This window comes from Balaenoptera musculus, chromosome 10 (assembly GCF_009873245.2).
Source record: "Balaenoptera musculus isolate JJ_BM4_2016_0621 chromosome 10, mBalMus1.pri.v3, whole genome shotgun sequence".
NCBI lineage: Eukaryota > Metazoa > Chordata > Mammalia > Artiodactyla > Balaenopteridae > Balaenoptera > Balaenoptera musculus.
The window spans coordinates 37,458,623-37,602,801 of NC_045794.1; the positions used below are offsets into that span (position 1 = coordinate 37,458,623).

General features: G+C 37.9%; 1 protein-coding gene and 1 long non-coding RNA gene across 9 annotated transcripts; one reads left to right on the forward strand and one right to left on the reverse strand.

Annotated features, from left to right (window-relative positions):
• Nucleotides 1-15,428: 15,428 nt before the first annotated feature.
• On the reverse strand, nt 15,429-82,938 carry SLC38A4 (solute carrier family 38 member 4). Of its 7 annotated transcripts, XM_036866334.1 has the most exons (17): nt 54,884-55,010; nt 54,629-54,676; nt 43,843-44,072; nt 39,607-39,697; nt 38,984-39,099; nt 36,086-36,159; nt 35,529-35,621; nt 31,119-31,200; nt 30,950-31,032; nt 30,791-30,849; nt 29,630-29,905; nt 29,419-29,498; nt 28,129-28,229; nt 26,233-26,357; nt 18,638-18,782; nt 17,640-17,737; nt 15,429-16,139 (listed from the first exon to the last, which is right to left on the reverse strand). In XM_036866334.1, exons 3-17 carry the CDS (start codon nt 43,959-43,961, stop codon nt 16,038-16,040), a joined length of 1,644 nt encoding a protein of 547 aa, XP_036722229.1. In that variant the 5' UTR covers nt 43,962-44,072; nt 54,629-54,676; nt 54,884-55,010; the 3' UTR covers nt 15,429-16,037. The 7 variants fall into 7 exon arrangements, with proteins under 7 accessions (XP_036722229.1, XP_036722228.1, XP_036722230.1 ...); XM_036866333.1 differs by lacking the exons at nt 54,629-54,676; nt 54,884-55,010 and adding an exon at nt 82,841-82,938; XM_036866335.1 differs by lacking the exons at nt 54,629-54,676; nt 54,884-55,010 and adding an exon at nt 76,735-77,300.
• Nucleotides 82,939-108,891: 25,953 nt separating this feature from the next.
• LOC118901585 lies at nt 108,892-110,520 on the forward strand. Of its 2 annotated transcripts, none has more exons than XR_005021418.1 (3): nt 108,892-108,965; nt 109,250-109,343; nt 110,382-110,520. It is a non-coding gene; the product is annotated as an uncharacterized LOC118901585 (long non-coding RNA). The 2 variants fall into 2 exon arrangements; XR_005021419.1 differs by having other exon boundaries at nt 108,930-109,000.
• The last annotated feature ends 33,659 nt before the right edge of the window (nt 110,521-144,179 follow it).

Here is a 144,179-nt window from a genome sequence, read left to right on the forward strand (position 1 = left end):
TACCCATTTTGCCCCCTGTCCCAGCATTCACTGGTCTATTCTCCATATCTTTGACTTCAGCTTTTTTAGATTCCACATATAAGTGAGATTATACAGTATTTGTCTTTCTGTGTCTAACTTATTTCACTTAGCATAATGCCCTCAAGCTACATCCATGTTGCTCTAATGATTTTATACTAAGTCCTGCCCTTGAGTGAAAAACATAAGAGGGTGATTTCAGCATTACCAGGACAAAGATCCTAAACCTCATTAATGCTGTATCTAATATATTGTAGGGGGAATAAATTGATGCTGAACATTAAGTCTAATTTCATGTGATTAAACCTGCATTTTATAAATAAATATAACCAGCTGCTTTAGATGCTCAATCTTGCATTTCTTTAACCCCTGGTTTCACACTCACCTGCACATCTGCTTAACAAGATTGGATACTGGCTTTCCAGAAAAACCCAGGAATAATTAAAAGGGAACTACACACCTATTCATCACATACATATTTGTATATTGGACTATTTTAATTATAACCTAAATGTATTTTTTTGTAAAAGGACCCTGATGAAAGCAAGAAAGTAGAAGTACATTGATAGAGAATAAACACTTTCAAGTCCGAGAGGATGTAGCAGAACCTGCATTCAGGGCCCATGTCCTGGGAAGCTCATGTCAGGGAAAGCCTTGCCTGTAAAGATGTCCTTTAGATTTACAGGAGGCAGAGACAGGGGTTGTGAGTGGGAAACCCTGAGTCTGGCTCACCTGGGGCCCTTACAGCTATTAGCTGCTTTGTTTTCCTGCACTTCAAGCACAGTTGAGTTTAATAAGGCTGTTGGATGGTCTTTTCGTCTATACATCCTTCCTTATGTTTTCCTCAGCTGTGACCAAGCCAAGTGGACACTGGGTGCCGAGCTTTCAGCCTCTGAGATAGCAATTTTACCTTTTAAGTCCCTTCAAAGGAGCATTTTACAACCCCTGTCTCAGCTTTTTAAGGTGAGGAAATGATCATTTTAAACAAGGGCTGCAATAGACCTCACATTTGGCACCTTCTTTGTTAGATTTAACCACTTCAGGAGTAAACAAGATGGCAGAGGTGGAGGTTCTTGACAAGAATAGTCATTAGCAGAGCCTGATGCAAGAACAAACGGATCCTACACCTGAAACTAAAACAACATTGTAAATCAACTATACTCCAATAAAACAAAAACAGAAACAAACAAAAAAAAACAACTAACAGAACCTGATGTTTGCAAACCGTTCCTCACGTGGAATTACATACATTCATCAGAACGTAAGCTCTTCAGTAATGCTGAGGAAAACCCATCAATGATTTGTGGCCAAGCAAAGATCCAGCTGTTTTCTCCAACATGACAGGGCTGTATCCAGTGTAGTCAGTGTGACTGACAGATGGCTACCTTATAGACAAGATGACAATTTACCCTCATTTTCCAGGAAAGTCCTGGTTTATGCGTGTAGCCCTTGCATCCCTCCAGTTAGTAGCCCCATTCACTCTCATGCATATACAGATTCGCATGATAACCTTATGGACAGCTTCTTTAATAAACAAACAAGTGGTCAGGAACAAGTTGCACCGGGATAGGCGACATCTGCTCTTGCCCTACAGGGTTCCTTCATAAACTGTGATTTCTGCTAATTGAATTGGGAGCTTAATGGAATCTTCAGTGACAGATTGGGGGAGGGGTGCTTCCCACTAACCTGTACCCTCCAGAGCACTGTACCCTCCCTTCAGCCTGCCCTTAAAACTATACAAGACAGGACCATTGACATCATTTTGCTCATTTCCCACCTCGCCACTCCTCTCCTCATCCTTTGCTGCTGCTGCTTCTCCCCCACTTCTCCTTCTCCCTCTCTTCTTCCCCCTCCTCCCTCCTCCCCCTCCCCATCACCATCCTTCCCCTCCTCCCCCTCCTCCTCCCCCTCCTCCTCCCCCTCCTCCTCCCCCTCCTCCTCCTCCTCTTCCTCCTCCTTCTTCTACTACTACTACTACTACTACTACTACTACTACTACTACTACTACTATCATTACAAATTATTTTAAAATTACATTTTCTATTTTAGGAATCTTTGCTCAACAGTTGGAATACATATTACAGCTGCACTCTAAGAAATTATTTGTCTTGATTATATGCTTTCCTGGTTACTTGTTCTATTTCTCCTATTCTTGTATTTCTTGTATTCCTTGTCATTCCCCTTCTTGGATTACATTTTTATTTTGAGTAATATTTTTCAGAGGGGTCTGTGGGTGGCAAAGTTTCTAAATTGCTTGTGTGTTCAAAATTATCTTCATTTTGCCTTCATACTTGAATGGTAATTCAGCTGGGAAGAGTTTCCAAATCCTTTTCCCTCAGAATATTTTGGCTATTTCTCCATGGTTTTCTAACTTCTTCACTTGCCAATCAGAAGTCTGGTGCCAGATTCATTCTAACTCCTTTGCAATGTTCCTTTCCTTCCACCCTCTCTCTCTCTTTTTAAAAGTTTGTAGAATTTTCTTTTCATCCTTGGAGTTCATGAAAATCACCAAAATGTGTTGTTGGTTAATATTTGCATAAAGCTCACAGTGAGCCCTTTTGATTTGAACACACTTGTCTTTCTTTAGCATAGATAAATTTCTTCCACTATTTCTTTGATTTTATTTTTCCCTCCATGCTCTCTGTTCTCATTTTCTTGGGTAAAATATCTGGATGTATATTTATCTGGATACAGCTCCAAGTTTATTAACTTTTCATGGTTTTCATTTTTCTTTCTTTTTGAGCTGTGTTCTTGGAAAAGTCCTTAGCCTAAGCTTCCAGGATGCTAAGCGTGTCTCTAGTCCTCCCCGTTCCTATATTCAGTCCTTCTACTGAGTTTTCATTTTAGCAACCAGATTTCTAACTTCCAAGAATTATTTAGTGTTCTCATGCTTAAGTTTCACACTAAACACTTCTCATTTAGTGGATATAATTTTCTTGAATTCTCAGAAAACATTTCTGTAAAGATTTTTTTAGGATTCATTTAATAGCTTGTGTTAATTTTGCTTCCCTTGATGATAATTCTTCTGCCTCTTCCATTTATTGGCTTTGTTTCTGTTTTATCAAATGCTGGGGTCTGGCTCTATAGTGAGTTGTCCGATGTGATAGGTGGGCTTCTTTTGAAGTCCAGAGAGGCTTCTCTTTTGAGTGTGAGGCTGTATGTCCACAGAGAAGCCAGAAGTGACCTGAAACATTACACTACATCTCTCTCCAGCCCCTGGGCTCATATTGGACATTCTCTACGAGTAAACCTATTGTCTAGAGAGGTGTTCTTAGGACTTTAACTGGGGCGAATGCTATAGGCAATGGCCTGGAAAGCAGATTCCCAAACTCTGTTAGGTTTTGCCAACATCAAAGTTCAGTCCATCTGCTTTATATCATACAGAAATTCCTTAATATTCTGGTCTGCTAATGTCAGCTTTTTGGTTTACTAGTGCTTCTAAAGATTTGGTTTTTATCCCTTCTATGATATTTAGGAGCGAACAATAAGTAGTTCATCCATTTTGAACTTTAAGGCACACCAATTCTCCAACTATTCTCATCTCAAGGAAGGTTTGCCCAATCTGAACAGTATGGATTTTATGGTTGATAAAGTTGCCCATAAAACACCTCTTACTATGTCCTTCTATTTACTGCTTTCTAATTATGTCTCTAATTTTATGGTTTTTTAAATTTCTAACTCATTAATGTTGAAGGAAATCCTATTATATGCTACAATAATATTACGACGACATTATGCTAAGTTAAATAAGCCAGTCACAAAAAGACAAATACTGCATGATTTCACTTATATGACGTATCTAAAGTAGACAAACTCTTAAAAACAGAGACTAGAATGGTGGTTGCCAGGGGCTGGGTGTGTTCGGCGGGGTGGGGGGGGATTGTTCAATGGGTACTGAGTTTTAATTTTGCAAGATGAAAAATGGTTAAGGTGTGTTTTTAACTGCAACAAAAAATATCAGAGCTTTAAATCTCAGTTTGAGAGAAGCTTTATATGTAAATACTCCAGGAAGAGGGAAACAACTGGCTTAAATTTAGCCATAGCTGTAACTGACCAGTATCAGACCCTATTCTAACAGCAGGTTTGCAGAACAGGAAGGGTGGCTGAGAGTTTGACTCTGTGGGGCTTCTGAAGGGGCAGGGTGGGCACAGGATGATGCCAAAGGGTTAAACAAATGCTGACTCTTACACAGGAAAGTCAATGGTATTCTGATGCTGACATTTAGGAATTGAGCAATACAGATTTGATTGGTAGTTCAGTTTCCTACAAAATTCCTTCAAGGAGTCAAAAGATGTTTGGAAAACGAATCCTATGGAATCCTCTATGTAGTTCATGAAGTTATGAGCTTCTTTTGAAGATTATGTTGTGTATGTGAGTGTGCTCTGAAAAGCTAAAAATATACAAGGTGGGTATTCATGGTGACAAAATCAGCAACAAGAAATTGTTTTGACCTGCTTTTCCATTTTAAGTCCTTAGTCATCTAACTTGCTAAAAGCTAAATTTAAAAAGCCTCCGTGTTACAGGATAACTCTTCACCCTGCTGTTCTAAGTGCATGCTTCCAATTTCATGGCAGTGACACCACACTGAGCATTAAGGAGATGTTACAAAATATCAAAATTCCAAATGAACTAATATATGAAAATTAAGAAATACTAATGTTATCTTTTGATGAAAGATCATGAAAACAAAAGTGGAACACTCAAATTTCTAAGCTGTAACCTTATTTGGAGCAGGAGAATTTTCTTTACATAAAGTTAATGGTTTTAAACACCTCAGGACAAACTAATCCAAAAGCAACTTTTTATTTCAGAAGGATCTTGCTTAAGTGGTTTTCTATCCTCCTATCTTCTCATTATTGTGAATATTTGCTTTATAAATATATTCTCCCATGCAATCAAGATCAAGGTATCTGCAGATTTGGTATCTGGTGAGAGCCCTCTTCCTGGTTTGCAGATGGCTCTGCCTCTTCATGGCAGAGAGAGAGAGAGAGAGAGAGAGATAGAGAGAGGGAGAACACTCTGGTCTCTTCTTCTTCTTATAAAAACACCAGTCCCGTCATGGGGGCCCCACCCTCAGGACCTCATCTAAATCTAATTACCTTCCAACAATTTTACCTCCAAATACCATCAAATTGGGAGTTAGAGCTTCAACATATGACACTGGCAGGGGTACAAACATTCAGTCCACTGCAGTGTGTGTGTGTTACTGATGAGTGATACATGGGGCTGGGATGTGAAGAGTTGCATAAACCAGGAAGCTATGTCCTGGCCCTCTACTTTAATGCGAGATTCTGCCCAAACTGTTGGGCAATCTGTCTTTCAGGGAGATTTTGAAAGTATCACAGGAATACAGCAATTTTGCAACTTTCACTTGGTAAGTTTTCCTCTAAATTTTCCTCTAGCTGAAGGCGCCTTTGTAGACTCAGCGGGTCCCCAGGGAGGATGTGCTTCAGGTCATTTGTGTTTCTGAGGGTAGGGCTTTGATGCAGGGGGGCTTTCCCAGGATCCCCTGGCAGGGGGTGGTAACTACCGCTCAAGCCTCCAAAGCCTCACTTCTCAATTTTTCTACTTTCCCATCAGCAGAATTGGAGTTGGAAGTAAAATAATTTAATTTAGTTAACGCTTATTCTAAACAAGTAGTGAAAATAATTACGTAAAGTTCTACTAAGTAGTACTTCATTTCATAACATTATCAAATAGAAAATTATCTACGTGATGAGCATCCTTCATAGGTAAATAGTTATTTTATGAAGTAGTCTATCTTCTTCTTTTCCTTTTCCTGCACAGCAAGATGAAGACTACTGTCATTTCAGCAGCAGCAATACTCATCCAGCAACCCATCAGCAGCTGGCTGAGATTTGTACCTTTAGGAAGAGATAAATGCAAAATGGCAACAGTTTTTGGTTCTCTTTAAGTTGCTGAGTTAGCATAGGCTAAAAGAAATGCTGATTACCCATCTAGGAACAGAAGTTTGGGCTGCAGACCAGGTTTAGACAATGTTTTACTCACCAAGTAAAACTTGTTGATTCCAAAATTTTAAGTTAAAAACCTGTCAATGACAGAAAAAATAAGCCCATCACTATATGGAGAACAGTCAAGTCTTCCTTTGAGATAACAATACCAGGAACCTGACCATAAAATAATCAATATCATGTAGCTTATTCACAAATGACCCTGATAAAAATGCTCCATGACCCTGTGGCAGGGAGGCTGAGCTATGAACAGGGGAGAACTGGGGTTCTGGTTTTCTCCCTGCACGCACAGGGCTGGTGGAAATACTCCAGCTTAGTGACAGTTACACTTAATGTCAAACTAAGAGTAAAGATTCTTGTCTAAGAGGCTTATTGCTGGAGCTACACACTGTGTGAGCCAGGCTTGGGACTTATGGAGACCAGGAAGGCCAAGTGCAGTGTGGAGACCATTTCACTATTATTCCTTCATTCCTGGAACTTCAATTTCCCTTTAATAAAATGAATATAATATTTTCTTCCTAGGAGTCTACTAAGTTAACCAGTTAGACCAAAATTAGGCTGATTTGGAAAAAATTCAGATTGCAGTGAGTTCATGTTTTATTTGGTCACCTTCTGTAACCCTCCTTTGGTTGGCCTGGCCCCCTCCATCCCACCTCCAAAGTATAGACACACATACACACACACACACACACATACAATACCATTCTAGAATTAGAGTAGCCCATGGTGATAGTAACCATACTGTTTTGTACTACCATGCACAGGAACTCTAGAAAAAATAGACCCCATATACTTTTGACCAAAGAATGTTAATAAGGTGGGTGTTTTTTTTTTTTACAAAAGTATATTTTATTAAACTTAAGATGTTTTTAAATTTTAATATGCACCATTATTTTATGAACCACTAGAAAAGGAAAATTGCTGCCAATTAAACTAAAACACAATGCTTTCTTTTCTCTTTTTATTTTGTCAGTCTCGCTAGAAGTTTATCAATTTTGAATTTTCCAAAGAATCAGCTTTTGTTTTGTTGATTTTCTCTATTCTTATTTTCAGTTTCATTGATATATGCTCTTACCTTTGTTACTTTTCTTCCTTCTGCTTTCTTTTGGTTTATTTTGTTCTTTTTTTCCTAGTTTCTTAACATAGGAACTTAAATTATTGATTTGAGACCTTTCCTCATTTCTAATGTAAGCATTTTAGTGCTATAAATTTTCCTCTCAACACTGCATTAGATGCATCCCACATATTTTGATATGTTGTTTTTTAAAAAATTTTTAGTCAGTTTATGTATTTAAAATTTCCTTTGATACTTTTTCTTTGACCCATGGGTTATATAGAAGTGTGTTGTTTAATTTCCATGATTTTCTGTTATTGATTTTTAGTTGATTCCATAATGGTCAGAAAACACACTTTGCATGATTTTAATTCTCTTAAATTTGTTGAGGTTTGTTTTATGGTCCATGATATAGTCTATCTTGGTCAATGTTCCATGGGTGCTTGAAAAAATTCTGTGTATTCTGCTGCTGGAGATGTAGTGTTCCATATGTATCATTTAGAACATTTTGGTTGATTGTGTTGTTCAGATCTCTATCTTTGCAGATTTTCTGTCTAGTAGTTCTATCAGCTTCTGAGAGATTAATGTGGAGATCTGAAACTATAATTGTGGATCCATCTTTCTAGTTCAGCTCTGTCAGTTTTTGCTTCACGTATTTTGAGGCTCTGCTGTTTGGTGTGTGCACACTTCTACTGGATTGATCCTTTCATCTTTATTTACATGATAGGGACAAAGGCTCACCTTTTTGTCCCTAATACTTTTCTTTCCTCTGAAGTCTACTTTATCGGATATTAATATAACCACTCCTGCTTTTCTATTATTATTAATTTTTTGCCTGTATATATTTTCTCACCCTTTTACTTTCAACCTATCTATGTCATTGAATGTGAAGCAAGTTTCTTGTTATCAGCATAGAGTTGGGTCATAATTTTTATTCATTCTTCTTATCTTTTTTTTTTTGATTGGTGTACTTAACTATTTACATTTAAATTAATTACTGGCATGTAATTGCTTAAGTCTGCCATTTTATTATTTCTTTTCTTTTTGTTTCTTCTCGTTCTCATTATTCTGTTTCTCTTTTCTTGGCTTCCAGTGGGTTAACCATTTTTGAGGAATTCATCTTGGTTTATTTATAGTGTTTTTGAATGTATTTCTCTGGATAGTTTTGTAGTGGTTGCTCTGGGTATTGCAGTATACATACGTTACTTATCACAGTCAACTGGTATCAACATTTAATCACCTTGAGCAAATTGTGAAGACCTCACTTCTATTTAGGTCTCTGTTACCTTCACTATTTAAAAAATTATTTCCTTGAGTATGAGATGGTATTATGATTTTTGTTTCAATCACAAAATGTATTTATAAAACTCATGAAGAGAAGAATAGTCTATTGTATATATCCATATTTCTGGTCTTTCCTTTGTTTCTTCTTTACTGTTGCTCTAACATCTGTTCTTTTATCATTTACTTTCTTTTTGAAGGATATTCTTTAGTCAATCGTTAAGAGTAGGTCTGCAACAATTCTTTCAATTTTCCTTTTTCTGGGAGTGTGGTTATTTCCCTTCATTCCTAAAGGATAGTTTTGCTGGATATAGAATTTGCAATTGACAGTCCTTTTCCTCTCAGCACTTGAAAAATGCTGTGCTGCTTCTTTCTGATCTCCACATGTTTTGATAAGAAATCCTCAAACATTTGAATTAGTGTTCCTCTATAGATAACATTTTATTTCTCTTGAGATGCTTTCAAGGCTTTTTCCTTATCTTTAGTTTTTAGAAGTTTGACTATTATTTGGTGTGGACTTTTTTTGATTTATCCTTTGGGTATCACTGAGATTTTTAAAATATGTAGCTCTGTATCTTTCACCAAATTTGGGAAGTATTTACTCATTATTTCTTCAAATAGTCTTTTAGCACCAATTTCTTTCTCATTTCCTTCTAGGATTCTGATAATACAAATGTTGACTTTTTTGTTTGTTTTTGCCACATATGGTCACAGCTCAGTTCTCTTATTTCCTTCTCTCTTTCTCTCTCCCTCCCTCCCTTCTTTCCTTCCTTCCTTCCTCTCTCCTTCCTTCTCTCTCTCCTCCTTCCTTCCTTCCTCCCTCCCTCCCTCTCTCTCTCTCTCCTTTCTCTCTTTCTTTCTTTCTTTCTTTCTTTCTTTCTTTCTTCCTTCCTTCCTTCCTCTCTTTCTTTCTTTCTTTCTTTCTTTCTTTCTTTCTTTCTCTCTTCCTTCCTTCCTTCCTTTCTTTCTTTCCTCAGCCTCTTTCCTTCCTTTCTGTTGTTCAGATTAGGTGAATTCTATTGATATTTACTCAAGTTCACTGATTCTATCTTCCATCATCTCCATTCTACTACTGAGAACAACCAATGTATTTTTCTTTAAATTTCTGTTATTGCATTTTTCAGTTTATAATTTCCATTTGGTTCTTTTTTGAACTTCAGTTTCTTTGTTGAGATGTTCTATTTTTTTCACTCATTTCAAGAGAATTCATAATTGATCATTGAAGCATTTTTATGATTGCTGCTTTAAAAGCTTTGTCAGATAATTCCAATATCTGATTCGTCTCAGTGTTAGCATCAGTTGATTATCTTTTTCAGTCAAATTTTAATTTTCTTCATTCTTGGTATGACAGATGACTTTCAATTGTGTCAGACATTCTGTCTATTTAAATCTTTTACTGTAGCAGGCAGTCATTCTGTTTAGATTTGACACAAAGGTCCTGGCCTACTTTGTGGCTGTAGTACTAAGCACAGTTGTTTAATGTTAAGAATCTTTGTTGTTTTATTTAATCTGCTTGGTTTATATGATTCTGCTGGGGCTTCTGCTGATCCCTGCTTTTTCTGTGGTAAGAAAATAAAATATATTCTTTTAAGTCACTAAGTGTGTGGTAATTTTTTATAGCAGCAAAAGAAATCTACTACAGGGTATATGGAAGGTGTGTGCATATATGTGTGTGTGGGGGTGAGTGGTCAAAGAGAGGAATCATGTTCTTGTGCATATTGCTTGCTCTTGTACTCCATCTCTTTACCTGATAACTCCAATGTGTACTTTAGGATTTAGCTTATGGAGTATCTGTTGCCAGCAATCCCTGACTACTTCTCTTTCCCAAGGCTGACGTGGACATTCCCCTTAGTAGTTCCAGGGAATCCTGGGTATATACTAAAGAATTTTCCATTTTATATTGTAACTATCTGTATACATGAGCTCCCTCCTCTAGACTATAAGCTCCTTAAAGATGAGGACTACTCTGTATTCTTGTACCTAGTGTGGAATCTGGCACATGTTCCTCACTGAGTAGATGTTTACCTGTTAAATTATTCAGCCTGAATGGCAAGGCAGAGTGTTCTTCAGAAGTATTTGACTTATCTACTCATTTCCAGGAACAAGCTGCAGAAATCATTGCTGCATGGTATGCTTTGGAATTCTCCCACTGGAGAGAGTTCTTCCATCCCTTATTCGTGATTATTGCCAAACATTTGAACTAGAGTTGTGACTATGTTACAAGAAAGAATCTTCTGACATTTCCAACAATTCCAAGCTAAATGATCTTGGGAATTGCATTACACAGAAATTATTCTAGCAAAAATGAAGAAACTAAAGCTCAATAAAATTAAATGACTTGACCAAAACATGTATATGGGACTCAAATCCTGGTCTACTGACTATGCTACACCCTTTTCTTCATGTCATCCCTATCTTGTCCCAGCCCCACCTCTGGCCATGGTCTGCCCCATCCTTTTAGGTTCTGCTTCAGTCATCAATGACTATTCCCTAATTGTGAATTGCACTTTCATTTAATTCTGCCTTTAGACTCAGCTGAAAATATAGAAATTGGCAGTATGCTTTCATTCTTTTTCCAGAAAATATAAATAGGCAGAAAGTTTTTTTCTTCTGAAAAGTTCTTCCTAACGATAAAAGGAATATATAGTCTTTGTAGAAAATTTAGAAAATAACAGAAACATATGAAGATGAAAACTAACATTGCTAATTATTTTACTACTTACAAATATCTACTTTTAACATTTTAGGTCTCTTTCATTTTTTTCTATTCTTATTTTTTCTATTCCATGTATTTTTAATATGTAAACTTGGGATAAGAAAGCATTTATCCTTGATTTTTTTTCACTTAATATTATACCATAGTTTTTTGTTTCATTGGTGATTATTCAAAAACATTTTTAATGACTGTGTCATATTCCAGCCTATGAAGGTCCTAGAATTTATTAAATCATTCCACAATTTTGGATATTTGGAGTATTTCAAAATTGTAACCCATTATATGTTGAAAGAATACATGAGTACATATTAGTCAATTCACTTCTCTGATTATTTCCTGAGAATAGATTCTTATAAAAGAAATTGGTGGATCAAAAGACAAGAACATTGAATTTCGTAGTTTCATGTTGCTGCCATAGCAAATTATCACAAATTTAGCAGATTAAAATGACACATTTATTATCTCACAGATTTGTAGGGTCACAAATCTGGCTGGCTCAACAGAGTACTCTGCTTAGGGTCTCTCAAGCCTCAAATCTAGGTGTTGCTGCCCTAGGCTCCTATTTGGAGGCTCAGAGAAGAATCATCTCATTGGCTCATTTAAGTTGTTGGAAGAATTCATTTCTTTTTCACAGTTTCCATGTGGTCTCCTCCATCTTCAAGCCATCAATGGCAAGTTGAGTCCCTCTTACACTTTGAATATTTTTGACTTTAGCTGAAGAAAGTTCTTTGATTTTAAGTGTTTATGTTACTAGATTATTCAGGATAATCTCCCTGTTTTAAGATCTGTATTTCAGTTATATCTGCCAAGTCCCATTTCCCTACATATTTTCAGGTGCCAGGGATTAGCGTGTGGATAACTTTGGGGGACGATTCTGACTACTACAAATATTTGTGAGGATCTTTATAAGTATGGTCAGAATGCTTTCCAGATAAGATTAGCAAAACAAAGATTTCTGTCACCAGAATGAGAGTGAACCACTCCCCACACTCACCAGGGCAGAATATTACTTTTTCTTTATCCTAGTACTCTGACGGGCAAAACAATTTTATTTAATTATGTTTTTACTTGCCTGTCTTTGATTCATGGCGAGGTCATACTATTTGTAAATACTCATTCACCATCCATTTCTTGTCAGTGATTTCATGCCCGTTGCCCGTTCTTCTATTAGATTCTTGGTATTTCCCTTATTAATTTGTATTATCTTCATACATTAAGGATATATTGGTCTGTATTTTGTAGTAGCTATTATTTTTAATTGTTTATTCTTTAATGTACAGAAGTATTTTTTACTGTTGTGTAGTTATGTGTATTCACCATTGCCTTTGTGATTTCTTCCATTGTGTTTTACTTTCACATGCAGCTATCAAATAGTTTTTCCTAAAATGTCTCCTGGTTATGTTTTGGATTTCATATTGAATTTTTTCATTTTGGTGTGCGGTGTAAAGTTTTTTTTAAACTTTAAAAAAAATCAGTTTCTTCAACAGTAATAATTAGTACAATTTTTTTTTATTGGGAAAAGACAGTCATGAAGATGCATGCTACAGAAGCAAAGGCTATGCAAACTGGTTCTGCACATGAAGGAAAATGCAGAGAAAATGGCAGAACTTCCAAACTGGTAAATAAGAACCAAATGAAATAATTTCTCATTCCCTCTATATGTGCCTGTAACAAGGGCTGAGAGAACTAATAAAGTTGATTACAAGTAGCCAGAAAGGATTTTTGATGTTCTGGGCTTATCTAGATAGTTCTGGGCCTCCTAATGAAGATTTAAAGTGACTTAGAAAAAGTTATTTTTAATCAAAGCTGTATAAAACAAGAATTAAATTAGCATACATTAAATAAAGCTAACTACAAGGCAAAAATACACCAACATAAGAAAAAGAGAGAGAGAGAAAGGAAAGAAGACTCTTACCCTCCAAATTTGAAAATCTAAAAATTAATTATGACAATACCATTCCAATTAATCTTATCCCAGTAAGAGAGGAATTGCAGAACACCTTTAGGAAAATGAGTAAACATGCCATAGACTGGGAAAATATATTTGCAATCTGACAGACGACATGTATTCAGAATACATAAAGAACTCTGACAAATACACAATAAAAAGACAAACAACTTAATTTTAAAAATAAGCAAGAGATTTGAACAGACCCTTTACAAAAGGATAGATGAATGGCTATTAAATACATGAAAAGTGTCCAACACTAGTCATCAGGGAAATGGAAATGAAAATCACAATGAGATAACATTTCACACTTACTTGAAAGTCTCTGCAGTACAAAAGACAATGTCAAATGTTGGCAGGGATGTGGAGCAACTGGAACTTGTATGTATTACTGGTGAAAATGAAAATGGTGGAACCACCTTGGAGACCTACTTGGAAGTTTCTTAGAAAGTTAAGCATAAACTTAGCATATGACCTCTCAATCCCACTACTAGTCCATTTCTACCCAATCCTCATCACTCCCATGTTGTTTTCCCTTCTCCCAAATCTTCCATGTCTTTATTTTACTATTCTTATCTCCTTCTAGTCCCTCTTTTTCCATCCCAAATGAATTCTCCCTAATTCACCATAAAGAGTCATTTCTTCCACACTCATTCTAGGATGATATAAAATAAGAATGATTTAGAATTAGCTGTGTATTTTGCCAAAATAAGATGGCAACTATATTTTTGAAAGCTATAAATGTATATGTCAAGAGTAACAATAAAAATGGAACATATACCAAAATAAAAGAGACAATATTTATATTAAAAATGTTTTTTCATGTATAAATAATTCACAGCCTTCAACAATAGAAAGAAAATTACATCACAGTCATTTGAAAAGTTCATTTATTATATACCAATATACACTTTCTGTAATAAAAAAGCCTCCCAATACATTGAACCATCTTATAAATGAAATAAGAAAATAAAGTTTTCATCTGTTTATAAATGGGGCTAAATTAACCAGTACAAGATGCCATATGTATGTCTGCCCTGCAGTCTATGAGATCTATGATCCTGAAAAAGGCCATGAGAAAAAAATGGTGCTTTATTATTTGGCACTGTAGTATTGCTCTTGAATATTTATATAATTACACATGTTGATATTTTCAAGTCAGTCATTTCACATGTAAAGCATTCAAAATATATACAGATTTTACAGTTTTCAATTTTTTGGATCAATCTTTGTTATTTACATTTAAATACATTCAGACCAAACATTTTTTTAACACTCAGAAGGTACCTTTTTTCACTTTCTATTTTGATACACTCTTTAGATGAATGAAAATAGAAATATATCTTAAAAATGCTACTTGGCAAATTTTTTCCAATAATAGTAAGTCAGAAGTTATGATAGTTTCTAGTAATGCTCAATTTCCTTAACAAAGTGCACCATTTTACAGTATTATGACTCTAGAAAATAATACAGAAAACAAATATATATTTACTTAAGGCACATTCCAGCAAAAACTATTGAAATATGATTTAATTTTATCATACTTATATATACCTATATTTCATAGTTGGCTGCACTAAAATATACAATAAATGTGCTTGATACTGATTGAGAAAAAAAAAAAAAGGAGCAAACTCCAGAAATTCTAGGCAATGAATACTAAATTTTAAATCCATTTCATGAAACTATGTTGTAGAAGTGAGGAAGAATAATCATTCGCATCTCTTTGTAGTGTTGGCATTTTTATTTTTATAGAAAATGGCTCAACATTGTATTAAATAGCAAATGAATGTCAGCAAATACCTGTGCAAGCTAAAATGAATGAAATCCTATTTTAGACCTGCTAAATTAAAAGAACAACCTTAGTATTGATAATTATTTGCAAATAGGGAACTTATTTTCTTCTAGATGATTACGATAATATTGTAAACATTGAAGAAGAGCATTACTGAACTATATAACTCAGATTTCAAATTTAAAATATCCCCAATAAACAGATACATACACATGGATTTTTGAGCCCATCAAATTAATTCCCTACTCCCACCCCCAATAAGATAAATGTTTGACTGTGAAGAGAGAAAACTACACATGTAAAAAATAAAAATCAAATGTACCATACATTAAAATTCTGATGACTACAGAATAAGATTATATACATAAACATATAGCAATCACAGTTTCCTGCACTGAATGTTTATCAAATAAAAATGTATCAAACAATACTGGGTAGTGTAGCTCCACGTGAATCGTGGTCTTCTAAAAATTCTGAATGAGAATGGAAGACGAGAGGGAGGGCATTGTTCAGTGACAAAACTATGACAAGAGGATTGGGAATAACATTGATAAATGCTTCCAGAACACGCAGTTTAGCTATAAGCATTGTTTTGCTATTGCTCTATAATTTAAATAAAGCCCCTCTCTATGTTTCGTAAGATGTTTTAACATTTACAAAAGATCTACTGAATGAAGAAGTCACTAATTCAATGTCACCAACAGGATGGGCAAAATATTCCTTTATTGTTGACCATAAGATGTTCTAGCCTGGTGTCTCATGTACCGTACAGAGACAGTTCATAAAACATGCCTTTTGCCTCTGTTATTAAATACACCCAGAGTATTTGGTGCAAGATTGAGGGAAGGCATTAAATGGTAATAGCTTTGCCACCAGGGCATTTTTGTTTGATGTTCTGAGAATACAGGAATTTGGTACTTTTGTGAGGGGAGAAGGTGGGAGGAGAGGGAAGAGGGTATTATCATGCAGCTACCCTTATTCTGCTTGTGCAGAAGCAAAAATACATCATCTCACACTGCTCTAGTATAACCTGGGTCGAAATGTGCACCACAGATTTTAAACACATAAACAGCCATTTGTGACGAAAATGATGACTTCCTCTTCTGCAGGTGCCTGGTGATATTGCTGGTAAACATCTTTGGACTCTTCCTGTTATTTCCTGTGAATAACATTCCAATCGAGATAACTCAGAAGTCTTTGGGAGCATAATTTGCAACTGTCTCCAACAGGAAAATATAGTATTTTTCCTTGGGTTAGTGATGCTTGGAATTTGGGGGATTGTAAATCCAGTCAATTATAATGAGTGCCATGCTTCCAATCATAAAGATGATTCCAACCACAAGGAAAATTAAAGCCTGTAAGTCAGAGAGAACTTGTCAGGGAACACAGAAACGATACTTCCTTAGTACAGTTTGCTTTTATAAGTTGCTTACTTAAGGCAGCCATCTGATTTGCATATTGAATTGTATTATGCTTATAGCTTAGATGTCCATGCCTAGCAGTTCAATCAATTTAGAACCCTAGCTGGGGAAAGAGGGTGAATACAGTAGTAGAGAGATTTAACCCAAATGTTCAAAATAGAAAAATGGTTAACTGATTTGGTACATCAAAATGATGGAATACCCCGTAATCATTACAAACCAAGCAATAGAAAAAGATTTAATGACCTAGGGAGTGCTCACAATCTTTTAGGTGAAAAGGGTCAGGTTATAAAAGAGTAGTATGTATGATATGATTAAATTTTTTAAAGCAAACAAAAACAAAAGCCTAATATAATGCATGTTTCATATTCCTTGAAAAAAACTTCGAAGTGTATGTGTGTGTATGTAATTACATATATACACATATATATACATGTACATATAATTACATACAAATATTTCATAATTTTAATGCTAGAAGGAGCCTTATATATTACCACGCAGATCAACCTCCTAATTCTACATATGAGGAAAGAGCAGCTAAAGTTTTTATTTCACTAGAAAGGATCTAGGAGATAATTTTACTCACTTTTATATCTGGTCAAACTGAAAATAAAAAGACAAGTAATTTGCCAAGGTCACACTGCTGTAAAAGTCCAAGCAGAATGGACTACATAGAGTGGAAATTATGGGGCAAGATGATGGGGGGAGCTTTTGATACCAAAGTCCCTGAACCATCCGGAGAGGAGAATGATTCCCAGGCAAAATTCAGGGTCAGTCAGTCAGACTCAAGCCTTAATATAAGACTTTATCAAGCAGTCATTGATAATATTTAATATTGGAAAAACAATTATTTCTAGTATATATTTTTGTAGTACTATCATGGGAAAGAAATATATACTCCCCAGGTTAATAAGACTGTAAATGATACTGTAAGAGATTAACTGGAAAATGAATGGTTCTGTTTCTTAGTCCACATCAGGGGACAACAAGGTACTAAGGAGGGGAAAACAGAAGCAACATTTTTTTTTTTGGCCTTACAAACCTAACGAATATGACCAAAATGTTTAAATTTTTTCATCACACTGCTAGGGAGCCTAATTCCTTTCTGCATAATTTCCTGTGGATAGTGCAGCAATAGCTTGGTGGTGGAAACTGGAATATATGGAAACCTGTGGGCAAGCTCCATTAGCATTTGACAAGTAGGAAGGACTCAGCACAAGACATTTAATATTTGAAGAGAAGAAATCCTGGAATCATCTGAGTGACAGAAATCCATGCCCCCTTTCTCTCCACCAGAGAGTTCCAGCCCATCTTTGATTTTTGATTCTTGTGCATCAATTCATTTTTTGGAACCATGTGCATACATTTCCTGGTTTACTCTATGTAGTCAAAGAGCAAGTTATAATGGGAAACATTGCAAACCTTACTTACCCCGACCTTTTGGGGTGACCTAAGAGGTTCTTTCTTGACAAGTTTAAGATAAAAAACTGCTGGAAGAATGAAAATCAGCATAGTGGCAGAAGAAGCCCCTGAGGAGAGACACCGGACAGGTCAAAGTCTTACTCAGCAGGTCTGACTCAGCAGGGCAGAGACCCAAGGGCATACACTTGAAAGAAACCAAATCTAAAGCGACCCTAATCAAAGCATGAAAAGCTCTATAAGCTCATGGATGCTTATTCAAAGAAGGTATGTTTATAAATAAAATTTAAATGCACCTAACATCGTAGCTGGCTAGTAAGTATACATCACATAAAATAAGCAACAAAAAGGCTGAATGTTACAAATTTATAGGAAATTAGTAATATAAACACATACTAAGAAGGCTGAACTCATCACACACCCTTCCGATCCAATTCTAACTTTTCAAGTTGCCTACACCTGAGTTTTTAAAGTTTTATATTGTATTTAAAATGTGAGTAAACCCTCAAATCAGCAGAATGGGAAATCAAATATATTACAAGGCCACCCAGTTAAGGGAAATAATATGCTTTACAAAGTCAACCTCCTCTTCCTCCAAAGACATCCTTTAAGGCTCAGCTGATACTCACAGACCTAAGAGGGCATCCTGTAGATAAAATCTATCTTCCTTCCTCTTTCTGATGCAGAGTTAAGACCTAGGTCCAAATCCTGGGTTCACTCCAAGGTATATGACTTGACTTCTATGGGGCTCAGTTGTCTTGTCTGTCAGAAAAGGCAGCTAGACTAGATGACCTATAAAGTAGGTTTTAGCACTAACATTTTCTGATCCTATGAATAACGTCCAGTGTCACCTGGGAGGGAGGGACGGTGACCAGCTGGAGCCCAGCTGGACTACTAGGAATTCTGTGAGCCTGAGATGGGCTGGGATGCTTGACCTCCCATCACTGGCTCCCTGTTCTCCATTTATGGACAGCTTGAGTTGATTAAATAAAAACCATTCTGAAACTTACCTATGAATCCAAAGATGTATTTTATAGTTGGCACCAGGATGACCAAAACATTATCCAGTGCAATAAGTATGGCTGCAATCAGGAAATGTCTTATCCAGCTGAAGGGTCTTTTGGGAAATAACAGTGTGGTCACTGATGTACGAATCTACAAGAAAGTGCAAAGGCAAGGTCACTGCTTTGTTTTGTTTTTTTTTAATTGAAGTATAGTTAATTTATAATGTTGTGTTAGTTTCAAGAGCATAGCAAAGTGATTCAGTTATACACACACTCACACACATATATATATATATATATATATATATATATATATATATATATATATATATATATATGTTTTTTTAGTTTTTCTCTTTCAGATTCTTTTCCATTATAGGTTATTACAAGATACTGAGTATGGGTCCATGTGTTATATAATAGGTCCTTGTTGGTTACTTATTTTATATACAGTAATGTGTGTATTTTAATCCCAAACTCCTAATTTATTTCTTTCCCCTTTCTGTCACTGCTTTGTTTTTAACTTTATCTACTATTTCAAATATTCTCATCCCTCTAAAGCATTTTCTTTGTTTTTCCTTTTTCTCCCAGAAAAGATCTTGATGCTGATTTTTTTTCAAATTTTAAAAATTTTAGTAAAGTAAAAATAGCATAAAATGTACCATCTTAGCCATTTTTAAATGTACAGTCCAGTGGTATTAAGTACATTCATATTGTTGTGCAAGTTTGATGCTGATTTTTGATGTTTGGGAAAGTGTCATTTTCCTTGGTGATCTATCTTGTGCTCACTTTCTCGGCTTTCAGAATTGTTTTCTTGAAAATAATCTCAGTCAGAAAGAGATAAAAGAACAGATAAGATATATAATTCAGAGACACAGTAAAACCCTTGTTGATTTCTAATCATGTCTCATCAGCCTGGATTAAGTATGAAGGGCAAGCACTGAATTTATTTGCATGTGATTGTGAGCAGAATTTTTACAAACCTGGTGTTTCTTAATTTTACATTTGATTTACCATTTTTGCCACCTAATATTTTAAAAAATATGATATATTGTGTGTTTACTCCTTTCTTTTTTCCTCCTTTTACCTCCCCACAAGTATAGATGATAAATGCACAAAAGGCAAAGAACAAGACCTAATAATCTTAACACTCCTCATTTCTACCTTAGTGTCTTGCACGCAGGAGGCACTCAATAAATGTTGACTTAAGTTGAACAGAGCAAAACTTTTCCCTCCCTTTGAGATCCTTGACAGATTTCAGCCCTATTTCAGCAGCTGAAATAAGTAGGGGAAGGGTCAAGAGAGGCTCCAGTTGTAGCACCTGCTCAAGTTACCCTGATGTAACCGGATAAAAAGATCCTTGCGGGTAGAGGGAGGGAGTGCCATTTATGTTTGAACAGCTTAACAAAGTTGGAAATACTCTTATCTTTGGAATCTTTTAGAGGACACTTTTGGACTTAGTGGAATTCGTTTATTGGCTTTTCAATAAGTGAGCACTTGAGTTAAGCTAGAACTTCCCATTTTTAGAAACGCTAGGATTGATTTTCACTTTAAAATTTTGCTTCTGAAGTCTCTTAATGGTGTGGAGATGGGAATTCACTTAAAAGAGAGAAAATGTAAAATATATTTTGAAACACACATATGAATGACAAAAACTTTGAGCTGAATTGTTTACAGTGTCTAATGTGACATTCTCTTCATACCAGTCCAGCAAAAATTAAAGCCATCTGCTTAGGTTTAAAAGGCAATTTCACTTCCAGAATGGCAAAGCCAGATAGTCTCTGGAAACGGTTTGTTTGTAACGGATTTTAAAATTTGGATGACTGAAAATTATGAAACTCACTCTGAAAAGTAGACTGAGGAAAACAAATGGTTTGATTTTGTTTTCCCCAGCAGCTTGGAAATTCTACATTATGTCCTACAATTAGGGCTTATTCAATATTGTCCTAATTTAATAAGCTTAAAATAAGCTTTCTATGGTTCATACATAGTGCTTAAGGATTTATTTGTCTGAAAGTGATAAACTTATAGCATAAACAAGTAGAATACAGGTTATTTTCAGGCAGGGGTCACAGGTATGTGCTTTTCAGCCCTTTGTTGAAATAATGCCTTTAATTCTATAAGCTGAGTTAGAGGCAAACTTATATGTACAGGGCCTCTGAATGTAAATAAATACAGTTTCCTAGGGTCTCATGGCTCCCAGAAAGACGAAGATTTGGCCTAATGATGTAATAGTATAGAAAGTTTACAGGAATAATGGTTGAAGTAAATGGTGAAATCTTGCTCTTCAGAATGAATAAGGAATAACAAAATCCCAAACAGAACTGAAGGCATATAGAGTTGCCAATGCATTCCTAAAATGGGCAACAGGACAAATAGGGAGATGGAAGACTGCTGATGGTGGTAGTTGGTGGAAAAGAATAGAATGAAACTTGCTAGTCATTCCATGTTAAAACGCTGCCTTGAGGGGTGAGCCTGGGATCGAGAGGTCCCCAGCAGCTCTATTTACCTGTGTCAAGATAGAGGTGACTCTGACTTATTACCCAGAGAGCCTTGCCTTCCGCCCCACTTATCTCAGTGCCCTTTTCTCTCTGACACAAACTGATAAGAACCTGGAAATGTGGGTCAGATGCTGTGCGTGGGGAAGTCCCCAGCCACAGCCCCGTGAATAATTCTAGAAAAGTTCCATGCAGTTCTAGAGAACACATCTGTTATTTCCAGAGACAGTGTTCTGAGCCTGTTAGGAGGTGCTGTGTTCTAAAGTGGGGACTCAATGTGAAGTCAGAAACGTGGAGGTTGAATAGAAATTGGGAGCCTTAGTTCTGAACTCGAAAAAAAAATCCATTCTGTTGTTGAGAAGTGAACCATACTTCAGTAGGATTGCGTAGGACAAGAGTGTAGGAAATACCTATGCATCACTATTCTATTCCAGTTCATAGCAACATCTGCCATATATCTAGGCCTATATCTATATTCACTTCAAAACAGGAAGTCTGAAGGCAACATAAGTGAAAAGATTGGTTTTACTAAAATAAAATGAAGAGGAAGTAGCCAAAGAATCTGAGACACGATCTCCTTTCTTTTTTTAAGGTGCGGTAGGTAGAATTTGAGTCTGTGTGTTCTTGATAAACCCATTAGGGTTATTGGGCTTTCTGTTTTTCATGGTAATGTGCGCATTTTCTGCATAAAGGGAAGCACAAGCTGAAAATAGCATTATTCGTCCTTGGGAAGGAGGTGCAGTCCCATAATAGACATCCCACTCCATATCACCCCCTCCTACTACTAAGAAAGAAAAAACAGTATTGAGTGGCTTGTGAAAAAGCTAGAGTCTTAATTCTCTTTATTTATTTATTGTTCAATAAACACTTCAAGCACTTACTTTGTGCACTTTCTAAGAAGGACAAAGCTAACCTGTCTGGAGAAAAGAAAGATAATAAATGGAGAGATAAAAGGAAAAAGCAACCACCACCATCAACAACAACAAAACTCTTGTCATCTCTTCTTGGGCTCCTAAGAAAAAGAACCAACATATTTGTTGAAAATAGGAGAATACAAAATAATACCTAAAACTGATAGATTTTAATCCAGATTAAACCTAATACATATTAGGTTTTATTTGTTTTATTATTTGTATGCGGGGATATCAAAGCAAAGTAAATAAACTTATTAGTCAAGAGTTTTCTTAATTCAAAGAAACTTATCAGGAGAACCATGCTGTTTGACTCAGCATTTGACACGTGGAAAATCTTGGTTCTAAACTGTAAGAAACAAACAGATACATCACAACCAACTTCTATCACTTTGGGAGAGAAGTGTCTGAATGTAGCCTTGTGGCACTTGACTGGGACAGGGAGGCTGGACCCACTTTTATGTCATCCATCAAAACCATGGAGGCTTGGTTCAAATAGCCAAGATCCTCACGCAAACTGAAGTTCGTGGCAAATGTCAGCGAGGGGACGAATCTATGCTTTTGCTAAAAAAGGCAGTTCATACACCTCAAGAAAGGGCAAGATTCATTTGGAGACAATTTTTCTTAGCAAACCTTGTTGAGCTCATCTTGTGCCAGTCACCATGCACACCACTTACCTCCAGGGGAAAATGTGGACAATTAAACAGATCATCTCAATGTAACATTGTAGGGGTGAGGCAGAATTACATGCAAAATGTTTCATAAATGATAATGTTGAGTTTAAATACATAATGAAGGATAGCAGTTAAGTTAGTTTTCTGAAATTTGGTTCTAATGGTCAATTTTGGTTTTAATGGGCATCAGGTGGGAAATGTTTCCAAACTACTATGGGAGATACAACTAATGGGAAATGTGTTGCCATTCCTGATGGTCAGATTTATGCCACTGCCTGATCTGTTATACAGGGGAAGAATTTCTGTGGACGATCTGGATTGTTAATTTCAAAGTGAAATGGTCATCACTAAATGAAAGGCTGACTTTCACTTCCCGTTATCATGACCGCAGCCATCAGTGTCATGCTGTGAGCAATGCATTAGTTCAACTATTACCAACTAGCTGAGTAATGACAGCCAAGTCCATTAATCTCTTGAGACCACGGCTTGAAAGCACTGTATTTAGGGTTTATGAATAAAGCAATACAGAAGCACGTAACAGATCTCTTTTACAAAATGCTTTCATTCAACAATGATATGAGTGCCCACTGTATGCCAGAATTTAATCAGTAATATCTTTACACACAAAAAGAAGGGTTCCAGATATTCTTTTCTTGGCGATGCTGTTTGCTTGGAAATTTTACCCTATGGTACCCTTTCTGTCTACAGCTGTCTTCTGCTTTGTCCCCACAATGGAGCTGATTTTAGGCTAAAGATGAGTGCATAACATTTGAAATACTTTCAGATATATGAGAGGCAAGACATTATTTAAAAGTAAACTCTTAGCCGCCATAGTAATAAGGATCTGATTTCATGCACTCATGAAAAAGGAATGTGCCAAAAAATAATTCAGCACACAAGCTGCATTTAAAGTGAAAGCAGTGTCATTATATGAGCAGTCCTCATCTGCTTGGCCCTGTATGGAACATTCTGTGCAGGACAGTGCTGGCTACTGTATCGTTGATTTTTCCCCCTAAAATGAATGGTAAGTTCAGTGCTTATGAAAGTAGAAGAGTTGGCAGGAAAGTGCAGACTTGTGTTTATCCATAGGTGGTGATTTTAACTCATGTAGCTCAAGTCTCTATGACCAGCCCTGCTCTGTGATCCCAGAACAACTGGCGCCAATGGCAAATGCCATGTAGGGACCGTCCTAGTACGAGTCTGGCAAGAGGGTATGTGTCAGTCTTGGGGGCAGTAGAAGAAGAGACATGTGATGGATAACATGACTATTTTTCAAGAAATTTGGTTCTAGTGTGTAATTTACTTAACATGAATCTCCTTCTCATTAGCCTTCAAGAAATCAGATTAAATAAGGTGACTTTTGGATGTTTTGGTAGCACAATAAACTCGGGGGAGAAAATGAAATACCTTCAGAACTGTGGTGAAAATGTAATATGATTTGAAAGTGAAAGTGGTTTTGGATTTCAAATTTCAGAAGTTATATGAATTCCTACTCATTTCTACTAATCCACAAGAGAGAAGCTCAAGATCTGCTTTTTTGAATTTGAGCTTAAAAATTAATTTCAGTTTTATTAGGTCCCATTTGTTTATTTTTGTTTTTATTTCCGTTTCTCTAGGAGGTGGGTCAAAAAGGATCTTGCTGTGATTTTGCACAGCAAAGGAAACCATAAACAAGACGAAAAGACAACCCTCAGAATGGGAGAAAATATTTGCAATGAAGCAACTGACAAAGGATTAATCTCCAAAACATACAAACAACTCATGCAGCTCAATATCAAAAAAACAAACAACCCAATCCAAAAATGGGCAGAAGGCCTAAATAGACATTTCTCCAAAGAAGATATACAGATTGCCAACAAACACAGGAAAGAATGCTCAACATCATTAATCATTAGAGAAATGCAAATCAAAACTACAATGAGGTATCATCTCACACCGGTCAGAATGGCCATCATCAAAAAATCTAAAAACAATAAATGCTGGAGAGGATGTGGAGAAAAGGGAACCCTCTTGCGCTGTTGGTGGGAATGTAAATTGATACATCCACTGTGGAGAACAGTATGGAGGTTCCTCAAAAAACTAAAAATAGAACTACCATACAACCCAGCAATCCCGCTACTGGACATATACCCTGAGAAAACCATAATTCAAAAAGAGTCATGTACCAAAATGTTCATTGCAGCTCTATTTACAATAGCCAGGACATGGAAGCCACCTAAGTGTCCATCAACAGATGAATGGATAAAGAAGATGTGGCACATATATACAATGGAATATTACTCAGCCATAAAAAGAAACGAAATTGGGGGCTTCCCTGGTGGCGCAGTGGTTGAGAATCTGCCTGCCAATGCAGGGGACACGGGTTTGAGCCCTGGTCTGGGAGGATCCCACGTGCCACGGAGCAGCTGGGCCCGTGGGCCACAATTACTGAGCCTGCGCGTCTGGAGCCTGTGCTCCGCAACAAGAGGGGCCGCGATGGCGAGAGGCCCGCGCACCGCGATGAAGAGTGGTCCCCACTTGCCGCAACTAGAGAAAGCCCTCACACAGAAACGAAGACTCAACACAGTCATAAATAAATAAATAAAAGAACGTGAATTTCCTAAAAGAAACGAAATTGAGTTATTTGTAGTGAGGTGGATGGACCTAGAGTCAGTCATACAGAGTGAAGTAAATCAGAAAGAGAAAAACAAATACCGTATGCTAACACATATATATGGAATCTAAGAAAAAAAAAAAAAAAGTCATGAAGAACCTAGGGGCAAGACGGGAATAAAGACACAGACCTACTAGGGAATGGACTTGAGGATATGGGGAGGGGGAAGGGTAAGCTGTGACAAAGTGAGAGAGTGGCTTGGACATACATACACTACCAAACGTAAAATAGATAGCTAGTGGGAAGCAGTCACATAGCACAGCGAGATCAGCTCAGTGCTTTGTGACCACCTAGAGGGGTGGGATAGGGAGGGTGGGAGGGATGGAGATGCAAGACGGAAGAGATATGGGGACATATGTATATGTATAACTGATTCACTTTGTTATAAAGCAGAAACTGACACACCATTGTAAAGCAATTATACTCTAATAAAGATGTTAAAAAAATTCATTTCAACTTCAATAAAGCTGTAAAACAAACAAATACATAGAAATAAATTTTGTGATTTTCCCCCTACATTTAAAAAGTACTTAACATTTAAAAATACTTGCTCTAGCAAGTATTCCCTGGCAGTCCAGTGGTTAGGACTCTGTGCTTTCACTGCCAAGGGCATGGATTGGATCCCTGGTTGGGGAACTATAAGCTCACAAGCCACACAGTGCAGCCAAAAATAATTAAAAAAATTTTTTTAAATAAAAAAAAATACTTGCTCTGTCTACATAGTCAAATTTAAGTGAGTTTAAAATGCTATATAAAAAAATAATGTTCCTGGGCATTGCATTATAATTAAATCAACATCAAGTCAGAACGTATGTACTAATCTGTGGTGTCAAGCAGGATTCTTTCACCAAAGCCAGGTACTTACAGGGAACAGCACTATGGGCACAGTTAGTGTTACTGCCACCAGGACGGCCAGGCGTACCATGAGGAGAGGGGTGTCAAATGTGTACACTTTGCTGTAAGCGTGAAGCAATTCATCTTCAACTTCTCCTGCAAAGAGGAAGAGGAGAATGAGTCCACTAGGTGTAGTCAAATCGGCACTGCTTACCTAAGACGTTTTACAGAAGGAACACAGTATAGTAGAAAGAACCCAGGTCTGGGAAGTCAGACACCTCTGTTTTTATCCTGTATCTTAGCTTATTAGCTATGTGACCTTTGTTCAAATGAACAAAGGGGTCCTGAAGCTTGTAAAGTTGCAGGAGGTAGTATAAAATTGCTAAGGCTCTTCTCTAGGTCATTTGCATTGTGACAAGTCTTTCTCTGCTATACAGAAGCATCACAAAACAGAGGACAGGCTGAGGTTCTCTGGTTGAAAGGGATGAAAGAGACAAGCCTCATCAGCCTGTCCCTCACGTCTTGCCACCTCCCTCCACCCTCACCTGCCCAGTGAGCCCCGAAGCAGCTTCTCCAAACCCGGTATGGAAACCCTAGGACAAATGATCTTTAACACTCTTTCAAGCTCAACAATTATGACTCCATCATGACACTGACAGACACACTTCTGGGCTTTTTCAAGTTTTTGTTTGTCTCACTGAGTTGAGACTCATTAGATTAAGTAACAATGATGAATTAGTAACAAAGATTAAGTAACAAAATGAATTAGTATGATTGCTATAGGGTCTCCCGATGAATACTGCTATAAGATTAAGATGCTGCCCTCCTGGAAAACACATTTCTTTCGAATTCCAGGCATAAATGACAAGGAAATGCTTACAGAATCATACGTACTCTGATTTTCCCACTACTCGCCTCAAAATCAGACAAAGGGAGTTAAAAATACCTTCAAAGGCATTGACCCAATTTTCATTAATTCACAACCAGCAAAGAGTTAATGCCCAATCTAAATCAGTGCTTGGTTAAAAGCCAAATATTAGTCAAAAAAAAACAAAAACAAAAACAAAGCAAGCAAATGGTGCCCCCTCCAGTCTCTTCCTACCCAATTTGTCTTGCAATCAATTGAATTTACCAAGTCAGTCGGGGAAAAAAAATGCAAAATGTTAGAGAGGCTTATTTTAAGAACATATTTATGTTGATAACATTGATTTGTGTTAATGTTTGATTCCCTGAAATTTGTCTGTAGGGCCATGCTTCATTGAAGAGAAGAACAATCCTGCTCCTTTAGTGTTCTGTGAAGATGCCAGAGAGGATATGTTTTTGGCATAATCAAACGTGGCCATAGTCACTTTGGTTTTTGATAGTACATCCCCAGATCAAAAGGAATTTTGCCATGTCCTTTTTTCTTAGGAAACCATTCACTATAACAGAATAGAATGAGATAACCCAGAAAATTTGTCTAATGCTCCAAGCCCCCAGATTTGACTTGACTGGTAAACAGGAAGCAGGTTCCAACTCAAGGACTTGGTACTTTTTCTGCCATTTGCTTGGTAGTTAGTTATTCCACTGAAAGAGCTTTACAACATGCGATCTGATTCACTCTCACAGTATGTATGTAGCTTTAGATGGCTTAGAGAGTCAAGCCAAAGAAATATCCTCTATCCCCTAAGGAAAATGATTAAATTAGAGGGACGGTTTTTACAAAATATGTGTGAATTCACAAATTATTATAACCTGTTAGGCAGCCTGGTTCAGTTTCCATTTTCTTAGGTGAAATGATGAGACTAAAATAGCATGTTAATTGAGCATGTGCATCTAGAGATCATGCTGTTTATTGAGAGTAATTAAAAGAATTATACCTACCCGGATTAATGGTCAGTCCAACTAGGATTTGCACAAAGAAAATGACTTTGACAGAGTGACCTACCATAAAAGGTTAGGTAACCAAAGAGGGCAGCAAGCAGGTACATGATGAGCATCCCCGTGATGGAAACATTTGACACTGTCTGCATCTTCCTCCGGGACCGACTGAAAAGAAAAAGAACACTGAGCTTTGGTTTTCTGAACAGATGAAAATATCACAACTTACAACTAAAATTTAAAAAATAATAAAAGAATGTGTGCCTGTGTTACTCATTATAAAACCACATTCCTAGTGCAGAAACACAGCTTATTTAAATTTGCCTTAGGGAATTATGGAGGATTTGTTTCCATTTTTCTTAAATGCTACTTCTTTAGTCTTAGAAAGGACTGTTTTCCTAGATGAGGATCAGTTTATTTTATGTTGATAAGTATGCTTGTCTATTGAGTATTTAAGAATGTAATTAGCACAAAGGTCAAACTGGCTCCTAATGTAGAAAGACTTCATATTTCATAGTGAGATAGATTTGAGGACCAGAATCCACTAGAAACAGCAAAGAGTAACTGCTACATGGGATTTTCCAAGTAAATCAAAGACATCAAATTAACTGAAAGTGCTCTATGAGTTTTTTAAGAGGTAAATCTGAATATATGGGGCAAGTTATTGTTATTTAGTGAGAACAAAGACTGAGGTTATTGATGTCTGGGTAAGGAAGATGAGAATTATAGGACCACCTCCCCTCAGGGTAAAGGAAGAAGCTGCTGTAGTGGGCTCAGACCCACTCATCCCCAAGGGCATGTTAACAACCTCAAAGGGAAAAGAGTATTAAGGAATCATAGAATATCAGCTGGAAGAAAGAAGATTGTCTAGCCAGTGTCTCCATTATACAGATTAGACGATGAAGGCCAGATACGGGCACATCCCAGTGGTGGAATGTCTTCTAGGCAAGGGTTAAAGACTGACCACAGGTGACATCAGTGGCTTAGCCAGGCCACCCTAATCATAATTTTTGGTCTTCATGGGTGTGGGTCATTTCCAGGTCAGGTGACCTCACTTCTTGCCACCAATATTCAAATTCAAATTCCCCATGTTTGCCAAAATCCTTACAGACATTGGCTCACCCACCCCCTGTCCTGAACCCCTCCCCTGGATCACTAGGGTGAAGGAACAGGAGAAAAGGAAGCAGTGAAGGGGCTGATTCACACCTTTGTGGTAAAAGCACATTACTGCTGAGTGGTTATAGCATAAACCTCCTGTGAAGACAAAGCTGTAAACTATGCTTCTGTATAAAGCACCTTTGAAAATATGAGCACATTTTCAAAGCAAATTAGAATGCTAAAATGATGGCTGCCTTACTCTTTAAGTTCACTGTAGATGGGAAGGACCTCAGGGTGGCATACAAAAGCAAATGCTAGGATGGGAATTGCGTAGGCCGTCTGAAAAACAAGGACAACACCGCATGTTTAGCATTCCAACACAGAGAGTTACCCCAGGCCATCTCAGCTTGTGAGATAAAAACTCAGAGGCCACGTTGCTAGGTTCTTAGAGGCCTAGACCTCTCACTTACCCGGGAGTTGAATACAAAATATTTGGGCTGACATTTGTCATCACTGTGTGCTTCATACTCTACTCCACTGCCATGAATTGAGCCCTTGGCCTGGTTGTCATCCAGCCCTGCAGGATTCTGGTGGGTGTAATCCATCATGAAGTTTACACCACTACTCTCAGAGTTGTTGGGTAACATCATCACGTGCATTGGAACTGTATTGTTGAATGTCAGATTCCCAACATTGTGATCCAGAACAGGCAGAGGGCAGGGTATTTGGAATTTCTTGTAAATCACCTAGACCCGGTCATTAACACAACAACAACAAGTCAGCCTTTTGAGGAAAACAATGAAACAAAAATCCCTGTGGGTGGTTTATGGGGTAGAGGTGAGGGAACTCTGCTGAGGATTCCTTTTAGACTAATGGACAACGGAGACTCCCTCTAGCCTCAGTTTGATGTAAGGAGTTGGAACTATGGTTGGCAACTCTCCCACTTAGAGTCAACAGGACAGTATTTTGTGTGAATCTATCCCAAACTTCATGCATACTCTTCCATGAGAAAGATGTTCATTTTCTTGCTACATCGCATCTCTTTCAGTTCTTCAAACTAATGAAAATATGGGTCATCAAGAAATTCCCCCCTCCTCCTTTGCCTCTTTGGGGAAATGCTATATAAATGTTGGCATTCATGATATTAGCAGAAATTCCCCCTTTTGGAGGGGAGAGGGAGTGGGGTGGGGAGAGAATTTCTTTCTTTAATTCCACTGTGGTCACCTTCTCTTCATGGGTAGAATGAGTAAGAGAAAATGGCTGATTCATGTAAATATGGCTAATTCTACAGCCTACTCATTTATCTTCTGGGACTCTTCACTTCTTTTTCCTCCGCCTGTCTAAATACTGGGTTGTTGTCACATTTCTGCTTGAAGTGTTCCTTTCGTCCAAATATATATTCAGTATGCCTAGAACATACTATTAGCAATGGTCTTGACATTCTAACTCAACTATTTTTAAACTCATGACTCTTCTTTTCTCATTCCAAATTAGAATACAAGGAGATTGCTTGTGATGCAAGAACTATTTCATGCCAATGATGTGCTTAAACAAAAATGAGGACACCAATTCAGGCACTGAAAGCATCACACGCCTACCAAGTTACAAGGATCATGCCAAAAATCACTTACCACACTGACAAAAAACACCATGCAGGTAAGAGAAAATCCGCTGGTATAACCAAGGTAACCTAGGAGTTAGCAGAGAAATTCCGGAAGGTGAATATGGCATCCACAATCAGCTTACCTCTTGGAATACAAAATGAAAATAAAAATGGAAAATGACTTTACCTAAATTTTTAAGAAGAGAAAGTGGAAGAATGATTCCAACTGACACAAATATGACGAGGTAGTTGCCATTGACATACCATTCTCTAGAAAAGAGAGACCAGAATATTAGGATCAGAAAAGACCAAGGAGAATGAGTCTCTTGATGTTACAAAGAGAGAAGAAGACATACCCAGTATTTTCTTCAAGTCCCATGAACGCTCTGATTACTTCAGGTAGTTCGTATTTAATAATGAAGAGGTAGCTTGACATGGCTAAAATGGAAAATGTGAGAGCTTAGTGGTGTGCACGGCACCAAAGTTACAGGCAAGTTGTGAGAAGTCCAGGCATTGGTATACCCCTCCTTCTCAGTAATTCCCAAACCAAAAGAAAAGCCACCCACTATGTATTCTGTACTGTTTCCAAGTTCTTCTCATAAATATACATTCGGCCCTTTGGCTCTTGCCTATGGACCTTTGCTAACAGTATCAGTGCTGATTCTGTGTTAAATCCAGCTCTGAGGTTTTCAGTGAAGCTGCAGTTTCAAAGTTTTTTCCTCAGTTGTTATAAGTCATCATGACCTTACTGAGTGTGCCTGTTTTAGTATCTAGAACTCGGGCAGGGGTCTGGTGGCCACAAAAGAAGGGGGGGAATTGCAGGGTGGAGCTGGGTAGAATACATGTCACTCTGCCCTCCCTAGGTGGGCACCAGTTTAGTCCTCTGTAATCTCTCTAGGGGGCATACAAAATCTCAGACCACTGATTCTCCAAACTGGAGTCATACTGGATTGATAAAGAGAGGATAGCTTCTCTAACCTTTGTCAATGAAGTTTTTTCTATATCCTTTGTCCAAATAAGAAATCATACAAAGTGGCAAAATTTCTTGAACATCTAGATAAGTGATGTATGTGTGATCATGTACTCTTCTGAATACCTGATCTATAAAATCTATAAACCCTCTCCTTGGAAAAATATTTATGCATACATATGCATAACATACAATTTTGCTTACAGTTGTAGGGATTTATGCAACATTCCTTTCTCAAGTCCACCCACTCAGTGAAGAATAATACTAATTTGCTATTTCACACGTGATCAAAAGACTCAATTGAAAATAAAACTGACAAGTTTCTCATTGCAAGGTTTAAGTGTGTGCTACATCCTTCTGGTGAATTTTTGCTAACAGACATTTAAAGCAGATATCTAAGTTGCAGATTGAACTATTAATAGTTTAAAAATATTTCCTTAATCTCAAACAAAAGTAATAACAGTGATAACAATTCCCCACATTGTTTAGTTCTGCATGTGATCAGCTGAAAATCCACGTGAAAGAGCAAGGTGCATCTTATCATCTTCATTCCACAGCTGAGGATATAAAAATTTTGAGAGCTTAACTGACATGTCCAAGATCGCACAGCTTGAAAATGACAGACCACATCCAAAATATAAGATCCTTGATTTCAGGCCAGTGTTTCTTCTCTATTGTGAAATGAAATGATTTTTACAATACCTGATGTGTCTTCTGTAAACATGATTTGGTTAATCTTTACAAAGACCTTGGCTAAAGCTAAATCTTACAGAGGGTAAACAGAGGAGATATTTCTGATTAACTGGTTCAGTGAGGTACCATTCAATTTTAGAGCTATTAGTTGCTGACTCTCAGTGATGTCACCACTGTTAATGTGTTTGGTCTTCGAAAATTCAGAATGATCCAGACCTGTCTGGGTAATGTCAACATTATTCTGCTAATGGTCAGTGTTAATTTTTCAGGGGATTGAGAAAATTAAACGTTCTAAATGTGGAGTTGATAAATACAGAAATACAAGTGATTTCTTTTAGGCCACGATAACCACTAATCACATAGCATAACCAAAGTGAGAGATTTTCAGGAAAGGTGTATGAAATTTCATCTCACTCCCTTAAAGCCACACTGTGGGGTGAGGGGCTTGACTGAGAGACCATGTTATAGTTTATTCCATTGTTTAGAAGCATAATAGTAGCTATACTTGGAACAATAGACAATGCTGTTGCCACTCAGCCTGTTGGGCTCAGGGCTAAGCATGTGTATGTCCAGTTAGTTCAGTGGTCCAAACAAGTATATTAGATCACCTATGAAGAGATCCTAGGAAAAGCTTGATATTTTAAATCTTGATAAGGCTGAGAATTTGAACCAAATGTAAAGCAGTTTATTTGGTGGGGAATGGGGCACTTATATACTTGGGGCCCAATGCCAGTAAAATGAATGAAACAATTCCAGTGTTACTGCCAAATTCTACCCAGGACTGTAGTCTTACTATACAAAAAATATTAAAGACATAAATACAAATCATTAAGATATGACTGGATTTTATTTATCTGCCTACCAACTATCCGTTATCAGGAGCAGGTATAGTTGGATAAAGGTTACTAAAGAAATTGCTGCATTCTAGAAATGCTAGATAATTCCAGTGATTTTATTAATCAAAAAGAATGACCTCCTTGCAAGATTTCTGTGCAAGTTTATTTATTGCAGCATTGTTTGCAATAGTAAAAAACTGGAAATGATCCAAAACTGTTCATCAAGGGATTCAGTAAACCAATCATGGTGTATTTATACAATGGAAAGCTCAAAAGCCATTGAAAAGAGTAATATGCAAAAACATTCAAGGCATATTGTTAAATAAAAAAAGCAAGCGGTAAATCAGTATTAGAAAATGATCCTGTTTTAACAGTAACAATGTATTTGTTAAATTTGTCATAGAGGAAAACCTGGCATGGGTTTTTCTAAGGATGATTTACGTAAACATTTCTTTGTAATTTATATATTTATGTAATATTTTTGTTTTTCACAATTAGCATATATTTGTCTTATAATTATAAAAATGCCATTTAAAAACATCCAGGATGGCTCCAGTGACATGGATATTGAATCCAAGAACTGGAGAGGAAGGGTGCATGTACTGAACCTGTATTATTATGACACTGTGAGGATGAGCTATTACTCTCAATTGCATAGGTGGAAAAATTAGACTCAGAGGTGTAAAGTGATTTTCCCAAGGTCATAGATAGTGACAGAAACAAACTCAAATTCAGGTGTTATCAGGCACCAAAAGTCTATTCTCTACGCATGGGTTTTAAAATGTCTTTTAAAAAACAGTGATATACCAGATCTATACAAACAAGGCTAAGGGAGTCCAGAAGAGCTAGTACCTAATAGCCTAGAGAATGATGGATCATGGAACAGACAGAGAGGGAGAGCCAGAAAACGTGTATGTGTTAGGGCTGGAGGATTGTAAAAGTAGGGGAACTAAATATGGTTTGTTATAGCATGACACATGACACATAGGGAACAGATGATAGATAGAGAGAGAGAGAGAGAGAGAGATTGGGGTTTGTAGGAAAGGTATCAGAAACATAGGCAAAGGAAAGATGACGAAAACCCTTATATGTCAGACTAAAGAGTTTAAATTTTATCTTGAAAATCATGAGGGCATGCTGAAGAAGTTTATGCATGTGAGAAGCAAGAGTAGAGCTGAATTTGAGACAGTTAATTTGGAAGATGAATTACAGATGGAAGAGGGGAAACTAAATACAGGAATAACAGGTAGATGTCTACTGCAAAAGTCTGAGCAGAAATAGTAATCACCTGAAGTGTGGTAGTGAGACTAGAAGGAGAGGAGAGATTCAAAGGCTAAATAAGAGAAAGAATGGATAAAAGCTGGTATTTGATTGGATTGTCAGGGTTAGGGAGAGAGGGAAATGTTTAGGCTGACACCCAGATTGCTGGCTTAAGAAACTGGATGCTGCTGGTATTGTTCACTGAGATGAAAGAACAGAAGGATAGAATAACAGGTTTGGGGACTGGGTAGGAGGTGAGGAAATAAGTACCACTCTGTGGTGATATAGTCCAGGTCATGCAAGGAGACTTAGCCAGTAGGACATCTGAAATATGGGTCAAGATGCATTTTGAGGGTCAAAGACATGATAGGACCAGTGAAGCTGGTGGGCATACATATCACCTGGAACACTATTAAAAATATGTACTCCTAGGCTCTCCTCTGGAAGTGATCATTCAGTAGGAATTAAAAGAATCTGTAGAACCAAGAAATCTGTGCTTTATAATGCTTCCGATGCCTAGCCAGATTTTTGCCTTAGCACAATTTCTAGGAACACTCTACAATGGGCTGGCTCTGTGCAGGCTGTGTCTCAAGGACCCCAAAATTTGGCTATGTGCCTCAGATACTAAATTTTCCCTTTTATGAAATAAACTCAATCATACATGTGACACATCAACTGTTCAGTCAATGAGAGATATAAGCACTGATGCTTTAACTTTTTCAAGTAATAATTAAAGCCATTTGAAATCAAGAAAGGTTTTATTTTATATTTTAATTCTAGAATTTATTTGGTAAGGTTTTATATAGTATTTCATTTCTTAGATATTGCTATTTTCAATTAAAGAGGGATAGCAAATCTATTTAGGAAACTCTACTTTTTAAATTTAAAAATGATAAAACAGCTATTTTTCTGTATTTAAAGGGCCTGTTCATTGCCATTGAGTTTTCTTATTTCTTGAACATCTTTTAGAAAGTTTAAATGGTTTGTTGAAAGCTAGATCCTCTTACCTCCAATGTTCTGCATTGTAATGGAAATAAAAGCTCCGATTTTCCCAGGCCATCCAAATGCCTTTTCACCTAGTTTTTCATAAATTAAAGACCCTATAATCAAAAATGAAAAGAAACTTGTTTAAAAAAAAACTGTTTTAGTGATTAAAATATTTCTATGTAATTCTACACTGGAGCCTCAAACATGTAAATAAACACCATATAGAAATTACAAACCCCAAATACACAATCTCAAAAGCCATTACAAAATATGGTAAATGTTCTCCAAACAAGAAGCGATGCCTTCATTCGTCTTGGATCCATGCAGCAAGTCAGAACTGTTATTTCTATCGTCCCCCAAAAGTCTGTTTCTCTATTTGGCTTGAACCTGAGCAGGTTGCCTTTCACTTGTCTCACTTGCCCAGATAACTAAAAACATGCAGAGACCATGTGATTGGGGTTAGAAGAAAATGAAATGTAAAATTGACTAACACCATCCTATAAGTATAGAGCTAAAGACTGAAATACCCTTTAATGAGAATCGAAATAGCATGTCTTGGGTCTAGAGAGTAGCATACCTCCTTCCTTTGCAGTCTTTAATAAAAGATGAACTGAATAGAGAGATAGGATTGCCACGGCAAGCAGCATGATTCTGTGAAGGGAAGAGAGAGGAGACAATAATGTTTCTATAAAAAATAAGATGCAATAATATTAGATGTTACAATACATTATTACACTGGTCTTTTCAATCATTAACTTTCCAAGAGTATGTGGATTTGGGGGAAGCTGAAAAATTCTTTTCAGAACTCCACCAATGCCCTTAAATGTCCCAGAACTGGAATTGGCTTTATTTTATGGGCCAAAATGTACTACTGGAAGTTCCTAACACACCTTTTTTAGTCTTAGATTCTACCCAATAGTAGAATCTGGTTTATAACTTAGATGCTAAATGTATAGCAAAATTAGCAAATACTTACTCAGCATATGGGTATATGTACACCATATTTGCGTGATATTCCCATGAACATTTATAATTGAAGGGCTATTCAATGACCTGACTAAACATTAATCTAAAATCTAGAAATACAGAAGTCAAAGCAAATTCTGAGCTCCGTTACTACTGAGTCTGCATATTAGATGACAGTGATCAGATGTGTGAACCAGAGGGTCTGGCAATTGCCTGTATAATAGAGAAAACAGAGAAAGGTTAAGTCTAGGGTGCAGGAAAACCTTTGCTGTACTCAGAAAAATCATTTCTGGTTCAGGACCCTCCACATGTCCACAGGCATATATGATTTCTTTATGTATACAGTGATCAATGCTTCTCCAAAAAATAAGAATTGGACAGCAAAAATAAAGAGTGTAGATAGAAGCATCTATATCATAAATGAAGGCACAATACTAAACTTTACCTGAAATTAAAAAAAAAAATCTTATCCTTTGTTTAATATGATGAGAGCACACCAAACAGTCTTCTGTCAATTGATCTAATTCTTTGGTAATTCCTTGGGAAGTCAATGTTACAAATGTAGATTTAGACCACGAGTTACAAATGTTATAACTATTCTAGCTCTATTGTACTGGGTTTTTTTTTTTTCACAAAACATGTTCACCAGAACTGCCTAATCAATGTCTTAGTCATACATTTTTCCATATACGTTATGAACTGACCTGTTTTTAAAGAATTATGTAATTCAGATTATATAATTTTGTTCCCTGGAAAAATAATGAGCGTACCCTGTATTCTAAATACATTTTCTGCTTTGGTAGAAAATACTAAAAGTAACAACGATGAAATCCTGTGTCACTTGTTGGGAATTAAGGGAGATTGCTGAATCCAGTTTGGGCTACTTGGATACACAAAACACACCTCATGATATCTAGCTATGTAATTGTTCTGGCCAAATTAATCTGCTAAATGTTTACAGGCCTGAAATGAGGCTTTCAGTTTTAAAAGTGGAATATTCTCCTGCCATGAAAATGAACTCTAGGATTGGGGGGAGTGTTTCTTACTTTTATTCATCAGTGATCTATGAAAATTTCCTAATTAATTCTAATGGTATGTGTAATTAGTAAGGAGAAGGCAGTCTTTTGTCTTAGAGATAGTGTACATTATAAAAGTGTACAACTACGCATATGAATAGACCTCTAGCCATTAAGAGTCAGAAAATTTTTAAAAACTACTTTATTTCAAACATGGCTTAGAAAAGTAAAGCTGAGATCAAAACCCATTCAGCTAAAAAATACGACACCTAACAGTTCAATCAAAGCACTGACACAATATAAATATTTATAGTTCAGCCCGATCCTTAGCCCTCAAATAGCTGTGTGATTACCTAATCATAAGTGATATTCAGAACACAAATAGCATATATTTATAATATAAATGTTGCATTCTTAGACAGTTATTTAAGACTCCAGCACTGCGTTAGGGGTTGTGATCTGCATTCATACTGATGTCTGACTAACATTAGACTTTATTCTTGTGGAGCATTTCACTGCCACCAACTGTGTCTTTGAAAATACCAGGCTGTACGTAATGCACAGATGTCTGTGGCTGTCTGTCACAGACAATGTGGTGTCCATCCTCCAGGTTGGCTATGTAACGCTGCTATCACTAGGCAGCATTTGACCAAGTTTGGATAAAGTGCATCGGTTTAGGTAAAAACTCTGGCCACTCTGCAAAAATCCCCGTGCCAAGCGCTGTTTCTAGGTCTTGGGGATACAGACATGCAGTGAGTAAAAACAGACATGGGCTCAACCCTTTGGAGATGATAGTCCAGCAAGGGAGAGAGACATTAACCAAATGAATCAGACGACTGCACTAAAATATTAAAACACTGTGATGAGTGTCTAATAAGGTGGTTTGTCCCAGTCACGGAGATTGGGGGAAGGCATAACTGAGGTGAGGCTGATCTGAGTTATGAGTTAACTAGTTGAAGAGGAAAGGAAAGAAGGTTCCCAGATCATGTGCAAAGGACCTGTGGTGAGAGGGAATGGCACCTTCGTGGGATGGAGAGAAGGTCACTGTGCCCAGTATATCTTGTATGTAGGGGCACAGGAGATGGGACCAGGGCATGCAGGACTCTGTAGGTCTGGTTTGGGAAGGGATGTTTTTCCTAAGAGTGTGTATAAAGTCAGATTTGCTGCCGGGAAAGATTTTTTAACTATTAAACACAAAACTGTTTTATAATGAATTACTTTGTAAAATGGTTCCTATGGACTGTTAGGGTTCCAGCACTTTGGGGGATTGAGCACGTAAACTTTCTGCCATTTGCTTAGGGATGGCTGGTTGAACAAGTATGATGATTAGACTGCTCTGATTACTTTTCGTTGCTGTTTTATTTCAAAGGAAGAGAATATGTTAATATTTTCTCAGATTATTCCTATTCACAAAGATCAAACTTCAGATTAATTGAAAGAGCACCAGGTATGCGCGGGCTTTGAACCAAGTGTAGATATGTCCATTCACTTACATAAAAAGGATGATCCCTGTGTTGGCCATGGCATAGGACAGGCCCAGGATTCCACTGCCCATGATGGCATTACTCAGATTGAATGAAGACATTCCAAAGGAGGTGGTTCCAGGATGCTTGAAGAAAAAAGGATGCGTGATAAGCAAATATTTGCCAAAGGACGAACCTTTTTTTGGATTATTCTTATCCTATATTATCTTTACTGGAGGAGACTACCATCCAATAGTGAAGAATAAGATAAAATCACAGTGAATAAAAGCCTTGACTCAACTTCAATAAAAGTGTGTATTTTTCAGTGGAATGTAGTACTTGATTTAAGCAGGGGTCTCAGTAAAAATAAAAAATGCAGGTTGAGTAATATAAAGAAAGGAAAGCATGTAGGATTGCAGATTGCATTTGGGTTAGAATGATTTCTCCAAAAAACAAATAAATTTCATAAATGATTTATGCAGCCATATGGCGAACAGGAAAAACAAGCCCTTATTCCAGTAAGGGCCTGAATAAACAGAGAATGTGCTGATCAAGGCTTGGAAAATTTCAGTCACATTGTTTTCGCATAGAGACCCAGGTAGATCAGACATCCTCAAGTCCTGTTTACTGCCAGAAAGCAGAAAGTCACTTACATGTTCATCGTCATAATCTGCCAGCTTCTTTTTCCCCAAAAATCCATTTGTCAGAAATTTCTGACTTTCAGCATCTTCATTAGTAAATTGACTGAACACACACACACAAAGGAAAAGAAGACAGTAAAAACATCTAGTAAATGCTCTGAATTATATTTATGTTTCACGTGATCTGTCACTGAATTAGGAGAGGAAAAACAAGACACTTAAGACTTTTTTTTCTCTTCTCCTCCGCATACTAGTGTTCCTTCCAGACCAATGACTGAGCCCCATTTATGAATATACTTTGGGAGGGAGGGAGAAAGTTATGAAGGAAGAAAATATTTTTTTAGTTGGGATCTTTTTTAAGCCACATTTCTTCTTCCCACATTGACTATGCAAAAAAAAAAAAAAAAAAAGAGAGAGAGAGAGAATAGTTAGAGCTAATTTTGTTGCCATTTCGAGCCCTCCCAAAGAAAGTGAACAGAGTAGCGACTGAGTTTTCTCAACTGCTAATACACCGTGATCAGAGGATCTTATTAATTCAGTAAATATTTATTAAGTGCCTTGGCACTGTGATCCCATCTCACTTGATGCTCAAATGTCTCTGTGAGAGAAACTTCCATGTCTCTGCTCTAAATATGCAGCGACTATGGCTCAGAAGAGTGAGGTAGCGTGTCCAGCCCCACCAGATCCCAGGTCTAGGGCCTCCCACAGCACCATGCAGCCCTGAGCAGGGCACTGTAGCTGGCATTTTCCTCTTTTTTGGCTCCGTCTTTTTATACACATATCCCTTGCTGGAAAGGAGTTGGATGGTAGCTCTGTGTTGTGTTTGGTTGTGTGTGAGTGTATGTAGTTTAATTACTCTGAAAATGTACTTGGATTGTTAGACAATGAACAAAACTAAGAAAAACATTAAAGAAATCCAACGAATTAGTAGAAGAGTTGGGAGGACTTTAAGATTCAGGATTAAAGAACAGGACTTTAAGATGTCACAATCCATGGAACATTATGACTGCGGTCTACTTGGTACAGGCTGGGAGCTGCACATCCCCTGACAGTACTGGTCGGCTCCTGGAGCTCTATGCCAGAGGTTTTGAGGATATGGATCTAGTACCAGTCACATTTCCGAAAGGCTTGACTAATGAGTTCAGCTGCCACCATTGCATTTTGACACTGCAAGATATCACACAGGCTTTCTTTTTGTTACAGGAAATGCTCAAATATGTATGCTTCTTAAAGTGCTTTATAATTAGGTAGACCACAATTTTAGGGCATTTCTTGCATGAGAAAGTAAAATAAAATGATTGGAGAGTATTTTATTAAAATAACCCTTAGAAATATAAAAGGGGAAAATAATTATTATAGATCTGTACAAATGATCTCTTATAATAGAAGCTAATTCTGAATATATCTTATGAGAAAGAGGGATAACAAGGTTACTTTTTGAGAATAGAGAACAATATAAGGTGTAGATAGAACGAGCAGACAAAATCACAAAGTTTTGTGTGCTTTTCTAAAACTCAAGAAGTGGATTTTCTTGAACCTCATGGTGTACAAGTTAGGAACATATCCTGTCATTTTTCTCCTATTTCTGGAAGGAAGTATAATGCCCTCAGATGCTGTCTTCTTCCATCTCTGCACTTCTGCACTCCCCCTCCCTTTTGTGCTTTATTTTAATGTCCGTAGTTAATATACTTGCTATGTGGAGACTGGTACATAATGTTCATAGTTGGAAACAGAGACAATAAGATGAACTGGAGCCCAAAATGGGCCTAATGATTATAAAAACAAAAGTGTCATCTAGATTTAAACTCTGGAACATCCAACGTTCTATTTTAACCTTAATCAATAAGTTAGAATCCTTTAGTCCATGAATAATTTTAAAATTTTTAAATGTGAAAGTAAATAGACTTTCTCCTTTGAGGCATTTGCATGTTCTTATTTTGGCATGAGATGAGTTGTAGTCACACAACATGCCAAGACTGTATAAAATATACGAGAAATGTCTGCAGTGTCATCAATGATTTAATACCAAACCCAGCATATATTGAAAACATAAGTATAATGATTCCAAATAAATGTATTATGTTGAACTTCCCTCTAAATTTACATTCAAGAGATCTATCCAAACATAAACAAAACCCATCTTTTTAAAGTGATCATACAATTGCAAAATGATGACCCACTTGAGTCAGGAGTTACAAGCTAGGTCACTGTAAGTGCTCCGGAACACATTATCTGAAGCTAACAAAAGCATTCTTGCTCTTTCCATGATGGCTTTCAGAGGACCAAATGGAATGACTCTGTAGGACTGTTCTTAGGACCATGTCCCCTTCAGCTCTGCCACCTCCATAGAGCTCATATCTGTGTGCATCCTTCTCAGAAACAAAAGAGCCCTCAGATTTGATCAATTTCCTGAGGGTGATGAAGTGGAGGAGGAAAAACAAAAATTTACTGAGTATCATCTATCTCAAAGGCACTCACTTAATCCTCAGCAAAGTAGGTGTTGGTTTGCCATTCTGCATTTTCCACTGAAGCTCAAAGAAGATAAATACCTTCTCCAAGGTCAGGTAACTCCTCTGCGGATTCCAAAGCCCTGGTTCTACCACATTGTGCTTCCTCAAGAGTCACCTCACTAGAAAGCATCATGTTTACATCTCCACAACCTCTCTCATCTGACAACACTAACATTTACTGCGCTGGCTTCTTGGAGGAAGAACAGTGCTTCCTCCCGACACCCTTCCTGGATGTTGTGAATGCAATAAGACGTCTTGGTTTGAGGATAATATTCTCTACTTCAGACTGAGATTTGGTCAAATATTCACTTCCAAATGTCTTAAGTCATGTATAATTTGTGTTATATAATATTTTGTGAGAAATTAATAAACTTATCAAGTAACAGTTGTGCAGCTACAATGTACCAGGCAGTACCATTAACATGTTGTAGTGGCATCGTGAACATCTGGACAGGGAGAGGTTACACAAAGCAGGGGGTGGGCACTTCTAACTGGGGGAAGGCTTCACAGGAGAACTAACATTGAGCTGAGTCTTGAAGGATGAGTGCAGTCAATAGAGAAAAAGGGGAAGGTGAGTGGGTAACACTAAAAAAAAGGTCATTCCAGGCACACAGAGCAGAGTTAATGAAGGAACAGGAGCTCTGAGTGGCTCGACAAGGCTAGAAAAGAGGGTATCAACAGGGAGCAGGGCAAGAGATGGACAGGAGAGCTAGATGAGGGCCAGATCATGAAAGGCCTTATATGCCAAGCAATGTATGTATAGTCTAATCTTTCTCCTATAGCTAATGGGGAACCACTGAAAGGGTTTACCCAGGGATGGAACATAAGTCAATTTGCAGTTGTAAAAGATTACTTTTGCAAGGGATGTGAAGGGCTAGTTGGAAGAGAGCAAAATATAAGACAGGAAGACAAATCAGGGCTGTTCTAGTAGACAGGTGACAGATGATGAGGGCCTATAGTAAGATGGCAATACAATAAGTACAGACAAGTGGGTAGATTTGAAATATTAATGAGGTAGAACCAACCAGATATAGTTGAACATTGGATGTGCGGTTTCGGGGAAAGGATGAGTCAAAGTTGACACCAAACATACTTTGATTGAGTTCCTGAATGATAGTGATGACTTTCACCAAGATGGGATTGCTCGAGGAGGGGCAGATTTTGAAGGGAATGGCAGTAGTTCAATATTAGACATTACAAGTTTGACTTTATCAATGAGGCAATTCAGACACATGAGTCATCCAGTAGAGATGTGTAGTAAACACATCTGTGAGTTGAAATAGAAGTGGAACAGGCAGAAGATATGGCATATGTTCAGTGGGTGAAGCCTGATGGCTGTGAATAAGCTTGCTCATAGGACACTTTTAGCCAGAGAAGAATCCCCGCAGAACTCTGGAGATGTAGCAACAATGACAGGGCAGTCAGAGGAAGAGGAGTCTGAGAGAATAGTCCAAAAGGTAACAGAAGTGATAGGCTAATATCATTTAAGTTATTCTATATTATTAATAGGGACAAGAACACTGTAACTGCAATTCTAAATTAATCACACAAAGGATTGACATACAATAATAATATAATAATGTGTACTTCAGGACCAGAGAGTTAATGTGTTAACATCAAAGTCATTGTTATTTCTCAAATAGGTACTGAATCCAACTTTTCCCAGCAAAAGCCTTGTTTTCCATGTCTATAAACGTCTCTTATTTTTCCATGGAACCTGGTCATTTTAACCCCATACCTGCTCATTGCTGCCTTTTCTAAATTTCCCATCCCGGTGTAGCTATCTTGAATACTTTCTCCACTGATGCTCTCATCATCAGGTTCGATGTTGACATTGCTCAGTTCCATGGGATCCATTTGAGCTGTCAGCGCTTTCTTGTCCACACACAAGCTCCTTCAGTGTAAACAAGATACTGTACCTTCAGCTTGAGGCTCTTCTACTTGGAGTTATGTTCAGAACACTCTGTTCTGCAAACAGAACACAAAATAAATCATTATAATTTACTTTAAATTAGATAAATAAACACTAGTCACCTATTTGTGTATTTTCTCTGTAAAATCATGAAAAGGAAGTAAACTCCTGAAAACTTCACATAAACAAGTCCCCAAAGTTTCCATTACCCAATACAAAAAAAGAAGAAAAAGAAAAAAAGAAATTGGAAGAGAAAAAGGAAAATTCTTAATAAATTGCCAAATCAGCAGGTATTTATAGAATGCCTATATGTGGCAGGTGCTTTGCTAGTCACTGTAGGAAGAAAAAAAAAAATCTTAAGACATGGCAGCAGTCTTTAAGAAACTTTTAGCTATTTGTAAGCATGATTGCATGACTTAAAAGGGCGACCATAGTAAACTGTTGATAAAGGAAGATCTGCCACGGCAGAATCTACCAGTGTCTCTACCAGCAGTAACACAGAAAATTACTGCTTTAATTTGTTAATTGGGCATGAAAGAATTAACACCACCAAAATGCTTGATAACATGCAACACAGGGTAGGATCAGCCTCAGGGAGCCACTTTCCAGGCACTTGGATCATGAAGCCAAAGTTAAGAATAGTAACAAAAGCAAGTACAGGTTTATCTTTGAATCAGCCTGAGTCACCATCTATATAAAGTTGAAATGCACTTTAACAAGAAAGGGGTCCAGCTTTTAGGCTCTGCTCTGCCTTTAATTCATTGGATTTCAGCACAAGTTATTCAACTTTTTTTGACCTCATTTTCCTCAACTGTAAAGTGAAAAGGGGTGGACTGGCACTGTGTTAAAAGATGCTATGAGGACTTCCCTGGTGGCGCAGTGGTTAAGAATCCACCTGCCAACGCAGGGGACAAGGGTTCAAGCCCTGGTCCGGGAAGTTCCCACACGCTGAGGAGCAATGAAGCCCGTGTGCCACAACTACTGAGCCTGCGCTCTAGAGCCCAAAAGCCACAACTACTGAGTCCTCGTGCCCCAACTACTGAAGCCCCCGCACCTAGAGCCCCTGCTCTGCAACAAGAGAAGCCACCGCAATGAGAAGCCCACGCACCACAACGAAGAGTAGCCCCTGCTCACCGCAACTGGAGAAAGCACGCACGCAGCAAGGAAGACCCAACGCAGCCAAAAATAAATAAAATAAATTAATTAATTTAAAAAAAAAGATGCTATGAATCCATTAATGTTAACGTTCTGAAATTTTTACTATTGAAATTCTTGTTGAATCATTATATCGAGAGAAACACTATCACTCTTGGAATGTGTGGTTCTGGAACACGCACTACCCATTTGGTAAGGAAATCCTGAGCAGAGAAACTAACATAAAAATTGCTCCAGAATTCATGGAATCCACAAATCCCCTGACAAATATGAAACAGCCACATGAGAAGGCCTCCACAACCCAGCGCTGCAGCAGCACATCTGTGAAAGACAACTCACACTCAACATGAGTTCACACCCCAAATCACAAAAGTTACAAATCACACATGGAAACTCATTAGGAGCGTCAGCAGGCACAGGAAATAATAAGATTCATACCCGAGTGACTACAAACTGCAAAGTAACTTAAAATGGGCTTTAAAATTAATATAATAAAAAGTAATAAAAGATTCAAAATAAGAAATAACATCCACAGATTAAGAACATGGTAAAAAAAACAATCAGGCTAGTTTGAGACACAGCCAAAAAAAGAATTCTAAAAATCAAATATATAGTCATATAAAAAACTCAGCTGAGGGAGAGTAATGAAACTGGAAGATAGATCAGTGGAAATCACTCAAATTATATAACAAAGAAAGAAAGAAAAATATAAAGAAGTTAAGACACATGGGGAAGAAAAATGAGAAAAAGAAGGTTAAACATACCCTAATAGTTATTCTAATATGAGAAAATTATGAGACTAAGGAGAGACAAAAAGGACATAATGGCAAAGAATTGTTGGGAACTAAAGAAAGGTAGTAGTTCTCAGGATTTAAAAGAACACACAGTACTTCAAGCAAGAGGAAGAAAAATGAATATATTCATTAATATGAGGTAGTGTAAGTGTATAACATCAAAGATGAAGAGAGAAATCTTAAAAGCCTAGAGAGAACAGAAGTAAGACACACATGCAGTTAAAAAAGAGAAACTTGTATTAACTGAGTACAAAGGCTTCTCTCAGCATCACACAGTATCAGTTTCACTTCCCAGTAGCAATCACTAACCACAGTTACTGTTTTTAGTTCTTCATTTAAAGTTAGTCATTCTAAATTTAAACTATTCACTAAAACCTCTCTGACTTGGTTTATCAACTCTAGACTGACACTTAGGAAGGATAAGGAAATTAGCATACTTCTTTCTATACTCTGAATTCTTTCCCCCACCCTCCTAATTGTTTCAGTTCATGAAATACTTCTACAATGTTGAGATGCATAATAACTTCATCCTATTCTGTAAAACAAATCATAATTTATCTAAAGGATGTTTCTGAACACTAAAAATGAATAATCAGCATTTACAACATTATTATTGTGTAAATAGTATGCCCAAAGAACCTATGGTATATTTGACTACATAATAAAGGAAATATAATCCTATATTACTAAAACTTTAAATGCAAATTATCGATGCTCTTTTACTTTCTGAATGGCTTCCTCCTCCATCCTCTGGGTCTTGTTCAGCTGCCAATGTTTCTTGAATGCCATGCCATCTCCTTTCTTCAATTCATTTTGCATTGTGCTGAAATACTGCCTTGAATAACTTTTTTTCACACAATAGGTCCATGTTTGTAAACAGAATTTCTGAGTTGTGTCATGTTGGAAAATGTCTTTACTTTGCTCTCAAACTTTTTTGATTGTTTGAATTCTAGATTCAAAATCATTTTCCTTCATAACGTTGAAGACATTTGTCTCTTGACTTCTAGCTTCCACTGATGAGTCAGATTCTCATTTCTTTGATTTTTTTCTTCTGGAGGATTTTAGGATCCTTATCACAATCTGAAATTTCTCCAGGATATAACTAGATGTGAGTAGTTTTAAAAATTCATCTTACACCACACGTGGAGAGCCCATTCATTGAAAAGACTTGTGTCTTTCTTCTGACCATGAAAATGTTCTACTATTTTAAATCTGTTTCCTCCCTCTAAAACTTGTATTAGTCATGTATTGGACCACTTGATCTCTATTGCCAAGATTTTCTCTTTATTTCCCATCTCTTTATTACTCAGTGTTCAGGGATAGTTCCTCAATGTCCAAAATAACAAATTTGATCTTCAGTTGTGTGACATTGTGATATAATAATAAATATACATTTGATCTTCATCCTCATTCCTGGCACAGAGCTCCAAATGTAATACAATAAATTAATATTTGGGTTTTGTCCCCAGTTGCTGAAATAGCTCTGGAATGATAAAGGGGTTTTTGTTGTTGTTATTATTCATAACAAGACCCTTTCAACCACACCTGAGTTTACCATAATGAAGTGACTTTTGTAAAGCCCCTAAGGATGGGGGCACTGGTTGCCAGGGGAACCAACCAAGTGATTAGAGAGTTGGAGCTTTCAGCCCCACTTCCAACCTCCTGGAAGAGGAGAGTGGGTGGGGACTCACTAATGGCCAGTGAGTTAATCAGTCATGCCTAGTTAATGAAGCCTCCATAAAAAATCCTAACTAAAGGGGTTTGGAGAGCTTCTGGATTGGTTACCATATGGAGGTGCTAGGAGGGTAGCGCACCAGGCAAGGGCATGAAAGCTCTGAGATCCTTCCCCTCATACTTTGTCTTATGCATCTCTGCCATCTGGCAGTTCCTGAATTATATCCTTTTATAATAAACCAGTAATTTAGTAAGTAAACTGTTTTCCTGAGTTCTGTGAGCAATTCTAGAAAATTATTAAATCTGATTTATAGCCGGCTGGCCAGAAGTACAGGAGGTCTGGACTTACCGTTGCATCTGAAGTGGAGGCAATCTTGTGGGACTGAGCCCTTAACCTGTGGGATCTGATGCTGATTCCAGGAAACAGTGTCAGAACTGACTGAATTGTAGGACTCCCAGCTGGTGTGGGAGAATTTGTCAGTGTGAGAAAACCCCATACTTTTGGTATCAGAAGAAAGTATTAAGAGTAGAGTAGGAAAACATTGTTTACTTTTAAGCTGTACCCATTTTATTTTTCAACCTGCCCACTAATTATTTTTCACACTCATGTTTTTAATTTCTGAGAATCTGTTCAGTCTCTTCCTCTCTTTTCATAACATATTTTTTTGTTTGTTTTACAGATGCAGTATTTACTCAACCCTTTCTAAGGCTATTGATTAGAAGTTTCCAAAAGCTCTTTTTGTCCCCTAAATTACGACTTTTTTTCTGGAGTTATTCTGTTGGTTAATCTTGGCCTCTTCTCTTCCATATGCCTGGTTTTCCTTAAACTCTTAGCGATCCTAGGTTGTCTGTTCATATTTGTGAATGAAGAATATATTGGTTAACTTAGAAAGCTAGTCCTTGGGGTTTCTCTGAAATCTTGCAGGCTCATTTCACTGATGGGTTGCTCCCTTGTGGGTCCTGGGTAAGTGGCGTCTATGCACCCGGTCTGTGTGCAGAGCACCTGCAGGACCCTACTCACACACACAGCTGGCACTGTAGGCGAGGTGCCTCTGGAAGAAAAACACAGTGATGTATTTTCCCCTTTTGGTGGAGCTTACATTCCTACTTGTTATCCCTTTTTGCCTGCTGTGGAGGCCCTGATATTTATTATAGAGCCCATTCTCAGGCTCTCTTTCAGACTAGATTACAGCCTTATCCTTTGGGCAAAAGAGGCAGCCCAAACAGACCAAGAGTCCAAACCAAGGTTCCCTGGTGAACATCTGGTCATTGGTTGTTGGTGATTCACGCCTCCTCTTTGTATATATTGACTTAACTTGGAACCGCTACTGGGGTCCTTCTGGAAAAAGCCCATTTACCTGGTTTATCCCGGTTCCTTTTCTCTTTCACAGGTTTTCCAGTGCTATCTGCTTCCTGGCTTCTAGGAATTCTTAAAACTTCCATTTGTTTTTGACACTGCTATTATTTTACAGAACTTTTGTGGTTTTGTTTTCTTAAGAAGTACCATTTTGTTTGAAGTTTCATTCTTTGAATCCCTCAAAGGTAGGTCATAAGCCCCCCTATTTTAATCTACTCTCAAAGCTTCATAAACCAAGGACTCCTCAAGTCACAGCTTTGGCCCAGGCCTCTACTGTGATCTCCAGTTCCAAGTGTCCAGATATACACTTGCATATCTCAAAGGCAGTTTAAATTCAATGTGTCTAAAAATCTAACTTGTGACAGTTCCCTTTCTTCCAATATTTCGTCTCCAAAGAATGTTGTCACCATTTATCCAGCTCCTCAAATCAGAAATATTAGTCTTCTATTATAATTTTTTTTATCCCTTACTTCCAGTCTTTTCCAAAGTCTAGTTTATTTTCCAAACAAATTATTTCTCAAATTAGGCTACTTCTTTCCCTTTCTTACACCATCAGTCTTGTCCAAGCGACCATCATTTCTTACATTGTCAATTGCAACAATTGTAATTGATGCCTTGAGTCCTTTCTTGCCTACTTTCTCCCTCCTCATTCATTTTCCACACAACATCCAGAGTGATCTTTTAAAAACAAAACTTAGATCATGTCATTTATTTGCATAAAACCTTTTATTGTCTTCACTTTACTCTTAGGATAAAGTCTAAGATTCTCAGCATGCCCACAAGGTTCCACATGGTCCCTTCACTTCTGGCTTCATTCCTTCCACACTCTCCCCACCTCGCTGTACTAGCTACTCTGGCCTCCTTTCCATTTCAGGGACTTCCCAAGTTCTCTACCACCTCAGTCCATTTGCACATTCAGGTCACTGTGCCCGGAATGATCTCCCCCTCCTGCATGCCACGATTTGCTTAGTCAATCCCTCTGGGGGATTACAGGAGTATATATGTCAGCAGTCCTGGGGACTTCAGCTAAAGTCTATTTCACACTGTACTTATTCATAGGAACCTCATTAATTTCATTCACATTAAGCAATGTTAATCCCAGGGTTAAAAACAAAAGAGAAAATGTCAAACACTCTTATGGTACTTACTACATGCCAGACATTATTACAAGGACTTCACATCTATCAACTCATTTAATTCTCACAGCATCCTACTGAGGTAAGTACTATTTTTGTTCTTATTCCCATTTTACAGATGAGGTAATGAAAGTCCAGAGGGGTTAAGCATCCTCTATGCTACACCACCTCTGTGCTGCTGTCTCTACTACAGAGAACTAAAGCCCAGACAGGGAACAGAAAATCTGGCTTTGGTGAGAAATAGAACTGGTTGTAAGTCCTGACCAAATTAACTAACTGCTGACTTTCTGTCATCCCATATGCAAAATGAGAATAAAGCATTGTGAGGGTTTAAATGATATTATGCATGGCAAAGTTTGGTTTGCAGTAAGCCCTCAATAAATTTAAATCCCTCTTCCCTCTCCCAATCATCAGAATTTAATTACTGCCTACATCTGCATGCAAATGTGTATAGTATTTCATATGAATATCCACACACGCATATAATTTACCATAAGCAGTTAGAGGACCTTACAGGTCTCAAACTCTCACCAACATTGTAAGCAAGGTAGGTACTCCTTCACAAATAAGAAAATTGAAACCTAATCTTATACTATTTTCACCATATATAAAACACTTATTTCATTCTCTTTTGAAGATGGTAAGATAGATTCCATGAAGTATGAAATAGTAGTTTAAGACCTTGGCCCCCAAACCTAATATTGGTCCCAGTCAAGGGACATCTCACAAAAGTTGGAACACATTTTCATAGCTCGTGTCTTTAGCTCTGAAAATTCTATTACCTATTTTAAGGGAACAATAGCTAAAAGCACAGTTTTAAAAGAATTAGAACATGATGAGAAACTAGATACTCTGAGTCATTTGCCTGCAACACAAAGTACATCCTTTGAAGCATTTAGATGACAGCATAATTGCTAAAACTTAATCACATGTTTAATCAATATGGAGGTATTTTAAAGATGGTATTTATTTATTCAACAAATACTGAGAATTGAATATGAGCCAGAAACTATGAAAGACAGAGCATGGATAAGACAGAATCCCTGCACCTGATGAATTCTGTTTAGTATAGAAAACAGATGTTTGAACAACTATTATATTATAACTTTTACTTTTCTCTCTGAGTAAATATGTTTTGAACAAATCAGTGAATCACTGCCTGGGGAGGCTAGAAAAGAATGATGTTGGCAAACGCTGTGATTGAAAAATATAGTAATATAACATAGTACAATATAATAATAAATATAATATAATATAATATAATATAATATAATATAATATAATATAATATAATATAATATAATATTAGTATAGTATAATATAATATAATATAATATAATATAGTTTTCATAGCCATAGATTCTTCTGCTGCTCCCCATCTCAGTACATGGCACCTCATAAGAGGTGCTCATAAGTGGAATCTGGCTGTCACTATTGACACCTCCAATTCTCTGTCCTGAACCCCCCCTCCCCTGTTCAATGATCACCAAGTCCTATCAATCCTTCTTGCAACATTTATTTAAAATTCATTTACTTCTCTCTCCATGACCATTATGGTATTCCAAATGACTACCTACTAAAGGGCCCAAAATGATTTTTCTCAACACTTCTCAGAATAAAGTCAAATTTCCTAATAAACTGTAAGGCTCTACATAGTTTAATCCAGACAGAGCTCTTTAGTCCTGTATTGAATCACATCCTCCCTTACTCACTAGCTACACTGGGCTTCTTTCATTTCTTCACTGCCACCTCAGGACCTTTTAACATGCTGTTCCCTCTGCATGGAATGCCCTTCCTTGCATTCTTACCCCAAGTGTCTACCAAAGTTAACTAAAAGAACCTGAAAATCTTTAAATGCCACATGGTCAGAGAGGCCCGACATCTAGAGTATGGATGTCTCCATGGAGTATGGTCTCCTCTCCCTCACAATAATTATTACACTTTGCACTTACACTTTTAGTTGTATGATTATTTGATAAATAACTGTCTCCTCCAATAGGTAAAAAATTTCACGAAGGTGGGAACAGGGCCAGGTTTGTAGACTATATATACATATTCCCATCATCTAGCACAGTGCCTGGTGATACATTCTCATAAGACCAAGGCAACTTTATATGATCTCCTTTATAGATACAAGTACACATTCTTGTTATAGCTTTATAGGTTAATATTTCAAAGTGAAATAGATATGTTTCCTTCTGGTTCCCAAGAGAAAGAACAGCTTTGTTAGACAAAGAATGTTCAAAATTCTCCTAAAAGAGAAATCAGATTTGGTTTGACAGAACTTTTGGTAGTCTAGCCTTTCTAGCTAATGAAGTTAAGTTTCTCTGCAAAGGAGATTCTGCAGAAACAGACTGGATATTCCGGTGCAGTGGTCTTCTGCATTGCCATTTAACTTCACTCATTCATGAAGGTGCAAAATCAAAACTTGAAACAAAAGTATTTGGCACACTATCACCATTCAGAAGACTTTTTTTCATCATATTTATTAAGCCAGCCAGATGTCCTAAATAGCTGATTCCTTGTATCCAATTTCTAGTTATTAAACATTATGTATAACATTTCTTTGTAACATTATTTATAAGCATTTATTTTACCCGATAAGTGAAAGTGAAAAAGGAGCTAGCATTTCCCACCATCGCTATTTGTTTTGTCTTTCATGCCAGCCCAGTTCTGATGAATCTACTCTGAAATCTAGGTTTAGGTGGCAGATTTTACACTTTGGTTGAGTGTGCAGGAAGTAGCTGGTCCTGCAGCTTCTAAAAGCCAAATTATCTTGCATCCGAGGAACTGATTTAAATCCACATCCAAAATACATCTTAGATAAATGAACATAGGTTTGACAATGAAATAAACCTAATATTACCTTTATGTGAAATTCTCTTAAACAATTTCCCCAACAATGCCATTCTAGTCACACACTGATATTCAGATGGCTTATTAGCCTACGGCATGATTTCTCACAGAAATTAGCTTCCATAAAAGCATCCACTGTCATTCAGTCTGATGTACGTCTTAGAAAAGAAACTGCCAATAATAGCAGGACCATATTCACTTGACTACTTCCTATTGCTGGTGATAATATTTTAGCATTTTTCATTCCCTTCCTCTACTTAGACATAGCTTAGAAATAATATCAAGGGAGAACTAGAAAAGTTAAAGGAAATAACCTTATGCTGAGGTCTTGTCCCTTTGCTAAGAATATTACATGCTTGCTAATATAAGAATTAAAGCAGCCCTTTGATGAGGTATAAAGGATTATTCATAAAATCTGAATACATTATTTTGCTGACAAATTTTCTAGCTCTGCTCTTAGAAAAAGACATAGATTCTCTAGTCATCTTAAATGTTAAGAAATATCTGAAATTCCTGCATAAATTTTAGTTCCTATTTTCCCAAACAATAGTTTGTTTCCAGAAATGAACAGCAATATGTAGCATATATGAAATTAAGGTAGTGAACTGTTTATGCTATCCATGTTAATACATGATGTTTAATAATCTGTCATAAATTATGCATACACTAAGTTCCAAAATGTCTACATTCTATATAATAGATACTGGACCACCCCCAGAGTTACTTTTTTTCTTCTGAAAATAAATTTTTTTTACTTTCTTTAAAGTAACTCATGTATTAAAAATAATAGCTTCAATAACCCATAAAGCACACTGTATAACATGGTTAAAGAAAACTCAACAGTTTAGCTCTCAAAACTACATTTCTCAGTACTTAAAAGTTACTGATATACTTCCTAGGAGTATAAACATAAAGACTTTCCAGAAAATCGCAAAACATTATCTAAATATAAATCTGAACAAATAGAAGATCTTGGCCTGTAAAATAAATGGCCATCTTTTACAGGAAACATACCTAAATTTCTTTAGTTCGTCAAAAATAAAAATTCTTTCATCCAACAAGTTGCCCATGAATATGATATACATCATTTCAAATATTTTTCACCGAGTTATAAAACACTCAGTTTTGTTATCACCTGTGCATTGAATTAAAATAATCACCATGCATTCTGTAAGAAGCTCAAAATACAAGGATACTTAAATCCATTGAGAATTCTCCCCATCTGATTAATAAATTTGAGGAATAGAGCTCAAATTTTTAATGATTCCAGTCCTTCCAAATCCAAAGCTTTGCTTATATTCTATTCAATCTCCCAGTTTCTTCTAGTAAATTTGCTGCAAAAATACTCCTTCACTAAAATGGTTACATAAGAAGACAAGGTAAGACACAACTTTTGTTTTTCATTTGACGATGATGCAGCCCTAACATTTAGCCTTTCACATCTGCTGCAGTGATGTGATGTTCCTTCTTTGATTAGACTAAGTTTTTGTGGGTGTTTTTGCTTTCAAGATAAAGAAACTCTCTTTAATGTTATAACACTGAGAATGCACTTCTCAAACATTATACATCTTCCTAAGACAAATTAAGTTGGCTCCTCAGAGTGATTAACCAGGAAATGTAAATAACTAAACACTTGTTACCTGCTGGTTTTGCAATGTTTCCCTTTTCTATTATCCACCTAAAATTATCTGCAAAAGAAAACTGCAATCAGGATCTGGGTAAATAATTTCAATGTCTGACATTATATTGAATTGATCTTTTTTTAATGAGGAAAAAAAAAGTTACCCAAGTAGTATTTTCAAACATTTTAATTTGTAATAAATAATCAATACCATAAAAAGAAGAAAGGAAGCATTATTTTAACACTGCAAGTTTTCATGTAAAAACAGTTTTACCTTAATTATTTATCCAGTCCTGTGCAATCTTTCCGGAATTGTTTGGAATGGCAGACCCCTGTTGCAGAGGTGACTTATGTGAACCTTTGGGGATCTAGACAATGATTTAAAGACCAGTGGGAGTGAACTAGACAAGCCAATCACCACCACCACCTCACCCCAACACCTCCCTCCGTCCAACTTGCGTCAGCTCTTAAAAAAAAGAGAAGCTAAATCAGTTTACTGTTGTACATTTGGATTAAACATCAGTTACACCAATTTCTATTTGCTTTTAGAATTTTGGCTTTTATGCAACAAAATACTCACTAACTGAAAGTTTTTTCTTGATTGGTGTCATTCTGTATCAAGATTCTATAGGTTGGTTGACTGATAAATCTCAAAATGTTAACTTTTCAACAGGTTTATGAACTTACTTAAGTAAAAGTAAAATAATACCAGAATAACTGAGTCAGACTGCTTAATGAATATTGTAATCAGAATGCATAGACAATATTAATTGAATAGCAAAAGAGTTATTTTCTTTTGAATTGTCGATATTATTCAGAGGAAATGTTATAGAATAACAGACACTCCCAACAGCACCAAGTTACTCAAGGTGCTGTGAGGTTGGAAATCATAAGCCCTGTCAGCCTCTGCTACCATTTCAAAGGCAGTGTGCTGAGTAGGCAAAACACTATTTGGAGTTTTTAAAGAATTTCTAAACAGACATTTTCTCCCTTTCAAAAAAATCTACTTGGCTTTCCACATATTAGAGGAAGAGTTCAAATATGTTGGCAAATAATTCATTCTGTTATGAAAATATATAAAGCAGACATTCTGAAAGTGAGGTGAGAAAAACAGATTAAAAAATCAATCCAGAATTAAGGGCTCTTTGCCTTTTTAATATTTATAACGTGGATAAACTATCTGATAACCAATCAGAAGGAATGCTAGATTGCAACAGTTGTGTCAATTGCCTATTTCTAAAAAAAAAACCGACTAAACATTGTTCTTTGAGTAGGAAATTCTTAAGTTGATGCAAGACATTAAACATTAAACAAAACGTCCAGTTATCCATTTCTCTTTTCCATTTTAAATGTGCCCATTTGGTCTATTAACTTTATCATGGTATGTTTACATTCATCTGTCTTTTAGTTAGCTGCTTCTTTATTTTTCAGAGCTACCTTGTAGTTTTGTCCCTTATCAGATAAAAATTATTACGGTCTAGGGGAAAAATGATAATAAATACACTAATTTTAATTTCACATAAATTTAAAGAATATTCCTTTTCAAATTACTTCCATCATTTAATTATAATCTTTCCAACTTAAGATTTCCTTCTGTTTGCAAAGTTACCAGATGAGTATAAAATTAAGAAAGCAAAAACCTGCACTAATTGTTAGAAAATGAAATACTTGTATTCTAGTAAAAGTCCATTTAATAGTGGAAATCCATTTCATACTATATCTTCATATAAAATAGGGTGGAGAAAAATGTATAAACACCTACAGCTTTATTTCTTTTAAAATTTTAAGCTTTGGCTTCCATATAATTCTGATCTTCAAGTTCACTAAATAATTATAGCAAATTAGCGTGTTGGATTAAAATTAAATGTACACATAAGAGACTTCTGTGAAGGGTCTTTTCATATTTCTTTAGCACCTACTCTAATTGCAAAATTCTTATCACAGAACTTTCCTAACATTGACTCAAAAATCAAATACACACATACAAAAACTAATTTGACAAAAGTTGGCTGAATTAAAATGACTTAGGAACTTTTTTGTTATTTAACTATTTTTCCCCTAGATATTTGGCATGTTTAGACATGCAAAAATTAATGAAGAAATGTATGGTCTGGTCTTGACAAAACTCACAGTAACTTTCCTTTCAAAAGGAAAATACAGACTTAAACATTATAGTTTCATGTCCTGAACATTTCTTAAAATCATATCATAATGTGATTTCATATATATATTTGGTAATAGATTATTCTCTTTTGATTTTTAAAAAGTGCAAATGCTATATATTCTGTTAGGTTCTGATTTGGTTCAAGCATCACTGTACAAAGAGGTAATGGACCAGAATATGTACAGAATTTTAAAAAATGAATAAAATGAAAATGAAATGAATAAAATGAAAAATATGTGGGTAGTGAATAATGAAGCAAGTCCTTCACATAAGGCATTCATATAAGTGCCACCAACAACAGGTATGTGAAACTTGGTCAGGGTAGGGGGGTAGTTTGCAGGCGGTAAAATATGTCCACTTAAAGGGATACCTGGCTTCCCAAATTATAACATGATTAATATTAGCAGAATTGCACCATATGCCATAGGATTCCAGAAGATGAAAAGTCCCCAGGGGCTGAGGCCATCCAAGACGACTTCAGGGAGCCTAAGGACCTAGAAGAGGGCCTTAAAGTCCAGGTGAGATTCCAACGGGTAGAGAGGAAAGGAAGTGGCATCCTGGATGCAGATTGTAGACATGATAAAAGCATATTCTGGCAACAGTGAAAAGTAGTCTGGCTGAAGCAGAGACTTTTCAGAGCAAAACGGAATAGAACGGAATAGTCCAGGCTGTAAAAGGCGTTAAATCTTGGGACTCAGATTTTTGTGATCAGAATCTCTTGAAGGCTTCTGAAGAAAATCATAGAATCAGCAGGGAAGGAAATAAGATGGGATGATAGGGTGGAGCTAGAGATAGGGGCAAGGAGGATGCGGAGGAGGTTGACTGATGGCTGGGCTTTGGTGATATTTGCCTGTCTGAGAATCATGGCAGAACAGAAGGCAGATGGAAAGGATTTAAAGTGGGGTCAGTGGTAGTTTGACTCTTGTTTGCACTACTGTTCCCATTTATCACTTTCACTAGCTCACAACACATGCTGTGAATTTTATGTGATCATTCTATGAGAAATAAGAAACTTGCAATAAAATCTTCATATTTCTTTACATAGAGAAGGAGAATATATGGTGGTAACTCACCCATTTCAGGACCCCTCCCATTAATCTGTGGCTATTATTTTCAAATAGTACAGAGAAGGTCCTAGAATGTATATCCCAATATGTTATCTTTTAAAAGTACAAAATTGCTGACTCAAAATAAACTGATTCAGATCCCATCCATGCATTGAATCAGGTTTTTTTTTCTTGCCCATACTTAAAAGCATTGCTCATCTTGTTTCAAATTTCTACCTTCATCGATTTCTTCGAAGGGAAATTTCCAGCTGGATAAAGTTAAAATTGGTCAACAATTAAAAAAACAATCCCGTAGCCAGATCCTCATGGCATTTTTCAATGACACTGGGAAAGGTAACTTCTTGTTCTCATCAGGACTGTACCCAAATTTCTAATTTTAGTCATGGGACAAAAAAATACTTGGAAATACAATGTGGTTATAGTCAAATTGGAAGAAGATGGGTAGAAACAGTAACAACTAAGAAACAAAATGCCCTAATTTTTAATAATTTTGTATTGCCTTTCTATCTGTACTCACTTACTTTTCTTTGCTCTTACTTCAATTTCCCTTTAGGTCACCTACCTTTTTCCTTGCTTCTGTTTCTTTTTAAGTTTTCTGTGTCTTTATGATGTCTTAATTTCCAAGAAGAGAATTTTATCATTTCCAGGCTTTAGATTTGTAAACTCAAAATCTGATAAAGTAGATCAGTTTCCAAGATTATAGGTCTGTTCTTATCCAACAGCCAATATTAGTGCTTCCAAATACGGACAAAATGTGCATTAATCCAACTTTTCTTTTTTTTTTTTATAGTATTATAGGTAAACGTCTGTCTGACCAAATCACTCCTAGAAATGGAAAACACTAGCACAGCTGCGGTTAGAAACAAGATTTTGATTACTTCTTTTTAACATAGGATTTACTCTCTTGCTTTTGGGTTTCAGGCTTAGAGTGATGAAGAGCATTTGTGATCTTTTTTGATGTCACTCTTTGGCCCTCCAAATTCTTCATCTTATCTCTCTTAGTATGAATACATGCAAAAAAGAAAAAGAAGAAAAGCCATACAGAAATGTTGCAGAAATCTTCGTAAATCATTCAAATAGCAGAATTCATGTTATCTTAGAGGTGACCTGAGCACGTAGGTCCTTCCTGCAGAGTGAGGGAAGCATAGGCGTGCTGTAGGTCTCTCTCTTCATGGTTATGAAATTATTAATCTCAATTTACAGAAAAAGAAATAAGGACTACAAGAAAAATATGAATATGACCCCCAAAAGCCATATACCAAATTAATTGTAAACATAGAAATAAAGATGAATAATTTTCTAATTCCCCTTCAGCAGAGGCTCTCAGATATCTATGGAAGCTTAGGCCACTTCTATTTTTTGAGGCTCCAAATATACTTTTTAAACTTTTTAAAAATCCTCAACGGGGTTTCTAAATTGTCATACATTTTTCAATGACCCTATTTCACAAAATAACACCTCAACACAAATATAATACAAGTGACTTAATGAATAGTCTTGTTTGATGATAAATTCAAAAAGTCTAAATTTGGGACTCTGTCAAATATGAGGCCTCAAAAGGCTGCCCAGGCCTGGCCCCTGGGAGAGGCCCTGCTTTTCTGTTCGAAAAAACCTCCCTGACCAAGAGAAGGGCAACACCCACGTGTGCTGAGGAAATTGCTCGGTTGACGGCATCCCCCTCTCTTGAGCCCAGCCTAAACCACCTTTACAGTTATACAATGGAGCATTTTGGAAATGTTTGAATAGTCACTGTGTTGCAAAATTAGCAAACAAGTTTGGTGCAGGTTGACAAACTTACTGACTTGGCCGCAGACCTAAATAGAAAATTCTTTTTAGCCTTAGCTGACGAAAAAAAAAAAAAAAAAAAAAAACTAGTTAGAAGACAGCTCATGTTGTTCATGATATTTTGTTCTCTCCATTTTGCCTTTCAAGCAACTCAAATCTTTCTGGTCCATTTCATTTCTTGATCCCACATGGAAATGATGCAGAGAAAAGGGTATCACAAGTTCATTCCAGGCTTCTGCTTAAGCAAATACACCAAGGTGAAGAAGGATAACAAGGTCTGTGTGGTTTATAGGTGATTATAACTTAAATAATGTACTGAAATTCTAAATGTTAAATTAGAGCTCTTAAAAGCTGGCCTTACAGAATGATTCTTATCCTTTAAAATGCCTGCTTGAGAAAATAGCCCTGCTAGGAGATGTATGATTATAATGATTAAGTTACAACAACACTTCCTAAATAACTAAATCACGTTGTTAATTTAAGTTCTTCATACAGAATACAGTATTAATATGGTGCTAAATTGAGTCGGCTGCCTTTCTAACTAATAGCAATTGATGGTTTAAAAATTACATCCTATTCGGGCAGCAGCACGTTAATTTCCACTGCTCTCTTTCGTAGTCTCTCCCATCCCTTTCCTTTCAAAGCAAATTCTCTTCCAGAACAATTTCTATGCATTTGTTTTTTGGAATTTCATCAGTGATTGGACTTTGTAAATCTGGTGTCATCTTGCTTGAATTCAGACAACCAACAGTTTCTAGAGCTGGGACCCAATAGGCTGCCTGGCTGGACTGGGAGGAGATAGAGGGCAAAGGAGACAGAAGAGCACACAGTAGAATTTTTAAAGGGAAGGGGCTCTCCGAAAAGGTGATGACATGAAACCATCCTGTAAAAGAATCAGTGCCCCTAATAACAAAAGATATGCTCAGGTGGGCTCACCAGTATATTGAAATAAGGAATGCAAGTCCACCATAAAGTGTTCTTCAAAGGAATTTTTGAGCAGAATAAGACATATAATAGTGATGTTGACCTTTCTTAATGGACTTTTCAGGGAATGCAGAGGATTTCCTGAGTCAGGTCTCCTCAGTGAGAGGGCAGGTTTCTGCCCAGGGAGCTCTCTCTCGCTGAGCTGTAAGCAACCCCAGGGCCCAGCCATGTTGCGGTCAGAGCTCTTTGCAGCATGCTTGTACAGATATACTGTCCTTTGCTACAGGTGTTAGCAGTGTCCAGCATGACAAGATTCACTGAACTTTTTGTTCTTTATGCGTTGCATGAGTTAGGAATTATACTTCCTGGATGGCTGGATATAAAGTTGGTAGCACAAATCTTTCTTTAAATATAAGAAAGGCTGACTCAGAAAAAGTAAATGTCTTGACCTTATTCTTCAGGACAGCAGTAGAAGGGCAGATGGTATATTTACAAGGTTTGGGGATGGATTCAAGTATGTCTAGACAGACAATTTAGATTAGTTGTAAGCAATCTGTTTTGTTTGTTTACCTTATTAATATTAGGTTATGCCTGGTTCATAGTAGGTACTGTATAAATTTTGAATGAAAGTCTTTATTAAATGTACTGATTCAATCTGTGCATACAAAACAATTCTTTAGAATTTATTTAAGGGTTGCAACAAGAAATAGTCTAATAATTATTCTAATTGAGGATCCTACCATATATTAAAATGCAGTAGTTCCTTCTTACTCTCAGAGCCAATTGTGAGATGGTAAAGTGAAAGTCCATGCTATATGTAAGGAGCCATTAGTCCTTTTATAGAGTGCTGCATTCCCGGAATATTAAGCAGTAATTGCCAATGATGTGTTCAAAGAATATTCAAAGAATAATAAGGATATCGGAAAATTATAATTATAATAAGTTTTCAGAAGCAAGATACAAAATCTAACAGTAATATGCTCCCTGTGTTGTTTTTAAAATTATACATATAATATATAAAAACATATATTTTTTATATATTATATGTATAATATAATATTTCCCTTTTCAGGCAAAGGGAAAAATGCCTGAAAGAACACATATCAAAATATAGAGTGGATATTTCCAGATTGTGAAAATGTTGATAATGGTTTTTTTCTCATCTATATTTTCCAAATAACCTTTAAAAAGTATGGATTACTTTCACTATGAGAAAAACAATAAACATTATTAAAAACAAAAGCAACAAAAACAAAGAGTTCCTCTCTTAGGTTTTGTAACAATTGTTAATCAATGCCAGACATGAGCCACTAGCTAAACCTCTATTCTTAGTGAGAATATTTTCGGTGCTTGACTAGGAACAATCAACTCTCTTTAAAAAAATCTTCAACTCTGAATGGGCACTTATGAGTTATTTAGGGTCTAGATGAAATTATACATGTCCAGTCTGTTCTGGAGGGGTGGATTGGTTTTTTCCCCATCAGCAAGAGGTACTCTAAGAGATCTCAAAATATTGTTGAGAAAAATGGGATTTTAAATATATTTGGAGCCTCAATGTTTTCTCATAATGCTGTGAGATAGTCAATTTCTATTATAGCTTAGTAAGCAGTCATCTTCATTTGTGCATTCAATAAATATTATTGAACACCTATGTGTCAGGCTTCATGGTAGGGGCTCAGACAAGACAGACCAAAACATAAGACCCAGTCTCTGCTCTCAAGAAGCCCTGGTATCTGCAGGGAATCCATTGCTTAAGTAGGTCATGATGCTATAACGTGGCAGGTGAAACGCCCGTGGGAACAGAGGGGTCGGAGAAGTGTGGCACCCAACTCAGCTTGAAAAGGACAGAGAAGACTTACTGGAGAAGGTGACAGCTAGGCTCAGACTGAAAGAATAAACAGGAGCTGGCCAGGCGCAATGGCATTGGGAGCAGACTGCAGACAGAGGGACAGCATGAGAAAAGGCAAGGAGGTAAGAAGCTGCTCCTGGCTGCCTGTTGTTCCTGGAATGCTGAGAAACACGACTGCAGAGGTCACTGGTGGGAACACAGGGGGTCAGGGGGCCATGTCTTTTCTCTGTTCTGTTCAGTTCAAATGAGTTCATAAAAAAGACCAGCCCAGCAATGCCACATAGAGCTCACAGTTTCAGCTATGTGAAGAAAATGTGCTTTGTTAGGAATGGTGATAATTAAGGTTACTGCAAACAGTAATAACCACCAGGGTAGCACGAGGCGATTCTTGAGTGCATTGCGTCCTTGGTGTGTTTAAGTGGGCTGGGGCCTCTGCTCTGTGTTCGGACTACCAGGTTTGTTGTATTATAATTTGGCTAAGAACAGAAAAATTCGGGTTCATGAGGTATTTTGCTTCAAATGATGTAAAATATATGAAAAAGGAGTTAATTACAAGACTTACAGCAGTTGAATTTTTAACTATAGAAATCTTGACTCTTTAGTTATTCTTAGATTTTTTTTTTTTTTTTTTTTTTTTGCCACACTGCATGGCATGTGGGGTCTTAGTTCCCCAACCAGGGATCGAACCTGTGCCCACTGCAGTGGAAGTGCAGAGTCCTAACCACTGGACCGCCAGGGAGTTCCCACATTCCTAGATATTTGAAGATTATTTTTAAAATTAGAATCTAAGTTGCAACCTATTTAAACTTTTCTTAACTATTTTAAAAATACATCTAAGTAAAGATTGATAACTAAGTAAATTATATATGAGTAATTTATTCAGTAATATTAATGTCCTGATTTGCAAGCATCTATAGTCTCTAATTCTTTTTTTTAATAGTATCTAGTGTAGTATTATAAATAACAATTGGAAGATTGATACTTGCTTTTTAATGATGGGTAATTTGATTTTTACATGGGCATAAGACAATCATATTGATGAAAATAGTTTTGCTTGTGGCCTTTTTTCAAGTTTAAAAGGACATTTCCTTTGAAGCCTAAGGCTTTTAACAGCTTTTTCAGAGGAGGTCTGAGAGGAGCTCACCTTTTTTGTGTTGAAACTGTATCTATTCATCCCTCTAACCTCTGACACCCAAAAAATCTGAATGGCTGAACAAGGCCTTCCTCTTTCGTTATGCTGACATTTAGCCTTGCACTTGATTCTGAAGATTTGGGTTCACTCCATCACTTACTAGCTGTGGAACTATCAACTCAGTAAGCTCTCTGGGCCTTTGTTTTCTCGCTTCTAAAAAGTATATAATTCCTGGGTGACAACAAGACCATTGGAAGAAGCAAATGGAATTCATTCATTCATTTATTGAGGATCTCATATGTGCTGAAAATACACTTATAAACGTGACTATAGTTCAAACTGGCAAAACTGTTCTTTCTTTCTTCCCATTGAGTTCCTTTTGCCACTGTTTGGACCACAAAACTTAGAAATGTAAATAGATTGTAGCCACACTTATATAGCTATCAAAGAAATAACAAAGTGGTTGTCCACTAGAGGCACATTGGACATAAAATTCTGATATGTTGACATAAAATTCCAATTCTAAATATTTAGAGTTAATTAATTCTCTTTATCAAAATTTTTATCAAGTTAAAAGGTGAATAATGAAATGAACTGCCTTTAGTCTTTTTTTTTCTTTCCCTTTCCTGTTTTCTATCAGTCAATCAATCAATCATTCAATTAGGGAGTAAACACTGAACACCTATTATACACCCAGAACGATGCCATCAGGTTTTCCCCTTTAGGCTCTCCTTCTACTTCTGAACATCTGGCACTGTTTTTTCTGACCGACCACAAGCTTTAGAAAAACTGGAGAGCTTTACAGTTGAGTTGAGATACAGAAGAGTTCTGTGGTTATCTACATGTATATTACATTATACATTCTATGTTACATATAGAGAGAGATTTGTAACTATGTTTATAATTATATCTATTAGGATCCACAGTGCTTTTTTTCCCTATTTAAAAAACTCAGCTTTTATCCTTTGGTTCATATGCTATTGTCCTGTAAGTGCATTGCTGTTTTCTCACGGTAATTCCAAATTCTTTTACTAAACATGGAGTTACCCTATGAAATGGAGAGCACACTGACTCTGGAGTCCAAATTCAAGGATTCAGATGTGATCCCCATTCTGCTATCTACTAGTTGAGAGACTTTACAAAGTAGAATTAATCCCTCCCTCCTCTGTGCTATCTCTGCTTCCTACAAGCTTTGCTATTAGGCCTACATGCTGTACTAGCATATTTGTCTGTGTGTCTGCCCTTCTAGATTTTGAAGTCCTCAGGAGCAGACATTGCGTCTTATTCAGTGGAACTGAATCTACTATAGCTTCTAGACCTTGACTACCTAGACTTAAATCTGATTCCTGCCACTTAATGACCATCTGACTTTGGGCAAGTTGTTTGCTATCTCCATGCCTCAGTTTCCTCCTCTGTAAAAAGGAGATAATAATAGTGCCTACCTCACCCTGCTGTTATGAGGATTAACTAAGTCCCTATTTCTAGAACATTTAGGAGAGTATCTGACACATCGTAAACATGTAAGTATTTGTTAGATGTGTGTACTTAAGGAATTGTCACTAACTTCAAAATCTAGTATGGTACCTACTGAATAAGTCTTTGTTGAAAAGTAGATAAAGGCATGTAAATATTCTAGAACTCAGTTTTCTCATTAAAACTGGGTCTAATAAGAACCATTATGACTGTGAGGATAAAATGAGATAATGGCTATTTAAGCATTATAAACATAAAAAGTATTTTTATGGCTGTTTGATTATAAGGGTAATGCGACATTAGCAAAATTGCTCATAGAATTAAATTGGTTTCAACACCTTTTGCTTTGGAAGTGTATTGTCATTGTTTATTAGACTATTATTTCATCTGTTAAAATATTGATTAGCGCTGTTGAAAAGCTAGAAAATGGCAGGTTTTGACCCTGACCCATGGAATCTCAGAAAACAACCTCGTAATAAGACATGGTTTGCAAGCTGTGTTTGTTTAACATTAACCAACCAACCTGTGAAACTGAACGGCACCATGGTACATATTTACCCCTGAACCTGCTCTCAGAGCCAGTGTTTAAATATGCAAACGTGCTGGTAGATTTCGGAAGGTTTGATTTGGCTTTGCTTTGGATTTTTTTTTTTTTTTTCTGTGAGACTGACAAAACACGAAGACCCCCAAACGTACCAAGACGCATGTTCCAGATGCCACAGTAAATGGTCTACCTTTTGCTTACACTCTGGGATTTGAGATGGCTGGCATTTTCATACTAATTCTCAAATTGTCCAGCCACATAGTTTTGGTCTAATCAGAATCAGTTGATTCAATGGTAAGACCTTTTTAGTCATTATTTATCAGTGTCTGGATAAGCTGGCAAGGTGACTGGATGACTGGCTCTCTTTGAGGCACCTTCTTGATCAAACAGGACCCACAGCTTCCATCTTTGCACCTCTTAAATACAGGGAAGTCTTACAAGCATGCGCGTATGCTAGCTACTTCTCATTCATTTGAGGTTAACCTAGATAAGACTGGTTAGATTTTGAGTTGAAGTCTAGAACACTGTTGTGTCAAATTTTTTAGTACATTCAGGTCAATTTCCTTAGAAATTTAGAAATGAGAAAACATATATGCAGGTGTTTTCAAACAGAAAGCTTTATAGAAATGAAAAACAACATTATGTAAAAATCTTTAGTGTTCTTATCAAATATTCTTATGCTCTTTGGGGAACAGACCATTTTTTTTCCCAGATGCTGTGGGTAGAAACGGGAATAAACATAAAACTGGTAGAAGTTGGTGATGTCCACTCTGATATTTTACTTTCTTTCCATCTCTTCCTCTTTCAAACAGATGGTCTTCCAGTTGCTGACATATGGAGCTGTTCCCACATGAGTGTAAATATACTGACATCAGTCTCTGTCTTTCTCCTAAACAGAATAATGTTTAAGTATATTTATTACATCAATATGGATGTCTTGAGGCTTCATACTTATCCAGACTACTAAGACTCATGGTCTCAACAACCCTGTTTAATTTTTATAACATAAATTTAGCTGTTTTTTTTTTTTTAATTATTAGCACCTTTAATTATTATTTATTTATTTATTTTTTGGCTGCGTTGGATCTTCATTTCTGTGCGAGGGCTTCCTCTAGCTGCAGCAAGTGGGGGCCACTCTTCATCGCAGTGCACGGGCCTCTCACCATCGTGGCCTCTCTTGTTGCAGAACGCAGGCTCCAGATGCGCAGGCTCAGTAGTTGTGGCTCACGGGCCTAGTTGCTCCGCGGCATGTGGGATCTTCCCACACCAGGGCTCGAACCCGTGTCCCCTGCATTGGCAGGCAGATTCTCAACCACTGTGCCACCAGGGAAGCCTAGCTGTTGTTTTTAAATCGGTCCCACTATTTGGTGGTAGGATAACAATAAATAATCTGTTGCATTATTCACTGTCCAATGTGCAGTCATGTAGACTGGTTTTCCTGGGGCAATCATTAAGTAAACAAGATTTTTGTCCATCCCATGCCCAATTAAGAAAAACATCAACAGGAGCAAGAACTATGATATGAAACAGAAAAAATGAGGCTGCAGTGAGTTGTTGAAAAATCCCCTAAGGATTTTACTCAGTGTTTTCTGGTCATGTTTTAGTCACAAGAAATATTATTTAAATATTTCTTTAATATCCAGTATAGTTAGTTTTTTATTGCACTCATATAAGGATTTAGAAATATGTGGCAAAGAGATGAAACACATTTTTAGATGTCTTCTCACTCCAGCTAGAGTGAAAACTGCGAGATTCTGTTTATTCTTTTTTTCCTAGAATTTCAGCAAATAAAAGTATTCAGCTTCTATTTGCATTATCACCAAGTTTAGATCTACCCATGAGGAATGTTTAGGTGTATGTACAAGTGCATTTTCAGTGTGTAGAAACAGATGCGGTCACGTGGCCTCCTGGCACATGAGTTTCCACCAAAAATGTTTAAGCAACAATTTTCTTTCAAAGTTTTGCATTATCTCATCTAATCATACGTAGTTAGTCTATGCTGTGACCACTGAAATTATTTGAGAGTAATTGACACAAGATGTACATGAGACAGTATGCCTATACTGAGTAGATTTGGTGAGGTAGGGGAGGAAATAACTTTTCAAAGATTCTAAAGGGTTAGAAAGCACCTATCTTGCTCTCTATATATAGCTCTATGAATCAAATGGAGATGACCTTTGTTTTATATCTTGAGTAGACTGATAAATTAAGACTTTTTATTTTTTATTCTATTACTTTTTCCTTCCTTCTCTCTTTCCTTCTTTCCTTCTTTTCTTATTTTTGCACAGAACACAGTAACTTACTAAAGAAGGCATGTGTATTCTTCATTTACTTTTCTGAAAGTGTGATCATACATGTACAGAGCTTAGAACAGGGCTTGGGATATAGTAATAGAGATACAGATATAGAAATATTAATAGTTGTTGTTTGTTGTATATTTTTAAATCGGTGAACCACATAAAATAGCCTAGGAACTTAATATTTTTATGAGAACCTTCTTAAACAGTAGATTATTTTTGATTCAGAAGAATAGTTATCATATATTAACTAAACCCCAATTTACACATTTCATTCCGTATTCTTGGCTGAAAACCAGGTGGCAAATTTAGTTCCTAAGCCTACTGGCAAACATTCCAGGAATGGTCCCCAAACTTTCATTATTTGCAATATTCACAGATCCCCAGGAGAAATAGCTTCTTTTCGTGGGCTCCTTAAAATAATCAGCCTCTTAAGCATTAGCATTCATTGCCTCGTGTTAACTTGCTTTGGAGTTAACATTTCACATGTAGGAAATCCTGAAGACATATAATTTATAACAGAAATGCTGACATGATCTTAATGTTTCCAGCTACCTCGGCCTGCTGTGGTATCTGTTTACTCTGGTCTGGTATTTATTAAAATATACAGACTTGCCATAGCAACCATTGCAACACAAAGCCTATATGTGTTTCTAAGATAAGGAGAACTATTTTTAAAGAAACATACAAAAATATGTTAGTTATCCAGGTCCAGATTAGATATTTTGCAAAATGGAAATGTGTATAGTAATAACATTTTTATATGGGGCCATAAGAATATTCCCAAATATTATACTTAGACTGTTTCTAAGTACCTATTATTGCTACTATTATTATTATTTACAAAAGAAATCTGAAAGGTATGGGATATTTGGATGTATGACAGTGACTCTGGCAAAGAAGACACAACCACAGCAATGTAAGAATTTGGGTTAATGACTACCATTTTATAAAAAACATGATTTGGGACTTCCCTGGTGGCGCAGTGGTTAAGAATCCGCTTGCCAATGCAGGGGACAGGGGTTCGAGCCCTGGTCCGGGAAGATCCCACATGCCGCGGAGCAACTAAGCCCGTGTGCCACAACTACTGAGCCTGTGCTCTAGAGCCTGTGAGCCACAACTGCTGAGCCCGCGTGCCACAACCACTGAGCCCTAAGTGCCTAGAGCCCGTGCTCCGCAACAAGAGAAGCCACCGCAATGAGAAGCCCACGCACCGCAACGAAGAGTAGTCTCCGCTCTCAGCAACTAGAGAAAGCCCGCGCGCAGCAACGAAGACCCAACACAGCCAAAAATAAATAAATAAATATAAAAAAAAACATGATCTGTAAATATAACGCCTTATTTTTATTTTGCACGATACTTTACATACATGTTTGAAGTGTATTTGTTAAAAGCGAATCTTGTAGAACCTGGAAAAAATCACTCTATATCTTTCTAAAGAACACGTATAAAACATTTCTTCTATTTTTATGGTGAGAAAATGATTGGTGCTTTATTGTCAGGTGGGCAGGTGACTGGACCTTCTTTCGGCTTCAATATTTGGTATATTTGGTTGCTCAAATTCCGTGAAATTTGAAGCCCAACACACTTGACTATTTCCATACTTTCCGTAATTCAAAAGTGGGCTGTCTTCATCTATTTTTCTCACTTAATTTTGATGCATAATAAAGGAGTAAAAAAAAATGTATTCTTACGGGCTATTGATCTGTTTTTCTAATTTTTTTGCAAAACAGAATATTTACAAGTCTAGAAACTCCGGACTTTATACACATAATTACAAAGGGTACAAACTGGCTTTTTTTTCAATTCTGATCAAAATTTTTAAAAAGTGACAGTGTAGGAAGTAATAGTTCAGAGGGATTGGGGGATCTGGGTATAGAATAACCTCTCACCAGTTGAAAGGATCAAATTCCTGAAAAGTCCATGATGGGAGAATTCCAGGTTGAGTAATTAAATAGCTTAAGAGAAGATATGGTTTCCGGGGTTGGGGCCAATCCTGAGTGAATCTGTAAAATATTTTTACACTCATAAAAGTAAAAATATCACCATTGATATTATTACATATTTTAAATTGACAATGATAAATACAATTAAATTTCAACTTCTCACCTTTTGCTCACTAAAATGTTTCTAGAATCTTAAATTTTGCTGTTGCATAGCAGATTATAATTAAAACTTAACTATTATTAAATAAATTAATTAAATGTAGTACTAATGAAGTAATAGAAATTTATTATTAATGGAAGCTAAATGTCCTTTGAAAAGTATTTTCTAGTATATATAGCTAATGTAAGCATAAGGTGTTAATTCTCTTATCTTGTCAATAGTTAAACAGAAGAAAGAGAAATCAAACTAAAGTTAAAAGCGAATAGGTTTTTGTAAAGTTTTGCTTTTGACTTTCACCTTGGAAAATAAAACCTGTGTGTTCATCTGGCATAATAGCAGAGAAAGCTTGTAAGTATGACTGTCCAAATCCATCCCAGCATATTTTCTTATGGGATAGTCAAATGGTTTGGGCCATTTCTCTCCAGGGAGTCTTTTGTCAGCTATTGGCAGACCACAGGGGTGTGTCAATGGTTTCTGCATCCTAGAGTCTTAAAAAAGGCAGCTTAGACAAATCACAAAACCTATGAAGCACCTCTGCAGGAGTCATATTTTCAATCACTCCAACCCATTTCCCCGTTCTACTTATATATTATTTAATGCTGATTTTTTTAACCTTAAAACTGACTTGTTTTTAGGCAAACCAGACTTGCAAAATGTAAAAAGCAAGTATATTGTTCCTTAGACATGATTTTTTGATTGTCCTGGGCAAAAATATTACAATAAAGGTTCCCAAAGTGAAATGTTTCATTATATAACTTCGCTTATGTAGTATATTTCATTTTTATTTCTTATTAGGGAAAATTTCAAATTTATACAAATGTAGATGGAATAATATAGTCAAACCTCACATGTGCATTATCAAGCTTCCATAGTTATCAACCACAGCCAATCTCATTACCTCTAAACCACCACTCCCCTCCTCTATTATTTTAAAGCAAATCCCAAATATGTAATTTCCTTGTAAATATATCTTTGCATATCAGTAATAGAAAAGTACTTTTTAAAAAAGTAGTCACGTGGCACAGTTTAAAAATCTAAACAACCCCTACTGTTTACTGGTGATGTCTTGCAATCTTAGAGAAAGTTGAGTAAGCACCGGGGTTAGCAGACCGGTCCACATTTTGAAACCAAACTGAAAGGGCACTCTAGGTTGGCCAGATTCTATCATGAAGAAATGTTAGGTAAATTACGGATACTAAGAGGAAGGATATTTGTGCAAAACTGGGCAAAATGTAGGCTGGAGGATCCTCAAGGAAACAGGCAAAGAAATGACAACAAGGTGCAATTTTTCTTTAAAACAGAAGCAATTTTATGAGGGTTAGATTGAAGAGGGCAGAAAATTATAGAGTTTGAGGATGACATTTTTAAGGTTGTATAAATCAACAAAATTAAGAATGTCGGAAATTCTATAGGACAGAAGATTGGATTTCATCATCAAATAAATTGCAAGAGGAAAGAAAAAAAGAGATGAAGGGTGGTTGAACCTATGTATTAAAACAGATTGAGGGGACTTCCCTGGTGGCACAGTGGTTAAGAATCCGCCTGCCAATGCAGGGGATATGGGTGCGAGCCCTGGTCCGGGAAGATCCCACATGCCGCAGAGCAACTAAACCTGTGCGCCACAACTACCGAGCCCTTGTGCCACAACTACTGAAGCCCGTGTGCCTAGAGCCCGTGCTCCACAACAAGAGAAGCCACCGCAATGAGAAGCCCATGCACCACAATGAAGAGTAGCCCTCGCTCGCCACAACTAGAGAAAGCCCACACGCAGCAACAAAGACCCAACACAGCCAAAAATAAATAAATAGGTAAATTTATGAAAAAAAATAAATGAAGACAATATAAGAAAAAAAACAGATTTAGGAGACAGATCGACCAATGATCGTGTGAACCTGTTTCAATTCTGATTCAGACAAACTAAGGGTAAAATGAAAAAGAGGAGAGAATCAGATATTTGAACACTGCCTGGATATTTGATAATATTAAGGAAACGTTGGTTTACTTAAGGTGTGATGGTATTTTAGTTATTTTTAAAGACTTATCTTTTTGAGATACATCCTGAATCATGTATGGATCAAACTGTATGATGACTGGGATTGCTTAGAAATAATCTAGTAATGATTATGGTAGGGGTAGTAGGAAGGAAAGGCTTGGGTACAGATGAAATGCAACAGACAAGTATTAATAATTGTCGAAGTTGGATGAAGATGGAGTTACATTATACCGTTCTCTACTTTGAAATATGTTAGAAATTTTCCATTTTAAAAATCGTTAAATTGCCTAGTTCAGAACTACTATATGTATTTTCCTTGATATTTCTCCCCAAAGTCTGAAAGCAGAGGACGATACTATAAATTTCTTCAACCAACCAGAAATTTCTATTAACTGGCACTTTTGAGTTTTTCCATTACAGATGAAGTTCACAATGGTGAGCCTAAGGCACTCTGAAGCATAGAAAGATTAAATTATATTCGATAAAATTGTGATTTGATAATGGATCTTGCTGTGTTCTAATTGTTTGAAAATTGCCAATCCATGGCAGGTATAATTTCCTCTTAACAAGAACACTCCATTCCCCAATCATTTAACAGAGTTTTTCTATATCCTTAGTTAGACAAATGAGACTTTTAAGCAAATTTCCCTCCTCTGTGCCTGTGAAATTTATATATATCCATGTGCATATATGCACCTTGCCTAATTTTGAGGACACCTTTGCAGGGGGTTGTTATTCTGAAACACTTGCACACAAATCACTTAAGAAAGATTAATTATTTAAGACGTGGCCCCAGGAACAGGAAAAAGTCAGAATCTGTATGGGACTGCCCCCCTTATCCCAAACCCAATCTACCTTGCTATTTATTTAAAGTATGGCTGTTCTGTTTGTAATTGCATGCTATGCTCTAAACACATCATTTTTAGGTCTGTAATTCAAATCAAAAAGGGGTTTGTTTAGACATCATTGTAACCAATAAAAGTGCAACTGGTTATGCACTTGATTTGACTGAAGCCATGCTTCAGTAAAACATCAACCTATTTGTAGGGAAGTATTAGAAAATCTAATAATTTGGTATTAAGTAGCTCAAACAACCAGTTAATTCATCAAAATTTTCACTTTTCTAAGGCTACAGGTTGTATTTGTAAATAGCTTCAAGGATAGATGATTCATCATGAGACGATTTTAATTACTCTTTGAATCTAGCATTTGTTCCCTTCTTTATAGAAATTCATCCATCACTTGATTATCTCTTACCAAAAATAAAATCTGTGCCAAGCCACACATATTTCTATTAGATCTAAGAAGGGAAGAATCATTCTGTTTCCATCTGTTTGTGTCCAGTCTCAGTGGGTGGGCAGTTGGAGACTCTCTCTTCCTGGTTGACAGGCATAGAAGGACTCTGTTCCTTCTTATGATAACAATTAGGCTTGAAAGATACTGAGAGGCCTAAACAATCAAGTTTTGTGGTCTTCATCTTCCACTCACACCATTACCCTATTAATTCTGTAAAGTCTGAAATCTCTTTTTTTTTTAAGTTCTCATTAGTAATAATCAGATTCATTATAGCCCTGCATTGTGCCAGGCACCTCACATGTATCAAATCAGTAATATCCCAACCTTTGGGGTATGTAGTATTATCTCCCCATTTTCCAAGTGAGGCAACTTATGCTCAGAAAGATTGAGTAATTTATCCAAAGACCAAAGCTGGTGAAGGGCTGGCTGAGCAGGACACACAACCCCAAGTCTAGAGCCCAGTTCCATGGCCATCGAGTACCGACTCTGTGTTGGACACTATTCCTAATAGGCTCCCCATCTTTAAGTCATGGAACTGTACTGGAGGGTTCAGAATGAGAGTTGGGGCGAATAGAGCAGGTGTCATGGAGGAAAAATGGTGAGGCTTCTGAGAGAGGAGGGGGGGGGGGGGTTCCAGGCAGGAGAAATGGGATCAGAAGTTTGGGCCCAGAAATATCAAAACAACTAGAGTCTACTTTAGCTCAAACGGAATGTTTGTGTACAGTCTGGCTGAGGTTGACCTTGACCGCCAGGTTAAGGAGTTTGAACTTTCTGGAATTCTGGTATAAAATGTAATGTAAAGCATTGGATTTGGTTTCATTCTTCAAAGTATTGTTACTGCTATAGTGTTACAAAATTGTTCAAAAGTGATTGTACAGCTAATGCTTGATTTCTGTCTACCTTGATACAATACATGAGGTATTTCTATTTTATTTATCTTTCAGAAAAGCTCTATTTCTTCTCTTTATAGAAAAAGTTCAAACAACAAACACACCTTCCCATCGCACCTTAAAAAACAACTCCTGCAATGTTGAGACCCATAGTCTATGTATGTGCTTATATTTTATGTCACTGCTCCCCTAAGCCAATGACTGTCATCATTAGTCATATAAGTAAATAGCGTAAGAGAGGTAAACAAAACTCAATGGGCGTTTTGTTTAGTCTCCCCATTTACAGCGAAGTGTTGGCTCCTTCAAGATTACAGGGCTGAGTTTTCTGCCCCACCACATGCTGTGGGACCATGTGGTCCAAGCACAGGAGACAGGACCCAGAAGAACAGCCTGTAAATCAACACAGGGTATCTAACATTTACACAAAATAAAATAAATCATAAAGACAGCACGATTATATTCCATTTTGAAAGATTCAGGAAAGTAGACTTGCCTGTCAAAGGACTCATAAGTTATTTTAGCTATGACGATCCTCTCTGTGTTTTAGGCTTGGAACCAGCATCCCGTATCTATTCTTCATCCTTAGGCACTGTTTCGGATAAGGAATATTTCTCTGGTAACAGAAATCATTAACATGGAGACTTAAGGCAGTGCCTTCAGTTAAACTTGGGTCTAGTCAGTGTTCCAGACTGAGAGTTTGTGTAATTTTGTGAATTGTTATGTCTCAGACATTCCAATGTGAAATTCTAAAAACTTAAAGGAGTATGTACACTTTTGGATAGGAGTGGATATTTTGTTTTCTCCTCTGCTCGGGGGTACGGTGGTGTTGCAGGGTAGAGAGCTCTCTAATAGGTGCTGGCTGACAGAGGGGCCAAGCCTATCTCTTCTACATACTATTCAGAAGTGATTCGTTTCCCTGAGCCAGTTACGGCCACCAGCATCCAGTTTCCCCATGCTTGTGGGCATTCAGGTGAAGGATAACATCCTCTTTTAAAATCTGACTTAAGTCAGAGATGCTCCTCCCATCAGCAGGTGGGATGAAAGGCCAGAGTAGGGTAACACTGATTGTCTCTGGACCCTTGACTGTTGCCCTGGGGCTAAAGATGCTGTTTTGACTCTTGGTGACCCCTGTCAAACTGAAGGACCATTTGCTGGCATTTCCAGCCATGCGTCTGTCCCTGAGTTATCAGCTATGTGGCAGGGAATTTCCTACTGCAGAGGTTTGTTTTTGTAGTTTCAAGAAATCTGAGTTGTCTAAACTAAAGGTAAAAATCACAAATACATTATTATATGGGTGTGGTAATTTTAACAGGTGCTAGATTTTATACCTTATTGTCTGAATACATGCTTTCTCTGCCCTATTCCTTTCCTCCTTTCCACCCCTCCAGTGGCCTCCGTTTTAAATGGAGATGTAGTTCATACGTCCGTTTGCCCTATCATACAAATGTCATTTTTAAGAGAAAAACAGTCAAATTTTGTCCTCATACTTTTCACTTTACCAAGTGCCTTCAGCACCTCTTTAATCCAACTGAAGTTCTAAATAAGTATATCAATTGAGAGGAAAAAATATACCAGTAAATATAGTCAAGCAACTGGAATACTACTTGGCAGTTAAAAAGGACCCAACTATGGATACAACAACTTGAATGGATCTCAAGAACATTGCACTGAATTGAATGAAAAAGAAAACAATCCCCAAAGATCACATTACACTATGATTCCATCTATGTATATTCTCAAAATGATAAAAATATAAAGAAGGAAAAATATCTGGTTTCCACTGGTAGAGAGAAAGAGGTGGTGACTATAAAGGTTCTGTATCTCTGTGACATGGAAGCTCTGTATCTTGGTTGTGGTGGTTAGTTGCAGAGTTCTGCATGTGATAAAATGACACAGAAATATATAACACATACTGCACCAATGTCAATTTCATGGTCTGCTACTGAAGAAAATTATGTCTCATGTAAACCATTGGAGGAAGCTGCGTGAAGCTATATAGGGCCTCTCTGTGTTACCTTCGCAACTTCCTATGAACCTATAATTACTTTAAAATAGTTTAAATATTAGACAAGTCAACCAAAAGTGTGGGACTCCTCTATACAGCACGTATAAATACAGTATAGCAAAACAATGCCCCCAAAGTGTCAGATCTTTTTTAAAGATGTGCTGTCACTAAAGAATTGCTTCAAAGGCAAGAAGGAATAAAATTCGTGCTGAAATGTTTTCTCGGGGCCATCACAGAGGCATCCGTTTTCTGCAGTGCCCTCAACCATCTGACTGCTTTCCAGGCATCCACAAAGCGAGGCCTGGGAAACAAGAGAACCCCTGTAGTTCGATCTCACTAACAATCAAGGGCAGTTTGGTCGTTTGGTTTACAGGAACATTCTGCATCCAGGGTACCACATTCCTCTCTCCCATTTGGAAAAATTCCGGAAGATAAGACCATAGCGTGTAGCCCCATATAGCAGGCAGGAAACGTTCGCAAAACAGAAAGTCACCTTAGCCTCTCTCTTTAACGAATGCCTCCCACTTCCCCCTCCAAGTCCGTCTCACTCGCTAGCCTGGTCTTTCTAGCGAAGCCGTCTCGTAGCATAGGCGGGCAAACCTGTGAGCGGTGCAGCGGCCCCAGGCGGCGGCCTCCCGCGGTCCCTCCCTGCGCGCCGCGACCCAGCTCGTGCTCCCCACGCCCCCGCAGGACGCGCCGCGTCACCCGCGAGCCACCAGCCAGCCCCGGGGACGCTGCTGGGCACCCCGCACGCAGTGCCAGCACGCAAACAGCCTGTCAGCTGTCGGCCAAAGTTGCCCTCCTGGTGAATTGCATCTTTTTTTCCTTTTCCCCTTTAACATTTTTATAGTTACCGTGAGTGTGAGTGTACCCAGTGTTATAAAATCATGCCAAAACAAAGAGCGAAAGTCCTTGTCCTGAGGAGCATGCGGTTGTAAAAAGCGCGAATGACGCAAGGCAAAATAACAGGACAAACACTGGGTGGGGAGAAAAACGTAATAGGTAGAATCAATAAAACTTCCAATGGACCAAGAATGGAAAGGCTGAGGCAGGGCTCCAACTCCTTTGCAGCACAAAACAGAAAAAAGATTTGCAATAATAGCAATAGTAACGGTAACATTTTTGGGGGGCTTATTATGGCCATGCAGTATCATCAAATTAATGCTATAAAGTAAGTACTTGTGATTATATCTAGCTGGAAAAACCAGGGTTTCTTTTAACTGTTTAATTTAAACAACACCTCTAATGCTTACAAAGGGCCAAATATGCTTCTGAATGCTTTATACATATTAACTCATTAGTTATCATAAAATCCTTCTGAAATAAGAATGGTTTTTTCACTCAATTTACAGATGAAGAGGATGAAAGCAGTCAGGTTAAGTGACTTGCTCAAGGTGGTTCAGATAGAAAGTGAGCGAGCCAGAATTGAACCAGGAAAAAGTCGGAAGGATGGAGCCAAGATCTGAATCCAGGAAGCCCCACTCCATGATGGCGCTGGGATTCATATCCACACGCCCTGACTCCCAAGCCTGCATGCTTAATTATGTGCAACACGCACACTGAATAAATAATTTAATTTAAACATATTTATATTGACTATTAACAATGCAGATTTACTTTGTAAAGACCTTTAACATGGCGATGAAATAGTGTTTAGTTGAACAATAAATATTGTTTAAAAAAAAGGTGGGGGGGAGGACAGGTTTTCCTCCTTCCTTCATTCAACAAACATGCATGAGTGTCTGTTTACCCCAGCCACTTATGTGAGGTACCAGGGTGACAGCCGTGACCGAAAGAGACAGATAGGAGAGAAAACAAGGGAACCGGAAATGATGTTCATTTTAATGATGGATACACGCTAGATTTATCAGGAGCAATAGGTGCAAATAGCCAACAGGAAACAAGGGAACATTTCAATCTTATTATACAGGGAATGATATTATCTGGGCTGGACTGTCCTGCATGAGTATTATTTAGCCCTTTTTTCATTTCCTCCCTTCTGTTTCCTTCATTTTAGTTACGGCAGTTAGAGGAAAACACATTATCAAAGAACACTTAGTATAGACATTTGTTAACATTTCAAATAGTGCTTTGGGTGGCAGGAGGAGTAACATTAAAAATAAGAGCTTTCACATGTTGAACGTTTATTATATATTAGGCATTAGTCTAAGAATTTTACATGTGTTAACACATTTAATCCTCATAACAATCTCATGAGGCCGATACTATTATGATCCTGATTTTATAGATGAAGAGATTGAAGCTCAGAAAGATTAAGGAACTTGCCCAAGGACATAATGCTAAAAAGTGGAGGTTTTAATCTGTTAACTGAAGTTAGGTTTTGGATTATTTATAGGTTTCATTTACTCTTTGAATTCCCTTCCTAATGACAGTATGAGTGAGAGTACTTTCCACGTGTGGAAACGGTGAAGTGGCATGCAGACTTCTGAGCCTGCAACGAAAAATTGGCGTAAAAGATCCCTAAAGAAAGAAGAGACATTGGGAGTTAAGTTTTTCAAAGTCTGTTATCAAAAGCCAGAATCTTAACTAGCATAAACGTCTACTTTGCAGATAAGAGGGTGAAATTCATTACCGTCTCCTCACCTCATTTTTTAAAAATACATTTTTACTTCCTGATTCTTCTCTAGCACACTAAAGTAAAAAACAAAACCATTAAAAACTAAAATAAGGAGGGAACCCCCCCCCCCCAAGCTACCTCCTAAGAAAAACATAGAAAAGCATATTTGGAAGTCATTTTCATGATTGCGTAGATTGTACCTACGCTAAAATAAAACATCCCCTTGAATATAAGAAAAATAATTTGGTTTTCCCATACAGAGGACAACAAAGTCTGGTCTTTGCATTTGAGCTTAGGTTTTAAAACACTAACATTATAAAAAGTTAAACTATAGTTCTCTAATATAGGGCCATAATAAAACGATAAAATAATAAAATGTATTGCTGACTCCTGTATTCAGTTGTTTTGTTACCTGCTAGCACAGTTCACTTCCGACATTCAAGGGGGGTGGGCAGAGCTATGGGACATTTGCAGAGAAACCATTCAAGGACGTCCAGACCACACCTACCCCCACCACCCCCCTCACCTCCTCCCAGCAATCTCCACTGAATTCTTAAATTCCCCAGTGGCTCCTTCTTTCTTTCTCTGTTTACACCAGTCTTTCTGTTGAGAATCCTCCCCTATTTCCTTCACTTCTTTGCCTGGCTGACTTTCATTTCTGCTTCAAAACCCAGCTCAGGCATCATCCGGTCTAGAAATGTTCTCTGACCCCTTTCCTAAGCCAGGTTCGGTGGCAGGGTGCTCAAATCTGATTTTTTCCCCTGGCCCTTCACATGGTGTTAACACAACTGTTTGTTTATTTATTCTTTCCCCCACTAGACTAATTCCTTTATTCAACAAACATTTCTTGAGCACCTAGTATTTGCCCGGGACTGTGCTAGGTGTTAGGGAGACAAGGATAAAAGAAACTCCCTAATATACTTCCTGGGGGATAATGATACTCAATGGTTGTTTGTGGAATGAATGAATAGAATTAGGTCATTACAAACAGAGTGGAAGGAAGACCAGAAAATTAGCAGGCACGTGAAAGTGATTTGGTTTTTGCATTCTCCCACCTCTCACAGTCTGCTCTGTTGTGTACCACCTCTCTGAGCTTCTCGTTGCTTTAAGCTTTTGCTCTCCTAGTAGTCTTTATCTTACTTCTGCCTTTATTGGAAGCAGGAACTTTTAGCTCAAAGTTCACAAGGTAACCATAGTTATATTATGCATTTCTCAAATGTCACTTATAAAACAATCCAATCCTGGGGCTGGCAAAGATTAATTCTTAGGGTACCTGGTCATGTTTTTGGCTTTCTTAGGATAGGATTAGTCTCTAATATACTAAGAAGTCAGTTTTGGGCCCCTAGATGTCACCTGTCCAGTTCTGACCATGATAAAGTGCAAAGTGAAAGAAAATTGTTCTTTACACTTAAGAATAATGTCCAAATAGAACTTCCAAAGATGTTCTATGTTCCTTCCCCACACCGTGTATCTCCATTTCTTAAACTATAAAATGGGTAGAATAATAGAATCTATCTCATAAGGCTGTTATGAGGGTCAAATGTTAACATAAAAGAAGCACTTAGTAACATATAAAGAATATAATAATTGATAGCTATGTGTGAGCCATTATTATCATGAATCTGGTAGAGACTAGCCTCCTGGGAGCACCTAGTACTGCATACTCTGACAGAAGAGCTCGCCTCCTATCCCCGCCGCAGGCTTGAAAGTTTTTTATCCCTTTACCCCAGTCTTCCTGCTTTCTGAAGTTTTGTGATAAAATCAGACCAATAGAAGCTTTCTGTCTCTGAACACATATGGTAATCTGTAATTTGGGGAGATCAGATATTCTCTTCAGTGTTTCTGTTCTGAAAACTTTTTACCCAGAACACAGATTTTCTGTAGATTCATTTGTTAGAATCTTAGAGACTATACCACACACACACACACACACATGCACACGCACACGCACGTGCATGCACACACACACACACACACACACAGAGATTTCTTGTGTTCCATATGAGACAGTCCACCAATCTCGCCCAATCCTTAGAGACTTGTTTGCAGTGGGGACAAACAAAATACCCCTGGGCTAATTTACACCTCCTCCCCCCAAAAGTTAAGGTCTACAAAAAGTTATAACCAAAGTTGAAACAAACCCAAGCTACCAGGCCCTGGAAATTGTGATCTGGATGAAGGATGCTCTCTTTACAACATAAGACAATTTAGTCATAATGATTATGTCTGCACTGCCGGGAAGCAGATAAAGATGAATATAGGAAGCCAGGAAATTGGGAAACAGACCATTCCTGGTGAAAGGCTAGTCACTCCCTCCTTTCCTTAAGGGTGACAGGGTGCACCACTACTCAGCGGATAACAAAGTAAGCAGATCCAGCAGCTTGGGGGATGGGGCACCTGACCAGGAGGCCGCTGAGGTAAGTGCCTGGCCAGGTCTGCTTACACCTCCAAGGCAGAGGCTACCCCTTCGCTTCGCTTCTCTTCTCGGGGTCTCAGATCCCTCTTAGACACGTAGAGATACACCTTTTGCACTGAGAGATACACATCAAGAGCCAACCCGTCCTCCTCCGGTGAAACCAGACCCAGGTATTTAAAGGCTCTGCGGAGGACTGCAGGTGGGGATCTCCAGGTCATCGCCAAGTATCTCAAGGCCCCCAAATCTTGCCCCCTCACTCCCCCGTACATGCCCGGCACACCAGGAACCCAGTCTCCCTGGCTCTGGTTCCCCGCCTTAGTTCACCCCTTTCCTCTAACCAAGTCAACCGCCCGGTGCGCACCTCCTGGGCTGGTCCCGGGGCACATGAAAGGGGACACTCTCCACCTCTCCCTGCTGGATCACTCAGGGGAGCTGGGGGGCGCGCGAGTTCCCCCCTTCCGCGCCTCCACCCCCAGCCCGCGCCCACTAGGGCGCACGCCCACCTGTGCGAAGAGCCCCTACCTGCACCGCGCCCTGAGCCGGAGCTGATCCCCGCGCTCACCTCTCTCCTCTCCCGGACTCGGAGGTGCTCCCAGCTCACCCTCCCAGGGGGCTCCCTGCGTCCCCGCTCCCGTCTCCATCCTCTCTTCCTTTCATTCATTCTCTCCTCTTTTCTCCATTTTCCCTCCTACTCCTGCCCCTCTCAGGGTCTGGACCCTTATCGTTCTCTCCTTCTCCCCTCCTCCCCGACGTCCTCTCTCTGCGTTCCCCTCCGCTCCACTCTCGTCTTTCCTGGCCGCACTTTCTGCGGCCCCCTTCCTTCTTTCCAGCGCCCCCCCCCCCAGGCTTCTCAGTCCGACGGCGCGCGATGCCTCCCTCGGAACCGCGGGCTCAGTCTTGGGACCCGCTCACTGCCCGCAGCCAAGGCCCCCAGACCCAAAGCTGCTCTGGCTTTCCTCTTCCCCTGAAGGAGCCTCCCCGGGGGTCCCCGGGCCGGAGCCCCCGACCCAGGGAACCGTGCTGGCCTCCTGGGAGGCCCAGCTGTCAGCGACGATGGGTCTATTTTAGGTTCTGCACCCAGTGTCCCCGCCCTGAGGACGCGGGCACGGGTCCCGCGACTCGGGTAACACCTTGCCAGCGCGATCCCGAGCTGACGCAGAGCCAGCTCCCGCAGCGGGGTCTCGGGGCCCCTGGCCAGGCAGGCCGGGCCACGGTGGTGGATGGCGGTCTCAGTACAAGCAGCTCGCGATTCAAGCGCCCAGGGAATCCCGGGCCCGGGGGCGTGGGCGCCCCAGCGCAAGGCACCCCTTGCCCGCCCCCCAGGACCAGGCAGCCTTGGCAGTCACCTGTCCTGGAAAAGGGAGTCACAGGAGCTCTCCCAGCCTCTATCCTTTCCCTCTGCTTGCCCCGGCTTACTTAATTTCTAGTCAATCCGGTCATTAGCCTGCAGTAATGCACCTAAAGGGGATCCTTTGGAAAAATGATAAGGATTTGAGGCCCTCAACAAGATATGAGGAGCCACAGCGCCGGACCAAAGCCCCAGACGGCTGAGAGACCGAGCTGCACACGTGTGCGTGTCCCCATGCGCACAGGCGCGCGCGCGCACACACACACACACACACACACACACATTCCGGCTGGGATACCAGCCACAAGTTTGCACACTGACAAGTCTTTTAAGTCTAACGGAAAATATAAACAGCTTCACTCACCCCACTTTTTCTTCCCTCTCCCGATTGAGATCCAGGGGAAAAGGGTGGATTGAGAGACCCTTCTTTCTTTTCTTTTCGCCTTTCTAAAGAGTGGAAATTTCCATCATGTGATAGGGGGCAGCATCCCCAGTGTCGCGTTTCCTGTGGACCCTCCCTTCCAGCGCAGCCACCAATCGTCAGGCGGCAACCTGAGATGTCAACAGAAGCATCCTCCCAGGTGGGGCTGAGCTGTCCAGCTGTCCCTCAAGAGTGAAGCCTGGGACCTGCCAGCCCCTGCTCCAGCTTTCTTGGGTTCACGATAACAGAGAAGGTCTTGGTGTGAGCTGAGCTTTTCTGTGGGCTTTTTTTTTTTTTTTTAACGATTAAGTTTCTTCATTAGTCAAGGTTGCATTTATTGGATCTGTCCTATACGCAGAAATACCTGTCAGTGCTCATTTTGAAGTCTGTAAAAGAGTCTTTCTTTCAATAGGTGGCTCTAAACTTCCTCCAGGTTTGGGGATGTCAAGCCTGAACTTGACATAAAGGAAAAAAAAAAAATATTTGGGGAAGGGGTACAATCGAAAAACCTGTCATTCACAGTAAAAATCACTTAATGCAAGAGCAGAGCAGAGGATAGCTTGCTAGCACTTAACCATGGCTAGGGGTCTTTTGTGGTCATTTTTTTCCTGGGATTCCACTGTAAGCATAAGCCTCAGTATATATGAAGAAAGAATTAGGATATAATAAATAGCACTATGATTTCAGTTCTGCTTATTAAGGCACCACTTACCATTTTAAGGAAAACTGTTTATATTTAAAAAATTTACAAGCAGCTCAATATCAAAAAAACAAACAACCCAATCCAAAAATGGGCAGAAGACCTAAATAGACATTTCTCCAAAGAAGATATACAGACAGCCAACAAACACATGAAAGAATGCTCAACATCACTAATCATTAGAGAAATGCAAATCAAAACTACAATGAGGTATCACCTCACACCGGTCAGAATGGCCATCATCAAAAAATCTACAAACAATACATGCTGGAGAGGGTGTGGAGAAAAGGGAACCCTCTTGCACTGTTGGTGGGAATGTAAATTGATACAGCCACTATGGAGAACAGTATGGAGGTTCCTTAAAAAACTAAAAATAGAACTACCATATGACCCAGCAATCCCACTACTGGGCATATACCCTGAGAAAAACATAGTTAAAAAAAAGACATGTACCACAATGTTCATTGCAGCTCTATTTACAATAGCCAGGACGTGGAAGCAACGTTAAGTGTCGTCCATCGACAGATGAATGGATAAAGAAGATGTGGCACCTATATACAAAGGAATATTACTGAGTCATAAAAAGAAACGAAATTGAGTTATTTGTAGTGAGGTGGATGGACCTAGAGTCTGTCATACAGAGTGAAGAAGTCAGAAAGAGAAAAACAAATACCGTATGCTAACACATATATATGGAAGCTAAAAAAAAAAAAAAAAAAGGTTATGAAGAACCTAGGGGCAGGACAGGAATAATGAGAGAATGTACTTGAGGACACGGGATGGGGAAGGGTAAGCTGGGATAAAGTGAGAGAGTGGCACTGACATATATACACTACCAAATGTCAAATAGATAGCTAGTGGGAAGCAGCTGCATAGCACAGGGAGATCAGCTCGGTGCTTTGTGACCACCTAGAGGGATGACATAGGGAAGGTGGGAGGGAGATGCAAGAGGGAGGAGATATGGGGATATGTGTATATGTATAACTGATTCACTTTGTTATAAAGCAGAAACTAACACACCATTGTAAAGCAATTATACTCCAATAAAGATCTTAAAAAAAAAAACCCATATTCTGACATTAACCAAAATTTTTGTTTCCAAAAAGCCCATGTAACAAATATGTTCACCGTCCCCTGTTTATTTACTACTCATTAAGGGAAGAAATGTTCTCCTATGGAGACCCGATCCCCACAGTTTAACAAACTCATCAGGCAGTACAAATTACTTTCTAAATTCTCACATACGCAACTTAACTTTATTTGGAATGGTAAGGCTCACTGTTCAGACCATGAATATCTAGAACCATCTCATTTTACAGTTCCCATTAACTAATACATCAGCAGCACCTTAGCACTTAAGAAACAGGACAAGAACAACAAGAACAAAAATCCATCTGGATAATGCAGTTGTATATTAGTCAGGAATATTAAAAACTCCATTAACACACATGCACACATATCAAATAGTACTAAAATCATCCAACAATGCAAATCCAGTAGAAGGATGATATGATGAATACCTTCACTGGAGTTACCATTTTGAAACCTAAAAACAAATACATTAATTACTTAAACAGAGTATAGAAGAAATATTTTTTTATGAAAGCTGATTATCCCCTGCCTAACCAAATATGGTAAACCTCTTTAGTTTGTCATAAGAGATTTCCATTTTATGAAATTAGAATACATCAGAATAATTTAGAGGTCCCTTCAAACTTGTTGAAACTAGATTATCTTTATCACACTTTTCCATTGATTCTTATTTAATGAATATAAGCATCTTTTATAAAACTACTAAATTTTCAAAATTAGTAAGATTGGGAGGGGATTAATGGGAGATCACGATAGATATATATTTCTCTCTACTTAAACTGAGATTTAGTAAAAGCAAAATCCAAGATTCTAAAACCAAAAGCCATTCCAGAGAAAATACAATTAAAGATGGGATCAATGCAATCCTAAAATAGATACTAGTTCACTGTGCAGCTACTCAACTTTTTAATGAATTGCTTATTTATTAGTCAGTTCTTGGTGTCCATATCTTAGCTAGTACAGAAAAGCTCAAAAGCAGTGGTTCATTGCCTAATTTACTAGAGAACTATAGGTTGTTCATCTACATATGTGCTACTTATTTTAATCATGTGTGGATTGATATAAAATGAGTTGCAGTCATCTATAAAGCAACAAAGTGCTGAGCAAAATTCAAATTTGTCATCTTTTGTAGCTATTGTATATCCTTAGAGTTTTAGGAGAGCTCCAAGCAATGTCCAGGTGGTATGAGATAACTGGCAAGCCATTGTCTTCCGTGATACAATCAAAAACTTGAGCCTTTGATGACTACGCTGGATCTACCCAACAATCCTCAAGGGTTTCTTTAAAACTTGTGTTTGAAAGAATGTGAAGCAACCCAAACCAGCAACATGAATATCCCTGCAAAACCGCACTGTGAAACACATTTTGATTTACCATCAGATCATTTGCTGGCTCTGGAGCAGACAACTTGCGTCCTGATTTCAGAGCTACCACATACCAACTGTGTGGCCTTCGCCAATGCGCTTAAGTTCTAAGTGACTCAGTTTCTCCATGAGAAAAATGTAGAACATTCCTTAATACATTGTTTTCCTTACTTATTTTCAGACAGTACTACAAACTCAAATAGTGCTGGAGGAAAATAAAATGTTTGCAACTGAGAAAAAAGGGTGACAGAAGAGTTAGAATTTCTACCATTTTGACAAAGCTGAATTGATTGAAGCTTTCCACTCTAAAATTATATTAACACACTGGTCCTAGGAATGATTATTGGTTTTGTTCTGGATGCTTCTGCTTTAAGTCTCTATTAAAAATATTCCCAAAATATATTCCTTTGAACTAAAGCTAATACTTGAAAACAGAGTTCCATGCTGCTATAAGTTTGGAAAACATTGTGCTAAAAATTATTGTGGGATTCCTCTGGGGTTTGAATCAATCTCTTGAAAGTGGATGGAGCATGTAGTATCTCTCTATCACCATGAACCCTTTTCGGAGAAACATTTCTAAGGTTTAATCATCCAGAGAACAGTCATTACTAAATTTTAGTATAAATAAATGTCTTAGGAAGGAAATAAAACACAATTGTTATCCTGACATCATACGTATGAAGTTCCTGAATTTATTGATTTATTGTGAAGTTTGTTGCAGTGACTTTAAGACACTTTTGTTTAAATTCTTTCTTTGATAGTAGATTTTTAACATGGATTATTTTTTCAATGAATAAGTATTGCAATTAGTAAAATGACTTGAGGTTACAAAACACCTTAACATATATTATGCCACTTAGTACTAAACTAAACCCACTGTGTAGATATTATTTTCTCCATTTCATGGGAGAGGAAAATGAGATTGTTAAGTGACTTCTCCAAAGACACAGAGCCAATAAATGACAGACTGCAGCATGAACCAGGTTTTCTGGCTTCAAATTCAATGTTTGACCTTCCACAGCTCACCTCCCTTTTTTCTAAGCATTTTCTTTACTGAAACTGATTACTGTTTTTCTTCCTACAAGGTCACCAGCCGTGAATGGCATGCTTAACCATAAAATAATGATTTTTAAAATAATTATAATACTATAAAAGTAATTATCTTTTTATTATAATTACAAGAGCCTCTACAAACTTCTAATGTCAGTATCATGGTTTTCTTTTCTATGAATTTGAATTTGATTTATGTGAGAAACCAAGTCATACCATGAATTATGCTTATGATTGAGTTTCTTTAGTATTATATTCTCTAAATGGACTACTATCTCTTACTGGCACTAGGAAAAAGACACTTGATCACTCACTGTCTCAGTTTCACACATGATGAAACAACTAGATACTGGATCTCAAAACAAAAAGTATTATCAAACTAGATCTGGGATCTTAGAAGATCCAACTCTAGCGTCCAAGATTGGGATATCAGGTTCCAGACTCTGAAGTCCCATCCAGGAGGTGAAAAGGGGAGCAGAACCCATGTCCCATTGGGAAATAGCTCAGAGGAGAGTGGGCATCCTGTGGTCAATATTCAATACCAGCCCCAGGGAGGTCAGCTTTTGTCTCTGTTCTGGAAACAGCACTGCTTACAGAGAGCTGGCCAGTCAGATCCACCTTGCTTTTCCAGCCTGATGCTCATGACATCTCACTGACAGTCAATTACATCCCTCCGTGCAACCCCTATTCTAAATCACTCACTGCCTCCCATCTCTCGATGCCAAAGTCTTCCATGCCTTAGCGCTTTTGAACACACTGTCCCCTCTTCCTGGAAGCCCTTGCTACCAGCTCTGCCTGTCAATTTCACTTTTTACTAGTCTTTCAAGCCCCAGCTCACATGTCATCTCAAGTGAATGAAACTCTGTCCAACTCATCCGGCTATTTTTTTTTTTCTTGGTAGGCTGGGGACATGGAGTGGTGGGGAAGTTTGAAGAGGGGTGGAAAAAAAGAACTAGCATGTTTTGGACATGGAATTTAGTATTTACAACCATCCTGTGAGGTCGGTGTTTTTACCTTCGCTTTTCAGGTGAGAAAACAGAGAGTGAATGAGTTGAGGGGCTTGCCAAAGGTAGAATCAGAATTAGGACTCAGCTGTACATGATTCCAAAGCTCTCGCCATTCTGTCCCATCATTAGACTTGTCCTCATTTGGGCTCCAGAAGCACATCATAACACACTAGTCTGGCCCCCACTAGACTTCAAACTCCTGAGCAGCCAGTCTCTGTGTCATTCCATCAGTGTTCCTGGTATTTCCCATAGCATAACTCCATAGTTGTTTATTGAATGAGTGAATGAACAAATGAAGAATACCCCTATGATTTACATATTGTAACAAACACTATCTATGCCTGAGCTAGTTGTTAAATAAAGTTATTTGTGATTTATCCCTAATGATGTTTTCCATCTTCTCTCTATTTTTCCTCTGAAGTTAAGAGGTACCATAATTAGGAGACCAATTATAATTTTGGTGCCCAGAGAAACAATCACTGATTGAGTCTGCCAGGCTACCAGCTACGCTGACATGGTTTGCACAACTGGTGTTTGAACAGAGGCTGACGTTGATTTGACATTGGCAGGTAACGCAATAGCCTGGCAGCCTTCAGAAAATATCAAATTACTCTAAAAGCAAATTTTCCCCTTTGTGACATTCTTCTGAGAGCTAGAAACTCATTCATGTCAAACTTAACTTCATATTTCCTTTATTTGGAAAAATAAAATGAAACACCTTATCACCAAAAACTAGACATGTTTAATGAGAATGACCACATTTAAAATAAATATTATATATATATGTTTTCCAAATATATAAGAGATAGAACATGTAAAGTTAAACACTTGGTTTCTGATTTCTGGAATCAGACTCCCTGGGTTTGAATTCCAACTCTGATATTTACTAGTTGAAAACTAGTTATTAGTTATATAATAATTAGGTAAATTGTTAACCTGTCTATGCTGCAGTTTCCTTATCTGTAATTTGAGGATAACAGTTGTACGCATTCTAGAGCTGTTTTAAAATTTAAGTAAATTTCTTAATGCAGTTAAACCATCATTTTTCAAATGGAAAATACTGATTATAGTTATATCATCTGTTACTGAAAAGTTCTTATAATTACCCTAAGACTTTATTCTATTCCTCTGGGCCTGTTTCCTCTCTCTTAGTACAAGAGGGCAGATTATTTGAGCCTTGTGACCTGCGCGATCTTAACATTCTACAATTGCACAGCTTCCGGGGATTTACTTTTATTCCCTTGTTTCCACAACAAAACCCCAGTTTCCTAAAATTCGCCTTCTGAAGAGATGGAGAACAGGAAACTATTATTAACCTATTACTTAATTTTCACAAGACTAAATCTAAAATTAAACAAAACTTGCACTTTAACTTTGAAACGATGAAAACATTTAACTTCTAGTCTTCAAATATAAGAGCTAGATGGTGTAAAAGAGGTCAGAATTGTGTGCTTATGTCTCCATTGCCCTGTTCCAATGCTGCAGTAGGTTTCATTCTTTCTCATTGTATAATAGTTTGTTTGCATGTTTCCTCTTGAGACTGTAAGTTCTGTAGATGTGATATCAAAACATATTTTCTGAATAAATAAATAAATGGATGGATGGGTCAAACAATTGATGCTTCTCTGTTTTTCAGGAGTTGAAAAACTGAGTAATAATTTTCTTAAGATAAGGATGGAATGTTATCAAAAAAAACATTTCAGATTCAAATACCACTGTGAAGATGATTTTCTAACTCATTGGTTTTACATTTTTATTCATTTATTTATTTTTAACATCTTTATTGGAGTATAATTGCTCAACATTGTTGGATTAGTTGCTGCTATATAACAAAGTGAATCAGCTATACATATACATATAACCCCATATCCTCTCCTTCTTGCATCTCCCTCCCACCCTTCGTATCCCACCCCTCTAGGTGGTCACAAAGCACCGAGCTGATCTCCCTGTGCTATGCGGCTGCTTCCCACTAGCTATCTATTTTACGTTTGGTAGTGTATATATGTCCATGCCACTCTCTCACTTCGTCTCAGCTTACCCTTCCCCCTCTCTGTGTCCTCAAGTCCATTCTCTACATTTACATCTTTATTCCTGTCCTGCCCCTAGATTCTTCATAACCATTTTTTTCTATATTCCATATATATGTGTTAGCATACAGTATTTGTTTTTCTCTTTCTCACTTACTTCACTCTGTATGACAGACTCTAGGTCCATCCACCTCAATACAAATAACTCAATTTTGTTTCTCGTTATGACTAATATTCCATTGCATATATGTGCCACATCTTCTTTATATATTCATCTGTCGATGGACACTCAGGTTCCTTCCATGTCCTGGCTATTGTAAATAGTGCTGAAATGAACATTGTGGTACATGACTCTTTTTGAATTATGGTTTTCTCAGGGTATATGTCCAGTAGTGGGGTTGCTGGGTTGTATGGTAGTTCTATTTTTAGTTTTTTAAGGACCCTCCATACTGTTCTCCATAGTGGCTATATCAATTTACATTCCCACCAACAGTGCAAGAGGGTTCCCTTTACTACACACCCTCTCCAGCATTTATTGTTTGTAGATTTTTTGATGATGGCCATTCTGACCGGTGTGAGATTATATCTCATTGTAGTTTTGATTTGCATTTCTCTAATGATTAGTGATGTTGAGCATCCTTACATGTGTTTGCTGGACATCTGTATATCTTCTTTGGAGAAATGTCTATTTAGGTCTTCTGCCCATTTTTGGATTGGGTTTTTTGTTTTTTTGATTTTGAGTGCATAAGCTGCTTGTAAATTTTGGAGATTAATCCTTTGTCAGTTACTTCATTTGCAAATATTTTCTCACATTCTGAGGGTTGTCTTTTCACCTTGTTTATGGTTTCCTTTGTTGTGCAAAAGCTTTTAAGTTTCATTAGGTCACATTTGTTCATTTTTGTTTTTATTTCCATTTCTCTAGGAGGTGGGTCAAAAAGGATCTTGCTGTGATTTATGTCATAGATTGTTCTGCCTATGTTTTCCTCTATGAGTTTGATAGTGTCTGACCTTACATTTAGGTCTTTAATCCATTTTGAGTTTATTTTTGTGGATGGTGTTAGGGAGTGTTCTAATTTCATTCTTTTACAGGTAGCTGTCCAGCTTTCCCAGCACTACTTATTGAAGACACTGTCTTTTCACCATTGTATATTCTTGCCTCCTTTATCAAAGATAACGTGGCCATATGTGCGAAGGTTTATCTCTAGGTTGTCTATCCTGTTCCATTGATCTATATTTCTGTTTTTGTGACAGTACCATTCTGTCTTGATTACTGTAGCTTTGTAGTATAGTCTGAAGTCCAGGAGCCTGATTCCTCCAGCTCTGTTTTTCTTTCTCAAGATTGCTTTGGCTATTCGGGGTCTTTTGTGTTTCCATACAAATTGTGAAATTTTTTCTTCTAGTTCTGTGAAAAATGCTATTGGTAGTTTGATAGGGATTGCATTGAATCTGTAGATTGCTTTGGGTAGTAGAGTCATTTTCACAGTGTTGATTCTTCCAATCCAAGAACATGAGTATATCCTCCATCTGTTTGTATCATCTTTAATTTCTTCCATCAGTGTCTTATAGTTTTCTTCATACAGTTCTTTTGTCTCCTTAGGTAGGTTTATTCCTAGCTATTTTATTCTTTTTTTGCAATGGTCAATGGGAGTGTTTCTGTAATGTCTCTTTCAGATTTTTCATCATTAGTGTATAGGAATGCAAGAGATTTCTGTGCATTAATTCTGTATCCTGCTACTTTACCAAATTCATTGATTTACTCTAGTAGTTTTCTGGTAGCAGTTTTACGATTCTCTTTGTATAGTATTATGTCATCTGCAAACAATGACGGATTTACTTCTTCTTTTCCGATTTGGCTTCCTTTTATTACTTTTTCTTCTCTGATTGCTGTGGCTAAAACTTCCAAAACCATGTTGAATAATAGTGGTGAGAGTGGGCAACCTTGTCTTGTTCCTGATCTTCTTGGAAATGGTTTCAGTTTTTCACCATTGAGAATGATGTTGGCTGTGGGTTTGTCATATATGGTCTTTATGATGTTGAGGTAAGTTCCCTCTATGCCTACTTCCTGGAGAGTTTTTTCCTAAATGGGTGTTGAATTTTGTTGAAAGCTTTTTCTGCATCTATTGAGATTACCGTATGGTTTTTATCCTTCAATTTGTTAATATGGTGTAGCACGTTGATTGATTTGCATATATTGAAATATCCTTGCATTCCTGGGATAAACCTCACTTCATCATGGTGTATGATCCTTTTAATGTGCTGTTGGATTCTGTTTGCTAGTATTTGGTTGAGGATTTTTGCATCTATGTTCATCAGTGACATTGGCCTGTAGTTTTTTTTTTTTGTAACATCTTTGTCTGCTTTTGGTTTCAGGGTGATGGTGGTCTCATAGAATGAGTTTTGGAGTGTTCCTCCTCTGCTATATTTTGGAAGAGTTTGAGAAGGATAGCTGTTTGCTCTTCTCTACATGTTTGATAGAATTTGTCTGTGAAGCCATCTGGTCATGGGCTTTTTTTTGTTGAAAGATTTTTAATCACACTTTCAATTTTAGTGCTTGTGATTGTTCTGTTTATATTTTCTATTTCTTCCTGGTTCAGTCTCAGAAGGTTGTGCTTTTCTAAGAATTTGTCCATTTCTTCTAGGTTGTCCATTTTATTAGCATACAGTTGCTTGTAGCAATCTCTCATGATCCTTTGTATTTCTTCAGTGTCAGTTGTTACTTCTTTTTCATTTCTAATTCTGTTGATTGAGTCTTCTCCCTTTTTTTCTTGATGAGTCTGGCTAATGGTTTATCAATTTTGTTTATCTTCTCAAAGAACCACCTTTTAGTTTTATTGATCTTTGCTATCGTTTCCTTCATTTCTTTTTCATTTATTTCTGATCTGATGTTTATGATATCTTTCCTTCTGCTCACTTTGGGGTTTTTTTGTTTTTCCTTCTCTAATTGCTTTAGGCATAAAATTAGGTTATTTATTGAGATGTTTCTTGTTTTTTGAGGTAGGATAGTATTGCTATAAACTTCCCTCTTAGAACTGCTTTTGCTGCATCCTATAGGTTTTGGCTCATAGTGTTTTCATTGTCATTTGTTTCTAGGTATTTTTTGATTTCCTCTTTGATTACTTCAGTGATCGCTTGGTCATTTGGTAGTGTATTGTCTAGCCTCCATGTGTTTGTATTTCGTACAGATTATTTTTCCTGTAATTGATATCTAGTCTCATAGCATTGTGGTCAGAAAAGATACTTGGTACGATTTCAATTTTCTAAATTTACCAATGCTTGATTTGTGACCCAAGATATGATCTATCCTGGAGAATGTTCCATGAACACTTGAGAAGAAAGTGCATTCTGTTGTTTTTGGATGGAATGTCCTATAAATATCAATTAAGTCCATCTTGTTTAATATATCATTTAAAGCTTGTGTTTCCTTATTTATTTTCATTTTGGATGATCAGTCTATTGGAGAAAATGGGGTGTTAAAGTTCCCTATTATTATTGTGTTACTCTCGATTTCCCCTTTTATGGCTGTTAGCATTTGCCTTATGTGCTGAGGTGCTCCTAGGTTGGGTGCATAAATATTTACAATTGTTATATATTCTTCTTGGACTGATCCCTTGATCATTATGTAGTGTCCTTCTTTGTCTCTTGTAATAGTCTTTGTTTTAAAGTCTATTTTGTCTGATATGAGAATGCTACTCTATGTTTCTTTTGATTTCCATTTGCATGGAATATCTTTTTCCATCCCCTCACTTTCAGTCTGTATGTGTCCCTAGGTCTGAAGTGGGTCTCTTGTAGACAGCATATATATGGGTCTTGTTTTTGTGTCCATTTAGCCAGTCTATGTCTTTTGGTTGGTGCATTTAATCCATTTACATTTAAGGTAATTATCGATATGTGTTTTCCTATTACCGTTTTCTTAATTGTTTTGGGTTTGCTTTTGTAGGTCTTTTCCTCCTCTTATGTTTCCTGCCTAGAGAAGTTCCTTTAGCATTTGTTGTAGAGCTGGTTTGGTGGTGCTGAGTTCTCTTAGCTTTTGCTTGTCTGCGAAGGTTTTAATTTCTCCATCAAATCTGAATGAGATCCTTGCTGGGCAGAGTAATCTTGGTTGTAGGTTTTTCCCTTTCGTCACTTTAAATATGTCCTGCCACTCCCCTTCTGGGTGCAAAGTTTCTGCTGAAAGATCAGCTGTTAAACTTATGGGGATTCCCTTGTATGTTATTTGTTGCTTTTCCATTGCTGCTTTTAATATTTTTTCTTGTATTTAATTTTTGATTGTTTGATTAATATGTGTCTTGGCGTGTTTCTCCTTGGGTTTATCCTGTATGGACTCTCTGCACTTCCTGGACTTGATTAACTATTTCCTTTCCCATATTAGGGAATTTTTCAACTTTAATCTCTTCAAATATTTTCTCAGTCCCTTTCTTTGTCTCTTCTTCTTCTCGGGCCCCTATAATTCAAATGTTGGTGCATTTAATGTTGTCCAAGAGGTCTCTGAGATTGTCCTCCATTCTTTTCATTCTTTTTCTTTATTCTACTCTGTGGTAGTCATTTCCACTATTTTATTTTTCAGGTCACTTATCCGTTCTTCTGCCTCAGTTATTCTGCTATTGATTCTTTCTAGAGAATTTTTAATTTCATTTCTTGTATTGTTCATCATTGTTTGTTTGTTCTTTTGTTCTTCTAGGCCCTTGTTAAACGTTTCTTGTATTTTCTCCATTCTCTTTCCATGATTTTGGATCATCTTTACTATCATTACTCTGAATTCTTTTTCAGGTAGCGTGCCTATTTCCTCTTCGTTTGTTTGGTCTGGTGGGTTTTTACCTTGCTCCTTCATCTGCTGTGTGTTTCTCTGTCTTCTCATTTTGCTTAACTTAGTGTGTTTGGGGTCTCCGTTTCACAGTCTGCAGGTTCGTAGTTCCCATTGTTTTTGGTGTCTGCCCCCAGTGGCTATGCTTTGTTCTGTGGGTTGTGTAGGCTTCCTGGTGGAGGGGACTGGTGCCTGTGTTCTGGGTGGATAAGGCTGGATCTTGTCTTTTTGGTGGGCAGTACCATGTCTGGTGGTGTTTTTTTGGGTGTCTGTGAACTCATTATGATTTTAGGCAGCCTCTCTGCTAATGGGTGGGGTTGTGTTCCTGTCTTGCTAGTTGTTTGGCATGGGATATCCAGCACTGGAGCTTGCTGGCCATTGAGAGGAGCTGGGTCTTAACATTGAGATGGAGATCACTGGGAGAGCTCTCGCCGATTAATATTATGTGGGACCAGGAGGTCCTGAACTCAGCTCTGTCACCTCAGAGGCTCAGGCCTAATACCTGGCCAGAGCACAAAGACCCTGTCAGCCACACAGCTGAAGTAATAGAAAATGGACTTATGCTTCCTGATGTTATCACTTCCTTTTATTAGGATTTTCTTGTCAACAACTCCCTTGATGTTATTGCTTCAGACATTTGTTCACTCTCACACGCTGGCCCATTCCTGCATGTAACTGCTGACATCAAGGCTCACTGTTACCCAATGCAGCCTTCGTCATCTCTATTCTGCCCCCAGGGATCGACCTCATTGTTTTTTAAATTATAACCTGGCTTTATTGGAGGTCTTATCTTACTTCAGTCTGGAAGGGGGGTCTTCCTAACCTATGTGGGACATTGGAGGAGTTGAGTCTTCCTGGGGTTTTCTGTGCCAATCCATGCAGCTGCCACAGACCAAGAGATATTCTGCCTCTATTCCACATAGGCAGCCAATGCTTTTCCTGCCTTCTATTCCACCTAAGGGGACAATGCTTTTCCAGCCCTTTCTCTGAGGAGGCTCTCAGCAAAGTGGAAGGTCCAGGCCCTTCTCTTTCATGTCATCCTGCTTGGACAGCCTTCAATAGCCCACTAATGCAGGACTATGTAAACATGCCACGTTCTGAAAAGTGAGGTCCATCTCCAAAGGATATTCCAAGGTAGATGATTCAAGGTTGAAATTCTGACTAATTTGACTGAACAAAGGAAGGCTCTGACACGAAGCCTCACAAATGTTGCCTTCACTTGAGACATCTCTCACCTCTGGACTTTGCCTGCTCACAGGTAGCCCCCTATTTAAAGCTGGTGACCCCATATCGTCCCTCAGAAAATCCAGTCCTATCCGCATTTGTTCATCCTCTGATCTAACAGACATTTATTGGGTACCTCCTAAGTTCTAGGCGCAAGGAACTGAATGGTGAGTCAAAATAGACACATTCCCTGTCCTTGTGGAGTTTCTAATTTGGTAGAAGAAAATATTTTAATCAAAGTGTGACACTAATAAACAAAAAATGACAAAGACTGCAGTGAAGGATGGATACACTGATCATAGGGACAGATTTCCCTGAGGAAATGAGTCATGAAGATGAAAGTGAGTGACTTTAGCATATTCCATTGCTTGTGAGAAGCCCCTGCCTGTGGTGGAGAGAGGGCAGATCTTGTGCTCCTGAGATGGTGGGATGGGTGGATCTGTCTCATGTGAAGTGATTGCCTTCGGTAGCAAGAGGGACACCTTCCCTGCTCAGTTTTCTTCACTCAGTCTCTCCAGGTGTGGAAAAACTCCTCTCTGCAAAATGGGATAAATGCAAGAACCTGATTCTAGTTCTGTCTCTCCACCAGTGAGAGGCACGGGCTGGCAATCTGTGTTACCTGCAAATTCACACACTTCTCAGAGACATGATTTACTCAACTAGAGATAACCAGAGTTACTCCTCTTTTTGCTTGATCCTTTAGGAATCGTAGAGAATTCCATCCCACCCCTAACACAGTGCTTTTGGCTCTTTTTATGTCCTGCTTTAAGCCAAGCACATCACGTTAAATGTCATAGTAGTTATCAGAGGCCACTCCCTTCTCTTTCTGGAAGAAATGATCCAGCTTGATGGAATCTTTTTCATACCAGATCCTCTGCTGACCCTCTAGTAGGGGAGGGAGGAATCTAGTTCAATCTACCATATAGAGTTCAAGGTAAAAAAGGGTTCTGGCTCTTATATATATAATATGCCAAACTTTAAACTGGAGAGAGCATCTGAGTGAGATAGTACTGAATGAGTCTCAAACTTGAGGACACTGAGTACCATCATTTTGAGGAGGGTGTGGTACGTGAAACAGAGAGAGTTTCCTTTAAACCTTAAACAAACAAACAAACAACCAAGTGGAGAAATCAATTTGAAACTGAGATTTACAGTCAGTGCCTGCATTTTTTCTTAAACTTATGTTGACATATTGCAGCATGTAGTATGTTAGGAAAGACCTGTTGCAATATTTAATGTGTAAAGGACAAAGTCACACCTCAAGCCCAGGTTCTGGGTTCTGGGTTTTTTAATGTAGCCAATTTTCATGTTAGCAGTTTCACTTATAACTTAAAAGGAAAATCCCACCAGAAAGCTTGGCTGTCCTTCTTCAGAGGTATGAGCTAGTACACAAGTGTGTCAAGGAGATCATTACAGTTAGTTTCCAAATGTAAATTTCAAGTAGCCTCATAAAATTGAGTCTTCTGCTCATGAAACTAGTATTTTGTTACCTTTTCTCTCACTTTAAAATCAGCTCACCACAGAGGGTTCCCATTCTTTAGCTTGGCCTTAGGCAGAGGAGTAAATGGGATAGAATGTGACCGGCACATTGTCTTACTTTCCCCCGTTGAATGTCTTCTGGTCCCTGCCTGTCCACTGTCTTATTTCTTATTTTTTGCAGAACAAGAAAGAGCATTCTATCCATTTAGGGAGGCAAACTCCCTATTTTGCTCCCTGAGGTAGTATCCCAATCTCTGGACACCCCATCAAAACTTAATGCCCTTGCTCTCATTTTATCAGAAGCTTGTTCTTCTTTAGGGCAAGCAGACCTTTAGGCATCAAATAAACCAAATTCCTCAGAATCACCCACTCTGTGAGCAAGCCCTGAAAAGAGCTATTTTATGGCAGCTTAAGAAGCATCCTGATGTGGAGGAGGTATCACCCTTTTAGAACTGACCTCAGCACAAAAGATGACTGTTTGACATCTGTCTGATGTGTCTTCAGCTTTCTCTTGCCCCATGTGTTGGTCAGGGGTGGTCCCTTTGTCCTCAAATTCTCATCCTTCTCCATGTCAAAACCTGCTCAGAGGAAAAGGCCTGTAACCCACTGACATTAAGGTGTGAGTATTTAAGGTACTATCTTCTGTTTATTAATATGCTGGATAATGTCTAAGATACAGAGACTAATTAGACATTCTCTGTTCTTAAGAATTTGCAGTCTAACGGAGGGGGGTATTCAGGTAAAAATAATTATTCTAAATGAGAATAATTGTTGGGGTGGGTGGAGGACAGTGTTGAGAAGCAAGTATGAAGGAATGTAGAACTAACCAGCCTCATGGTTACATCTGAGACATCGCTGGAAAATATCTCAATACCCTCCCCAAAACAACGTGGTAGTGCTTAATGTAAATTATTCCTATTCTGCACTTGAAGGGACCCCCTTTCCCAGGAATGTTTGCTATTAACAGAGTAACAGAACAACCTTTAGGCCAAAGGAATGAATCTCTAATTGTGGGATTTCAGGCACCAGGAAGAAATGTGCTATATGCTTATAGTTTCTAATCACTGACAGATCCACACACAGATTTGTACCAGATTCATCTGGAGCATGGGGTATATAGAAACTCCCAAACTCCATTCTGGAGAAGTTGATTTGGTAACATTGAACTGTGGCCCTTGAATCTATATTTTAATGACATACCCTAGGTCATCCTAATGTGTGACCAGGTTTAAAAGCCACAGTGCTACCTCTTGAAAACCTGAAATTATATCAGCTCAGAGAATGCCTATCTGGAAGGCCAGCTCTCACCCTTTCCCAGAACCTAACTTAATGTCAGGGAATGACTTAGGCCCTGAACAGATTTTACTGTTTTGTAAATAAGTTCATTTGTATCATTTCTTTTAGTCTGAAAGGATACATGCACACCAATGTTCATTGCAGCACTGTTTACGATAGCCAAGACATGGAAGCAACCTAAATGTCCATCGACAGAGGAATGGATAAAGAAGATGTGGTACATATATACAAAGGAATATTACTCCACCATTAAAAAGAATGAAACAATGCTATTTGCAGCAACATGGATGGACCTAGAAATTGTCATACTGAGTGAAGTAAGTCAGACAGAGAAAGAGAAATATTGTATGATATCGCTTATATACGGAATCTAAAAAGAAGTGATTTAGTTTTTTTGCAGATTGTATTCCATTATAGGTTATTACAGGATATTGGGTATAAGTCTCTGTGCTATACAGTAAATCCTTATTGCTTATTTTATGTATAATAGTTTGTATCTGTTAATCCCATGCTCCTAACTTATCCCTCCTCTAATTTCTCTCCTTTTGGTAACCATAAGTTTGTTTTCTATGTCTGTGAGTCTGTTTCTGTTTTGTATGTAGATCAACTTGTATTATTTTTTAGATTTCACATATAAGTGACACCATATAGCATTCATCTTTCTTATTTCACTAAGCATAATATTGCCTAGGTCCATCCACGTTACTGCAAATGGCAATATTTCATTCTTTAATTTATGGCTAATATTCCATTGCATGTATACACCACATCTTCTTTATCCATTCATCTGTTGATAAGCACTCAGCTTTCATGTTTTGGCTCTTGTAAATAGAGCTGCTATGAACATTGGGGTGCATGTATCTTTTCAAATTAGTGTTTTTGTTTTTTCTGGATATATATCCAGGAATGGAATTGCTGAATCATATGGAAGTACTATTTTTAGTTTTTAAAGGAATCTCTATACTATTTTCCATAGAGGCTGAACCAATTTACATCCCCACCAACAATGTATAAATGTCCCCTTTCCTCCACATCCTCTCTAACATTTGTTATTTGTAGACTTTTTGATGATAGCCATTCTGACAGTTGTGAGGTGATATCTCTTTGTTCTTTTGATTTGCATTTCCCTAATAATTAGTTATGAACATATTTTCATGTGTCTATTAGCCATCTGTATGTCTTCTCTGGAAAAATGTCTATTCAAGTCTTCTACACATTTTTTTTGTTGGATTGTTTGGTTTTTTTGATATTGACCTGTATGACCTGTTTGTATATTTTGGGCATTTAACCCCTCATCAGTCACATCATTTGCAAATATTTCCCCCCATTCTGTAGGTTGTCTTCCTGTTTTGTTGATGGTTTCCTTTGCTGTGCAAAAGGTTTTTAGTTTAATTAGGTCTCATTTGTTTATTTTTGCTTTTATTTCTTTTGCCTTGGGAGACTGACCTAAGAAAGTATTGTTACTCTTTATGTCAAAGAATGTTTCAACACAACATCATAAGTCAACTATACTTCAATAAAATTTTTAAAAAAAGAATGTTTCACATATGTTCTCTTCTAGGAGTTTTATGGTGTCATGTCTTCATTTAGGTCTTTAAACCATCTTGAGTTTATTTTTGTATAGATGTGAGGAAATGTTCTAATTTCATTCTTTTACATGTAGCTGTCCAGTTTTCCCAACATCACTTCTTGAAGACACTGCCTTTTCTCCATTGTATATTCTTGACTCCTTTGTTGTAGATTAATTGATCATAGGTTCGTGGGTCTATTTATTTCTGGGCTGTATATTTTCTGCCATTGATCTATGTGTCTGTTTTTATGTCAATTACATGCTGAAAAAAACAACAATTTAAAGTCTCTGGAAAATGTCTTAAAACATACAGCAAGTAAAGAAAACCTTACTTACTCAAGAAAATCCACTAAATTTGAGTAAGTATAGCAAGAGTCTGTAGCTCTTGAGCCATGATCGTCTCCCCCACTCCTCAGCTCAGTGTAATGGAAACTCCACTCTGTGGGATGTAGCTAAGAAAACGGAGCTCTCCTCAGATCTCAGTTAAGGGATATAATTTCTCACTAGTAAGGCAGGTTGCCAGCATTTCTCATCACTCTTAGCTCATGGTTGCAGAGGCTAAATTCCTGGTGAGTGCAATCAAGAGATGAGGGATTTCTTCCTTCATCTAGCTTGAATTTATAAGAGAGATAGTTACACCAAGAATACTGGGAACTCAGAGCAGAAGTTCCACACTGAAAGAGGCAAGCTGACACGAGAGGTTATCACCTTCACCCAGCACCCTGATCATAAAGAAAGGGTGCCAATCAGAGAGAAGTAGACAGCTATCCCCATCTGCAGCTCTAGAGCAGGAACTCAGAGATTTTGCCTAGAGAGAGAGGCAGTCAATAAAAACAGCTCAAAGCTTGTCCTAGAGGAACTGATTTTATTTGAAACAGACTTTGGGGAAGTTCAAGCCTAAACACTCTTAAAAATATTGGATGTTTTGGTGGTAAGCAATTAAGTAGAGGCTAATAGCTTTATGAAGTAACAAGCTAAACTGTAGGTCAGCTAGTTTAATGAGAGAACCAGGAAAAGAGACAACTGAGAAGATCTCTTCTGGAGTCAGAAAACCTCAGAGACTGGCTTCAAAGACTACCCTTGCAAAGGAGCCTGAATTTAATTGGATCATACTGTGGGACAATGTATACTCCAGGGCATCATAAAAACAATAGAGTAACCAAACAGCAATTAGTGGAGCCTAATATCTGGATGTGATACCAGGAGAGGCAGACAACTTAATAGTGAAATCAGGGAAAGACAGTCAAAGAGAACCCTGTTAAAAGCACTATACTCCCAGGGTGAATATGTACTTGCCCAAGACTGAACCCTTTGAGAAATAACATCAGAGACTTTACATTGCATGGGAAGTAGACTTCATTTAAAATATTCCAATGAAGTCACTAAATAAATGAACAAGCAAACAATAAGAAAAATAAACCCTAGGGAAAGGGGAGAACAGTATCCAAAATTACTACAAATTTTACCTAAAATGTCCAGCTTTTAATGTACAAAAAAAAAAAAAATGAGACATAAAAGATGAAGGAAAGTATGGCCCATACACAGGAAAAGAAGCAGGCAACAGAAGCTACTTGTGACTTTTGTTCAGATGTTGAATTTAACAAAGACTCCACTGCAGCTATTATAAATGTATTCACAAAACTAAAGAAAATCATGTTTAAAGAAAAAAAAAGTTATAATGATAATGTCTCATAAAATAGAGAATATTAATAAAGAGATATAAATTATTCAAAAGAACCAAATAGAAATTCTGGCAACAAAAGGTAAAAGACCTGAAAGGAAGAATTCAATAGAAGCATTCATCAGTTTATTTCCACTGGCAGAAGGAATTAGTGAACTTGAAGACAGATCAATAGAAATTATGAAATGTGAATAACAAAGAGAAAAAAGAATGAAGAAAATGAACAGAGCTGCAGAGAAATGTGGGATACTACTAAAATGCACCAACTTATATGTAGTGGAAGAATCAGAGGGAGAGGAGAGGAGAGAGAGAGAAAGGAGCAGAGAAAGAAAAGCAAAGAAAAAGCCTGAAGAAATAATGGCTGGGGACTTCCCTAGTGGCACAGTGGTTAAGAATCTGCCTGCCAATGCAGGGGACACGGGTTCAAGCCCTGGTCTGGGAAGATCCCACATGCCGTGGAGCAAATAAGCCCATGCGCCACAACTACTGAGCCTGCACTCTAGAGTCCTCAAGCCACAACTACTGGGCCTGCATGCTGCAACTACTGAAGCCTGCATGCCTAGAGCCCGTGCTCTGCAATAAAAGAAGCCACCGCAATGAGAAGCCTGCACACTGCAATGAAGAGTAGCCCTCGCTTGCCACAACTAGAGAAAGCCCAAGTGCATCAACGAAGACCCAACAGACCCAAAAATAAATAATAAATAATAAATAAATAAATAATTAAAAAAAAACAGAACTAATGGTTGATCACTTACCAATTTGATTAAAAAAATTAATCTGCACATCTAAGAAGTTCAAGAAACTCCAATAAGATAAACACAGAGATCTACACCCAGACATATCAGTAAAATTCCTGAAAGCAAAAGACAAAGAGAAACTTTTGAAAGAGCAAGAAAAAAACTATTCATTATATATGAGAAAACTAATAAGATTAACAGCCAACTTCATTGTTCAGAAACAATGGAGCCCAGAAGGCAGTGGGATGACATATTCAAAGTGCTCAAAAAATAAAAATGTCAAATAAGAATTTTATATTCAGCAAAACCATTTTTCAAAACTTAAGGTGAAATAAAGACTTTTCAAGAGAAATAAAATCTTTTTTATTTTAGAAAAGTCTAGCAGCTCCTCAAAAAGCTATACAAAATATTACCATATGACCTAGCAATTCCACTCCTATGAAAATATACATCCACCCAAAACTTGTACACTGATATTCATAGCAGCATTATTCGTAGTAGCCCAAAAGTGGAAACCACCCAAATGTTCATTGATTGACAAATGGATAAATAAACTGTGGTTTGTCCATACAATGGAATATTATTTGTCAAAAAAAGGAAGTATTGATATATGCTACAACATGGATGAACATTGAAAACATTATACTAAGTAAAAGAAGCTAGCTACAAAAACACATATACTGCATTTCTATTTATATGAAATGTCAAAAAATAGACAAATTGGTGGAGAGAAAATAGATTGGTAGTTGCCCAGGGCTATGGATGGGGATGGAGGCTTAGGATTGAGAGGAAATGATGAATGACTGTTAATGGGCATGGAATTTCTTTTAGGGGGTATGAAAATGTTCTAAATTTGATTGGGTGCAAATAAAAACCTCAATGAGATATTACCTCACACCTGTTAGAATGGCCATCAAGAAAAAGAAGAGATAACAAATTCTGGAGCAGATGTGGACAAAAGGGAAACCTTGTGCACTGTCAGTGGGATTGTAAATTGGTACAGCTACTATAGAAAACAGTGTGGAGGATGCTCAAAAAATTAAAAATAGAACTAACATATAATTCAACAATTCCATTTCTGGGAATATATTCAAAAACATTAATTCAAAGAGACATATGCATCCCCATGTTTATAGCAGCATTATTTACAGTAGTCAAGATATGGAAACAACTTAACTGTCCATTGATGGATGAATGCACATGGTAGGATTCCATCCTTTTTTATGGATGAGTAATATTTCATTGTGTATATACACCACATCTTTATCCATTCATCCATCCATGAACACTTAGGTTGTTTCCATATCTAGGCTATTGTAAATAATTCTGCAATGAACATAGGGGTGCATATATCTTTCCAAATTAGTGTTTTCATGTTCTTCAGATAGATACTGAGAAGTGGAATAGCTGTGTCATATAGTAGTTCTATTCATAATTTTTTTGAAGAATCTCCATACTGTTTTCCATAGTGGTTGCACCAATTTCCATTCCCACCAACAGTGTACGAATTTCCCCTTTTTGCCACATCTTCTTCAATACTTGTTATTTCTTGTCTCTTTGATTATAGCCATTCTAACAGGTGTGAGATGATATCTCTTTGCAGTTTTGATTTACATTTCCATAATAATTAGTGATGAACATCTTTTCATGTGCCTGTTGGCCATGCGTATGTCTTCTTTGAAAAAGTGTCTATTCAGGTCCTCTGCCCATTATTTAATCAGGTTGTTTATTTTGTTGTTGTTGAGGTGTATGAGTTCTTTATATATTTTTCATATTAAACCCTTATTGGATATATGATTTGCAAATGTCTTCTCCCATTCAGTAGGTTGCCTTTTCATTTTCATGATAGTTGCCATTGCTATGCAGAAGCTTTTTAGTTTGATGTAGTCCCATTTGTTTATTTTTGCTTTTGTTTCCCTTGCCTTTGGCGTCATAGCCATAAAAACATCGCTAAGACTAATGTCCGTGAAGTTACTGCCTGTCTTCTTCTAGGAATTTTATGGTTTTGGGTCTTACATTCAAGTCTTTAATCCATTTTGAGTTAATTTTTATGAGAATTGATTTTTGCAAGATAGTGGTTTAGTTTCATTCTTTTGCATGTGACTGTCCAGTTTTCCCAACACCATTTATTGAAAAGACTGTTCTTTATCCATCGTATGTTCTCTGCTCCTGTGTCATAGAGTGTGGATTTATTTCTGAGCTATTCTGTTCTGTTAATCTATGTGCCTATTTTTGTGTCACTACCATGCTGTTTTGATTACTATAGCTTTGTATATAGTTTGAAATCATGGAGTGTGTTACCTCAGCTTTGTTCTCCTTTCTCAAGATTGTTTTAGCAGGTCCATTACTGAGCCATATATCCCTTAATATAGGGGCAGAGTAATTTCTTAGAGAAAGCACCTTTCTAAAATCACCTCTTACCCTCTCTTGGGGGTAGTGGATAGGAAGGGATGTTGGTGGTTATAGTAGTAAATGGTACTGAGGAGGGGGTCAAGGATTTCATTATTCCATTATACTAACAAAACCACTTGTGATTACAGATCACCTGTGTATCACTACTGTTATTTCAGACATACTTTGCTTCCAAATTTTAAATAATATTCCTGCTTATATAGTCTCACAGGAGTAACATCCATTCATTAAGCCAGACTAGTGACTTTTATGTGCAGCAAAAGCAAATAATGTTGGCCAATTTCCTGTTTCCCATTATTCAGAAATATAAATAGAGCCAAGATTTTATTTGTTATGGTTTCTATAATATTGGAAATTCCTACAAAAATACCAGCAGAATCTTTCACAGTACATCTTATTAGGTTGGGACTAAAACCTTTCCATTTGGGGCCAAGAGGCTCCTTGGCAATACCTATGATCCTTTATTTTTCCCTTAACTGCTTCTGGTGTTTAATTTTCTGGCCTGAGTTTTTATTGCCTTAGACTTTATTTCCTGGAACTTTTTGCTGTTACTTTTTGTTGTTTAATTATGAAATATGTCATTCATTCAAAAAGTACAGAGACATATAACAAACACTCATGTATACACCTCTAGACTTAAACAAGTGCCGATATCTTACATACTTTGGAATTTTTTTAATAAGTAAAAATTTACAGATTCATTTGGGGCCACAGAGGTGCAAGGTTTTTTCCACACTTCTTATTGATGTTAATATTTTTAAATATGGTTAAGAGAAATTTATTTTAAGAAGCTCATACATTTCTTCAGAGAATGTTTTTCTTTTAAATGACTGGAAAGTGAATCCTTTACATGAAAGCATTCTGGCTGCTTCAGTCCTAGGCCTCTTCTCTTCTCACTCTATAGTTCTTCCCTCCTTGACCTCATTCATGCCTGTGGCTTGATTACTACTCTGCTGATGACTCCTAAGTTTATATCTTCAACCCAGATCTCTCCTTGGAGTTCCAGACTCATACATACAGCAACCATCTTATTATGCCATGAACCCTTCAATCTTAACATAACCCACCAAACCCATGACTTCTTCCAAACCTGGACTTCTTCTTTTCCCTGTCTCAGCAGATGGCACCATCATTCATACAATTAGGCATCTCAGATGCCTAGGGTGTAACATTGACACCTTATTCCCACTTCTTACTTAATCTGTCAGCAAGTCCTACTGATTCTACCTCTTCAAATATGTATCAAATTGCCTCACTTCTCTCTTCCTTCATGACCACCACACTAGTCCAAGCCATCATCATCTATGCTGACATGAAAACAGTAGCTTCCTAACTATTGTCCATGCATCCTCCCTGGACCCTTCCAGCAAGGTTCTCTACACTGTAGCCAGAGTGAACTTCTAGAACACAAATTTGATGATGAGATCCCATCAGGTTAGACTATGATTCTTAAGATTAAAAAGAATGGCCTGGTCAGCATAGTCTGACCCAGACTACCCCTCTTGGCCTCTTTCTGTTACTCTCACTCTACACCCCAGCCTTCTAGGTTTTGAAAACATTGTACCTCCTCCTCTCCCCAGAACCTTTGCATATGCTGTTCCCTCATCCTGAAGTGCTCTTCTTCACCCATTTATGGGCTTAACTTCTATTCATCTCTCAGATCTCAACTCACATATCACTTCTTTAGGAAAGCTTTTTTGATTCCCCCACCCATCCCAATCTGGGTTAAGTTTCTTTGTTATTAGGTTATATTTAACTGTACCCTTTTCCTTCCTGGGACTTTTCTCAGATATAATATATTCTCTTATTCACTTAATTGATAAAGCTCTGTCTCCCCACTTCCCTGTCCTCTTCTAATATATTGTAAGCTCTGCGAGAACATGAATAAATAAGTGACTCTCAAGCTACCTGATTATAGGTAGCCTTGTCTGGATCATGTGGAAACAAGTGAGATGGTGCTGATAACAAAGTTATGGAATTCTGGATTTTCATTGGTATGAATCTCTCCCTCCTATGTTTCAAAAATAACATCAGGCCATAGGCTAATGATACCACTGGTATAGTAAGACAAAGGAGGGAAAAGCTCCTGGCATAAGATATGCAATGAAAGATAGAATATTTTTTAGATATTTTAATGACATGGAAAGAGCTGTGAATTCAAATGCCTGGTCTGCCTCAAGAGCTTTAGCCAAGGACAACCCCCAGCCTCAGTTTCATCATCTGTAAAATTACAACATGCTATCTTCTAAGTTAATTTTAATAACTAGAAATTATATATCCATAGTGCCTGCACCATAGTAAGAGTCAGTAAATACTTGCTGACTAAAGAAATAACTTAATGAATAAATAAATAAAAGTAAGCACGCAGTGAAGTTTCTGGCAAGTAGCAAGTCCTCCATGAGTCATAACCACAAAAATATGATAAGTGACAGGTAAGAATACTTTCCTGTAAGAGAAAGGAAGACTGAGCTGATGTAGGAAGAGAAGACTGAAAGTAAATGGGGAACAGAGCCGGACAATCACCCAGAGGAGGTTTTGTTTCAAGGCGTGGTGCCCAAGCGGGCTGACTCTGTTAGCTGCCCCAGAATGGGAAGACACATATAGCCAGGTGCCTACCACACAATGTTACCTGATGTCCATAGGTAGCTAGAGATAGAAGTGAGCAGAGAAATAGGGTCTCACAAAGAAAATTTTAAAAATGAGCCAGAGATAGAAGAGCAGAGTCAGCGGAGGGAAGTGTCAGAGATGCCAAATGAAGAGACAGCAGTCAACAGCGTCAGACCTCAAGGAGTCAATTCAGCTGGACTTGAAAGCATGTCATTTATATCTAATGATAGCAATTGATGATTTGACAAGACGGTTTTCAGCAAAGCGGTGGGGAAGAAGGCAAACTCCATTGAGTAAGGCAGTTGTGGGGGGGTGGGGTGATGAATATAGACAGTGACCTTATATTTCTTTCAAGAAATTTGTCTAGAATTAGCAGAAGGGAGATTGGGCAGAGTAGTCTGAGGGGGAGACAGGGTTGAGAGAAAGGTCTTTTGGTTTTGTTTTGTTTCATTTTTAGGTGAAAGAAGCTTAGCATATTTATAATCTGAGAAAGAAAATTAGAGGAAAGGGAGATGTCCAATGTCCAGGAGAGAGAGGATAGTCAATAGAGTTGAAGTTCTGAAGAGGTGTCAGGGTGCCAGCTCAGCCTTCATTAACCTACTTGTTTACTGCTTAACAAACTTCCCCCAAATTAATTTAAAAATGCATTCTCAGTATCCCTTCTCCATTCATCTATGTGGCCCTGGACCTCTCACTTCATCTTGCTTTGCATTTACATTCTTGACTTCCTGCTGCATCCCCCTGACCTTTTACTTTGCCTCTTATTTTCTGTCGCCTGGATTCAGCCTTAAGATTTGATGACTGATTTAGCTTCTCTGGCACCTGGCCACTGCTCTCCTTGACTACACTATTGCCATCACCCTCAGCTGTTGCAACTCTTGGCCACTATGAGTAAGTGCCCCGCCAAGCCCCCCTCCCTGACTTGTCCATGTGGAGGAGAAGTGCTTCCTAGAGGAGATCACAACAAGAGGATGGAATCTGGGGCAGAGGGGGAAGGTTAGCTCCTAAGGCTGGAGAGGAGGTGAGGAAGAGAGCTAGTGGAATTTACTGGAGAGGGTAATTTTAACATTTCCTCTAATATAATTCTGTACTATTCTGTTTTTTTTTTTTTTTTAACCATGGTAATATATGTTAAAAACAAAACCTTTGTTTTTAAAACAAAAAGTTATAAATGAGAGGAAGGAACTGTGTTCATTCATTTAGGCAACAGCGTCCTATTGAGCCCCCACCAGACCATGTGCTGGGTGCTGGAGACACTGGTGAACAGACTCTGTCCCTGATCTAACAGAGTTTTCTATCTAGCAGGACAGATGCCCATAACCAGACACCTATTTATATCGGAACAAAAGTTGGGACTCTGGGAGAGTTCAACTCTGAAAGCTTCTGTTTTTGCTGAAAGGTAAGAAGCAAGGTCATTTGCTCACAAAGGAGATGGAATCGAGCAGAGGGCTTGAAAGAAATGATGAAAATTAGGAAGAGGAGTTGTAGGGAAAGGGGGAAGAGACAGACCAGGAATATGTAAACAAACGCAGAGCTATGCATACTTTTTACTTGAATGTCTCCAAATTCAAGTCCCAGAACTTGATTTTCACCTGCCCATGTGTGCCACATATTTGCCTCAAAAAAAGCAAATCCCTTTTCTTTCAGAATCTGTTAGTCATTGCTCTCTTTTTAACAACACTGCCAACAACAATCTCTTTTTGAAGAATATCTTCAATTCACAGTAATTGTACTGGTAATAAATAGCTCATCCATGTCTTCAGGACTGTTAAGTGACAAGATAGATTGTAAGATTAAAGGCAACACAACCATGTCCTTATTCAGTTCTTAACTAGAGTTTAACACAATACCCGGAAGAGTCACCTGTAATTCCAAACCGCTTGAGTCTTGGTTGGTGGGCCAGCTCTCTTCCCCTGGGCTTTAGCAAGCTTGGAACACCACTTTCCTAGGGCATAGGCATCATAATCCTGGTTAAGTTTCAAAGCGTATCACTAATAATTCCAGTTGTATCTAGCATACTGAAATAATAACATCTTAAATTCTTGTAAATTATAAGTGCATTAGAACTTTTTTTAAATCTTAAATGCACATTCCTTAATATCATTCACTATTTTATGATAATATATTTGCTGAATATTGGAAAAGAGAATCAAAACTAAAACAGGCATCTCTAACATTTTTCTCTTGCATGAAGGGTGCTTTATTTAATTTATCCACAGGTTTTATCTTCTATGTAGTGAATTTCTAAATGTATTTAAATTTTGCTGTTGAGTGGTATACTAAAATCAGGGTGTTTTCAGATATTAAAGAATAACAACAAAAAAAGAATACTTATCAACAAAGAGAAGTATTTTACTGATATTTTATGGGTAATAGATTTATTTGTTCTCTGTGTATCTTGCCTATATCCTTCCATTCATCTCATTTGTTTTTACAGGATATCTATCTGGGGCAGCTTGATCTGCTGTGAGCTGTGGAGAGGGAGACAAAGAGAAAAAAGATGTGTTGCTGAATTTTTAATAACATCAGTATAGGTTGCCAATAATTAGCAAATAATAAATATTTATTGACTTGAATTCAACTGAGCCAGGATCAAGGACATGCAGCTGATGGTTGAAATATATGTTGCTGTGGGATCAAGTTGAATCAATAGTACTGCAGGAAAAAGGGAAAAGGAAGGAGGCAAAATACAAAGCAAAGTGAGAAAACAGAAGCAAAGTGAAGAGAAAATGATTACAATGATGATTATTGCTACATATATACTTTATATATACTGTTACATATATATACACACACACACACACACACACACAGGCTTATACAGATAGCAGTCTCCATCTGTGTGTGTGTGTGTGTGTGTGTGTGTAGCGATAATATTACAGGGTCAAACTTTAATCACTAAGAAATGGAGTTAAACTTAATCATATCTAGTGCTTTCATTTTAAACCAACAGCTCAGTTTCCGCATCTCCTCACACCAGGCAGTGATCCATTGTGTTGGAATGCATATCAGTAGCCCAAAGGACCCTACAGTTAGCGGAAAACTCTTTTCTCCTTTAAGTTAAAGTTCTCGCTATCCATGCGCTGATCTCCATTTCAACTTTGTGCTGACTTCCTATAACCTTCCATTGCATGTAGGCACCATCTCATTTGTCTGTGCTTTAGAATGCCAGGTAAAGTCAAAATAGAGGGTAAAAGAAACAAACAAGGACAGGAAACAGCAAGAAGTTACTGTTGGCATTCTCAGCTGCCCAGCGGAGTCTCTTCCTATGTTTGGGGAATTTCTCACCTCCTGGCTCTTGGTGGGTGGCTCATACACTGCTTTTATCACAGCAGAATATGTCAGGGACTTGCTTTCCCCACCTTCTTTGAAGCAAGGGCCAAAAGCAACTCAGGTGTCGCCACACCTTGGCACCACTGTCTCTGCCAGTAGCAAAAGGAGTGCCAGTAGTGTGGGCTGAGCCCCTGCTTGCTCTGTCACCCTACAGGCTGCAGTGCTCAGGGAGGTGCCAGTGATGGTGTCCCTAGACCAGCCCTCTGGAGTGGTAGCATTGTCTGAATCTGTCACCCTGTATCAGATTCTTCAACCAAGGCCTCTGGGAGCCAGCTGAGGCCTTTGTGTGAAGAAGAAAAAGGCGCCCCTCCTGGCAGGTGCAAGGCTCTGCTGGCATATGGTGCTTTGCCTCTGCATTCCATGGGTCCCTGAGGTATCCATGCTCCTTTTCATTTCTTTTCTATCTAAATCAGTTTGCCTTGTTGCTTACAACTAAAAACTCTTGCTAATATAGTAAGACTACCACACTGTCCAGTTATATCCATAGCCTCTTCATAGTGTTATGCCCCTTTTAACATAGGTCATATTCCTAAATAGACATGTCTCCAAAGAAGATATACAGATGGCCAATAGGCACATGAAAAGATGCTCAACATTGCTAATTATTAGAGAAATGCAAATCAAAACCACAATGAGGTATCACCTCACACTGGACAGAATGTCTATCATCAAAAGTCTACAAATAATAAATGCTGAAGAGGGTGTGGAGAAAAGGGAACCCTCCTACACTGTTGGTGGGAATGTAAATTAGTGCAGCCACTATGGAGAACAGTATGGAGGTTCCTTTAAAAACTAAAACTAGAGCTACCATATGATCCAGCAATCCCACTCCTGGGCATATATCCAGAAAAGACAAAAACCCTAGTTTCAAAAAGATAACATGCACCCCTGTGTTCACAGCAGCACTATTTACAATAGCCAAGACATGGAATCAACCTAAGTGTCCATCAACAGATAAATAGATAAAGAAGGTGTGGTATGTATATATAATGGAATATTACTCAGCCATAAAAAGAATGAAATAATGCCATTTGCAGCAACGTAGATGGACCTAGAGATTATCATACTAAGTGAGGTAAGTAAGTCAGACAGAGAAAGACAAATATATGATATCACTTATATGTGGAATCTAAAAAATAGTACAAATGAACTTATTTACAAAACAGAAACAGACTCACAGACGTAGAAAACAAACTTATGGTTACCAAAGGAGAAGGCGGGTAAGGGATAAATTGGCAGTATGGGATTAACAGATGCACACTACCATATATAAAATAGATAAGCAATAAGTTTTTACTGTATAGCACAGGGAACTATATTCAATATCTTGTGATAACTTATAATGGAAAAGAATTTTTAAAAATACGGTCATATTATCTGGCATTTCCACAAGACTATTATACCCCCCCCTAAATAACACAACTAGCAAATGTTTAGCCTTGATCTACTAACTCGGAGTAAATAATTAGCTTACGTATACTTTTAAGTGTTCATACTCAGGCTTAAATGTTTCAACTTCTAGTATTTAAATGAGATACATTAAAAGCTGAGCTTATCCTGCCTTGGGAAAGGAGGAAAGGACAATCATTATCAGCTTGTACTTGGAGAACCCCTTAAAGTATGCAAAACACCAACCCATTCCTGGGAGGAGTAAAGTGGGCCACCTGGAGACCCCACTCCCTCCTCACTGGGAGACTACAGGCTCACATTTACTGCACATGTTCTCCAACTATACAAACCAATCCTGAAAGCCACACCAGGTCCCCACTATAGCCACTGGACTTACTTCAAGGACACAGCCAAATTCCACTAAATCCAGACGCTCACCTCCTCCATTGCACCTTCTAATTGAGTTTATGTGGGTCACATAAAATGCATGCAGGCATCTCTGGTCATCTACCATCCGTGGAGTCCTCATCCCCAGGCTGCCTTCTGTGTCCTATCTGTTCACAGAACCCCAGATCCTCTCCTCTCTCTCACACCCATACCTCTGACCTCTATACTTCCGACACTGCAATCACCAACCTTCCCTAGATCTGCAACTTCTTTCCTGGACATGTGATCCACCTCCTTGACTTCACTGAAATAACCCCCAGATGGCACTATTTCCCCTGCAGCCTTCTCACATGGGGGTTATTTCCTTTTGTGCTCTCCAGAGTCACGTGGGTTGCTCTCCATAATTTCCAGGCCTGCATCGAGATTAATGTTTCCCTTCCTTCTTGTAAAACTCTTGCCATTGAGGCTCATGCTCTCCTGGTACAACACCTTTTTCCTTCTAATCACCTGCATCTCACAACTTCCTAAGCACTCCTGTTCATTGACTGAGATAGCTCCTTGTTGACAGTTTTCTCCTCCCCAGTCCAGAGGGTTATTGGGCATCCATGCCCACAAAGATGTCCTACCCAATATCCCAGTCTCTTGTTCCTTGACCTCCAGTGACCTCCTCTTCTTCACCTCAGACACCCACTTGCTTTTTCCCTGTGCCATGTCATCACCAGAAACACTCCTTCCCTGAAATCACTGATTCTAACATTCTTCTCCTATCACAACCCGGTATCTTTCTGGTTCTTTGCTCAAAAACTCTCACTGAAATAGTGTTTTAACCTCTTTAAGACTTCTAACTCATTGACCATGCCCATTTCTCTCATAACCCCCCTTCTACCTTCATTAACTCCTTATCTAGCCTTGATGTCCTGGTCCATCACTACAACTTCTCTCCCTTGGTAATCTTCATTCCCTTGGTCAGAATTCAAATCCTGTTGCTTCATCTTTAAAATGAGAATAATATTAGTAGTATTATTACAACTTATAGGGTTGTTAGGAGAATTAAATCTTAGTGTATGTGAAACAGTTGGAAGTTCACCTGAAACTTAAATAGTACTAAATGTTATTCTGTCATGTCTTCCTGGAAAAACCCCACTCTGGATAAATCTGTTCACTGGCATTCTCAGAATATGTGTTCAAAGACTGAACATTACCAGAAATTTTTTTTTAAATGTAATTGTGAAAAATAACAGCTGTAGATACTCTTGATCATCAAACTCAAATTGGCCCTCAATACTGCTAGAAGTAAATTCATCCTTCCTTCTACAAGTGTTTCATATGCTTTTCCCTCATCTTCAACATTGCATCTGACTTCCCTAAACTTACATGACTATGTTATGACTACCTCATAAATTATAAAGAATCACTCATGAGCACCCACTTTTGCTCCAGCAAGTCTAAAACTATTCCTGTATCTGTTCCTTTCTTCTTTTCATCCTTTCTGCTAAGAGATAAGTGTTCCCACAGTTATCAAAAGCAAGTGTCTCCTTGAGTGTTCTGATCTTTTCCTGCCTTCCCAAAGACCTCTATCTTTTAATTATCCCATCCCTGTCCTTTGCCTTCCCTTTTATGTAGGTCCTTCTTCTCTTAAGAAGAAACTCTAGATTTATGAATTTTATACATGTGTTTCAATACTACCCACTCCCAGTTTGTGGATTGTCATTTCACTCTCTTTGTGGTGTCTTTTGATGAACATGGGTTCTTAAATGTAATTAAACTCATCAACTTTTCATACTTTATGCTTTTATATCATATTTACAACATTCTCCCATACGCTAAAGTCATAAAGTGTTCTATTTTCTATTTTTAATGTTTAATAATTTTGGCTTTCTCATTTAGTTTTTAATCTATCTGTGATTGTTTTTATTTACAGTGTGAGAAATGCATCCAACTTTATTTTTTTCTGAAAGTATAGCTAAGTAAGGCACAGAATGGTTTAGTGAAAAAAAATTGTTTCCTTATTGATCTGCAGTTCTACCCCTGTCTTATTTCAACAGCCCACATGTTAATGGGTTTATTTGGGGAGTCTCTAATTTTTTTCTATTTGTCTATTTCCCTATGCCTGCATCAATACCTTATAGTATTAATTACTTTAGCTTGATAATACCCTATGGAAATGATGTCTACTTGGGTGTGACCCCCACCTGTTTTTTTCTTCAAACATGTCTTAATTATTCTTGGCCCTTTTCAAATATATAAAATTTTCAATTAGCTTATCAATTTTCAAAAGAAACATTTTAGATATATATTATATTTTATTAAATTTATTTAGAGAGACAAACTTTTTTAAATATTGCATTTTCTAATCAATGAACATGGTCTATCTTTCCACTTATTTAGGCCTCCTTAAACATCATTCAGAAAAGTTTTATACATTTATCCAGAAAAGTTTTGCCTATCTCCTGTGATATTCATTATTAGGTACCTCTTTAATGTTATTTTAAATCATATCTCTTTAATTTTATTTTTAAACTGCTGCTGGTATGTGAAATGCAAATCAACATTTATTTCCAGCAACCTTGCTAAACTCTCTTGTTATTTCTACTAATTTTCTGAAACATCTTTTGGAGTCTTTATGTACAAGATCATATCATTTGCAAGTGATTTCAGTTTTGTTTCTTTCTTTATAATCCTTGTAATTTTACTTTCCTCTCCTTGTCTTCTTTTCATATAGGTATGCTAAATTCAAATGGAACTGTGCTGTGTTGTAAGTATGTACTACACAAATTCCACCTTTATTTGTATCCATTTGCTATAGTTCTTTGGTGTAGAGGTAAATATATAATGACGAATGTTCAATAAACCTGTTAGGGCTTCCCTGGTGGCGCAGTGGTTGAGAATCTGCCTGCTAATGCAGGGGACACGGGTTCGAGCCCTGGTCTGGGAAGATCCCACATGCCGCGGAGCAACTAGGCCCGTGAGCCACAACTACTGAGCCTGCGCGTCTGGAACCTGTGCTCCGCAACAAGAGAGGCCACGATAGTGAGAGGCCCGCGCACCGCGATGAAGAGTGGCCCCCGCTTGCCGCAACTAGAGAAAGCCCTCACACAGAAACGAAGATCCAACACAGCCAAAAATAAAATAAATAAATAAATAAATTTAAAAAATAAAAAATAAAAAAAATAAACCTGTTAATGTCAGGTTAATAATGATTTCTAAGATGCTGCAATGCTATATCATCTTGATGCCAGTAAGTACACTTTACAGAGCTATCAAATTGTGCCTCATTAAAAATGCCATTTGAAGATCGGCAAATTGCTAAAATTTTGACTAATATGATATCTGATTATCTTGAACTAGCAAGCAGAGCTTTGATGTTAATAACATCACTTTTTACAACACATTTGAGAGCAGACACTGGCATTTATATGGTTGATGTCAAAAAAAAAAAAAGAAACAGGCTGCATCTTTCAGCTACTAAGTCAAGCTTTGGCAATTTAGCTTCTGCAAAACAGCATCTTCTGTAATAGTATATTAACGTTCTAAATTTGAGTTATATTTTTCCTAGTGTTTAATTTGTAAATGTATTGAATTTAAAGCCATAAGAACTATAATTATACATTGTTTATGCCTAGTTTTATTACGTATTTAAATAACTTTATAATTAAAATAGGTTTAATAAATCCTGGTAGCCCGTGTGCACTTTTTTCCTTTGAAATAGTCTCTCATTCTATTACTTACATTTGAGAAATTCTGTTCTAATGAGTAGGAGACTCTCCTTGGTCTCACTTTGGGGATCCTAGCTTTGCTGGTCTTTCTAAATGTGTAAGTTACCTACTTATATTGGGTGATTGTACCTCACTACATCTGTTTAACCACAAGGGCTCCTGAGTGCTCTTTCTAAGAGGCAAATTGATTCTAAACTTTGTCTACTTAAAAGTATTCAATAATCTTCGTTTATTTTTAAGGTAATATTCAAAAATTCTTAACGTAATTCAGAAAGCTCTGTATAATTTTTTTCCTACCTACCTCGGTAAATGCATCTTTGCAAACTGCTTCTCCCACAGTTGACTCTATTCCAATGGAAACACCATCTTTGCAAATGCTCAGACCAAAAGCCTTGGAGGGACACTTGGCTCCTCTCAGTTGTACACCAGATCAGCAAATCATCCAGACTCTACCTTAAAAACATACACAGACTCACCACTTATCATCACTTCCATACTGTTGCCTGGACCATGCCACCAACATCTCTTACTAGAATTTTGCAGTAATTTCTTGATTAGTGTTTATGCCCTTCCTCCTGTATTAGTTTTCTGTTGCTGCTGTAACAAATTATCAAATAAAATGTTCAAATATTTTGCTGTAACAAATTATCAAACCTCAGCATCTTAAGGGACTTCCCTGGTGGCACAGTGGTTAAGAATCTGCCTGCCAACGCAGGGGACAAGGGTTCGAGCCCTGGTCCAGGAAGATCCCACATGCCAGAGCAACTAAGCCCATGCGCCACAATTACTGAGCCTGTGCTTTAGAGCCCGCGAGTCACAACTACTGAGCCCTGCATGCTGCAACTACTGAAGCCCACGCACCTAGGGCCTGTGCGCCACAACAAGAGAAGCCACCGCAGTGAGAAGCCCGCGCACCACAACAAAGAGTAGCCCCCACTCGCCGCAACTAGCAGAAGCCCGCGCGCAGCAGCGAAGACCCAACACAGCCAAAAATAAGTATATAAATTTATGAAAAACAAACAAACAAAAACTCAGCCTCTTAAAACAACGTTAATTATTGCTTCACAGCTCCATAGCAATCCAATCGGCTTGACTGGCTTTCTGATGTGGAACCTACAAAGTCGAAAGTATTGGCAGGGCTGCTCTCCTTTCTGGAGGCTCTGAGGCTTATTCCACTTTCAAGCTCATTCAGGTGGTTGGCAGAATGTAGCTCCATGTGGATATAGGCAATGCAATGTTTCTGTGCTGACAGTCACATGCAGGCTGAAGGTCTTTGTAGCGCGGAGAATCATGGTCCAATGATTGAGCTGGCTCTCACTGAGCATGGGGGGAACACATGCATCCACAGTGCACTGCAATAGAGTGTTTTATATATAATGTGCTATGTGTGTGTCTTGTGTGTGTGTATTTTTAAGGAAACAGTTTCAAAATAAATGGTGTTGTAACAAATCAATGTTGCATACATAGGCTGGCTTTAAAGGAGGTATGTGTGCACTTGCAGGACTGTTTATTATTAGGCTCTTCCCCTGCTAGACTGTAAGATTCGAGGGCAGAGGCCCTGCTTCTGTTGTTTATCACTCAATCTTCAGGGCCAAACGCATTGCCTGGCACAGAGGAAGTAGTCAGTAAGTACATGTTGAAGAAATAAATGAACAACGGTTTTATATTGGTCACCAAAATGAGACTACAAAAATGTTTTAAATCTTAGTTAAGTGTTATATTCATAAGCAAAATAAAACCATTGAGCATAGCTGTAATCTGTACCTGAGTGAGTTTAGGAGAAAATAAGTCTATGAGAAGTAAATTTCTCTTCCTGATGCAGTAGCCCTGGGGTGGATCAACCAGAGATGAACAGGTCCTGCCCTAATGGACAGATATGGGGTGAGACCTGAGCCCCAGGCAGGCCAGGGCTGCTGTTTTATCTAACTCACTGGTTTAGGTGGTGCTTTGAGACCGACCTGTTCCCTATGTCTTCTCCCTCTGGGCAAGATTACAAGGATGGAGATGCAGCAGCAATCAAGCCTTGGTCCAAGAAGAAGCCCTAATTCTTCATCTGTCCCAACCACAGCTGCCCCAAAGGAGACCATGTAGACCCTCAGAATACACTACCTTAGAACTAAAAGAGCAGGCTATATGGGGGATGGGCTAGTCAGTCTTCGTGAATTTTCGTTATTGTATATGATTCCCTTCGAGTAGGTCCTTCTTCCTTGTGTAAGCGCCTGTACTGATGGCTGAAATTGATCTGACAATGTGGGTGGTTTACAATGGGTTGTCTTTAACTCCACTCAACTACTAGAGAAGAGATCCAGGTGAAACTGTGCAAAATAAAGAGAATGAACTAGTGTCATTTGTGAATATTTTTCTCTACTTCCAATATTATAGAAGCTGGAGGAATGATTATACTAATGTGTGGAGTCTATTCCATACACCAGAAACTATTCAGTAAGCTAATGACACGCAGGATTCATCATGAGAGTACCTCTTTAAACAGGAATATTAGTTCCATATCTAAAAGTTAAGAACGTATTTGTTCAATTCATACAGTCAAACAGACATTTAAAATAATCATCATTCAATTTCTGTTAATCGTCCAAAAAAGAAAGTTGTATTGGAGAACCCCCTCTGAACGTTCCCAGGGTTTTGTGGATTTCCCTAGTATAGTTAGCAGTTACACGTCAGGGTCAAAGCCAAGGAGACAAAGACACTTTGTGGTGAGAGCTAATGATTTGCCACATGACTTTAGATGCGGTTTTCTGATCTATCTGGGCTCAGTCCCTAATCTCTAAGAGAGGGTGAACATTTCTCCTTAAGGGTTTTGAGAAGCAATCAATGAGCTAATTATAAAACACTTTGCCAAAATACCATGCCACACAAGTGCTCGAAAATAAAGGCTGCTTTGTAATTGCAGAATGTCTTGAAAGCTGATCAGAGATGATGAGGGTGATGTTCATTTCGAAGCTAAAGTTTTGGTTAGATTTGTTTTCATTTTTTGCAGGGTGGTCCTGTGGGGAGGGCTGCAGTCCCAGGGTCTAGTGACTTAGGTCTAGTGTCCTGTGTGGTGGGCGTTTTGACAGGCAATGGGAAGACAGCAATGAATAAATAGCTCTTGTCTTCAAGGAGATTAGAGAATGAGGGAGGCAGGAAAATGGGCACTTACAAAAGCACTTTGTGTTGTGTTTGTGCTGTGAAATAGAAGAGGGTAATGCCACCGTAAAGCAGCTAAAATCTGGGGAAAAAAATTGTTGAGGGGAGAAGAGGAGAAGAAGGTCCCAGGAGGAGTGAAGAGAGAGAAAGCCAATCTTAGAGGAACTAAAAGTAGTTCCTGTTTGGCTAAAGCGCAGAGAAGAGTAGCCTCATGGCAGGACAGTGGAGGGCTTTCATCCACATTAGGGATTTTAAACTTTATCCTAAGGGAAATAGGCAATCAAAAGATTTTAAACAGGGAAGCAACATAACCAAATTTGTGTTTTAAAAAGTCACTATGTCATGTATATTTTGCCACTATATATGTATATATATATATTTTTTAAACAGCCACTATGAACACAACTTTCCAAAATCCATGGGACATGGCAAAAGCAGTTCTAAGAAGGAAGTTTATACTGATACAGGTCTACCTCGAGAAACAAGAAAAACCTCAAATAAAAAAAAAATGGTCACTATGGATAATTTTTTCATAAAAGGAAAAAATTGGACCTCATCAAATTAAAAACATTTGCTCTATGAGAGTGTATGTGAAGGGGATGAAAATACAAGCTACAGACTGGGAGAAAATGTTTGCAAACCAAATATCCAACAAAGGTTTAATATCTAGAATATATAAAGAATTCTCAAAACTTAATAGTAAGACAACAACAGCAACAAAATAATGCAATTAGAAAATGGAAAAAAAAACCCCATTAGCTGTCATTTCACTGAGGAGGATATACAGATAGCAAATAAGCACATGAAAAGATGTTCAATATCATTAGCCTTTAGAGAAATATAAATTAAAACCCCAATGAGATATTACTACACACCTATCAAAATGGCTAAAAGGAAAAACTATGCCAATACCAAATGCTGGTGAGGATGCAGAGAACTAGATCACTCATACTTTGCTGTAGGAATATAAGTGGTAGGAACAGCCACTCTGAAAAATAGTTTGGGAGTTTCTTATAAAACTAAACATGCAACTACATACCACCTGGCAATTGCATTCCTGGGTATTTATCCCCAGAGAAATGAAAACATACACTCACACAAAAACCAGTACATGAATGATTCAATAGCCACTTTTTTTCTAATAGCCAAAAACTGAAGTCAGTCTAGATGACCTTCACCAGGAATGATTAAACAAACTGTGGTACGTAAGTACCATAGAAATTACTCAGCAATAAAAAGGAACAAACTGTAGATACACAAAATTTGGATGAATCTCCAGGGAATTATGCTGAGTGAAAAAAGCCAATCCCAAAAAGTTACACACAGTATGTTTTCACTGGTATCACATTTTCACAATGACAGCTTTAGAAAAGGAAAACAGATTAGAGGTGGCCAGAGGTTAGGGACGAGGGAGGTGGGTATAGTCATCAAAGGACAAACTGAAGGATCTTTGTGGTGTTGGAACATGCCTGTGGTGGGGATGCGTGAAAGCACACAGGTGATAAAACTGTATAGAGCTTAATACACACACACAAATGACTACTAGTAAAACTGGAGACATCTGAACAAAATAGGTATATTTTATCAGTGTTAAAATCCTGATTATGGGGGGCACTTTCAAGACGACAGAGGAGTAAGACATGGAGATCACCTTCCTCCCCACAAATACATCAAGACTACATCTACATGTGGAGCAACTCCTACAGAACACCTACTGAACACTGGCAGAAGACCTCAGACCTCCCAAAAGGCAAGAAACTCCCCACGTACCTGGGTAGGGCAAAAAAAAAAAGGAAGAACAGAGACAAAAGAATAGGGACGGGACCTGCACCAGTGGGAGGGAGCTGTGAAGGAGGGAAAGTTTCCACACACTAGGAAGACCCTTCACTGGTGGAGACGGGGGGGTGGCGGGGGAGAAGTTCTGGAGCCATGGAGGAGAGTGCAGCAACAGGGGTGCAGAGGGCAAAACAGAGAGATTCCTGCACAGAGGATTGGTGCCGACCAGCACTCACCAGCTTGAGAGGCTTGTCTGCTCACCCGCTGGGGCGGGCGGGGGCTGGGAGCTGAGGCTTGGGCTTCGGTCGGATCCCAGGGAGAGGACTGGGGTTGGTGGCGTGAACACAGCCTGAAGGGGGTTAGTGCACCACAGCTAGGTGGGAGGGAGTCCAGGAAAAAGTCTGGCGCTGCCGAAGAGGCAAGAGACCATTGTTTCGGGGTGCGCGAGGAGAGGGGATTCAGAGCGCCGCCTAAACGAGCTCCAGAGACAGGCGAGAGCCGTGGCTATCAGCGTGGACACCAGAGATGGGCATGAAATGCTAAGGCTGCTGCTGCAGCCACCAAGAAGCCTGTAGGCAAGCACAGGTCACTATCCACACCTCCCGTGCCGGGAGCCTGTGCAGCCCGCCACTGCCAGGGTCCCGTGATCCAGGGACAACTTCCCTGGGAGAACAAATGGCACATCTCAAGCTGTCGCAATGTCATGCCGGCCTCTGCAGCCACAGACAGGCCCCGCATTCCATACCCCCCCCCCCCGCCCCGGCCTGAGTGAGCCAGAGCCCCCTAATCAGCTGCTCCTTTAACCCTGTCCTGTCTGGGTGAAGAATAGACGTCCTCAGGCGACCTACATGCAGAGGCAGGGCTAAATCCAAAGGTGAACCCCAGGAGCTGTGCGAACAAAGAAGAGAAAGGAAAATCTCTCCCAGCAGCCTCAGGAGCAGCGGATTAAATCCCCACAATCAACTTGATGTACGCTGCATCTGTGGAATACCTGAACAGACAACGAATCATCCCAAAACTGAGGTGGTGGACTTTGGGAGCAACTGTAGACTTGGGGTTTGCTTTCTGCGTCTAATTTGTTTCTGGATTCATGTTTATCTTAGTTTAGTATTTAGAGCTTATTATCATTGGTACATTTGTTTATTGATTTGGTTGCTCTCTTCCTTTTTTTATTTTTAATATATATATACTTTTTATTCCCTTTTTCTCTTTTTGTGAGTGTGGATGTGTATGCTTCTTTGTGTGATTTTGTCTGTATAGCATTGCTTTTGCCATTTGTCCTAGGGTTCTGACTGTCTGTTTTTTGGGTTTTTTTAGTATAGTTTTTAGCACTTGTTATCATTGGTGGATTAGGTTTCTGTTTGGTTGCTTTCTTCTTTATTTCTCTTTCTTTTTTCTTTATTACTTTTTTATTTTTTATTTTTTTCTATTGCAATAACTTTCTTTTCCTTTCTTCCTTTCTTTCTTTCTTCCTTTCTTTCTTTCTTTCTTTCTTTCTTTCTTTCTTTCTTTCTTTCTTTCTTTCTTTCTTTCTTTCTTTCTTTCTTTCTTTCTTTTTCTCCCTCTTCTTCTGAGCTGTGTGGCTGACAGGGTCTGGGTGCTCTGGCCAGTTGTCAGGCCTGAGCCTCTGAGGTGAGAGAGCCAAGTTCAGGGCATTGATCCACCAGAGACCTCCTGGCCCCACGTAATATCAAATGGCAAAAGTTCTCCCAGAGAGCTCCATCTCAACACTAAGACCCAGCTCCACTCAATGGGCAGCAAGCTCCAGTGCTGGACACCCTATGCCAAACAACTAGCAAGACAGGAACACAAACACACCCATTAGCAGAGAGGCTGCCTAAAATCATAATGAGTTCACAGACACCCAAAAAAACACCACCGGACATGGTACTGCCCACCAAAAAGACAAGATCCAGCCTTATCCACCCAGAATACAGGCACCAGTCCCCTCCACCAGGAAGCCTACACAAACCACTGAACCAACCTTATGCACTGGGAGCACACAGCAAAAACAACGGAAACTATGAATCTGCAGCATGAGAAATGGAGACCCCAAACACACTAAGTTAAGCAAAATGAGAAGACAGAGAAATACACAGCAGATGAAGGAGCAAGGCAAAAACCCACCAGACCAAACAAATGAAGAGGAAATAGGCAGCCTACCTGAAAAAGTATTCAGAGCAATGATGGTAAAGATGATCCAAAATCTTGGAAACAGAATGGAGAAAATACAAGAAATGTTTAACAAGGACCTAGAAGAACTAAAGAGCAAACAAACAATGATGAACAACACAATAAATGAAATTAAAAAGTCTCTAGAAGGAATCAATAGCAGAATAACTGAGGCAGAAGAATGGATAAGTGACCTGGAAGATAAAATACTGGAAATAACTACTGCAGAGCAGCATAAAGAAAAAAGAATGAAAAGAATTGAGGACAGTCTCAGAGACCTCTGGGACAACATTAAATGTGCCAACATTTGAATTATAGGGGTCCAGGAGAAGAAGAGAAAAAGAAAGGCTCTGAGAAAATATTTGAAGAGATTATAGTCGAAAACTTCCCTAATGTGGGAGATAAAATAGTTAATCTAGTCCAGGAAGCGCAGAGAGTCCCATACAGGATAAATCCAAGGAGAAACACAGCAAGACACATATTAATCGAACTATCAAAAATTAAATACAAAGAAAAAATATTAAAAGCAGCAAGCGAAGAACAACAAATAACATACAAGGGAATCCCCATAAGGTTAACAGCTGATCTTTCAGTAGAAACTCTGCAAGCCAGAAGGGAGTGGTAGGACATATTTAGAGTGATGAAAGGGAAAAACCTACAACCAAGATTACTCTACCCAGCAAGAATCTCATTCAGATTTGACAGACAAGTTAAAACCTTTACAGACAAGCAAAAGCTAAGAGAATTCAGCACCACCAAACCAGCTCTACAACAAATGCTAAAGGAACTTCTCTAGGCAGGAAAGACAAAAGAAGGAGAAGACCTACAAAAACAAACCCAGAACAATTAAGAAAATGGTCATAGGGACATACATATTGATAACTACTATAAATGTAAATGGATTAAATGCTCCAACCAAAAGACATAGACTGGCTGAATGGATTCAAAAATAAGACCCATACATATGCTGTCTACAAGAGACCAACTTCAGACCTAGGGACACATACAGACTGAAAGTGAGGGGATGGAAAAAGATATTTCATGCAAATTGAAATCAAAAGAAAGCTGGAGTAGAAATGGAAATAAAAACAAAAATAAACAAATGGGACCTAGTGAAACTTAAAAGCTTTTGCACAGCAAAGGAAACCATAAATCTTTGTCCCTCACAATGGGAGAAAATATTTGCAAATGAAGCAACTGACAAAGGATTAATCTCCAAAATATACAAGCAGCTTATGCAGCTCAAAATCAAAAACACAAACAACTGAATCCAAAATGGGCAGAAGACCTAAATAGACATTTCTCAAAAGAAGATATACAGATTGCCAACAAACACATGTAAGGATGCTCAACATCACTAATCATCAGAAAAATGCAAATCAAAACTACAATGAGGTATCACCTCACACCAGTCAGAATGGCCATCATCAAAAAATCTACAAACAATAAATGCTGGAGAGGGTGTGGAGAAAAGGGAACCCTCTTGCACTGTTGGTGGGAATGTAAATTGATACAGCCACTATGGAGAACAGTATGGAGGTTCCTTAAAAAACTAAAAATAGAACTACCATACAACCCAGCTATCCCACTACTGGACATATACCCTGAGAAAACCATAATTCAAAAATAGTCATGTACCACAATGTTCATTGCAGCACTATTTACAATAGCCAGGACATGGAAGCAACCTAAGTGTCCATCGACAGATGAATGGATAAAGAAGATGTGGCACATATATACAGTGGAATACTACTCAGCCATAAAAGAAACAAAATTGAGTTATTTGTAGTGAGGTGGATGTACCTAGAGACTGTCATACGAGTGAAGTAAGTCAGAAAGAGAAAAACAAATACCGTATCCTAACACATATATATGGAATCAAAAAAAAAAAAAAAGTGGTTCTGAAGAATCTAGGAGCAGGACAGGAATAAAGATGCAGACATCGAGAATGGACTTGAGGACACGGGGAGGGGGAAGGGTAAGATGGGACGAAGTGAGAGAGTGGCATGGACATATATACACTACCAAATGTAAAATAGATAGCTAGTGGGAAGCAGCCACATAGCACAGGGAGATCAGCTCGGTGCTTTGTGACCACCTAGAGGGGTGGGATAGGGAGGGTGTGAGGGAGATGCAAGAGGGAAGAGAAATGGGGATATATGTATATGTATAGCTGATGCACTTTGTTATACAGCAGAAACTAACACACCTTTGCAAAGCAATTATACTCCAATAAAGATGTTAAAGAAAGATTACTGGTTATGACATTTTTGCAAGGTGTCATCTTTCTGCTGGGAAAAGAGTACAAAGAATCTCCCTCTATTATTTTTTACATCTGCAGGTAAATCTACAATTATCACAATAAAATTTCAATTAAAAAGAAAAATACCACTCTTTCTCATAGAGAATGTGGGTCAGGCAGGGATGTGTGTATAAAACACAGATTGCTGGGCTCTTCCTGTAGAATATCGGATTCAACTGGTCTGGGTGGGGCCTGAGAATCTGCATTCTTAACAAGTTCCCAGGTGATGCTGATACTTCCGGTTGGGGAACCACACTTTGAGAGCCACTAAATTAGAAGGTCACTGTGGATTTACTCCATTTAAGGGAAAAACCAGAGTTTGGCTTTTCCAAATTGTTTCTTTTCACAAAGCCTTGAGTCTCTGTGCTGGGCTTCTGCAAGGCTAGATCTTTAAAGACTTGCTTGAGTCTTGTGTTCTAGGGTGGCTTGGGCATATCCGGTTAGAACAGGAGTGTTCAAAGTGCAGTAGCATCAGTGTCACATAGGAACTTTCTAGAAATGCACAGTTGGGAGCTTCACCCTAGATTTGGTGAACAGGAAGCCCCATAATCTGTTGATTCTGATACAGGCCAAAGTTTGAGGACCACTGGATTAGAGAGGATGTTGGGAAGCCATTTAGGATCTTTTTAGTTAATATTAGCAACTATGAAGGGCTTTCTAGGTGCAGCTATTTCAAGACAATATGTGGCAAAGGAAAAGTCGAGCTGTGGTCTTCTTAGGGCAGTGGTCACTGACTTCCAGTCTCTTATGAGTAGATGCAGAAGGCAGCACTAACTTGCCTCCTTCACAGCCAGTTCTGGTCTAATTAACAAATTAAGGGATCATGGAGCACACAGAAAGACTAAAGCCCAAGGTTAACACTAAGTGGCAATTTGTGGTATTAGGCAGTGCCCATTATATGCTCATAAACACATCAACATTTTGCTCTTAAATGGGAATGAATACCACCAGACAGTGTTCGTGAACTGCCAGGCTTCCAGGGGCCTCTCATTTACTGCAAGTCACAGGATCAATTGCCCCTTGATCAATTACGTTTCATGTTGGTTCATGCTGCCATCCCAGAACTTAATCTTTCAGCTGCCTATTGAAGCCCTAATCTGGTTTTTCCATTATGCTGCTGTGAGGTTTCTGGAAGTAGTGAGTGGTGTCTGCTTTCTAAGTCTCCTTCTTTTCCTAGCTGGGGTTTTAGATGTGGCTGGATGTCAACATTCAGAAACACGGTAAGTCACTGGGGACCACAACTCAGGGTGCGTGTGTGAGCAAGTGGGTTTAATACCAACTCTGTGTGCATGAGTCATCTCTGCTCCATTTGTGGAATGGGGCAACGACTGCCAGGTCATCTTCAATGCCTGATGGCTCAACAGCTGTCTAAGTGGAGGTGAAGTTGGATAATTCTACCCATTTATTGCTCTGCTTGCAAACTAACCAGTAAAATATCTAAAACTTATAACATTTTTTTCAACATATCGTGGAGGGAAATTGACAACTCTCAAAAACGCTTCTTTGTTGAAAAGTTCTCCCAGGGTCTTCTGAAATGTCTCACCAACTTCTGACTTCATAAAGAGATGATATGGTGTAGAGGAAAGAACCTGAGTGTTGAAATCAAACAGATTTGTTTGAATAGCAGTAATGTCCCTTAATAGCTGTTTGACTGGTCAAGGGACTTAAATTCTCTAAGCCTCAGATTGGCATCTGTAACATGGGCTAACATGCCTGCCTTATGCGGTTGATTTGAGAAAAACAAAACGACACATGTACAGTGCCTGGCATGCATCTGACATAAAAACCTCTTGGTTCCTTTCTCCTAGTATTGAAGATAATTTCTTGGTCTTGGTGTGAGTTTTTTCCCCATAAATGTAATAGTATATGGAAAAATTCAAGCAATCATACGACAGGTCCACTTTGCTTTCTGTTGTTTCCTTTTCGCGCTGTGTCAGTCAGCATAAAGCCAGTTCTTCTGAGGTTCAGTCAGTTCTAATCCATTTGCCAAGGATCCTATCACTCCTTTTATGGTCTGAAAAGTGATATTCATATCTGGAAAGCATCCAAATCATAACGATACTTCAGCTCATGTTTGTCAGGGCTACAAAAAACAGACTATAAAATATTTAAAGGAACAGAATCATTTTCCTATACCCTCAAAAGCACTGAATAAAAAACAACTGCATGTTTAGAACGGTATGATCCAAAATGAGCTATATATATGATTATAACAAAATGATAAAGTAGGATACAAGTTGCTAATATTCAACTCCACAAATAATAGCAAACTCATGTTAGACAGCAAAATATTTTGTAAAAGTTATAAGCAAATGCTTTTTGGCCGTGTGTGCATTCTCCAGCTAGCCACAGTACCACCCTTGCTGTTTCATGCCCACTGGCCCACCTGCTTCATCTATTATAGGGCTTGCCAAGTCCCTGAAGTCATTTAAGTTTGTAGACACCAGTGCCAAAAATTTAGATCAAATTACTGGGTTCCTACTCAAGCAGCTGGGCTCCAGTAGCAAGAGCCCTATCAGCACATCTGACCTGGCCTTTGGGTAAAGTTTTTCCTCTTTAGCACAGAGATGGTAGCAGTCTCCTATAGTTATTAATCTTCGAATAACTTCTTCTTACCATCTTTTGCATCTCCAGAATTTCCAACAATCTTGTAAAGAATCTCTGTATTAAATTTGATCTGTATTAATGTTTGAAATACCTAGTGTGGTTGCTGTTTTCCTATTTGAACTCTGACTGATATAGAGCCAGACTGAACAAAGCTACACAGGAAACCAAACTCAGCATGTGTACTGATCAATAATCATAATCATAAAGAGGAAATCAAGGGTTACTAGGCATTTAAGGAAAATCAACACCATGGAAGAGAAAGACAAAGATAAACAAAAGAAATACTAACTCTAGGGAAAAGGACATAACTTGGTGAACAAACAAGAACTTACACTTCATTTGGGATTAAAATATACACACTGCTATATATAAAATAGATAACCAACAAAGACCTACTGTATAGCACAGGGAACTATACTTAATATCTTGTAATAACCTATAATGGAAAAGAATCTGAAAAACAAATATATATATATATGTATATATATATAACTGAATCACCTTGCTGTACACCCGAAACCAACACAACATTGTAAATCAACTATGTTTAAATTAAAAAAATATTTTAAAGAACTTACACTTTAAAAAAATGTTTAAAAGATTTTGCAGCCAAAAATGAGAACAGGCTGCTATAAAAATAGAGCAATCAGAAAATGGGAGAGACTTTATTGCAATTAAAAGTACCATTGCCCAAATGAAAAAAAAATTAACAAGTGGTCTGAATAATGAATTAGACACCTAGGAAAGTTGATGATATGGAAGGTAAATTCAAGGAACTCTTTAGAATATATGAGCAAAGAGTCAATGAGGAAATAATAGTAGCACTTAATATGTGCCAAACTGTTCTAAGTGCTTTAGTTATGATAACATAGTTAATTTTCATAACAACTCTCTGAGCTGAGAACTATTATTATACACAGAGAGAGGTTAAGAAACATACCCAGTCACACAGCTAATGAGGTGGTAGAGCTGAAATTCAAATCCAGGGAATTTGACTCCAAAGACCTTGCTCTTAACTAGTATTCTGCATCATCTATTTTAAAAGCAAAAGATAAGTTGAGAGATGTGGAAGATATATTTAGGAAGTCCAATAGCCACTTAATTTGAGTTCCAAAAGAAGCAAACAGGATGAATAAAAGGAAGAAAATAATTGAGAAACAAGAGTAGAAATGTACTGAGTTGAAGAAAGATTCGAAAGACCCTATTAAGTGGCAACAATAATAACTTTAAAAAAAACATATCTAGACACATATTTAAGAAATTTTAGAACTCTGGGATAAAGAGAAACCTTAAAAACCTCCAAAGAAAAAATAACTAGCTACAGGGTACTGTGAATCGGATTAGTATCAGATGTTTCATATATAGCAATAGAATAATGGTTTATAAATTCTGAAGTTTGGATTTAGACTTCTGTACCCAGACAAATATTAATCAAATGGTCATGGAAAATTAAGACATTTTTGGACATGCAAGAATTCAGAAAGTCTAGTGTCCATTGCTATTTAAACAGACAAACCAACAAAATATAAAATGTGTCTTAGTTTGGACTGCTGTAACAGAATTCCATTGACTGGGTGGTTTATAAATAACAGACATTCATTTCTCACAGTTCTGGAGGCCAAGTCCGAGACCAAGGTGCTGGCAGATTCAGTGACTGGTGAGCCCACTTTCTGGTTCTTACATAGTCACCTCTTCCTGCATCCTTATGTGGCAGAAAGGGTGAGGGACCTCTCTGGAGCCCCTTTATAAGTGCACTAATCCCATTCATGAGGGCTCCACCTTCATGATCTAATCACCTCCCAAAGGCCCCACCTCAAAATGCCATCATATTGGGGATTAGGTTTCAACATATGAATTTGGGGGGCATACAAACATTCAGTCCAAATGATTCTAAAAAACAGAAGGACATGAGATCCAAGGAACATCAACAATTGAGTATGATGCAGAAATAAAAGACTCTAGAACAAAATTAAAAGAGAACCCATCAGGCTGGGGCTTGTGAAAGGTTCTCTTTAGAAAAATATAAATGACAATAATATTTTTACCTCTCTGTAACTCCAGTATTTGGTTTTACCAGCAAAATATTTACATAATCATAGTGTAAGCAATGTAAGTAAATGACTTTTCAAATTGTTATTATTTGAGATTTTAAAAAATTATGTTCATTAATTTTTAAATACCTAATTAATGATAATGAAGACAATATGTTCCAGTAGTTATAAAGGGATTTAAGCCCATAAAACAAGAACAAAAACAAAATAGGTTGTATTATAATTATCAAGTAGACCTTGATTGAGATCAAAAAACCCTTTTTTCCACATTGGAGGGAAAAACACTTTGCTTCTATATTTTTTCAGAATAATGGAAATATGTTCTTTTCTTGATTGTATCTCAACTATTCTCGAAAAGACAAGAAACAGCACCTTCCAGCAAACCTAAAGAAATTGCTAGGCAGCAGTCCAAGATACAGGCAATGGTTTGAGACCAACTGAACAATTTAGATGTGCTATATCTAAAAGTTACCTGCAACTTTCTCAGCAAGCTAAACAGTTTGAGAAGCCAAATCACTAACACTTTTTATTTTGCATTTTGCATTTCCAGAGTTTATTAATAGATTAAATTTAGGTGTAGTAAAAATGGTGAGTAAAACCATATAAAATTATAACCATATAATATTATAACATTCTCTGCCTATTTTTCTCCTGCTTCTTCAACTTCAAATAACTTATTATTTTATTCAGCTATCATGATGTTTTGGTGACCTTATACAAGAAGAATATTAGACTCAGAACAAATGTCTCTAGGTGGTATGAAGCTAAATATCTCTTTAGAATTTTCACAATAAAACGAAACCAAAGCTCACTCAAAAGGAATATTCATTTCATCTCCTATCTGTCTCAATAGGCTTAAAAAGATAATTTTGAAACTGCATGGTAATATACTAACATCCTGTTATAAATTTAATTATCTTTTAACCATCAAAATGGATTGAATTTATTAATTCAATTTAAGTCATGTTGGTGAAAAATAACACTTTGTCTTCTGGAACTGGCGGGAGGAAGAATGTGGGAAGATTGATTTAAGAGTAAGTTCAATTTGCTTTGAAGTAAGATTTCTTTGAACTAGGAGTAAATTCTTTTACCTCATCAGTCTGTGCTGACTTGCATATAAGCAAAATACACTTTAGCTTTGGAGCTATAGTTGAGAAAATAATATACTTCATCTACTTCCCCAAGTCAGGATGTAAAAGTCAGTCAAATTCAGTGCTGTAAGTGCTGAAAAAAATTACTATGTAACAGGAGGCTACTCATGGTAGTTGGAAGCTTTTTATCAGTGTCATATGGTTGCTCATTAATCTGTCCATCCATTTACAAAACATTTACAGAGTGCTCCCTATGCATTAAAAACTGTGCTAAACTCTGAGAACTCAATGGTGAAACAAAGAGACATGATGTTGCCATCAAGGGAGGTTACACTTGTCAGTGGGATGATATCTAATATGGACTATGGACTGTCGTTTAGAAAGATGACTCTCTCTTACTTTCTTTAACTGTAAATTTACTTTTGTTAAATTAGATTCCCCTACTGAAATTAGCAGTATTCTGATTTGAAATGAAGCTCTTTTGAAAACTGTGCACAGTAAGAACTGAAGAGAAATTTCCTGCTTAATGTGGCATACTTATCAATGGTTATCTTCTTTTGCTCCTGAACACCATTAAAATGATGAATGAGCAAAGCAAGAAAGGGAGATGAATCATCAGCAGACAGAAGATTTCAATAGACTTTCAGATGATAAAGTGAAAAAGAGGTATGGCAAGTGACTTAGAGTGGAAGAAGATAACACTGCAGTGCCTGCTGAAAGGGGCACTGATGAGAAATGAGTCAATTTGCTGCACTGAAACTAATAAAGTCTCAGAACTTGGATGCACCAAGGTGTGAATAGAGCAAAAGTTTAAAATCAGGGGAATAAGTTGGAAGTCTGCATTGGAAGTGGTTGAATACCCGCAGATAATCTGTTCCAACCCACACTGAACAAGTGACAACTTTCTGCTAACCACCTACCCATCACCTCTCTCTAAGTGATCACAGGCTAATTCTTTGGAGGAATTAAGCAAGAGATGTTCTGGACATGAAAGCAGCACGTGCAACAGGTAAGGTGCAGGGTTAAGGAGAGAGTGATATATCTTTGCATATTAGCTATCTAGGAAACTCAGGGTAAAGGCTAACTCACTGCCCAATAACCCTAGAGTAAAGCCTACCAGTTGATTAATCCCTCTCAGACACATAGCACTTCCAATTAGTCTTTTAGTATTTCACTTTTCAATATGGATGAACAAGTCTTTTCAGCAAATGGGACTGAGTCAATTGGATATCCACATGCGAAGAATGAAGTTGGACTGCTTTTTCATACCAAAAAAACTCAAAATGAATCATAGACCCAAATGTAAGAACTAAAACTATAAAACTTATAGAAGAAAATATAGGATTAAATCTTTATGACCATGGGTTAGACAAAGCCTGATTATATATGACCCCAAAAACACAAGCCACAAAGAAACAAAAATAGATAAATTGGACTTCATTAAAATTTAAAACTTTTGTGCTTCAGAGGATACCATAAAGAAAGTGAAAAGACAACACCCAGAATGGGAGAAAAAAACTTGCAAATCATATATCTGATAAGAGACTTACATCCAGAATACATTTAAAAAAAAACAACTCAATAATAAAAGGATAAATAATGCAATTAAAAATGGACAAATGATCTGGAGATACTTCTCTAAAGAAAATATACACATATTCAGGAAGCACATGAAAAGATGCTCAATATCATTAGCCTTTAGAGAAATGCAAATCAAAACAATAAGCTACCACATCATATCCACTAAGGTGACTGTAATCAAAAGGACAGATAATAACAACAGTTGGCAGATATGTAGAGAAATGGAAACCTTCATACATTGCTGGTAGGAATGTAAAATGGCACAGCACTTTGGAAATCTTTTCTGGCAGTTCCTTAAAAATTTACACATAGAATTATCATATAATCCAGCAATTCTACTCCTAGATATAAACCCTAGAGAAATGAAGACATATGCCCACATAAAAACTTGTACAGGAATGTTTATACCAGCATTATTCATAATTGGCAAAAAGTGGAAACAACTCAAATGTCCATAAACTGATGAATGGATAAACACATTATGGTATATCCTTACAATGGAATATTATTCAGCAATAAAAAGGAATGATGTTTTAATACATGCTGCAACATTGGATGAATCTTGAAAATGTCATAAGTAAAAGAAGACAGTCACAAAATACCACATATTTTTAGTCCACTTATATGAAATGCCCCAGATAGACAAATATATAGAAATGGAAAGTAAATTAGTGACTTCCTAGACCTGGCTCAGGAGCAGGGAGGGGAGAGATGGGTTGAGGGGAAATGGGGAATGACTACTAATGGATCTAGGGTTTCTTTCTGGGGTGATGAAAATTTTCTAAACTTTATTGTGGTAATGGCTGTACAACTCTGTGAATATACTACAAAACATTGAAGCGTACACTTTAAATGGGTGAATTCTTTGGTATGTGAAGTATATATCAACAAAGCTGTTAGAAAAATATGCATGGTCAGCCACAGACCACCAAACATGTGTGTAAAGCCTCCAACATTAAACACAGTAATGGAAACAAACCACACACACACACACACACACACACACACACACAAACCCAAAAAACAAAAAACAAAACAAAACTTGGAAGGAAAAGACACAATATAAGAAATAGAAGAAAAGGTCAAATTAAACATATTTTATTAGTATCCTCAGAGAGATAAGAGAAAATATTGCATCTTGATATTTTCATAGCAGACCAAGCTGCTGCTGTGAAGAAATAAAGAGCCCCCCTGAATAAAAATATGATTACAACTAAATCAAAGGAACTATCCCAGAAAAATGAAACAAAAAGGCAAAGAGTTGTAATCCAGTAGAGATAAGATAAAATTGGAAGATCAACCAGGAATTTCAACAATAAGGTTTCTAGAAAGAAAGAGCAGAGAATATGGAGTAGAGGAAGGTAAAATAGAAATAGAAAGAAAATTTTCTATGGCTAAAGTACATGAGCTTCCAGAATGACAACTCCACAGAACACTCTGAATAACAATTTTTTTCAAAATTCATTTCAAAGCATCTTCAAATTAAAGAAGACCAAAAATATAGATATAAAATTCTTAATACTTAAACACCTTGAACATACATACATGTGAACATATGTACAAATATGAACATATATGTGTATATATGTATGTATGTGGAGATATATGTATAAAATCAATGGCATGGCATCTCACCTTTCATTTGTAATACTGAAAGCTATAAGACAATGAATCAGTATCTTCAAAATCTGAGAAAAAAAAAAGACGTTAGGCCAAAAATTCTGTACTTGGCCCAACTACCATTGAAGTATGAGAGCAAAAGATATTTTTAGATATGCTAGGGCTCAGAAAAATAACCACCCCCGCACCCTTTCTTAGGAACGTACTGGAGAATATGCTTTAGAAAATGAGGAAATAATCCAAGAAAGAAGTTAGATGACCCAGGAGACTAGGGGTCCAACACAGGAAAACAGAAAAAGGAAGAACCGGGATGAAATCTCAACTCAGGACTAGAAAGTAATTCATAAAAACTGGAACAGAGCAAAAGAAGACTCAGGAATGAAGATTTGTGTATGAGTTTCAGGGAGCAGATGTAAAATTGATAAATATCTGATGTAGGTATTTGGATAATTTAACAAGCATTTTACAGATTTCATGGGGCAGTTGAATAGACACACAAGAAACTACGAAAAAGGGGGAGGAAAACTAAAGAGCTATTATACAAAACAGAAAATACATCAGACTATAACATTTGACTCAGCAGTGTTTACATAGCTACAATAGTGCAATCGTGAACTGATCATTTAATTTTAGAAATTGTGATACAGCTGGGAGAAGCTTGGGAGAAGGGGCAAGGGGAAGTGGCTAAGGGGGCAAGACTTGTAAGAGAGTTAAATAATCTCAACAATAAATATAATATAGGCTAAAGTTGAAATAAATCAAGATAGAGATGTTACAATTTTAAAACGTGATGGTAAAATCCAAAAGATGGTTAAAGAAATTGAAAGTTTTTGAGAGGGGGCAGTGATAGGAAGAGGTGGGTTAACCAACTGCTGATTTTTAATCAAAAAGTTTTAATACTGCTTGTTGTTTTTAAACCGTGTGCATGTATTAATTTGGATAAACTATTTTTAAATCCATTTTTAATTATAGCACTGAAAAGGCTTATAGCACTGTGAGGTATAGACACAGGCTGCCAGAAATCTAACAGAGTATGGAAAAGACATATTCTTTTCTTTGAAGACCACCGTCACACAGAAAATCAAACTGCGATAGTCTGTTTTAATTCTGAATTATCTTGGAAAAACTCCTTAACTGCAAGATATATAGACCTTTAATAGACTTCCTTGCCATCCAAAGACAGTTGTTCCACCTTCCAAGAAAGATATTCCATGAGAAATAAGAACTCTCTCAACACCGACTTTCCCAATATGTTTTATGACCAGAAGAAGGTTCCACATGCACAGCCAAGTGTTCCTTGGAAGGAAGCCCAGGAAAAAAGAAAAGAGGACAATGTTTCCATGCTAATCTCAAAGCCTGGAGCTGCCAGGTAGAAAGGTAATTGAGATAGAGTGAGAGTATCCTGGGGCAGCTCTGGAGAATCAACTGGGGGGTGTTGCCAGGGGCTGTGCGTTAAAGATACGCAAGACATCAGGACAGAGGCTGGCCCATCCCCTCTGAACCTTGCAAGGTCACCATCGAAGGGACAATAGAATCCTTCCCCTTCAACCAAATCTTTGAAACCACCTTAGATCAACAATCATGTCCCATCCTTTCTAAATCCCAGCATATGGACAGAGCAGTCAACTCTACTACAACAAGAGGGATTCTGTGGTACAAGCCCTATCCAGCTAAACAGAGCACAAGATAAAGAATCTGGCCTTCGTGGGAGCGAACACATTTATCTGGCTCTGCCAAGCCCTGCTGGTCAGTTCTCATAGCTCTAGAATTTGAAGACACCAAGTCCACTCTGCCTTGGCTGAATTGCCAGTCGTGGGTACTTCCATAGCTCCCAAACTAGGAGGGGAGTGGTTTCTGATCCCTTTCCTTAATCTCCTGTGTGCCACACTCTTGGAAGATCCCTATCTACCTGCCCTTGTTAGGGTCCTATCTTGTCATTCTCAGAGTTTCCTACATTCTTAGTCTTATGCACTTATTAACCTCTTTTATTAAATGAAAAGTGAGCTTCTCGGGCCTGGTTCCTACTTTCTACTTTCTGGGGCTCCTGGGTTTCCTGTTTCAGATGGCCTCTGGTCACCACATTATTAACAGACGTCAAAATTCTTATGTCCATAGAACCTCGTAGCGTGGCTCTCATCTAAAGCAGAAAGGGCAGAATTATAACATACATGTAATTATCCAGCGAAGCAGAGCATAAAGTTGTTAAGAATCCAACTTGGAGGATATAATTAAGGAATGGAGTCTCTAAAATATACCTCTTTAGGACTGTGAATGCTCTCAGAGGGCAGATGTCATTCCCATCCATTCACTTCAAGAGATATTTTCCAAGTACATTCCTTGTATGCAGATTTCATGTGTTGTAAATCAAATAAGGCCCCATAACATGAAGGAATTTATAAAATGTAGAAGAGATTGGACAAGGGTAAGGGATTAAAATCGTAGAAAAAGGGTTAAATTGTATAAAAGAAGTGCTAAGTGTGGTGGTTTGAGGAAAAATAAATTATATGTAGTTGGAGGGGGTTTGTACAGAGTTTATTAAATAATTTTATGCAGCATTTGGGAAGCATCTGCTCTGTGCTTTACTAGATGCTGTATTAGAGGAAACCAAAAGTGTAAAGACAAAGTTAGGCTGTAAGAATGTCAAAGTGCTGGAAGATGGGAGAAGAGGGGATAATTCATTCTCCTGGGCAGGGGAACAACGGTGGCGGTGTCAGAAAAACATAACTGAAGATATTGGGTTTTGAACTGGACCTTGAAAATAAGTGGGATAGTAATGGGCAGAAATGCTAGAATAGATATTGTAGGCATAGGTTATAGCAGGAGCAAAAGCTCAGCTATTTACCAGAAGCTGTGTAACTTGAGGCAAATTATTTAGCTTGTCTCTTGGTTTCCACACCTGTAAAATGGAGATAATAATACCAAACATGTTGGCTTTTGTGAGAATTAAATGAGCTAGAACATGTGAAATGCTTAGAATAATACCAGCCACGTAGTAAGTGCTCAGTAAGTGATGACTAATATTATTTTTATTGTGTAGTAAAAATGTCAATGCTGACGAATTTAGTGACTGGCATATACTTTTAGGGAGAAAAGCAGAGCAATTCCAGAACATGTTTTAGTAGAATAATACATTTCTTAAAAATGTCTCTCAAAAATTGAGACTTTTTTGTGTACATAATAACCCATTTCCCAAGTAGTAGTTCACATTAGTTCTAATAAGCCTATTTTCAAAACTACAGGCAAGTTTAGAGGGACTTGTGTATAGTAAAGTTTGGAGAAGCTTCCATTGATTAAGGTAATCTTAAGCTCTGAAGGATACTTTGGCCTTTGCAAATGGCACTGTATAGATGTCTAGTCTGTTATTATTTGCTTTGTATAATTTTACATGTGACACAAATATTAAGTTTTTAACATCTGAAGCTGTTTATTATACACTTTATTATTTGATTTTTTTCAATATGTTGGGGAAAATATGGTGACAAAAATATTGTACTTAATACAAACTGGGAAGAGGGACAGATTTTCCTTCCGGTTCATTTTATACTTGCTCGTTTTGACAAGACCTTATTGGCCTGGTGGATTTCTGATTCCTGGACCTCATAATTCTGAACCAGATTCCTGTCCTGTGTAATGTAAGAGGCTTTGCCTGGAAAGTGTGCTCTGATCCTCTTTCTGAGTGTCTCTCACTTTCTTTTTTTCTCTCTATCTCTGTCTCTCTGTGTGTATCTTCCTAACTTCTTGGTACATTCCAGATATTCTCAGTTTGGTATTTTCACTGATCTCCCTGCTTCTTTAACTCTACTTTTACTTGTTCCTCCTTTTTCCCCCCAACTATCTTCTCTCTCAAAACAGAAGAATTTTTTTTAGATGTTCTAGCTGCATGTGTTGTGGTTATGATGACAATGTTGATGATAGTAACGTTACTGCAATATACCTTTTATTTTAGACTTTTGGACTAATGATAGGTAACACCTGCTATACCATATTGCAAATGTTGCAAAGTGTCTCAGAAATAAAATATTTCCTACAGAAATGACACATCTGTCCTAACCATTAGTGTGTTCCTTGACTGCCACTTACAAAACATACGTGCAATGCTTCACGAGTAAATATCTTGAAGATCTCCTTGAATTTGCAACACAGCTTTCATAGGATAATTATCCATTTGTCAGTCCCTGAGCTAACGCAGATTAAAACTTTTTACAGCTTTACTAATAAAATCAATTGTAACATAAAATAAATTTTAAAATAAACCAAGGCTTATAAATGTCGTGGAAAGTGCAGATTATTAGAATCTCTGACCTGTAAACATGGTGAGTAACATTTTAACAACTGACTTGGTTTAAATTAAGATACATGAGCACAATGTTTAAACATGAGAAAGATATAAATTAGAGGAGTATTAGCCTGTAGATGGGGGTTGAAGCAGCTAAAATAAATCCAGGAAGATGAGAGTAGAATGAGGGTGATCAGATCATCAGGCAAAGCAGTACCAGGACCCTGATAAACAAGACCACATGACACAGCTATTTCCTAGAGTTTTGATAGGTATTATCCCTGAAGGTTAAAATATATTGTAGGCAGTGATGATACTGACAACTTAACCAAGGATTTCCCATAAAGTATACAGTTTCTGATACATTTATATTAATAAAATTTTACCTGTACAAAGTTAACCTAGGAATGGCTGAGTGTCCCTTCTGATTTGACAACTCTTCCCATGTAACTCATCAAACAAACCTAGTTATTTCCAGCATCTTTCTTTTTACACTGCGAAAGAACCAATGTTTGTAATTTTTTAGGGGCCATCTGGGAAATCTCAAATAGTTTTAGGTATGAAAAAGAGCTTGAGAATTTTATTTTTTCTATATTTAGGATTCCATTTTTGGAAGGCAAAAATGAAAAAAACTTGTCAGGAGAAAATTGGACACTTGGTTAAGATAGTCATGGGTTCCTTAGAAAAAACACGTGGTTGTCTATTTAATCATAGTGACAATAAAATATTTTTAAAAAATAAACATAGATGGTAACATGATTGAAAAGAACCGTAGCTCTTTCAAAAGTGAGAGTGAAGAACCTTTGTTCTTAGCCTGCCCTCCCACCCCTCCCCCAACAATCAAGGATTCAGGTAGTAGGAGACTGTTCGAAGGTTGTGTAGGAAGAGAGAAAACCAGAGCAGTTTGGGATGAAGTAAGGAAGAAGATAGATGACCTCAAGGGTTTGTCATCTGGGCAGTGGCCCATCATGACAGGGATGTGAAGTTGGGTAGGATTAACTGGACACAAAATTCCAAATGAAACTCTTGGGTCCAGTTCTTCCAGTATCACCGAGGGTGGACTGTGGAATCTGTGTCAGACATTTGAGGAACTGGATAGTTGGGGCCAAATCCGAGCATTCCTGAAATAGACCAGTTTAGAGAGGTTGTGTTACTACAACTTAATATGTTGATATGAGAAAATTTAATTCACAGTATCCTGTCCATTTTTTCCTTAGGCCTATTTAAATATCTTTTTAAAATTTTGTCCTGCTGTACACCATTTGCTTTTAAGAATACGATGTTTATTCATTTCTTCAGAAAACACACAGACACACACACGATTCAGTGCTTGACTTGTGAAAGACAAGAGGGGTTGCAATCCCATTTCTCTTCCCACTGAAATATTTTTCAGAAGTTAGGCACAGAGTGGACGAATTAATTCACCTCTACATTTCTCTAAATGAAAAAATATACAAACCATCACATTTCCTCCTCGCCCTTCCTCCATCTTGTCACTTTCATCCTTCCAAAGATTCTATCATCTTGGTCATACGGTCCCTGGATGTTGGAGGATGGGAGAAGGAGAGAGTTGGGGAACATACGGGGCCACCAGATCAGCCCAAATGTAACATGTTTGTCTATAATGGAAGAAAAAACTTTTATGACCATGGCAAAGAGTGTTTGTTAGCTTGGGTGGGGAACAGAATAGGATTTTCTGGAAGAGTTCTCAGGATCTCTTTCCATTCTATTGCAAGAACATGATTCTGAGCTTTAAATCTATCTCAGGGCACTAAGCAGGTGGTGCTCAGTGGATCGGTGTTTAGGGGGAGCACCTACTGTAAACTCCTCTTGGAGCTTGTAATCCAGCAGGGAGTCAGGACTTAGAACAGGAAAGAGTGAACAACACAAATTTGAAGTTCTGTGACAGACTGTATACTCTGATTGTTCCAAGCTGAAGAATAAAAATGAAAGCTGGGATTTGGGGGAAAACACATGGAGAAAAGAATTCTGAGTTGATCCTTGAAGGATGGCCAAGATTTGATTATGTAGAAAAAGAGTATTTTCTAATGGAATCAACAGAAGCATCGATATGGTTAATTTATGAGCTTGATTGAAGAAGAGTGCTATGTGGCCAAGTTATAGAAAGGAACGGTGGAAGGTCTCGGAGGCCAGGTTAGAACATTTCACCTGATGTGATGAGGCTCAGGGAGCCAAGTGAGTTCAGCAGAACAAAGGGACTGCCACTTACTTCTCTATGTCTTCTACCACACCTGCCCTTAGTAAGTGTTGAGTAAATGTTCCTTGAGTCAAAATGTGACATGATGATGGAAGCTTTCAAAGACTTAAATTCCACAAATAGGACCTAAAAGTAACTACTTAAACTACATTTTCTGCTAATTTTTGAGAAAGGAGGGAAAGGATATTACTCATTTCAAGAATAAAAGCTACAACAATTGTGAATGTACTTCATTGAATCGATACATTATACAGGTAATATTTATTGCACATTTACTGTGGGTCAGGCATTATTCAAGGCTCCTGAGGTTCCACCATGAACAATAGAGGCAAGATGCCTGCAAGCTCATTTTACCCAATGATAAATGCTTTGAAGACAACAAACACAGGTGATGGAAGAATGACTGGCCGGGATAGGTTGATCATTAAGGAAGGGCTCTCTGAGGATGTGACATATGAGCAGAGTCCTCAATGGAAATAAGGAGAAAGGAGAGAGAAGATCAGAGCATTTGGCTAGAGGCAAAGGCCTAGGGAGGGAACACTTAGCATGCTACAACTCATAACTTAAAGACAAATTTTGTCTTCGGATGTAAATTCATTTTAAGGTATGCTAAAAAAAATCTGGCAAGGAAAATGTTTTTTCTTTTTTATTTATTTATTTATCTTAGACTCTTTTCAAAAATAAAACCGATCCCTCCCAAGACCCTGTAGTAAAGGGAGAAACTTAGCAAAGAGAACAGAAAGTAAATTTGCATTGAACAAAGGTTTGAAAGGTATCTGGAAGCACTATTTCCAATAGCCAAAACATGGATGTAACCTAAATGTCCATGGACAGATGAATGGATATAGAAGATGTGGTACATATACATTGGAATATTACTCAGCTATAAAAAAGAATGAAATAATGCCATTTGCAGCAACATGGATAGACCTGGAGATTATCTACTAAATGAAGTAAATCAGAGAAAGACATATCACATGATATCACTTATATGTGGAATCTAAAAAAATGATACAAATGAACTTATTTACAAAACAGAAACCGACCCACAGCACAGAAAATAAACTTATGGTTACTAAAGAGGAAAGGGGAAGGGGAAATAAATTAGGAGTTTGGGATTAACAGACACACACTACTATATATAAAATAGATAAACAGCAAAGACCTACTGTATAGCACAGGGAACTATATTCAATATCTTGTAATAACTTATAATGGGAAAGGATATGAAAAAGAATAGATAGGTATATGTATAACTGAACCACTTTGCCATACACCTGAAACTAACACAAGATTGTACATCAACTACACTTCCGTTGTAAAACCTCAACCTTGGGGGGAAAAGTGTCTGGAAGATTGAGAGAGGACGGGAGCTCAAAGACATGTAAAACAGAGGGAGGAATGGTGTTGGGGGCGGGGGGCAGCAGCCAAGGGGAGCCAAGAGAATGGCTCTGCCTGCTGGGACCACAGAGGCCCGCCTTGTGCATGTACTGTGACTGCACCGTCAGCAAGGGGACCACATCCCCTTCCCCTCCTCTTCCTCCGTGGAAAAGAACCCGGAGATAAAATTTAGAAGGAGGTTGGGGTAAATAATAGAGCCTTGAAACTGACTCCAGAAAGCTTTAAGGAGATCAGCAGGCATGGGTAGAAAGCATTTTGAAACATTTGGTTGTGAACAGGAGAGACTATGGCTAGAGCTAGAGAAAAATATGGAGTCGCAGGAAGAGGTTTTTATGGTGGTGGCGATGGTAGTGGTGATGTTTTTCAAACAGCATGGACTTGAAGATGTTGAAACTTCGGTGAAAAGAGCAGTGGAAGAGAGCTTCCTAACCAGTGTTCCTACTTCCAGGGTTCCCTCTCTTTCCTCCGTCTTGGTTAATCTTAGCTAATTTTTCTAAAACACTACAGCTCCCCTGTACATAGCCCCCCTTTGCTGTTGTTACACTCTACTCATGCCCTTTCTGGTATTGAAAATACTTTCTTCACATTTCAACCCCTGAAAATGCCAGTGAACTTTTGGCTGCATTTCAAATGAAGCCTTCTCTTACATTTTCCTGGAGAACAAGCACTTGAACTTATTTCTTGTTTGTTTTTATTTCACACTCTGGCCACCTGTGCTGATTCTTCCTCCCCAGAAGGTTATCACTTTTTCTAACACCATTTGTTGAATAGTCATTCATGTCCTCACTTCCCACTCACCTCATGCTGGCTGCTGTACCCAACACATCCCTGAAAATGCATTTGGAAGATCTCCCACATGCTCTTTATGGCCAATCCAGAGAACACTTCACAGGTCTTACCCTGCGTCAGATTTCAGCAGGACTTGACTCTCTAGACTGTAACTTTCCCTCGAAAATTCTCTTCTCTTGATTTCAATAACACTTCATTTTCTTGGCTTTCTTCTGACCTCTCTGCTTCTTTTCAGTCAACTTTTCAGGATCTTTTCCCCTTTGTCTTTCCTTCAATATCATACTCACGGGCTCCAGCTTAGCTTTTTTTCTTTTCTCAGTCTGCCTGCTCTACCTGGGTGTGCTCTTCCACATGAATATCATCAGCTGCATCTTTCTTTCCA

Excerpts from the sequence above, each read along its gene's own strand:
- SLC38A4 (XM_036866333.1), bottom strand. The coding sequence starts at position 43,961 with ATGGATCCCATGGAACTGAGCAATGTCAACATCGAACCTGATGATGAG. Across the intron at positions 29,906-30,790 it reads TGGTGTTTTTTGTCAGTGTG|GTGATTTACAAGAAATTCCA; the intron begins GTAAGTGATTTT and ends GACCGGGTCTAG. Across the intron at positions 28,230-29,418 it reads ATCTACAGTGAACTTAAAGA|TCGGTCCCGGAGGAAGATGC; the intron begins GTAAGGCAGCCA and ends TTTTCTTTTCAG.